This window comes from Polyodon spathula, chromosome 16, assembly GCF_017654505.1.
Source record: "Polyodon spathula isolate WHYD16114869_AA chromosome 16, ASM1765450v1, whole genome shotgun sequence".
Classification (NCBI taxonomy): domain Eukaryota; kingdom Metazoa; phylum Chordata; class Actinopteri; order Acipenseriformes; family Polyodontidae; genus Polyodon; species Polyodon spathula.
The window spans coordinates 17,992,409-18,094,813 of NC_054549.1; the positions used below are offsets into that span (position 1 = coordinate 17,992,409).

Below are 102,405 nucleotides of genomic sequence, written 5' to 3' on the forward strand. Positions count from 1 at the left end.
TTGGCTATCAGCACTACGTTCAGTGTCTCCTGTATATGGGATACAAAATAAAATATAGTTAATTTTCTTATTTAATTCAAGCATAAGTTAGATATTAAAAATAAAAATAAGAGTGCAGTGTGCTGAGACGTTATCCTCATATCTAACTGAATATGTGAAAGAACCCTTTCGACCCTCGGTTCAAACCTGTTTATTGCTATTTAGATTTAGCACCAGTCTTGGATAGACAGTATTTACAGATCTTTAATCCCCCCTCTCTTAAACAGCTGCTTGCCTGATTGACTGACTTGCTTTCAGCGAGTAACAGGCTTTGACCCTGAAGACATTGTTGAGATGAAATGAATCAGGATGTGTCTGAGAATTTTCTTCAACCTAGATATTATGTTTTAAAATACAAGTAAGTGTTTGCTAAAACATGTTTCTTTCCAAACTGCACGTTTGAGACCTATGCAGCTAATGGAGGTGCAGCTGTTTATTGTACTTGTCTGTTTGTAGACAGAAAGAGAATTATTGAGAGGCGTTTTTTGGAACTCTTATTTTCAAAACCAAAACCCTGTAAAATGTCACCTTTGAGGGTGGATTATTCTCTCTACTCAGACCCACGTTTACAGATGAAAGCAGCCATGACTGGTTACCACAGAAACCAACCTAGCATGCGAGTTCACTCCAAGGATTAGACCAAACTCAGCAGGCCCCAGTCTAGAATCATTCTAGCTTGTCAACTGTGGAATGTAGTGGAAAAAAAAAACAACACACAAAAAAAAAAAAAAACATTGACATGTGATTTGGAGCACACAGCAATCATTTAGAGCCATACTAAAAAAATAAACCTAAAAAAAACCCCATATCCTCCAGTAAGTATTAAAGGTGAAATCCGGACTTGGTGCACTGTATCAACTAGATCTTTGTCGCCTTTGTCTTATTTGATTGCTAGTTTTTATTTTTGAGTGTTGCATATATATATATATATATATATATATATATATATATATATATATATATATATATATATATATATATATACAGTGGCTTGCGAAAGTATTGACCCCCCTTGGCATTTTTCCTATTTTGTTGCCTTACAACCTGGAATTAAAATGGATTTTTATTTGGATTTCATGTAATGGACATACACAAAATAGTCCAAATTGGTGAAGTGAAATGAAAAAAATAACTTGTTTCAAAAAATTCTAAAAAATAAATAATGGAAAAGTGGTGCGTGCATATGTATTCACCCCCTTTGCTATTAAGCCTCTAAATAAGATCTGGTGCAACCAATTACCTTCAGAAGTCACATAATTAGTTAAATAAAGTCCACCTGTGTGCAATCTAAGTGTCACATGATCTGTCACATGATCTCAGTATATATACACCTGTTCTGAAAGGCCCCAGAGTCTGCAACACCACTAAGCAAGGGGCACCACCAAGCAAGCGGCACCATGAAGACCAAGGAGCTCTCCAAACAGGTCAGGGACAAAGTTGTGGAGAAGTACAGATCAGGGTTGGGTTATAAAAAAATATCCGAAACTTTGAACATCCCACGGAGCACCATTAAAGCCATTATTAAAAAATGGAAAGAATATGGCACCACAACAAACCTGGCAAGAGAGGGCCGCCCACCAAAACTCACGGACCAGGCAAGGAGGGCATTAATCAGAGAGGCAACAAAGAGACCAAAGATAACCCTGAAGGAGCTGCAAAGCTCCACAGCGGAGATTGGAGTATCTGTCCATAGGACCACTTTAAGCCGTACACTCCACAGAGCTGGGCTTTACGGAAGAGTGGCCAGAAAAAAGCCATTGCTTAAAGAAAAAAATAAGCAAACACGTTTGGTGTTCGCCAAAAGGCATGTGGGAGACTCCCCAAACATATGGAAGAAGGTACTCTGGTCAGATGAGACTAAAATTGAGCTTTTTGGCCATCAAGGAAAACGCTATGTCTGGCGCAAACCCAACACCTCTCATCACCCCGAGAACACCATCCCCACAGTGAAGCATGGTGGTGGCAGCATCATGCTGTGGGGATGTTTTTCATCGGCAGGGACTGGGAAACTGGTCAGAATTGAAGGAATGATGGATGGCGCTAAATACAGGGAAATTCTTGAGGGAAACCTGTTTCAGTCTTCCAGAGATTTGAGACTGGGATGGAGGTTCACCTTCCAGCAGGACAATGACCCTAAGCATACTGCTAAAGCAACACTCGAGTGGTTTAAGGGGAAACATTTAAATGTCTTGGAATGGCCTAGTCAAAGCCCAGACCTCAATCCAATTGAGAATCTGTGGTATGACTTAAAGATTGCTGTACACCAGCGGAACCCATCCAACTTGAAGGAGCTGGAGCAGTTTTGCCTTGAAGAATGGGCAAAAATCCCAGTGGCTAGATGTGCCAAGCTTATAGATACATACCCCAAGAGACTTGCAGCTGTAATTGCTGCAAAAGGTGGCTCTACAAAGTATTGACTTTGGGGGGGTGAATACTTATGCACGCTCAAGTTTTCTGTTTTTTTGTCTTATTTCTTATTTGTTTCACAATAAAAAATATTTTGCATCTTCAAAGTGGTAGGCATGTTGTGTAAATCAAATGATACAAACCCCCAAAAAATCAATTTTAATTCCAGGTTGTAAGGCAACAAAATAGGAAAAATGCCAAGGGGGGGTCAATACTTTCGCAAGCCACTGTATATATATATATATATATATATATATATATATATATATATATATATATATATATATATATATATATATATATGGCAGGTCTTTCTGAGAATTTGCACAGCCCTGGGGTCAAGCAAGCTGTAGCATGTGAGGTCTGATCAGTGAACACCCTTCTTTTCATAGTCTAACGAAAAACTGCAGTTTCCCTTTTAAACACAATGGCAGCCACTTGAAATGGAGGAATTGATGTGTGGATCATGACTCTGCCAGGCACTGGAATGATCTGTGTCTTGTTATTTCGACGGGCGTAGATCATTTTAGTGCCTGGTGGTGTCATGGACCAGATGTCAAGTCACTGTGCTCAAGGAGCTGTCATCGCTGGATGAGAGCGTCCCGGCACAGGCAGTGCAAGGAACAGCTAACCATGTGAGAGTGGAGCCCAGCCCCTAATAGGGATTAGAGATTAACAGTTTCAAAATGTAAAACTTTAATAATCTGCAGTATGCACTTCAGTCACATAGCAGAATCTGTATCTACTGTTTTGCTGCACATGTCTAGGTGTCATATATGACTATCTCTTGTCTTTCATTATGCTTGTGAATACATATGTACACACCACTAGGGAACCTGGCCACACTTCGCACCTGGTTTAGCAGGGATGGGAGTCTAACTCTATCCCTGGCATATTTAACAAAGCTTTTCTGAAACAAAAACAAAACCATTATTATGTCCTATTGAATTCCGACCACTGTACATAGTTAAAAACATGTTTTTATCACAAATCTTTTGCGAATCACAACACTGAAGTATGGCACAGAATTGCATTGCCGTAGCAACACAGCAGGGCACAGTGAACTCTGTAAGCCAATCACTTTTTAAACTTCTTCTGCATTGTGTGGCTGTCAAATAAAGATGTGTTTATGTGTTGTCATAGAGATGGCTGTGTAAAGACAGCTCTGCGCCACTTGCTTCTGATTCAGTGTTGTAGGGTCTGTCCAGCTGTATTTAAATGCTGGCAGTAAGAATATGTCATCGCTAACAGTTTCAAGATATAATTCACAAGTTTGTAAATTCTTTTGGCTCTACTTCTAAGAGAACCCTAACAACAGCTACAATATAGAGGCCACGGGAAGCATGCTGTAGTCGCTGCCAAACACAGAAAGGCACTAAGGCAGGTTAGATTTTGAACGTGAGGCCACACCTGACCTTGGCATAGTTATCTCTAGTCACTGTGAATGAACAATCACTTTTTCTTCAAGGAGCATAATGTTATTAGTTTAGTATTCCTCAAAGATAGTCATCCATAATTGTATTGTGCTTAGTGTACTTTTTTAATATAAATAATGGTGAAACTTTTAAAGAGCTTGAAATGTTCATGATATTTTACTTTTGGTTGAGAAAACGGATCCTGTTACAGCACATTTCATTCACACAGCGCACAGGAGAATTTAAAAGTAGATGTGATTAAATGTCTTTACCAATTGATATGATAGTGTATATCAGGGTGATCATTTGAATGGCAAATTTTATACAGTAAAAAAAAAACTGTTCATTATTCAACAACGGCAACATTTTATTTATATAGCGCCTTTCATAGCAAGTATCCCAAGGCACAAATTTATGTAATTTAAAAGAAACTTTAACCAAAATAAAAACGCTGTAATAGCAGATTTAATTTAAAAAATCAGCTGATGAGTGTTTTAATGTAATATTTTGCATGTAATGTAAATGTTATGTCAAAGTGTCATTTGCCCACAATAGTAAAATTAGCTTCTAAATTTCAAAGAAAATGCATCAATTGTGCTGATCCACTGCGTACAGTTCTCAGCATCACACCATGGTAAGTAAGCAATTGCAGAGTTTTTCAAATTCCTATGCAGAGTATAAAAATACTTCTGCATACCTACATAAATAAATGGATAAATGAAAATGTTTTGTATCCTCATAACTTCATCCAACCGAGTTATGGCTGCATTCTGAACTCTGAATGCAAGTGTTTAATTAAAATAACATTTCATATTTAGAGATGGAAACATTGTTACTACACAATAGAAACAGTTTGTACCTATTTGTTTTATCATAGCAACTGTATTCTGGGTTATTGTTACAGAACATTATAGTTTTTCATGTTATTAATAATAGAACAAGCTTATATTAATGCAGCAGCATTATTCTGTTTCAATGAACAAATAGTTGCTGGTACTGCACTTACAGTAATTGTATATTTTCTATTAAGCCAGACATCTAGTTATTTCTGCATACAACATGTTTATTTTCTGAAGATTTGACGGAAGTAAAGCTGGGGTGATAGGGGTTGCTTAGAGCTGGAGAAACAGTGTGACAGAGTTAACCCCACATTTATGTTTTAGTTAGGTTGTATGCAGCATGCATCAGTGAAAACAAAACCAAACCCTGCGATGCAAAGCTTAGTGGGTTCACAGGTTGGCCAATGAAGAAGCAGCCAATACCCAGGTCGGCACTTGCAGGGTTAAGGAGGATTGCATGATGTTTTCAAGGCAGAACATTCTAGTGCAAGATGACAGTTTTGTGTTTGATGCAGCTGCTTTTGTGCAGAATTAATGTGTTCAAGGTTGCTATATTTGTGTGAGAGTGTAAATCTGCTTTCCTGAGCTTTGAGCAAGAAACAACTCCTTATAGGGAGGACTTACTCTGCTCAAATATAGCTATGCTGAGCATGTATAAGTATTGGGTCACCTCGTCTTAAACTAAGAGAGGGTGTGTTCATGTAACTGCTTCTATTCCCTTGCGCGCATTGTAATAAAACTTCTTGCTAATTAAAAACTCTAACCTCTGCAAGAGAGGGCGAGCTGGTACCCTCTTTCTAAATGACAAGTGTTGCCTGTGCGTACTAGCACTGCCTGCCCCTGGATTCCTTCAGCATGTCATTGAAAGGATGTCAACGTCACCTCCGGCTCCCCTAATCTAGCAGCGGATAAGCCACGCCCCCTATCACACATTCAATCGTGTGGACAGCATCCTGTTTGGTTACTCAAGGCTTTAACCTGGCATATGACTTGGAAAAATAAATCAGAAAACAAAACAAAGAACTCACTTTTATTGTGGAAAGTCTGGACTGGTTCTCCTAGCAACGGCAAGTAAGCTGACCGGCAGATCCTGCAGTTGTCATTTGCAGCTGCCCTTGAGGCCTACGCCTGTGGTTGTTTAGCTCTTTAATGGCTTGTTTCTCACACTCATGTTAGTCATTAACACGTCTGTCAAGGTTAAAAAGTTGTTTCATTAGCATTGCAGCTCTATACCTGGACCTTAGTCATTTGTGTGCATTAATATACAGGACTGTATTCAGAAAATTATGTTAAAACAGCCAGTGCCATCTGTGTCATGATGTTAACAGATTGTGCAACACCACTGTTAACAAAGTCCTTACCAGCAGGCTTATAAAGTGTAGCTCCTTACTCAGAGCATCGCCAATGCTGTCCTTATTCTAATACATTGGCTTAACCTCAAAGCTGATTCAGCCCTTTCAACCCTCATATTAACTAGGTGGTAAATTGTCTAACCCCACAATAATGCTTGCCGACATTTGGACAATCATTGAAATTACTTCCTTGGCTCTTGTAATAACAATAATAATTATTATTGATTTTGTTTGGTGCTCTGTTTAGATGAAACAATGACAGTGACGTAACCATTTGCTTAATCGGAAGCATTACTGACTTGATTGAAGTTTTTTTAAACCTTAAAGAGAGCTGACAAAGATAACACTGACTAATACATTAAGCTAAGCACAATACCCAGGGCCAGAAGACAGCTGGATAGTTAGTGGCTAACTGGGACAAAGGGTAGGAGACATTTCTTTACATAAAGAGTGGTGAGGGGATGGAATGGGTTACCTAGCTGTGAGTCACTGGAATCCTTTAAGATCCAGCTTGACAAAGTTTTGAGATCAATCAGCTACAAGGAACCAGGCAAGCATTGGTGGGATAAATAGCCTCCACTTGTTTGTAAACAGTCTTGCATTCTTTCGTATGTTCTTAACACTGATCTTAGTGAAGAGACTGCAAGCAGATTGTAGATTAATGTAAAAGCAAATGTGTCTCAGTGGATACAATGTTATGTGTATACTATACAGTGTATAGTAAGCTTTCCTTGATTAGTCTCACAATGAAGTGTTCTTCCTCCACAACAAAAAACAGCTGACAGTGCCTATAAATAGGACGTTTTGTTATACAGACAAAATCTTGTAGCTCCTCACCGGTAGAAGATATTTGAAATCAGACTTTTTTTATTTGAAATCCTCATAAAATTTCACAACTGTAACATCCCAATTTTTTTTTTATATATCTAACTTAGAAAGGGGTCAAAACTGGTAGTTTTTTCAAATATTATTGGCAAGTGTATGTAAGCCACAGAACAAAATGATCTTGACAATCATTGCGATCAGTGATGAAGCAGGAATACCTGCTGTACTGGGTACTAATACTTATACCTGGACGGGATGTCACAGCTTCATGATGTTGGAGAGATAGTCAACGACCCAACAATGGTTAGTGAATGTGCCTCCTTTGCAGTCTTTGCAAGACCTGCCTGTTTATGCAATGGAAAAAAAAGTGTTCCTTGCCTAAAGTCCCCCTGCCTGGCACCAGTTAAGTCCGGTTGTCGGACGGATTAGCTCTGAGATAACTAACGTGCATACAGCCATAGACAGGAGCCGAAAGAACCCCACTTGAGAGCCAGGACTCCAGGGGAGAGCTGCTGTGTTGGGCAAAGGAGCTGAAAATGGGGGATTAGAGTTGGAATGTGCCCCGCTAATCCACTTTATGTTTAAATCCTTGATTCCAGTCTTCAGCTGCATGAAATAAAAAAGAGGACATTCTTTGGAAAGACAAAAACCCACTTGAAGTCAGTCAGTAAACAATGTTTAATGTGCTCATTTCAAATTCATTACACACTTGGTTTTAAACAAACAAACAAAAAAAAAACAGTCCAGTTTTATTTTTCCCTGGATCAATGCTGCATTGTTTTTCATCTTTTTATCTTATAGTTTAATAATATTGATAAGAGATTAACCCTTGGAAGAGGGGTGCTCAGGGGTACAGACACAATTCTAAACCTAATAGAAAGTTGGACAGCCTTAGCCAATGAGAATGCAGCATGGGGGTTGACCACTATAGGGAGGGCCTCTTTTAAAACAATATTTCATAATTTGTAATAGCGTTAATAAGCTCCATGACATTAAGAACCTGAGGGTTGTTCATTGTCTGCCAGTTAAGGACCTCCATGTTGGTCATCTACTTTTCAGGCATTTCACAACACACTTCCTGACTCATCTTAAAGCACTGACATTTATTTAGAAATATAAATTACAAATCCAGTATATTGTCGACATATAGACACCGCCACACTGTTCCAGATAAAAACACTGAAATCTCATCAGCAAGCAGAGCTGTCTGTGTAGCATTTCTGCAAAGGCTCATAGCTTTGAATCCCATTGCTGGAAAGTATTATGATACAAAAGCAACACTCTTAATTAGCAGCGATTGGCTTACTTTAAAATGACATTGGGTTAAAGTTAAGAATCACAAACCCTTTCTCAGAATTTTTTTTAATGTAATATTGATAGTCATTGGTTGAGAGAGGATGGGTAGCCCCAAATCATTTTTATAAATCAATAAACTTCAATGGAATTAGTATTATTGGCACAGCAGTGCTATGAGGGAATCTTAAGGGAACATTTTCATAAATAATTACATCCTCGGAGATAAAAAAAAAATAAATAAAAAAAACAAGATGTCAAATAGGACACTCCAATTGCATCTGTTGTGGACTCATATGGCCTGTATTACGTAAATAGAATATCATTCTAAAAATTGTTGTGAACACCCTTTTAAACATAGGCGTGAGTTACATGGGGGATGCGGGAGCCTTATCCCCCCCCCCCAACTTTATCATTATTTCAGATAGGATAATCTTTATGCATGCATCAGCTACAGAAACACCTCCACCTTTGAAACCAAAGTTAGGCCACTGCTTTTAAAGCAATGCTTGTTTCATTGCCTGTTCTTATTGGGAGTGATGCCCAAAATATTAGCATAGCTCCTCCTTAATTACCACACAATAACACCCACTGGCACGGCACTTTGAGGTTTGTTGTATGTCATGCTGAAAAAACACTAGGTGAGGTCTGTTTGTTAAAATGTTAAAAAAAAAATGCATGCAGTTAAAGCTTGATGTATACTATACTGTTATTGATATGCATCAATTTGAGTTGTTTTATTAATGTTTATCTGTAATAAAACGACATTTGTGAAAAACAAAATGAAATAAAATGATATCTGTGAAAAATAAAATGAAAAATTATACAAAATAAAAATAAATTTCACTGGGCTAGTTATAAGAAATGATACAAAGTCACATGATACACAAACAGTAAGTATATGGTAATCAGAAAATGTTTTGCTAGTTATGATGGTCAAATTGTATCTTTATTTTGATAAATAAGTGTTCAGTGATGATTAAGTTAGAAAGTGCTTAGTGCATTTGGCACAGTAACGAGAAGATTTTGAAAAAGCCCTGACTGACAAAAAAAATAAATAAATGTAAAACTGCTTGAGCTAAAACCAGGAAAAGCAAATGGTACAGTATGTTCTCTTTATTGAATTCAATTAGCCCTGCTGCACCAAGCGAATGTCTCTTTTCCCCAGGAACACAAGCCTCATTATTGTGAGAGGCTGCATCAGGATCCGTTTTCACCCAGCCTTTGTGTTTGTGTCGTGTGAGCTGGGCTTCAAATGAAAACAAAGGAACCATGCAGTTTTTAGATTCTCTACTTTTTTGCTGGTACATTATGACAATTAAGCATTCATAGACTCATGTTTTACAATAATGTAAAAATATTTATTAAAACACGTTTTAAATAACAAGAAGCCCAAAATGTACTACATGAAGTTTATAAACGAAAGCTTGGGAGGAGGGTCGGCCGCTGCACAGTTCATCATCTCAACATATAAATACCCAAGCAGCTCACCCCTCTCTAGCGTTTGATTGATTTGCATCCCTCCACCTCCCCATCTCCACCCCAGTAGCTTCTCCGAGTACTATCTATTAGGGGGGTCTCCTGCCTTGCGCAGACTGCCGGGTGAGACCCACAAAAACCAAGCAGGTTTGATGCCAAATTGTTTCTTCCATTCCCCGCTAATCATCAATAAAACACTTATTTGAACTCAAACTTCTGCGTTGTGGGGTTTGTCCTGAACTACTGAAACATTACTTTTCAGCAAACATGTTTTTTGTTGTTGTTTTTTTCACATATGTACTGGATTAAATTGGAAAGTACAGATAACTCACATGGCTAATTTGAAAGCATGCAATGTTAGGCAGTATTTGCACACATGCAGAAACAATAACAACAAAGTAATGGCGGTTGAACACTGTTTTGTCAATAAAACTGCTCTATTTACACTAAATGGTCAGATCACTACACATAGGTTATAGATCATCATAAAGACTAACAGAGAAAGAAAACAATGAAGCAATAGAACCTGAAGAAGGTTTTACTGTCTGGTAAGGTCCGTCTCGTGCCGTTAAATGTCCCGAGCCGAATGTTCTATTTCTATTAGAAAATGGATAAGTACATTTTGTTTTATAACAAATCTATTTTTCAGATTTATGCAGCACTAGTTTTTGTTTTTGTTTACTCAATATTCCATGAGTAATGCGGTTTGCTCAGAATTCCGTCTGTGGTCTAGTAGCCTTCAGGCTTCATTCTGCCAGGGGTGGACTATGTTGAGTGGCCTAAGTAATACCTCGATACTTAAAAAAAAAAAAAAAACCTTCTACTTACATGGAGCTGTTCTACCTCGTACAAGAAAGCAAACATGGTTTGTGAACTGTTTGTACAACATTTAAAAGAATAAAAGTACAGCTAACTAATTAGGATTTGAGTGCAGGTTTGTGTAAGTTTCAATATTTAAGTTCGGCCCTAAAATGTATCTAGTATCTAGTAGCCCAGTGTGTTAATGCTGATTGTGCTGTTTGTTCCTGCAGTGTATTGTTAGAGAAGAGAGCACAGTGCCTGTTGTTATTACAATATGCTAAAAGTAGTCAGTGTGCATCCAGTTGTTTGATTTCTACAATTTGTCATTCAAACCGGACACTAGCTGCTATGCTGTTGTGGTTATGTATTGTCACTGACAGAAAACGCTATTCACAATGTATTTATTTATTTTTTAAACTTTATTTGCTATACTAAATTTAAATAGATTGAATGCATAGGACAGCGAGGAAGCAGATTTGGTCTACACTGATAGACAACATTCAGAGGGCGTGTTCTAGAACAGAGATTTTCTGGTTTATGGTTTGAATATTGTCGATCAAACTATGTCTAATCACTGTTCCAAATCTATCCACAGAGAGAAGGTCAAATATATGAATACTGTATTTAGATATTTTTCGGTGGATAGACTTGTAACAGTGATTACACATAGTTTCAATGACAATATTCAAGGTTCTTTACTAAAGATTAGGGACATAATCCCAGTTAAACCATTACATTTGCTGCAAATTCATCTACAAAGTAAGTAGGTTGTATCAGTGGAGGCTCTTTAGAGGAGGCAAGGAAGTCAGAGGAGGACATCGTGTGTTCAACTTCGTCACTCCCGAGTCAGCGTGGGGGTGGTAGTGGTGAGCTGAGCCTAATAATAATTGGATATGCCAAATTGGGAGAAAATGATAAAATAATTGGCGATTACTAAATAAAAAAAAAGACTTGCCACGCTAAATTATACTTATATAAAATCTGAAAGGAGGCCACAACCGAAGATTGAAATTGTTACTAACAACTTTCATAGTGGTTGGTATGACAGAGTTTATTGCTGGCTTTTCTAATTTTAAAAATCTGGATTGGGCTATAAAGTGTCACAGCAAGTCGAGAGACCATGACAGTTGTGAAGTTTAGTGTGTGTGTATAAAATTTTTTTCATTTTACTGAAAAATACTATTTATCCACAAAGAAAGGAAGAGGGGAATTCTCTGTGTGTGTTGGAAAACATGGATCGAGAATTGATTAGGAGTTTGCTACGCGTGTGGACTGGCAGAGCTATACTGGTGTTCTTCTGAAAAGAGACTAATATTGCAGATAGCAGACTGTTTGGTTCAAATTGCATATACTGCTAACCATTGATAGAGACGTTGCGTCTACAAGCTCTTGCCCAACATTGACTGCAAGCTAACGAGATAACAATGCTGTGGACTACAATTAGCACAGACTCTAAAGACTTCAGAGAGATCGAAAGAGATAATGCCACTGGGATCAAAGGGGGTTGCAAGAAGATAACAAAAGGCAGATGTATGGACCTTTTGTCTCCAGGAGTGTGAAGAATGCACTGAGTTCAGAGGTTGTCACACTAGACTACACACACAGACACACACACACACACACTCACACAATAAATTAAATTACCTTGACCATTGGTTAAGTGTCAGAGAAAGGGGAGGTGGACCATCTATACAGAAGGGTATTTAATGTCATGCAAACATTGTAATGATGAGTATTCTGTTTGTCCTGTACCTGGGACCAGACTCCCTGCATATTTCAATAAACCTGGCAACTGATTGAAGAAAATGACTCTGTGCATTTTCTTGAATCTACTTAATCACCATCTATTTTGTTAAGTTACTTCAGTGTGCATCTTCTGTGTCAGTCAGTCACACAGACGACACTGAGAGAAGCTGGGACGTTTATTTTTAATTTTTATAAATATAGATAACCTCAGAAGGCACGCAAAATGACAATAAATACTTTTAATTGTAATTAAAAAAAATTTTAATTTGTAATTCCTTTTGGGAGGAGGTTTTCCATCAGCCACCTTTGCTTCAAGAACTGAACCCTGGTTCCAGAACTGAAGTCAGTCTGAATTGCTTCTTTTGTATTAAATAGATACGTTTTGTATGTACAGAAGGGTATCTAATTATTTTGTTGGCCATTTATTAAGTTTAACAAATGAAGTCGATAGGGTGTGCTTGATTTTTGTCTGACTTTCACCTGCTTTAACAACTTTGTTAAGAAAATATTTTCTGCAAAGTATGTTATAGTGGCGTGGTCTTGAAATCTAAATGCTATATTAATGTTGTATTTTAAGCATATGTTGGCAGTGTGTAACAATTACATTTATTATAATAAATTATGGCAGACTACAGTTTTCTTTTTTCTGCTGGCTGGTGGAGAAAATGCGTTTAACAACTTTGAATTGGGGCAACATGTTAAGAAGACATGAAAAGTGCCAGTCAGAACAGAATAATTAAATTATTCTGCTGCTGAGGGCTTAAGGGGACCCTTTTTTGACCACCACTCGCCATTGGTTGAAATAATAAAGGAACAGTGAGCGCAGTATCTATTGTTCATAAAACCAATTAAACAATAGTTATTTATATCAACCATTTTTTAAACTTCATTTTTTATATACGTATAATCTATTTATATACCAGTGAGTATCTTTCTAGATAGAAATGTTGTCCCTTCAGAAGTAGAAAACCCAGTTAAACCTGCTGCTTCATGCTCTAGATTAAGCTGAAAAATTGGTTTAAATTAGGACTATACTTTGAAGTTGAAAAAGCCTCTTGACACCTTGTGGTCTAAATTGCTCTGTTGCAATTGAGCTCGTAGGCCAGCCTTTTTTGGTGACTCGTTTTCAGGTTTAAACCTCAGTAAAACAGTTTAAGGAGAACGTTTAACCCCTAGCTATGCCTCAACTCTAATGTTTCCATGGTGATACCAAGATTTCAGGCAGCTTGTTGTTTTTAAATCTCCATTGGTTTCAGTGTTTCATGGCCATTAAAATGTCTTTCCTCAGGTCAGGGGTGTGGATTGATTTACAGTACGCTCAGTTCATGAGACTTGCTTTTTGTTCTACTTGTCATTGAGACACAATATTTATTGTAACAAGGCAAGCAGAGCATAAATAAGTAGGATTTAGTCACTGTGTCAGCCACACCTGATTGTTGTCTTATACGCTTAATCGTTTCAGTGAAACTCAAACACAGACCCAGATTAACACTAGTGTTGGACTACCTTACCTACATGAATCCAAAAAGAGTGCTTACCGGGGTCTGTGAAGACATCGTTAGTGTTAGTGTCTTAAATTTCGGGCAGCCTGCTTCACTAGGACAAACAAATATTAAGATGGAACTTTGTGTTGACAAGCGTGACTTTGAAAATGTATAATATATAAAACACATAACACAATATTTACTGTGGACATTTAAAAAAAGAAAAATACAACAAAATTACCTTTGTAGGCCCACTTGTGCAGTTTTACAAATTTTAAGGTAATTTTTTGGTACTTTGTATCCATTTTTCAATCTTTAAACAATGTCAGTCTTCAGCATGTGGTTTAGCACATGAGATGTGTTAAATATTAAAAGATTGTACTGTTTTAAACAGGTGCTCACATTGAAAAATGGATGAAAAGTAGCCTTGAATTCAAGAAAATTAAAGATATCAATAGATTTCTGCAAATATTCCCTGTGGTCGTTCTATTAAAGGTGATACAACTTCCGTAGGCAAAATTCTCACGTTATAGACCTTGTCCTTTCAAAATAAAGGACAATAAGAGACCAAATCAGGACAGAAAAGGTTTTACTTCTTCGCAGTCTTGGGCAGACTGCTTGTCCTGTTGAAACGAAAGTGCTGTGCTGCAGTACGGGACTATGGAAGCTGTAGTTTTCTCCAGCATCACCATTGAAAAGGAGCACATAGAAGAGGCATTCAGAAAAACAAAAAACATGCCTTAGCTTTGGCATGCTGTCAGCACTAACGTTAGGCGCTCGCAGTGTTGTTTTTAAAACTGAGCTCATTTAGAGTGTATAGTAACCCTCTCAATGCTAACTTAAAGAAGTACGACCCTCAAATAACCATTTCAGTCCTTTCAATGTCTTGTTTTATTTTATTAAACTGTTACATGTGGGTTAACTCACTTGTCCAGTGGGTAGAAGAGTCCTTTATGCTGTGTGTTGAGTGCAGTTATCTTTCTACCCCTGTGTAGGTTGTAAAAAGTAAACTTTGAATTTGCTGGAAACACTATAATTTATTCATGGTATTGAAAAACTTAATCGAATATAATTTTAAAAAATATTTTGAAAAATAGCAACAGTGGCAGAGCTAAACACCCCAGGGATGATTAAATAAATGGAAGAGGTTAGCGAGAGTACGATTATGTTTCAGCACTGTTTAGAGAAATGCATAAACACCTTGTGTTACCTGCACCTAAACCACACTGCCCACACGATCAGTTGAAGATGACAGTCAATGAGACACAAACACACACTGTTAACATTTACTTCAGGTGTTTCCAACACACTGGTCTTGTAGACACACAATGGCTGTGCCACAATATCCACCTGCACACAACTGATTCAGCTATAGTATGACAATATCATTTGGTGAGTCAAACAGACCCCCATATGTTTAACAAATATGTATTACTTAACGTGTATCACTTCGTAGGCCATTTTCCCATCTGAAAGACAAACGCAATCAGCTGGTTTCAGAATCTCGATTGCACTAATCTCGAACGATCTTACACCTAAAGTAACACTGGATAGTTCAAGATTGGTGCCAGCTAGGGTCTGTGAAACCAGACGCTCATGATGAATGTGTAATTGACAATATTACTAATACTGAAGACTCTCATTGGTCACGTTGAGATTACATTCTGGTAATAAATATTAGAATAAATTGCAAGCATCTGTACCTTTTTTTATGTGGTATTTTGTTTTATTACAACATTAACACTGTCTTGACAGTAACACTATAATACCCCAGGCCCACTTGAAAGCCTCTAGAACCCCTTCCTGCCGTGCCCCTCATTACAATATTCCTGGCATCCCAGTTTAGTAAAGGGTTCATCATGATAAATTGGATACAGTCTCTTTAATAATTCCGCTGTGTGGAATTTCTAATTCTTTTAGTGGGCGTCTCTTTTCAGAGCTGGTGGCCAATCAAACGTCTCTTTAGCATTCTGCAGCTGTGGAGCACATCAAGGCTGTTTTGTTTGCAGTGCAAGTTTTTATTGCTGTTCAGCCCCCTGAGTTCCCTCCAGAGCCATTGGAGTGTGACAAGGAAGCTATGCAGGCACTACACAGCCTTCTCCCCAATCCAGGCTGCCTCTGCAAACATTAAGCACCTTCCAGCAAGCTACCCACCTGCAGGTAGGGGGCCTCTTAAAGGGCCAGTCGATGGTTAGGGTTGGTTCTAAATGAGGGGGAATACTCTGGTTTGCAGCCTTGCACTGGAAAAAACAAGTTCTCCAAATGACAGACAGTGGCTTAACAACAGGTTGTTTAAAAAAGGACTAGAAACCTTCTGGAAATAAGAGGTGCAGTGCTATTTTTTGGTGTTTTAAAAAAAAAAAAAAACTGGAAAAGAGATAACAAATAGCAACCGGAGTGTAACACCACAAAGACACAGAACAGAGCAGAGAAGTGGATTTGCAAATCACCACTTTTCTCTGCAGCTGAACTTTTTTTCCTTGAAGGAAGGTGGATTCCTAGTGGGGCTAATCCCAAGCACATTTTCAAAACTGTGAGGATCAGAACCAAGACACAAAGAACAACATTCTGCTTCGAAAAGAAAGAAAATGGCCAACTCTGGTTTCCAGCTGCTGGGGTACTTCTTAGCACTTGGCGGGTGGATTGGCATCATCTCCACCACAGCCCTGCCCCAGTGGAAGCAGTCGTCCTACGCTGGCGATGCCATCATCACCGCGGTGGGTCTGTATGAAGGCCTGTGGATGTCTTGTGCTTCTCAGAGTACAGGGCAGGTGCAGTGCAAGGTGTACGACTCTCTGCTGTCACTGGATGGTGAGTAGCAGTGGTGAGGTGTTTGACATTCGCATGTATGAAATCATTCCATGCGACATGTATAGTTGTCTATCTGCCTGTCTTAAAATGTCACTGTTAAAGTCACACATTGGTTATCCAGCCAAAATGGGTCGATGTTGGAATTATCCAGCAAGCTCATTACAACGAGCTGGATAACCTTTTATAACCGTTAAGATTATCCATAACTAATAAACACTCTATAGTGCTGACCTTTTAAATTGAAAAAGTCTTCTAGTCAAAACATTTGCTGTTGCATTTATTAAGTTTCACTATTAAGAAATGTGATCTCAGCATTAGCATATACAGGGTGATTCAAAAGACACTGGACAAACGGAAAACTATCAACAGTGTCTGTAACTTCTGTGATTATCATTAATAAATATGTTCATTTCATCTGTCCAGTGAATAATCCTGTATATCCCACATATAGATGTGCGTTCAGTGGAAATATATTACTTTAAATGTTTCCACACCACCCGGTAACTATATTTCTAAATGTGAGACTTTGCGAAAAACATCACCTTTAAAGAAAACCCCACACCCTGCCTATATCCCTTTAAACCCTCCCTTGCCTTGCTGCACAGAGGATCCCACAGGTGTAGAGCAGGCTCCTCATTGGCCAGTATCTGAAACTTCCAGTGTGGCGATGGACATTTATTTGTTTATTTGCTGATTGGAAGTTGCTGATGTTGGATAGAAAGAGGGAGGCAGTATTTTATATGTCTCAAAATATCCACAGCGATTCTAGATTTACATATAAAATATTCCGCACCTGTGTATGCTACATAAAAGATATGCCAACATATGCAAGCGTATATATATATATATTCTGCAGTCACAAAAGAACCAGTTCATTCAATTTCCAGTCCTGAATTCCTCCTCTCACAACACCAGAGGATGTTGTTATTGCACTCCATCCAGTGCTGAAAGTGGAAGCGCTGTGTTCAGTCCCTGTTTATGATCCCTCAAAAGGTACCCACTCAAACAACCTGACAAATATATATTTTAATACAGTGGCTTTTTCTGTACTGGTAGCGCAGTACGACTTTACTACCATCTATTTCAGAAAGGAAAAACACACCCAATAAAGTTACTACACCAGACACAAAACAACTCAGACTTTTGATTTAGTGGTGATTTAATAGCTTGAATGGCCTTGAGAAGCGATTGACACCCTAATAAGCCGGTTATTATTCAACACCTTATTTACAGTTAATTATTGGTGAGAGGTGTTACATTAACTGTGGTTTTGCATAACTTGATTGAAGGTAATGATATTCATTCACATCATCCTGCAAAAGCTATTTAGACAGAAGCGAGATTAACTCTCTACAGGAAATGTAACTGAACCATAACAATGGACTGGTTTCCAAACTAGCACTCACTTTTATATTGAACACTGGCAATGTGTCACACCATGAGATGTACATGTGGCAGTCTGACCCTGGAATCTTCTTTTTTCTGTTTTTTTAACATATGGATTTTGATCAGTAAAAGGCTTTATGGTGGATATGCTCAACAGAGTATGAAGTGGAAAGTTGAAAGATGATTAAGGCTGCATTCAGGCAGAGTCTGTTATGGAGGGGATTTGTGAGCAATGGTTGCACAGAGTAGAGAAGATTCCTACTTCAGTATACAATAGACTGTGCGTGTATGTGTGTGTGTGTGTGTGTGTGTGTGTGTGGGTGTGTGTGGTATATATATATATATATATATTATAATATACACAAAAGTAGATATGTATAATATATATCTGTCCTGTTTCTGATTAGCTGTGTTTCAACCCTGGTTCACCTGTCCTGTTTCTGATTAGCTGTGTTTCAACCTTGGTTCACCTGTCCTGTTTCTGATTAGCTGTGTTTCAACCCTGGTGCACCTGTCCTGTTTCTGATTAGCTGTGTTATTGCTACCTTGGTGGAGCAACAAAGTCATTTAGGTGCACCTTTATTAACAGTAAATGTGCAGGGTTATTTTGCAGTGTTCTCCATACTTTCCCCATGGTTATAGTATGCATTTACAATTACAATGGTTTACCATGCCTCAATGGGCTTAACTATGCTTACCTAGGCTTAGTGTTCCGCATTTTTGTTTTTTATCTTTAAAAAAATAAAATCGGTTAAAAAAAATAGTTTTTAATTGAAACATCTGTAAAAATCAGGGGAAAAATCTCTGTATACACACTTTACACGTGGAATATGATGCTTAGCAGTTCTGGTTTCTGATTAAGTTTGATGTCCCTGGCATGTATTACGAAGCAGAAGCCACATTTTCCCAAGTTAGCTGGTACTTTGCAAACGTGTGGGCAATCGCTGTGCTGACAGAAATAGTACTACAGACAGTATGAACATGACATCAGCACAAAACAAGCCAGGTTTATACGTCTTGACAGAACTGGGTTGTGCAAGCCATCGGGAGACGCGTCACAAATCGCACTGGACATTTCCATCAATGCATTGGATAAGTTTACCAATTAAAGCATCACGATTTTCTGTCAAATATTTACGATTAAGATTGTCGGCGTTAGGCAGTGTTTTAGCTGATGGACAGTACTGTCATATACAAAGTCATCAATACATACCTCTGCAATAAACAGTGGCTGTCCAGCAAAGCACAGCGCTCTGACAAACTCATTAACACAGTCAATCTGCGCTCTCTTTTTATTAAAGCGCATGTAAAAGCAGCATAAATGGATTGCTTGTCTCAGTGCAGTTAATTGTTTTAGTTTAATGTGTTGCTTATTTTTCAGTATGTTCTTTTATTGCTGTGCATTCTCTACCTCATCTGACCCACTTCTGCTATTTTAGATTTTTATATACTTCAAAAAATTTATTTTCTTTTTAATATTCATAAACTGATTTATGTTTTCTACCCATTCCTCATCCACTAAAAATATATATCCACTATAAGTATTTCAATTTGGTTTTTGATCAAGCTAGTTACTATGCCCAGCAATCAATAATCAGACTTTGACTGGCCAACATAATCACGTGATAATGTGCTTGTGAAGTGACAGAGAACCACGTTTGAATGTTATTTGATTCTCTGACGTCTAAACGTCTGCTGTATCCTAGGATACATGGTGGGGCTGCTTATTACAATGTCAGAGTGAAAATTAAACAGCATTTTAATCAAAAAATTGTTTATTTCCTAGAAAATAGTATCTGGGAAATATTGAATAATATACAAAAATCAGGTATAAATCAGTAAAAATCGGCGTCCAGTTAAAAAATAAATCCTGTAATGTTTTGGTAAAATTCTGAATAAACCAGAAACGCAGAACACTACCTATGCTTTCCCATGCTTTCCTATACTTTCCCATGCTTTTATTACACTTTTCTTTTACTATGGGAAACTTTTTTAAGGGTGGATCCAACTGAACACAGAATAATTAATATCAATTCACATTTAACACCTGTCACCTGAACTACTATCCTGATCTATGATTCTATTAGCATACAGCAAACTTGTTGTTTGTCTAGTTTGTTGTCCTTCTGAAAATTCACTAAGATGCTCTGATTTGAACTATATAGCTATTGTTTCCACTGTACAAGAAACACAATTCTATACATAGACTACAATTGTTCTTTGTACTATGATGTCATCATTGCATTTACACACTCACCCCCCCCCCCCCCCCCCCCCCCCCCCCCCCCCCCCCCCCGACAAGTCTTTGTTTGTTTGCTCATCGCTTTGTTTTGATGTCATGCGTACACCAATCCTTATACTATGTCATGCATACACAATTCTATACATAGACTACAATTGTTCTTTGTACTATGATGTCATCGTTGCATTTACATACTCAGCCCCTGACAAGTCGGCTTTGCTTGCACTTCATGGAGAGCTGTGATAAGGATACGATTTTGTCATGGAAGCCACGGAGGTCACGGAAATCGTGAAAATCGTGAAATTCGTGAATTTGAACAAAAGTCTGTGAAATCTTGGAAATGGATGTAAAAACACACTTGATTAGACACTGCCTTTAACTCCTTTAAGATGCAGTATATTATCCAGTGAAAATACATATATGCAAGTGTCTGTGTATTGTTTGGTTATGCAGCACACAACATTTATAAATTTTTTTTATAAATTTATTTATTTATAAACTCTCGGTTGTGATCTTCACATACACACAGTGCTTGTTAATTTAGTTTTTGAAACAGAAAAGTGGGCTTGCATCTTCAAAAGATATTAATGACATTTCTTGAAGCTTTTTTTTCATACAATGTAACGAGTGTACCCAAGCAGCCTGTTGAAAATAAATACTTTCTCTAAAACTAAACATTGCCAAACAAAATACTTTAGCTTGCCCTTGAATATCTTTTTTTATTTCCTGCAAGCTGTAGGTAAAGCGAGAGGCTGATCTGTTTCTGCTCTTTTTTTCTGATCTTTGTGATGCCCTGCTTCTTGGACATGGTGCTGCCTTGTGACTTGACCTTTCTGTGCTCTATTCTTTTTTTTTTCTTTTTTTTTAAAGGGGCAGTGCTTTGTAGGCTACTCAGAAACAAACCAATTTAAACAGCTCCTTCTTATTATTGAAGAAAAAATATATATTGTTTCATTATGAACACGGTAATAAAAACTATTATTTGACATTCTGATTTTTGTATATATATATGTACATTTACACCAAACGCGGACAGAGAAATAGGAACACAGTTTATTTCAGACCCCGTCTGTTTCGCTACGCAGTGTGAAAACCTGCATCATACAGTATTGTAAAAAAAAAAAAAATGAAAAAAAGAATGTTTATGTTGGTGTGAAAGGGTTAAGTTTTGTACTACAAAGTAACATTTAAACTTGCCAGCAGTCAAAAGCAATAGTCTTTGTAGTATTGTTTTGGGGGAACTAATTAAAAGCTCTTGTGTATGTTGATGTAGCCTAACCTACATTATTTGGTGGCCTTTCCATGACATTTCAGTGAATTCTTGTTTTTTTTCTCCACAATTTGCTCATGAAATATACTAAAAATCACTGTGACAGAATCGTGTCCTTATCTATGATGTCATCGGACTTGCAACCTACTGTTTCTTCACTGAAATGGCCTGTTCCTTCCAACTGATTTGGATTAGCAAATAGAGTGATAGCTGAAAAGTATCTTAGAATCCATCCTTAACATTGCTGCTGTCCTAATAATGAGTGGCACAGTCTCATGTAGCACCCACTACCAGCGGTCCGTTCAGTTTCCTTTTTGGCTTGACACCTTCTGGTACAGTTTGTACTTCCAAGAAAAATATCCTAAGTGACAGTACAATTTATACATGTCCCCTTTCAGATTAACTTTCAAGTTGTCTGTAAATGCAAATAAACAAACAAATAAAAAACTCATGTTAAACACCCACAGGTATGTTTTGAGTTGGATCATGGAGATGTTTTTTCCAGTCTATGAAACATGCTCAGAGGAGGTGGAGTAGCAGGCTTGACGGCATGAATGTGAATTCATTGTTTCCAGTTTAAAGTGGTACCAGGAAGGGTAACCGGTTCTCAGATGTCCTAAACTTTCTACAGCTTGTACTGAGTCATTTACATATTCATCAAAATCTACATGTGCATGTGCTGCCATGTTTTAGTTAGGTAGTAGCAACATGTTTGTGTTGTGTTTTATGGTCAGGCAGCTTGTGGTTTCATTTAACACTGAAAAAAAGTCTAGAAAAGTTATTCAATAGTGAGTTATCCCAACTCCTGTATATGAATAACTATAGAAATACTAAAAGAAACTAAACTTCAATGGCAAACATTTTAAGTGGCTAAGTATGTGAACTTGTCTACCGCACTGAATGAATGCCTGCCACAGGGCTCCCCTGGGTCCTAAACCCTGCTAGGTACAGACAGGGATTGCAGTAACCACACACCGGCCATGAATTTTGTAGATATTAAAGGTTTGCTGACATAAGGGGGTTTAACAGTAGAGTACGGGAAAAAATCTGTCCCGGGAGATGTCTGGGAGAAGGGTCCAAAATACGGGAGACTCCCGGTGAATACAGAAGAGTTGACAAGCCTGTTATTTGACGATTGTTGTTCTATTGTCTGAATTTATTTCAATTAAAAAAAAAAAAACTGTGAAACTATATTCAAAGTGCGTAATACAATATGGGGATTTATTTATTTTCTACAAATTAATAGTAGTCCCACAATTAAGTCCCTATTATTAACAATGTGCTTGGATGTCAATGGGCAATCACAAATAAATAATGTTTAATACATTTAAACAATACAGTTTTGACTTAACCCTTATAAAAGTTTACCATGGTAAATTTGCACAGGGATTGTGCAGATTTTCCAAGCGTTCCACATTGTTTTCTCATAGTTATGCTGTGCATTTACAATGTTATTTTTTAATATGCTTTACCATGCCTCACTGGTAAACCATGCTTTCACTGGGCTTGTATCTTGCTATGCTTCCACTATGGTAAACTTTTATAATGGAATTGCTGTGGAATTGTCCCTTTAACGGGCTCTGCAAGCAGGGAACACAGCGTCCCATTGTGAAGCACCCTCCTAATCGCATCTGTATGAAAGACCTCAATACTCCTACAGCATGTGTGAGTGCTGGGGTTGGTCTCAACCATGTGGGTTACAGAGGAATTCCAAGAAAGGACACAAAACCTTGTATTGAGCCAGAGCATCGCTAGCAGGGGATTGAAATAAAAAATAATCTGAACCACCCTCCAGGACTTCCCAGCAATTAAACATAAAATACCCAGAATTATAATTTTCATATGAAATAATGTCTTCCAGATTTCTAATGACCGTGTTTGTCATTGGAATTTATCCAGTTTCTTTTATCCATAGGCTTGCTCCTTTTCATCGTTTATTTTTCAGAGGCTCGTGCGTACTTGACGGGGGTTCCTCATTCTTAAATATAACATGTGAGCCCTGAAAAATAAATGTGGAACAGGAACAAGCCTACATATACATTACAGATATATTACCTCCACTGAGTGTTTCATAGTTATACATGTCCATTATTCACATTACTGTTTGCTTATCTTCATGTTTTTGGGCAAAGTAATGGGAGGTTTGATATTAAAATGACTGGAAGTCCAGCTCACACCACCATTCAACCTCCTTTACAATGATGGAGTTAGTACTGTTCTTCATGCCAATTTCATATAAGGTTTTGTATCCGGACATATATAGCAATAGATGTTTTTATTTCTACCATATTTCAGATTACACAGGAGCATTAAAATGCGTGTGTTCATTGAGACTTGAGATCGAGTAGGATTTCTCAGCCTCTTTGATAACAGGGACCAACTCAGGGGTAGATGCCTGTCGCAATAGTCACAAACCAGCTGCAAACGAGTCAAAAGTCTAGGGTGAAATGTCCAAAACAAGCGCATTGCTGTTAGTGACTTTTTAGGGAATGCTTTGCGGCAGCAGGTTTTCTTTGCGGTTCAACAAGATGAATATGTAATTATGGGCGTGCCTGAATAAATTTGCAAAAATGGGGTGGAGATGACAATGGGGGTTCTCAAATATTACTCGTGTTACCTGTAGCCTACAGGCTAAAGTAAAAAGAAATTGAGCTAGGTATTAATTTTTACAGTACTAATGTACAATGTCCTATTGTTAGTGACTCTGCATATAATGCTCACTTCACAGCCTACCTCTGTAAAGTGCTTGCGAGGGTGGTCCACTATGAAAGGCGCTATATAAAAATAAAGGTATTATTATTATTATTATTATTATTATTATTATTATTTATTATTATTATTATTATTATACTGTATAGGCCTACTGTACAGATTTGTTTTTTTACATACTGTAACATGTAGCCTACCCAAAACACATCTTTTCATGAACAAATGTTCTCTTAGTACATACGACAAAATGTGTACTTTGTGAATTGAAACAACGGAAATGCAAATTGCAGTATGTTTGCGCTGCGACTGGCCCATCTTAATACATCTACCCCTAAGTGTCTTCCTATAACCTGGCAGACCACTTGTAAAGATAGCACCACTACAATGTAAACTGTATATGGTTGAAGCTTGTGATTGTGTGCTTTGCAAGTTCAACGCAGCCGCTGCACTCTGTGGTTCAGAGTCTGAATAGAGCTTGTGATTGTGTGCTTTGCAAGTTCAACGCAGCCGCCGCTCTCTGTTCCAGTTCATATCCAGACGTGCCGGGCGCTGATGGTGGTGTCCGTGCTGATGGGCTTCCTCGCTATCATCGTCAGTGTCGTGGGAATGAAGTGCACTAAAGTGGGGGACAACAACCCCGTCACGAAGAGCAGGATTGCTGTCTCCGGAGGGGTCCTCTTCCTGCTTGCAGGTAACACGCTTGTAGACTTGTTTCATTTAACTGGGGTTCATTATAATGAAGCAGAAAGGAAGAAGTTCAACTGCCAGCACTGCCTGGCTAGAGCCAGCCTCCCCAGGTGGTTGAATCGTCTTCCCCACAGCATTGTCCCTTATAAAAGTGTGCCGTAGTAAAAGAATAGCAAAGTATAAGAAAGCATGGTTTACCAGAGAGGTACGGGGATTAAAATAGTATCGTATAACCATCAGAAAAGCATGGGAAAACTGCTAACTTACTGTAGTAAAGTTTTATAATGGGCTACACTTACCCCTAAGCAACACTGTTATATTATATCTCAGTTTTATGTCTTCAATAACTGAGATGTACCAAAAAACCTAAATGCCGCTGCCCTGAAACCAGGTGTAACGCAGACCTGTTCCCAATATAGCTTATCTGGGCAATAAATTAACCCAGGGAAGAACTGCACAGGGAATATGTGCTTATGGCAAATTAAATAATTCCACAAGGAAGATTGAAGCAACAAAAAAGCACACACTTCTTATTCAGCCATTAGTCCATAAAGTTAATCATAAACAATAGCTATAGAAAATAGTACAGTGCTCTGCTTAAAAACTAGCTGAAAGAATATCACCACGCCTGGCCGTTTGGTATGCAAGCTCCCCACAGATTTATGCTGTGCTATCCATATCATCCATTAAGTGTCTCATTCCCACAATCCTTAGAAAAGTAGCCCTTCGCACTCCCATGGGTTAGGGAAGCAAGAACGTCAGGGACCGAGTCACCTCACTGTGCAACAGTAGCAGCGATGGTAGAGCAATGGCACATAGACAAATTGGAGTGTAAATAGAAATACTAAATACAAAAACTGGGTAAACCCAGTGGGATAAAAATACAGCTAATAAAAGAAAGTCCGGCCAAAACACCGTCTGAGCACTGTTCCCACTTTAAGGGAGGTCCCACTGCAGGAACCCTCTCCCTGACACTCAATTAAAACCCCCTAAACTAATCCCTAGCCTGTATCTACGACCCCGGTACCACTCACCGTGGCTAAACACACTGTCATGAAGATTCTCCTGATTCACCTCCAAGCTGGAGAACAAAGGAACTGGCTTCCAGCTCCTTTTTATACTATGTGGCCAGGGCTAATTGACCGTCGATAAATCAATTAGCACCTGCCTACCTTCCACACCTGTCTCATTAGAAAGGGGGTTCCAACCCCCAGCCATGCCATATCTAGCACAAACTGAAATGTGACCAAACTTTATTTAAAAAGAAACAAAATACACTATTTACACGTGGGGCAAAAAGTGTAACTAAGCATGCAAACAGCACGTTGGCAGTATAAACTCTGAGATGTTCCGGTGCAATTCATTTCTCAGTGTTCTGTGATAGATTGATTCCTTTTTAATCCTGGTGTCTGCGTTGGCCCTACAGGATTGTGCACACTGATCTCTGTGTCCTGGTATGCAACACAAGTCTCCCATCAGTTCTTTAACCCAAACACACCTGTCAATGCCAGGTAAGGGGCTATTTATGTATTTCTCTTTCAATTGAAATTTCATGAATTACAGCTTTACACATGCAGTTCAGAGCAATGTTAATTCAGTGTTCCCTGTCATAAGACAGCCCTTTGTACCACAGAACCAGTTTAAAGGGGGCTTCCAGTTGCCCCTGAATGTCATCCCACTAGCACTTTCATTCTTGTTATAAGGAGGAACACAAATAGCGTGGCTCTCGACTTCAGCATTATACAGGGGGGCAAGGTAATGTAAAAACTGTAATGATTCTAACCTCCAATATAGTGTGAATGACCCTTCCTGTATTCCTGTTTTGTGTCCCTTCACTCCAGGTATGAGTTTGGCTCTGCTCTGTTTGTTGGGTGGGCGGCCGCCAGTCTCACCATGCTGGGAGGGTCGTTTCTCTGCTGCTCTTGTCCTAATGAGGAGAGAAGAGGGCAACAGTATTACAGGCAATCCCAGCCATCCACAGCCAGGGAGTACGTGTAAATAATACTACAACAAACACTAAGCATAGAGACTGGACATGCACTAAGACATTCCCGAGTCCCCTTTTCCCTAGATTACATCCCTGCTTTCTTTTTACTGTATTATTTATATTCTGGAAGTTACTGCTGGAAAATCAATGACAATCATCTTGTCACATACAGTATATTGAGTGGCCCTTGCGCTGTAATTAAAAGGCATGCACATCATTTGAATGTTACTTTCCCTGTCAAAAACACAGAGATCCTATCTAAGAATAAGCAGTTATTGTTTATAGTAAGTAAGTGCTTTAGTTCTGCATTTCTACGTCCAGATTTCAGAGCCTTGGTGGCAGCCGCACAGATAAACAGTGGTGTACACGCCATGGGGAAAAGGAGACAATAAAGAACTTGTAATGTAAAAAACCTAATCAAATAAGCTGATGTTTCAGCAGAGATCTGAAAACCTTAGTGTGTTCTTGGTTTGACCATTCTAAATAACATCTTAAGAACTATTATAAATGATATGAGTGGTGCTCTATTGCATCTTACTGGTAACATAAATTAGATCCGGATTGTAGTACGATGATACAAAGTAGGTTTGGTAATCGTGCTTGGGGTTTACTGAGCCTAGATACATGTCACAAACATCTAGTCAGTTCAATGCTTTCAATTGACAAATGAAACACAAGCATAGCAGCATGCCAGCTAGTGTCTTCACTATAATGGGGAAAGCTCCTTCTGAAGGGCTTGATTTCCATGTAAGGTGAATACAACATGTAATGTTACCATTATACAAAAATACATTGTATCCAACTCAATTAGTCTTAACTGGTCTTAGACATGCAGTTGGTGTATGCTACCAGTAATATAATCCAATACTAAGTCAAATATGTGGAACTCTTCTGCCTATCAAAGCTACCCAGCAGCTCAGGAATAGATAGATGTCTGGGTCTGACACATTCATAGCCATTCACTCCAGTGTCCTATGCATGCTATGCATTAGAACAGAGAGCAGTGCATAGAGTATACGGTTTCTTCAAGACTGCATTTTAAATGTAATCTGGTGCCCTACAGTTAGTGCTTTTCTAGTGTTTTCTAAATATTTTATACATAGACCAGGCTGTCCAACAGATAGCTGTTGAGCCCTATATGTCTCACTGTGCTCCCCAGTATATGGGCCTTTAGATTTAGAGGTGAACTGTCCTATTCAAGGCTCTTGGTGGACTGAAAAGACTTCAAGGGCAATCTGCAGTCTTTGGCAGAAGCAAGTACAGTCAGCATGCAGCCTAACTGCTGTTGTGTTTAAACAGGACCCACGCTCAAGGCGTGCAATCATTGAAGCTGTCCTTTCCAGACTGGGTTATCTGATGTTATCTTCTCTATCTCTATTTAGTCAGCTATTTAGTTTTAGTAAATTAAATCAATATTATGTTGCAATCCTTCCTTTATATACATATTATTGTGGATTCTTGTATTTGAACTAGAGTTGTTTAACGTATTGTAAATTATTGAACGTGTTACAGCTTTACGTTTCTTAGTTGTTATTGTGTAAAAGGTACCATTGACTTTATTTTAGAATCCTATTTGAGATGTTTAAATGTATTTAAGCAGTGTGAACTAAATCTGCATTCTAATGCCCATGACCACAGTTTGCACTAACAGCCTTAAATCTGCCTTTCATTACGAGAGGGGTATTCTTTGTTTAAATCTGATAGAGAATTCTTACATACTCTCTGGGTTTGAGATACATTCCAGGAATCCTAGTAACTTCCAAAGGAACTATTAAAGTCTACACAATCACATTTATTTTTGATTATTGTTTCTTGATTTTCAAAGCAACTAACAATAGTTTGGGTATCATGGAAAAATGCCCTACACATAAGAACAAAAAGATCATTCGATATACAAAAGCCCTTCCTTGTGGGGCAGAAGGGCCAGTTTTGTCCACCGCTAGTTTGTAACAACAACCCTTCCAGAAACTTCCATCATGTACATAACTAATCCTTTCAACCTTTCTTTCAAACTAAGGGCTTTCCTCGACTGACAGCATGTTCCACTGTCTCCTGATGCTGCTTCCACTAAAACAATGGCAAGGTCTTCCTACTGCTAACGTTCCTCTCCTGAATGTCTCTTCTCTTTCTGATCTAGGGCTGAGTTGTTGAGTGAAACTAGTTTTCCTGACTGAGCAAACCCTGCCTCTTTTGAAGATTATTCAAGTTCCACTTAATTTTTCCGTTTCCTTGTTCCTTCCTAGATGCAAAATTTGGACCCTTATTACTTCACTATAGTATAAAATCACATAGATGTTCTATCTGCATCTGATAATATCAAAACCTGTGAAAGAATATGGACTCTGATAAATAATAAATGGACAATGTCTGAACATGTAACGAACAGTCTAATTGACATTGTGATAACAATATTGTATGCTGTAAATACTGCCTAAAAATAATGTGTTGAGTTATCAGTATTATAACTTTTGGTTATGTTTTAAGTAACTGGTAGTCTAATTTGTTTTAATACATGTATACTTACTTAAACATTTCTTTTCTTTTAAATTGCAGAACAAATGTAAAAATGTCTCCACCAGAGAAAGGGGAGCAGTACTTGTAGTTTGGATAATGCCCAGCCATTGGTCACATGCTGTTTAATTTTTGCAACAGACAAGACTCTTTAAGGCAAATGTAAAGCTAAATTTGTTATACCAAATAAATTTTAAAAAAATGACTACCGCTGTAAAACACCTACATGTAAAATCTAATTCTTGCTATAAGCCTTTTCCTTTCATGAGTATGCACAGAGAAGAAAATCATATGTGAAACACTGTGATTCCCATTCAAATCCGATTAGGGTTAGTGCCACCAAGCTTCTTAAAGATAGAATGGAAAAGGTTTAAAATGAAGGAGTGTCCTCTTACCGAATTTCATTCATGTTACTGGTTTTCAATTCTTGCTCTGTACAGTATCTGTTTTTCATCACATCACTGAAATGTATTTCAACACGTTTACGATCAGCAAGGTCCACAGCCACAGCCGAGCTGCTGAAGCCCATTCCAAGTAACGGTAGTTCATGAACCTGCAGGGGCTATGTGCTGCTTCAGTGTGAGACTAGCGGCTAGGGAGTGACACTCATGTATTTCATTTAGTCTCACTTGCAAGGCCTGTGTGCGCTTCCCTGATGACAATGATTGGTGAGTTATTTGCTGCTGTTAACAAGAGGCATTGAGCACTGAATCTCAAAGAACACTTTTGAAAATAGGTTGCCTAACTCTCTAACCTTTATTCTCACATCGACGATGCAAAACTCCCGAGCTGGAAACTCAACTAAGGCTACTTGAAATAGTCTTCGGCAGCTAGACTTGGGGCTATGAACTTGCCACGCTTAAATATTTTAAACTCCACTTTCAAAGATATGATAAAGACAGAAACAAATCAAGAATAGGAAACCAAATACCATGAATGATATTTGGGTAAGAGAATAATCCATTTTGAGAAATGCTTTCCAGTCTGCCTTTAATGCATTTATCTGGGGAGTCAAAGCTGCTATTTACTGTACACCTCCAACACACTGCCATCTGTCAGCACTTTTGTTGTATGTTAATAGGAGTATCCTTATAAATGTCTGCTATGGTAAAATGGTGGTAATTAGAAGTGATGGCTGGTAAATGCATGCTAAAAGCATGTATACAAACATGAAGCATGGGAAAGTGTGTGGCATGATAACGCATGCAAATGTACTGAAGCAAACTTTAACAAGGTGTGAATTGTTGTCATTTTAAAATATATGTATGGTAGTAACAGATACAATAACAGCAGCTAAATCCACTGTATATATATGATAAGGGTAACAGTGGTGGTTTAGATGCCATTATGTATTCACTGTGTCACAGAAGAGCCAAAGTGCTTTCTGTCTCTGAGCAATATAAACTAACACTAGCACTAATTCCCTGGAAACCCCAGGATGTCATATTTATGAAAGAGCAAATGTGAGTCAATGGGAGAGTTCCAGGGGATCATTTGATCTGGGAAATTATTATATAGCATATACCGTGCTTTAAAAACCATTCGGGCCGAGCAACATTTCCCTCCACTTAATGCACCATAAAAATAAAATAACGCAGCAGGAAGATATATGGGAAACAGTTCACCTTTATGGCCAGTAGGGATATACTGATTCACAAGCAGGTCTTTATCATCAATTCAAATGGACTAATTCTGCAACCAAACCCAATTATTATAATTGTTTTTAAAAGCTTTGCTTTATAAATGTCTCCTTTATTTTCACCAATAAGCTTCTCTAAAGAGTTGAAAATCATAACATGAAATATTAGTGGGAGGTGTTTCACCTCAAAACCACTGTGTTTTTACCTCGTTAAATAAGCAATGATTATTCTGTTAAAGACAATAACTTGTACTTAGATATCCACTGAAACAAGTTATTAGAGAGAAATGGGACGTCACAGGGGTGGAAAAGGATCTCATAGGAGAAAACAGCGAGAAAAGACCCAAAACAAAATAGCACAATACTGGAAACTGTGCAAAAAAAGTTAAGTTGTCTTTAAAATCCTAAACAGGTCTTAAAAAAACAGTTCCTCTTGAACAGCGTTGGTAATGCATTATTGTTATTTCATGGTATTTTATATTGCCTTATATTCCATTACTTTTATCAGCGCTTTTTTTGTGAGATTTTTGATCTCCAAAACACGTCACAGTTTGTGAGAAGAGGACACCATTTTACATTTTGTAATTTACAAACATTCCTGTCAATGAGCAATAGCTTCAGATCATTTAAGAGAGCTGTAATCAGCCCCAATAGAAACAATACAATGTGAAGATTAATCTATGACAAGATTCCTCTTCTTTTAAGGGTTTTGAGATTATATGAATAGCCTTACATCTCGAAAATTAGGGAATTCCAGAAAAAAAAACAAACACAAGGATGGAGTTCAAGGATGGTTTCAAATGACTGACAAGCCAGTGATCCCTCTGCTTCCCTGCCTTTTCACCACCGTCTCCAACGCTGTTCCCTCAAGACCCAACTAACTACCCCCTCCTCAACCCCCTTGCTTAGTGCAATTGAACATATCGACATGGGACAGTGGATCGTGTTTGAGAATAATGGTGTAAACCAGAAAAGTGACATAACCGTTTTTCTCATGTAACCGAGTTCTCCAACAAGAACCACTGTGGCAAGCTGATACACCTTGTTCTTCGCATTTACTGTGTGGTTATTCTCCTTTCTCCCCCTATTATATGATGCCCCTCCTCCCCTCAGGAGTCCTCCCCACACCCTGCCCAGTGGAGACACCAGCTGAGAGGAGCAGCTCTGGTTCCTTTCCAGTCGTAGCTGTCAGAAGCTGCTCCTGGTCCGGCACACAGTTCTGGCTTAACCAGTGCAGGACATCTCAAGTTGTGCTTTTATTACTGTACCCGTCACTGAGAAAGATGGCCTATAATTAGAATGCACAAACTCCACATATTCTCATTTTTTTTATTTGAAATATCATGCTAGGAGCTGGCTTAATTCATGGCAACAGTGGAATCTCTTTTCAGAATTGTCTTTTAAATTATTTACCTTATCTAACAGATGTCACAGAGGTGCATGAGTGTGCACCATTTTGCGAGAATATGACAGGATATTGCATTTAACATACTGTAAAATCTAAGTAGACAGACTGTTTAGCTAAAGCCTCTGTCAGTGTATAAAAACAATTATAATATTCAGAAATGCCATTCTCAAATGCAAAATATTTGTGTACACTGTGAAGAAGAAAAGACAATGTTTTCTATGCGGTAATTATACTAACCCTATAGTAATTACATCTTTGTGTCAGAACTGGTCTGGGAGGAAACTAAAGGTTTTGCTTTTAACATACCTTTGTTATGTGTAGTTTATTAGTACTGTAATTATACTGTTAAGTGTAGTTAGGATTATTTCTATGAATGTTTGCTTCAATGCAAGTATCACAACATTGTAGTCCCCACACTGACAGCGAAACCTTGTAACAAATGTTGCTATAGTGTAAATACAATGTGGGTATTTTAAGATGCATTCAGTAAATCTGTTAGGGGAGAAGGGGGTCATCTTTCTCAAGTGATGTATGTTGTTTTAAATGATTTACTAAAAAAAAGTGTGTTCTTTTCTTTTCCAGATGTGCCTTAATGATTATATTATTGTATTATGTGGGTGTGCCTGTTTTTTTTTTCTTTGTTTTTTTTTTCTTCTGTTTAAATATTTTGGATTTTAATGTTATTAAAGACATTTTACATGAAAAAGTCTCCTTGGTCCTTATCTTGGTTTAACTAACATAGTTCTCCTTACAGTTTTTTAACTTTTGTAGTTTATTTGCCAATCAACAAATAAATTTTAAAAATGCAGTATGTTTGTTAATACAGTACTCACAAGACACCCCTACAGGAAGAGAAACACAAATGAAGCAGAAATCATCTTGTTAAGGAACAACGGTACAACGCCGTAAACTCCTAAAAGCACTCTTACTGCTGGAAAAAGAAAGTATTGGTTTGTTACACTGCATGATAACTGCTGTATACTGTGACATGATCGGGGCAGTGGCGGCTGGTGGCCAAACAAAATGGGAAGGCAGGAAAAAAGGCAGAGGGCTTGGGGTCCCCTTAAGCCCACGGCAGCAGAAAAATCATATTATTCTATTCTGACTGACAACACTTCTCATATCTTCTTAACATTTTACCCCAATTCAAGGCTCTTCTCCACTAGCCAGCAGAGGAAAGAAAACAGTAGCCCATCATAATTCATTCTAATAAACTTAACTGTTATTACACACTGCCATGTGTAAAAGTTAACTTTATACATATGTAACAGGGCAATGTTGGAGATGTGGGTTGTCATTGAATAATACTCAGACACAGAGTAATGGGTGTGGACACACTGCACAGGCACGCAGATTTAATAACACAGGCCCGGTCGCTAGGGTACCAACAATGGTAATCCCAGCGCTGGATTTCATAAAGAAAAGAAAAGAAAAGAGCTAAAAATAAAACTTTGCCCACAATTGGCAAGTGCTAGTCCCACTAAAAGGAACGTTCCACTCCAGGAACCTACAACACTGCTAACCCTCACTGCACTTAATTTCGTTGTGGAAGACAACAAAGGAAAGAAGGTTCAACTTAAGTGTGCAAGTACTGTCGAGTTACAACTATACATATTTTGACAGAAAAAATAGCTAAAAATAAGCACTGAAAATGAAATGAATAAAAACCAAAAATCAGAAGCTGTAAACATAATAATGATTGTCTGCCTCCTCCGAACGTACTGCGGTGACTGAGTGGAGAATTTGGATCGGAGGGCTGCCTCCATGCTAAAGCTATGTATTTATTCTTGCATATTACATATCAATAAATAAATAAATACAGCTTTTTTATTTACAAATTATTGAGTAGGCTGTACTTCCTCAGCTGAGCCACTATTGCCTTGCATTATCATGAATTTCCTGCGGTGCCAGGGGCATTTTCCTTGGAATCTGCTGCACATGTTTGCGATATTATATTTCTTTGGAAACTGCACATTCGAGATCTGCATAGTAAATGGAAGTGCACCCTGGTATTCAATGCCTTGACTGTGCTCTACAAATCCTTTAGTTTCTGTACACACATTGCAGAGGAGTTAGACACTGTGCTAGTGAAGTCCATCCCACTGTGATATGTAAGATACAGAGCCGTGTTGATTCAGGAACACCATTGCGTTTGTACAGCATACACAAGTAGTTGTGGCTCTTCCACAACAACACAACTCTGGAAACACCTCCAAGTTAGGTTCAAAGGGCAGGCAAAGCAGGTTACATGTGTGCATAGCTATTGTGTCTACAAATATCAATAACCCTACAATAACCTAGGGTTAAACTATTGCTAAATGTTGAAATTGGGTTTGGTACAAACCAATTCTCATAACGAATGCTGGAATTATGGACAGTACAATTAATACATAAGTAAAAATCCTATTAAGTGGCGTCTGTCAATCTCTCTAGTAAGAGAGCCAATCCAGGGGGAAAGAGGAGGGACCATCAGTTGACAGTTTGTGGAACTAAGCATTATTTTGTGTTGCAGACAATGTGTGAGGGGCTCAGACAAATTAAACTTTTTCTAGATGCATGCTTTCAATTTGAAAAATGGGATTTCTTCAGGATATTATTTATAAAAACGCACTTACATATTTTATCCTTTTTTGAGGCAAGTCATTTCGTGTCTGTGTATGCTCGAATGGCAACTAACTGTATTTTTTTTCTCAAATAGCACTTGAAAAACACAACCCTTTTCAATGAGGTGCTGTTTATGTGGGATTTGTTAAATTTATTTTTATTTAGTTATTTTATTTGAGATGTAACACTGTAGTAACAGTACTGTTATACACTGATGCCACTTCAGAAGGCAGATACGTGTAAAATAACACACAATTCAGATTTTAATTTACCTTGCACTTGATATTTTCTGTGTTTTTGGAAAGCAGAAGACTTTAAGATATATCATTCTCATCAGTGGAACGAGATACATGTGATTGATAATAGTTAATAGATAATAGTTATAATATTTGTGTCACTATGCATACAGCATTGGATCCCATACTCTCGTGCTTTAAAGCTGTTTTCATATTTGAGCCAGATGAGTCTGGTAGTCAAATCCAGGAGTAGTTAATGCAGCTTTGCTCCCTGTTCTGTTCTCAATGGAAACTAATCCCATATTTGATGCTGCTTAGTTCTGATTATAGACACACTGAAGCTGGTGTTGACTCTGCAGTGCAGTTCATCTGTGCCTGTGTAAAGCATATCTTTACGTGCATGACACAATCAAAACAGTAGTCGAAACTACCCCAGGAAGTGGATTAGTTGGTCCAGTAGTCAGTCGCACTAAAAGACCAATCTAATGCTTTATCCGTTGAGTGCATTTGTGAAACAATTGCGTTTTTCCCTTGGAGGCTGGTATTAAGCACAATAAGTTGCCCAGTGATGTCAACTAAAGTCAAGGTCCACTAACCATGCAGGATATATGAGGCTGTTAGAAGCTCTCTCTTTTCTCGTAACAACTGCTCTATTTCCTATTTGAGTGAAAAAAGCATTTCAATGCTGAACCTTGACTGAGCCAGCGTATATCGGAATGATAAATTACGTCACCATATTCATCTTCCACTTCACTGAGGATATTCCTAAATTGTCTATGATTAAGTGCTCTCAACCAAATAAAATGGATTGTTTTCACGACTGTCGTCATTACGTTTCCTAATTTGATCACTTTGGCACACAGAACTTCCTGATGAATGAAACAGCCTGACCCCCCGCTTCTAAGACTTTGTTGCAAAGCATAGTTGCCATTCCATTTCGCTCACCTCTCACTGATGGAGTTCCATCTGTTGTTGCCTCCAACTATTTTGCCTTTTGTATCCTCTCTGTTCCTGTGTACCTCTTATATAGCGCTTCGTGCTTCGTTTTCTTTTAACACTGAACTCCTTCATAACCGTGACTGCCTCTTGGCAAATTAAACAAACACATTTTTCTTATTTTCTGTAAAAAATGTTCACTTTGCTACTGGTCTTGAAACTGACGACATTCACTGTCGACCTTTGTCTTCTTAACGCTCGCCATGTTGAGATACAAACTAAAATCATAAAAATAAATTGTATTGAATAACAGTAGTGTGAGAGTAGGATAAACCAATGACCGTGGCCGCTGAGCTGCTGACACATCACGCACGTACAGCAGTTGAGGAAGCTGAAGGGAGTTTGAGAGCAAATATGCATTGTCATTTTTTAAATTTGTTTTGTTGTGTATTAATTCCTATTACACATTCTGTTAAACTCTCTGATGGTTTCACTCAATGTTTTTTTTTTTTTTGCTTGGGCCTCGGGCCTTAATTTGGACACCCCTAATATAAAACTAAATTCGTGAATATCTCTTGCCAGCAAACATTTCATGCTTGATATGTTAAAGAGCAGCAGGGTCAATTATAACTAAATTTGTTTAACATTTCAATTCTCTGCAAAGGCAAAAACATAAAAACTCCAGTCAGACACACACACGTATTTATCCATCTTAGTTAAGTTACCATTACTAATATCAGTATAGGAAAATGACCGCAGTACAGCTTGCTATGACCATAAGAACATTGTGGACACTGGTTGCTGTTTGGCTCCTGACCACATGATTTTAAACCCATTAACACTGAGGTTATGACTAAAACAAATCCCATAATATCAATTCAAAGCACACCCGACTTGCCTCACAAAACCTAAAAATAGTCTCGGAAAAGCACTGCTATTTATTTTTAGCAGTGTAAATGGACACTTCATCTCTGCCTTGCATTATTCAGAGCAGCTCCAGGACTTGTAGGCCTTTCTAGATCAATCTAGTTCAGTCTTGCTGTCAATTTCAATTTTTTCTTGTGAAACACTCGCAGTATCACAGCTCTCTTGCTGTGGGGAGGTCAACATAGTTAGTGTCTCTGCTGGCAAAGCTTCATGTAGTACCTAGCCATGAGTCCTGCTTGTTCAAAGTGGAGGTAATCCTGACTTATTTCCTGCTTTTTCATTGTTGTATATTTTTATGCTTAATACTGTTCTTGGTCTTAAATCTGATATTGTGATACCTGTGTATTTGAGATGGATGTTTGAGACAGAAGGGTGATAACAATCCTTTTAAACAAATTCTAAGTTTATATAAATTCACGATTCAATTATATATATATATATATATAATATATATATATATATATATATATATATATATATATATATATATATATATATATATATATATATATATAATTAAAATAAATTAAAAAAATATATGCATTCTTAGTGGCCATTCTTATGACAATAATACGCTATAAAAAACATCTTTGTACCTTATGGCAAGGTACAAATGATTAAAACCTGGAACTTTCAGTTTAAGTTTTCTCAATACTACTTAAAAGTATTATTGCACATGTAGGGAATCTAAAGCTAACATTTGGTTTAATCTATCTGGAGTGAATACACTGTTTTTAAAGTTAATTCAAATCTCTCAAATAAGATGAATATATTCAATATACTGCAAAGCTCATAAAAATACTTTGATACCAAGCTGCCATAAAATGCTTTGATATAAATGAGACCTTATTTTACAATGATATCAGATTATTATGCCACAAAGCTCAGCTATTTAAATATGTTTTATTTTTATTTATTTATTTATTTTTAATATATATGTTTGCTTTAATGAATTAAATTAAAATTTTGGCATTCATAAAAAACTTTACTAAATCAAAAACAGTTTTATGAATAATAACTGGTTTGATTCTTTTTAGTCAATGGATTTCAGCTTTGAATATGAGCCAATATCAATGTTATTAAGACAGCATTTTTATATTTAAAATGTCATATGAAAGACTAGCCAAATAGACTGCACATATTGTCAGTAACTTAAATACAGATTGAACTAGCACACTGTCAATGCTTTTGTAATGTGTACATATGAGATTCATATGATATTAACATATGACACATTTACACTAGATTTAACATTTCCCAGATAGCACAGAAGCATTGGGCAGCGTAAGAAGTAAGGTTGATCCAACTTTGCCTTTCAGCGTTGGCCCAAATAATTTTGCGCCAACGTTGGGCCGACGTTATCGACCAACATGAATCCAATTGTTATCCAACCTTGGCAGATGGTTTTCTATATTTTTAATATTCATATTGTTTGTCTCTCGTTGTGCTCGGTAATGCTATCTGTGTTGGGTCCAGTTGATTAAGTATACCATTTTGTTTTTAGTTAGCTGAAACATTATACTATTTATTGGGACATTTGAACCAGTATGGTAAAATAACTAAAATAACTAAATATGCTAAATGAATAATAATAATAATAATAATAATAATAATAATAATAATAATAATAATAATAATAATAATAATAATACCATGTATTAAGTAGGTAACTGAGACAAATCAATAGAATAATGGGCACTAAATAGTAAAATGTGCTGATTGCGTTACCCTGTAAACGACGTTAGCACGATTCCTTCAATATAACCTGCAGGACCATACTTTGCTGCACTGCTTGGGTTGAGCCTTGTTGTTGTAATCGGTTAGAATTCAGTGTTTTCTCTAAGCACATACAACCAAGTGCTCTCTCACACAAGATTGTTATAGTGCAGTAAATTGCAGTGTATTGTGTGGTTAATACCTTTCCATGCAGTAATTATTCATATAATTGTGCACATAAATTAATCACAACAGCGTTTAATTTTTGAAGAATGAAATCTTTTTAAAAGACTGCTAAAAAAAAATGTGGTTCTAGAAATTTAACTAAGTTAATAAAACAAAGACATCAACAATACAAAATAATATGGAAGAAGAAATAAAACAAAACAAAATACATCTGGAATTAAAATACTGAAATGATTGCTTCCATAACTCTTCTAGGAGTAGCAGGGATTCCAACCTGCAAACCATATAAAAAAAACTCAAGAATATAATTATTATTATATATAAATATAAATATTATTATTCCTCATTGTTACTGCTCATGTTAATAAATGCTGCTATTGCAAAGCTGTCCTGATTAACAACATAGTTTCCTGCCAGTGTGTTTCTGTTCACATTGATACAGTTTATTGCATCTGCCTGCAGAGGAAACAACAAAAATAAAATAAGCATGTCCCTTTTCTATTTTTAATTTCAGTCCATTTGTAATTAAATAAATTTGTACTACCTTGACCCTGAAGACACCATGCCTGCCTATCATAATATCAAGCCTGAAGGTTTCAGAGTAAGCTGTAAATGAAAGAATATAACCCTCTGGAATTATACTGTACTAAGCTGCAAGAAGCTTTACCAGACTATGAGTGAAATGAACCACTTGAAAACCATGTAATTAATCTGTAAACTACAGCTAATGATAGTCGTATGTGGCAAATAAATATATTTCTGTAACTTAGTGTGCAGTGACATACTTAAAATTAATAAAACTAAAACAACCAGTGGCCACACAATGACAACAGTATGCTATTTACAATCTCATTGTACCTCATGGCAGGGTACAAATTATTAATACCTGGAACTTGAATGTATTTTATGAAAATTAAACTTTTAAAAATATTGTGGGGGAAAAAAAAAGCCTTATGGAATAAACCTACTTTCCTGAACTGCCTCTTAGCAGGGTGACTGAGAAAAAAACGTTATCCTACACAAGGAAGGGGATACAGATTATCAAAACCTGGACCTTATATAAATAAAGATTAAAACAACTTAGCTCAACTCCCTCTTTGCAGTCTGAGGATGGCGTGAAAGACTTTGAGAAAGTCTTCAGAGAGGCCTTGTGCATATGTTAGAATTTATAAACTGCTCATAAGACTGTAGGGCTAAATTCAGCCCATGGTGAGTTTACCAACACAAAAAAAAAAAAAAAAAAAAACTGTTTTAAAATAGCCTCAGAATCTGTTGCGTATTTTTTTTTATGTTAGTATCAGAACATGTGTGTTATTGTTTTCTTTATATAGACTTAGCGATCCATTTGATTGTAATATCTGCATTTTGCATACAGTAAGTTCTCCTTGGTTGGGCCAATGCTGGGCCAATATTGGGCCACTGCTCAGCAACGAACACAAGACTGGTTGTTTGGCAGAATGTTGACTCCCAAAACATGATGGTTAGCCAACCAGATTTATCTTAAACCACTGGTGTGTATTATCTGGATTTTACCACATTTAAACCCCCTACCATTTGAGGATTTAAATAACTTTAAAAATCATGACCTAATATAAAATATGAAAAAGTTAATTAAACCTATACAATAGAATACAATCTACTTTTATATAGCATTCTAAACTAGCAAGGAACGGCCCAGCAATCCAGCTCAAAAATAAGCTAACGCACAGATATATTTTAAAATTGATTTAAAACTTTCAACTGTGCCAGCATGTCTGATATAATTTGGAATAGCGTTCCAAAGGCAGGGAGCATAACTACTAAAGGCCATTGTTATCAAGCTATCAGAATGGCAGCATTTGCTGATCTCAGGGTACGACTTAAGGCATAAGGTACCAACAGTTCCTGCAAATATGAACGGCCTAAGTTATAAAAGGCCTTATAAGTAGTAAAGAGAATTTTGAAATCAATCATGAACTTAACAGGGAGCCAATGTAGTGATTTCAGAGCTGGAGTAATGTGCTGTGAACGGCAAGTGCGAGGCAATACTCTGGCTGCAGCATTTTGAACCTGTTGAAAGTCACCAGGACTTAAATTCTCATGGAATATTTCCCAGAGCCCAACTGCCACAAAGCCCCCCCATTGAGTCAAGTACTTCAATTTGTTATATTGTTTCAAACTAGTTAAGCTCATACATTTTCAGGCAAACAAACCGATATGTTGTTTCAGGTCTGCCGATAGTAGTGACTTATTTCAATCACAGAAACAAAGCAAATACATTGTGTCTAGTTTACACAGCAGTTAACTCATTTACAGCTGTGCATGGTATATGCACAAACACAGCAAGGAAAGGAATGAAAATAAATGGCTACAGTCCTCTTGAAAACAAATGTTAATAATTATTTCTAGTAAAGCTGTATTTTGTATTGTTTTCACTACAGAACTGAGGCTGAAGTCAAGGTGCAGAAATATTTACCGAAGCTCAGCTCCGGAGAGCTCCGGCTGAATTTAAGCCTTGTAGCCGACGCAGTTTAGAATCAGGAAGGCCCGCAAACAGAGCATTACAATAAAGATAAGAAATAACAAAGGCATGAAGCAACATCTCAGCATCTTTATCAGACAGAATAGATCACAATTGGTCCTCAAATGATTAAACAAGGCCTTTATAACGGAGTTCTGGATCCACAGTGATTCCCACAGTGATTCCCAAATATTTCACAGTATGAGATGGTCAATACAGTCCCATCAAGTGATAATTCAGAACTAGGCAATTTAGCTAAGTTGTGTCTAGATCCCACTAAAAGCAGCTTTGTCTTAATTGGCATTTATTTTTTAAAAATGTACAGCCGTGTATGATTGGATTTCATTCAGGCATTGAGATAGCAAGATGAAGTGTTCATTTTGGATTACATTATTGTAATTTAGTTTTACAAGAACAGATCCTTATTAGCATTAATCTACTTTACCTTTCCGTTGGTGGTCCAAGATGAATTCTAACCACACATATGTTACTGTGTTTTGAAAATGACATACATCTAATTATATATACATAATATGTAAATAAATACAGCAAACATTTTAATTAAATACAATCGTAATGACAATAAGTGTTGGAAATTCAAATGCAATTACACATTCATTACAATGCTACATGCAATGCATGCAGATACAACATTCTCCTCAGGGAATGTGATTTTGAAGTTGTTGGAATGTTTTGTAAGAAGTGTTTTATTTTTGGAGTCCTCCAGAGTTGAGAATGATCGTGGTTCTTCAGTTCATGGCGTTTTGCCTGTCTCTGGTCTCCACGCTGTTCCTCATCGTGGCCACATGGACAGACTGCTGGATGGTCAACGCAGATGACAGCTTGGAGGTGAGAGGATGAAGCACAAAACCAGCCATTGACTAGAACTTGATGTAATAAAACAGGGAGCGGATCACTATGGTGTGCAGCAGTGGGGGGTCATAGATTTACTAAGTAGTCAATCTGTCTGAGAAAGAGACTCAGTGATACTTCTATAATATGATAAAAGCTCCTGCGTCACTCATTAATGACTGAACAATGTTTAAACTGTTTAAAGTTACGGAGTGTACAATTTGATTATTTCTATTACCTTTGATTGATTTGTGCAGTATTTGATGACTTGTTTTTGGAGGTACTCTTCGGTTTTCTTTGCCTGCCATAGACATGTGCTATGCATAGGTTAATTGTCCAGAGTGTCTTTATGTTAGTAAGTGGCAGCTCTATCCAGGGCACAGTAATGTGAGGCCAACAAAACAGAAGGTCATAAAGTGTCAGACCACTAGATGGCGCTGGCTCTTGCTTTTATAAAGACACTTTGACTGATCTAGCTGATTTGGCTGTCACAAATACCTGGCAGGCAACTAGAACTGAGCAGCAGCGCCTGCACGCTGATGAAAATACAATGTACAAACCACAACACTTGAGAAAAGGCAATAAGAAACATCCAACAGGACTGCAAGCATGGAAAGGAGAGAGTAAAAGACAGAAGAACATGACATTTGAAGGTAGTTGCTCTTTAAAATGACTTTCCATCGCAAAGAATCGTTAATGGTGCACATTTCTTTGACGGCATAAGAAACTGGGCTGTAATTCGAGGGTCTGTCTCTCAAAGCAAACCTACAGCATGTAATTGATAATGGACTTCATAGTGTAAAGGCTTTCACTTACAGGGGCCTTGTGTTCGGTAGGCAGCTACTGATCAATACAAGTTACAAAGGAACAATGACTGATACAAAATGCTTTATTATTCTTTGGCATCTGGAGCTCATTTCCTTCACCTAAATACTGTATTCATCTCAACAAAACAGTACACTGCACACCATAGAGTCACCCAGCTCAAACGATCCTCATGTGTCATCATTTCAAATCATTGTTCAAGTGTGAAACCTGGTACAAATGTTTATCATACAGATGTAAGAAAAGAAAAATGAGCAGAAAAGCTGCACTGTATCCAAGCTGTCAGGGACTCCCAATCCAAGATGGCTGTCAGATAGGCACTGGAAATACATGCATGTATTCTATCTCCTGTACACAATGTTAACCAGCAGCATTTTCAAAAACTTTAGATTTCTCTGCAAATTGAATTTCTTGAAAGGGGGGGGGGGGGGGTTGACTCAAATTGAAGTGAATATCTGCACTTCATTTGAAGGAATGTTAATTATCTGCTATACAATCTTGCTGACAGGGAGGCACCCATAGTTTTGTTTGACACGCATTTCTTTTTACCAATATCTTGATAACTCATCCAATTGTTATAAAACTTATATTCTGAATTCTAAGGTAAAGCTGAGATCCAGTAGAGAAAGATTCCAGCCAGTGCTTTCTTGAGGGTTTCTTACAGTTCTACCTTACTGTTATAACACTGTGTAACAATTTATTTATTTTTTGTTCCTGGGTAGTAAGTGTTATTTCCTAATTGCTTATGCCTCAAAAGTATAGAAAATGACTATTATTCCCCACAAACTTTGCTTTTGTGACCAGGACAGTGATATTTCAAAATATCACTATTTCCAATGGGAAAACGGGCAAATGTGTGTCTTTTCATTCACATAAAGTCAGAAAAAAACAACATATGAATCCAAATTAACATGTATTTATATTAAAGTAATACAAAAATGACTACAAAAGATTTAGAAGTGAGTAGTTTTTCGAGATATACGATTATACTGTATTTTTCGAGATTTACGATTATACTGTATTTACAGTATAATCGTAAATCTCGAAAAACTACTCACTTCTAAATCTTTTGTAAATTTTGGAAATAGTGATATTTTGAAATATCACTGTCCTGGTCACAAAAACAATGTCTGTGGGGAATAATAGCCATTTTCTATACTTTTCAGGCATAAACAATTAGGAAATAACACTTACTACCCAGGAACAAAAATTGTGTTACATAGTGTAATCGAGGCTGTTGATTGTACTTATCTGATAATGGACGTGCACCACTGGTAAATTTATGGCAAGATGAATTTGCTTCCCACATGCCCTCATACTTTTCATTGCATTTTAAATTAGTTATAGTTCATATTGTATCATTATTTATTTGAAGTGTTCTTCAGAGTCGTACAAACTTTCTTTAGGGACTGGGGTCAGCAGAGGCTATGGCTCGGACTACTTTCCAGCTAACATTTGTAAAGAGTTGCATTGATTATATTAATAAGCGTCTCTGCCTGCTCTCTTGCAGTCTTTCTTATTTTCTTACTGTTGTTTTTTGTTTGTCTCTCTCCTTGCCCCTTTTTTGGTATGAAGGATTTTAATTCTCTGAAGTTGTTTTTTGTAATTTCTATTTGTTGTACAGTCTGACTGCTATATTTGATTGTGGGGCCACTGTGTGTCAAAGTGGGGCATTGGTTATGCACTGAGACCATTAAGATCAACAAGTTTCGTCCCTGAACACTGTAACTAATACTGTAGCCCATATTTATAATGGATGAGTGTGCTGGGTAATGCAGAGGGCTGCGGTACTAGCTTGATAATGAAGTGCAGCTAATTCAAAGGCCTTCAGAAATGATCAAGCAGGAGGCTGCAACGGGAGAGTAACTGTCCATGGCAGTAACGATATCAGATAGGCACACATCTGATTAGCCTTTACTTAATGAAGTCATTTGTGAGGCTGCAGGTCTAATGAAGCTTTCACTCTCTTACTTGTCTTCCAGGTCAGTCAGAAGTGCAGAGGGCTGTGGTGGGAGTGTGTCACCAACACTCAGGATGGCATCCGGACATGTGACCAGTATGACACGATATTAGCAGAACATCCTTGTGAGTCTTGCTTTCACTCCCTAATCCAGATTCTTCTTGTCTATACCTGCATCATTACATACGTGTGGGTAGCTTGCATACCGCACCTTTCATGAACAGTAGATTTACAAGCACTAATCTGTTTATTTGAAAACTTTGTATTGTGTACTAAATTGGCTTTATATTGCTATCCAAGTACAATTAGAGTATAATAAGTTTACCTTTAAAATATTCTGTGTTTTCTTTTGCATATATAGTATAATTTAACTGGACAAAGAACCTATTTTAATGTAGCAAAATGTGTACAAATAATTCAATTGTATGCAGAAATATTATTTTCTGTTAAAACATAAGATCTTTAACAATTTACAAACAAGAAGAAGCCATGTGGCCCATTAACGCTTGTCCGGTGATTGTGAAGCGATAGTGAAGTGATTGTGACGTGCTTGTGAAGCGATTGTGAAGTGCTTGTGAAGCGATTATGAAGTGACTGTGAAGTGCTTGTGCAGTGATTGTGAAGTGCTTGTGAAGCGATTGTGAAGTGATTGTGAAGCAATTGTGAAGCAATTATGACGTGCTTGTGAAGTGATTGTGAAGCAATTGTGAAGTGATTGTGACGTGCTTGTGAAGCGATTGTGAAGTGATTGTGAAGTGCTTGTGCAGTGATTGTGAAGTGCTTGTGCAGTGATTGTGAAGTGCTTGTGGCGTGCTTGTGAAGTGATTGTGAAGTGATTGTGAAGTGCCTGTGCAGTGATTGTGAAGTGCTTGTGAAGCGATTGTGCCGCGATTGTGAAGTGCTTGTGAAGCGTGTGTTTCAGACTGACGGAAGTGCAGTTGCAGTTTAAACCCATTAACATTTAAATAAACATTTTAGAACATAAGTTCCAAGCAGTTTTAAAACCTAGTGCATAACCAGGAAGTGTTACAATACAGTACTTCACAAACACTAGACATCATCACAAACATGACTAAATAGCATTTAACTTGTCGACCCATAACACTGTTTTTACCTCGACTATTGGACTTGGATTAGTAGTCATTCTAGCCCTAGTTGTGCACCGTTCCAACCACTAAATAAATAAAGCAGCAAGATTTTACTGGCTTGGCTTATAGAGGGCATGGCAAAGCTTTCCAAGCAGAAAATAAATCAAAACACTTGAGAAAACCCCTTTGAGAATCTAGACATGCAGGACTAAGAGCTTCTTTCTGACAAAGTAGAGTGAGCAGGACTGGGGGAAACTGTATGCATTACAAAGTGATTAGAAACCACATCCTTAAACTGCAGTCTGGTGTTCATTCCAGTGAAGCACAGTGGCACTCTAAACAGCTGTCATTCAGGGTAAAATCAGGCTGATAGTACCTCCATTTCAATGGCCATCACACAGATTAAATGGAAATCTGCATTTGTGAGGAGTGTGTGCATTAGCTCCATCTGCTGGGAGGTTTTCTGTGTTTCCGGTGTTTGAAAGGATGGGCTCTGTACTGAATATCCAAACCTGATTCAATTATTCTTTTTCATTGAATCAGTATGTAGTTTGTGAGGAGAAGATGCATTTCAATACAAACACATGCTCTGTCTGTCTGTCTCCTCATGTCATGCTGGCAAAGATGCATCAATATTTTTGATTAATCACATTTTCATCCTACTTTGCCAGGATTTTAGAGAATTCAGTTTTAAATTGGTTCCACCCTATTAGCTGAGATTTATTTAAATTACTGTAATGCCCCTGCCTTAAAAACACACTTCATTTTCTGAGGACCTCATTTCCCTGTTCTTGTATTGTTTATGATAACCATAATACAGGCTCCCCCTTTATAACGCTGTAGTCGGGAGCCATAGTTAAAAGACTGTGTTATTTGTGTTCCACCTTATAACGAGAATACTAGTGTTACTGTAATGGCATTATGGGGCAAATGGGAGCTATGACCGTACCGCCTTATAACCTGTTCTTTTATAAGGACCGCCTTATAAAGGGGGAGCACTGTACATGGCGCAGTGGATTAGCCCTGGGGGATAAAAAGGCTCACTGAGCTTCAGTACTGCTGAACCATTGTAGTATTGCTGGGGTGAAGGAACATGAATGGGGAAAAATGGGGGCAATAATAAAAAATAAAGCAAATATTTAGTTGAATGAAACAGAAATCTGGAGTTTTTGGGGTCCTGGGTTGAGCTTTTTAATTTTCTCTTCTCAGTGTTGGCGGTGCTGGGGTTTCTCATTTCTCTTCTTAGTGTTGGTGGTGCTGGGGTTTCTCATTTCTGTTTTCAGTGTTGGTGGTGCTGGGGTTTCTCATTTCTCTTCTCATTTCTGTTCTCAGTGTTGGTTGGGCTGGGGTTTCTCATTTCTGTTCTCAGTGTTGGTGGTGCTGGGGTTTCTCATTTCTGTTTTCAGTGTTGGTGGTGCTGGGGTTTCTCATTTCTCTTCTCATTTCTGTTCTCAGTGTTGGTTGTGCTGGGGTTTCTCATTTCTGTTCTCAGTGTTGGTGGTGCTGGGGTTTCTCATTTCTGTTCTCAGTGTTGGTGGTGCTGGGGTTTCTCATTTCTCTTCTCATTTCTGTTCTCAGTGTTGGTTGTGTTGGGGTTTCTCATCTCTCTTCTCGGTGTTGGCGGTGCTGGGGTTTCTCATTTCTCTTCTCATTTCTACAGTGAAGATTGTACTGACCCGTGCGTTGATGATCACAGCGGACATCCTGGCCAGCTTCGCACTCATCATCTTGATGCTGGGTCTGGACTGTGTGCGCTTCCTGAAGGAAGAGCCCCACATTAAACTGAGGATGTGCTACATGGCAGGCTTCATATTCGGGGTAGGAGGTATGGTGGCTTAGGAATTCTGTGGTTGGAGTTATGGATTACAGATCTATTAAAACAAAAATTATAAATTAAAAGGATATAAAGTATGTCATTTAAATGTTCCTAATATAATATGTAATGTATCTGTTAAATACCCTATTGTGTGTATGCTGTATGGTTCTTTATTGTTCCAGCAGGTATATTAGTGTTGCACTGCCCACTGAAGCCCATTTGGGAAGTCTGAGCAACAGTAATATGCTAACCCACCTCACTTCCACAATAGAGAATCATACACACATAACAGAACATTAAACAGGCAGGCATTGCATATTAGGAAAAATATAGATGAAATAAAGTAGCTCTTTAAAATTTCTAGGTAACATTCTTTGACCCAGAAGACACAAAGGTAAAGCAGACTTCCTGGATAGGAATGGATTTGAATTAGTTGTCTGTCTCATTCTGTTTCAGGGATCCCTGGGTGTGTGGAGTATAATCACATTGAGAGTAATAGATTTGAATTAGCTCTCTGTTTCAGGGATCCCTAGGTGTGTGCAGTATAATCACATTGAGAGTAATGGATTTGAATTAGCTCTCTGTTTCAGGGATCCCTGGGTGTGTGCAGTATAATCACATTGAGAGTAATGGATTTGAATTAGCTCTCTGTTTCAGGGATCCCTGGGTGTGTGCAGTATAATCACATTGAGAGTAATGGATTTGAATTAGCTCTCTGTTTCAGGGATCCCTGGGTGTGTGCAGTATAATCACATTGAGAGTAATGGATTTGAATTAGCTCTCTGTCTCGTGCTGTTTCAGGGATCTCTGGGTGGTGCAGTATAATCACATTGAGAGTAATGGATTTGAATTAGCTCTCTGTCTCGTGCTGTTTCAGGGATCTCTGGGTGGTGCAGTATAATCACATTGAGAGTAATGGATTTGAATTAGCTCTCTGTCTCGTGCTGTTTCAGGGATCCCTGGGATGATTGGCTCGGTGTGGTATGCTGTGGATGTGTATGTGGAGAGAGCCACTCTCGTTTTAAAGAACGTCTTCTTAGGGATTCACTATGAATTTGGCTGGTCCTGCTGGCTTGCGATGGCTGGATCAACTGGCTGTTTTCTAGCTTCTATTGTACTAACCTGCTGCCTTTATATTTTTAGAGGTAAGTGTATCACATAATGAGAAGCGGTGATATTTAATACAAGGTTAGGTTTCGCATTGTCAGATTTTTATTGATTGGTACTTACATGCTGTAAACAAGGGAAACACAGGGAATGCTTTTTTAGTATTAAATAATTGGCATGATTTATTCTATTTAATTAATACCTAACAACCTAAAACATTTTCAAGGAAGTTACACACAAATGTTATGCACGCCCCTACATCACAAGGTCAAATAAATACATTTTAGGCTACGTGTATTTTAACAAGTGTTGAGAAAAGTTGCTTATATAATACAAGCTAATTTATGCATCTTCTTTTTTTAAACTCTTTTGTTTTCCAGACGCTAGATCTTCGCGATATAACAGGTCCATATATCATTACGGAAGGACAGCAGCTGGAAAGATATATGCAATGGATTCCCGAGTGTAGTTAAAGGATTAATAACTGTAAATAAGACAGCAACAGGGAGGTGATGGAGGGGCTCTGATAAGGAGACTCCTGAATGTTAAGTGTTAGCTAGGCTGCCTAAGAGACCCTTCCATCAGATCAGCAGGCTTGTGATCATCATCAGAATCAAGGGGGTCACACACCCTTTAATGTGGGTATAATTCCACAATCGAAATCCAGGGACACACACACACCCTATAACGTGGGTATAATTCCCCAATCGAAATCCAGGGACGGACACACACCCTGTAACGTGAGTATAATTTCCCAATCGAAATCCAGGGACACACACATACCCTGTAACGTGGGTATAATTCCCCAATCGAAATCCAGGGACACACACATACCCTGTAACGTGGGTATAATTCCCCAGTCGAAATCCAGGGACACACACACACCCTGTAACGTGAGTATAATTCTGAAACAAGTTCAAGGAGAGGAATACAACATGTTAACTGTATAAAACTACTGAGAAATATAATGTAGGGTGTTCCGAGTGGCTCGTCTGGAAAATGAAGAAGATTATTTGTTGTACCCATCGCAGCTTGTTCATGTTGGGCTACATCCTTCCGTTGCCTCTCTGTTGCTTATTCCTGTTGAAGTCGCACTGCTAGTTATCAGAGCACTTTTAGGTTGTTTGTGTTACTTTGTACACAGTGTGTCATGGAAATAGCTTTGAAAGATAGCTTTACACTGGTTAGATATAGTATTATTTAAACTGGCTTCATGTGTAAAAAGCTAGGAGTCTTCATAATGAGGTTCAGATGTATTTCCAAGAGATTAGTAAAGAGAATATTGAAATATTATACTCTTTAATAGTAATTATGATAATACTGTGCCTGGATATTTATTAAGAGCAGCGTGCAAATGCAATTGGGGCCTTTTATTGTTTTGTTTTTTTTAAATTCTCAAACCAAAACTTACGCCAAAATAACTGTGGAAACATTGAAAGCATTGAAATAATCCAGAATTGTGCTTAATTTTCTCTACTAGGACTGAACATTATTGCAAGTTCAGAATACTATTTTTTATTATTTTTTATTTTTTGCACCAAAGCCATAAGAATAGCTTAAAAGGGATTATAGATGACAAAATAATCCCACAAATATTAAAACCTGATGTCTGGTACTATCCTAGATTAAAGAAATCTCTGTTTCCAAACCATGCTTTCAGAAAGTGTTGCACTTCCTTGGTCCTTCAGCAGTTTTATTCTTGTCATTAACCAGCCAGCAACTTCCTCTATTGACAGGATGCTTTCAGCCACTAACATGCTTTGACCCTGAATACACTGCTGAGGTGACAAAGTGCAACAGATTTCCTGAGAGAAAGTCATAGAAACCGAGAACTTCCTAATTTAGTACTAGACATCATGATTCAAAATGAAAATCCATGTTTGTTGTAAGGTGTTTCTTTCAAAACAGCACATTTGGGACATATTTAGCTAATGGAGGTGCACAACAAGTACCATTTATGGAATTATTTTGTTAGCTACAAGCACTTTAAAGGTGCTTCTGCTGAGAAATGATTTAAAATAAGCTTGGAGAACAGTGGAAAATATTTTGTTTTGCGTATGCACGTTGTTGTCAAATCTGCAAATAACAAATGACGCCTAGTAAATTGCCTTCCATCTCACTAGTGTAGTCACAAAAGGTATCAAATAGATCACACAGTTTCAACTTCAGGTGATACTGAGGACAGATCCACAAAGGGGAACACATCACGTTTCCATCAACATTGTTACACAAAGGTAGAAAAACAGGGATTATTTTGGTATCTGTTTGCATGTTTTTTCAGACAAACTCACTGAGTAGGCATGGTCAACCTTTGGTACCAACAGCTGTTCATTTTGAAATCCTTCTTAGCATTTCGATACAGCTGGCCATATTGTACTCCAGTCTTTAATCAACTCCTGTTTTGTGAAAAGAGAAAAAACACCCACTGACTGCAAACCTAGCATCAGACTTCTAAAGCATAGAACTGGAGGTCCCTCAAGCACTCTCAGGTTTTTTGTTTCTTAGTGTTGTACATTATTGTTGCATTTTCATCTTTCAAAAAACAGGAGTTACTTAAAGACTGGAGTAAATGCTTCAGAAATATAACCCAGTGCCTCTTGTCTGATTCAAACTAGGTCCCAGTGTTTCAAAACCAGGAATGTGCCTGACCAAAGTCTCAAAGAAGTTAATATTACCTCGGTAATACAAAGCAGTTTAGAAAGACTCATGTCTGTAAACCCAAACTCAAACGCACCATGAAACCAGTCTGTACAACTCAACTTCCACTATCAGCCAGTTCCATCTGCAGTCAACAGGACAACAATTAGCAACCAAGGACAACAATTAGCATCTGTATGTGTGTGTGTGTGTGTGTATGCTGTTTTTGTAAAATGCCCGTTTATTTTGTCACCTACCTCCAATATTTCTCGTAAAATACATTACAGCCCTTTGGAGTCTCAACTGGGGTCCTAATTTAAAGGGGTTTGATTTCAGTCTGCTGTCAGTGGAAACAAACCCAATAGATTTCAAAGCACCTCAGTCCCGGTAGCAGATGGAAACTTGTCGTAATTCAATGAATCATTGCTGATTTCAGATTCATTTTCAATGGTGGAAGATGGAAGCGTACTGAAGCATTAGATTTAGCCTTTACAATCTCTACCCTAACAATATGTAACTTTTTAATACTTGAAATATGTTATTTGTACTCTTAAATACTGAATGACTATAGCACATTGTTTATGTCAAGTGTAATATAACTAAACTGTCTATGCTTTGCTGTTGAATATTTTTTCCTAAATTAAATAATTCAAAATGTCTCTGGTAATTACCATGTTTAAAATGTGTCAGATGGTTTTAAAAGGAATGTTGCTTGATAAAATGAAATGGCAAAATGAAAAGATGAAATGGCAGCATTTGTAAACATCCAGACTTCCTGTATGCATTTTGTAGCTGCCCCCTTGTTTAGGGTTTTTTTGTCCTAAAAGTATTAAGGACCTTGGTGTTATTTTAACAGATTTTTTTCCGTGTTTCTTTTGCCACCTGGTGGCAGGAATATGAAGTGTTCCTTGCGGCACCATGGCTACAGGCGTGAAATAACCACCTCAACAGAAAAGACAATTGTGCATGCATGCGTTTACAACATTGCTTTCATACAGTTGAGAATGGCTGAGTGAGGAGGGCAGCCATAAAACAAAACACATATAAATACAGTAGCACCTACCGCTACTTAAAAAATAAACTTCAGTGGAGTTAGTGGTATTGACACAGCCTTAGTACAGCACATGGGCAAATAATGCACATTTAACAAATAATGACATTGAACCATAACCCTTTGTCATTGTGTAAACACAAGTTCATATTTAATAACCAACTGTGTTAAAGCTAAAATGGGATAGATTATTAATAAAAACAACTAGTATGTCAGTGAAAAAATAGGCTGGGACTCATTCTTCTATTTTTAATCTCTTCATATTGGGCTAAATGTTTTCATTAAAAATAAATCTAAAACAACATGTTAATGTTACAAAGCTTGATAATAAATAAGCCAGTAAATGAAATTAGGAGCTGCAGCTGTTTCATGCTAGATCAATACTATAATCACAGACAATGCTGATGGTCAGTGCTTTGTGAATATAGATTGAGATTGCAATATTAAACAGTGAATCAGAATAACTGAGCATCAGGTTTACAGAAAACCTCTGTTACATCAGACAAAGCATCAGGGCACAGTTAAAGTAAAGACAATCATTATAAATGAAGTCACAGATAAGTCTGGCTCTGTCCAGCGTGTGGCAATGTCGTGCTAAATCAAGTCACAGATACGTCTTGCTGTGTCCAGGGAGTGGAGATGTTGGCATGTGGTTATTGTGTCCTGTCAGGAGCAGTGTGGCTCTGTGACTCTTCCTCTTGTTCACCCTCTTGCGTGTCGAACAGGTTACTGACAGAAGCATTATCCCCACTGCACAAACACAGACCACACCTGCTACGGCAAACCAGTAAGAGCAGCCCAGCTCATACGTGACCCCGGGGATTGCATATGTGACCTGAATAGAAGCAATGGAGTTAAAGGTTGTTTGGGCAGATCGGGTTTACAAACTGTTTGCTCCCTCTTTTAAAATAATACAGCTTGAATCTGTTCTATGTCCTTACACTGCGCCTGCATGCTACTCTACCTTCATTGTATTCCCATCAAGTAAGGATACAAACATGGGGAAATGAAACATTCAAAAAGACAATGGGGTTGGAATACAACAAATAAATAAATAAATAAATAAATAATGTTTAAGCTTGATTTTTCTCTGATGACATTTCACTGCATTTTATTGTATTCAGTAATGTTATTAACTGGGCCAATCTACTCGGCTTTTGCTCAGATTACCAGTAAAAAAAAGAGTCAGCATAACTTGGATGCAAACTGCAAGGCCCTTTAAATGATCAGCCAATGATTCAATTGTTTTTAAGTAGCTTTTGAAGTGTAGAAAAAGCTAGTGTACCCAAAAAGTGTTCCCGAAAAGGAAATCCCACATTATAAAAACTGTTGACCCTCGCTGCTTCTCTCATGAAAAGTATGCTCAGTCATTTATATATTTAACCTTTGCATGGTTACCTAAACTGTGTTGAAATAGATTTATAGTTAAAATGAAAGCATGTGTATCCAGTACATCTGCAGACACATATGTATAGTTATACTCAAAATGTTTTAATGAATTGTAACCATATTGATCAGTTAGAGATCAGGAAGCATATGATTCAGATGCAGGGTGGGACCGATGAGCTGTTAGACCCAGACACTTAAAGGCAAACACAGTCTGTACCGAATCCCCAATTTATAGTCATACATTAATGAGCTAATCATTACATAACACGTTCCACTTGTAGATGTATACGTACCTCCTGCCTGTATTTGATGAAGGTGCCGATTGCATACCACAGCACCCCGACTGCACCAGAAATACCTAAATATTTAGGACATAAATGGCATTACAAGGGTTGCAGCTAACAAAACACTTTCCTAAATCGTATCTGTTGTGCCCTGTTGCTACCTGTTGCTTTAACTGACATGTAAAACACTTTGAGCAACTGTGGCATGAAAGGCGCTATATAAACAAATACATTGACATTGAATTGAAATTGACATCTGGTACTACACTTAAAAGAAAGTTCTCAGTTTGCTTGCCTTGCCTTCCAGGAAATCTGTTACACTTGCACTTCATAGGTAATTTCACCTATGCCGTTTCTTTGAGGTCCAGCATCTTATTGACCCCAGTGTTACAAAACAAAGTTGATTTGACTTCAAGTAGTTTTGGTGAAAAAATAATTCTTTAGAATAGTAACAACTTTGATAACTTTAACAAAATTTAAAAGAAGGTTTGCATGATGTGAGACAGTAGAGAGAAAAGTGCAATTACCACGGAGTGAGAGAAGACAGGAAGCATGTGAGGTACAGATGGAATTCCTATTCAGTTTGACGCCTTGGTGTTAATGAGCATGTGTTTCCTGTAATAACCGGCCAGTCAACTGAATGAGCCCATTGAAAAAATTGCTCACCAGTTATATAATGCATAAAAAATAGACATAAGGTAATGAACTACCTCCAAAGAGAAAGAGGGTCCCCGCGCTCGCTGTGAGCCTGGCCTTCAGACTCCCAGCATCACTCACCAGCCTGGTGCATCCCATCCCACAGAGGATCATGGGAATGGCAAAGATACAGACCACACACATGACTATAATTAAGGCTCGAGTTATAACCATGTCAACTGGGGGGAGAATAGATTACAATCAAGCAGTTGTCATTGATTCCTGTCCACTTATTACTACTACAATTCCTTGAAAATAACTACAAAACAGTAGAGGTTAAAATAATCCTTCATCTTTTCATTTGGAGAGCCTGTGACTGAGCCTTTTGAAAAATGATCCATGAGCATCAATCTTTACATTAGTATCTCAGCATATACAACAATTGTTTTAAAATGTTTTTAATGGGATCAAAATAAAATGCATGTTTAAATGTTGAAGTTAGGTATGGTCATGCATGAGATCAAGAAAGCTACTGTGTTTGAACTTAATGTGAAGTCAGTGTGACTTTAAGGGCTGTGAAAAACTGTGAATATGAGTTTGTGGGCTTCTGGACCATATTAAAGGAAATGACACTAAAGTAATCACAAGTGCAGCCTGACTATTTGTTAGGTAAAACATCCAGTCACAGTGTTTATTAAAAACCTCAGAACTTTCATTCACCAATCAGGAAGCTGCATTGCAGGGCACTGCAATGTGACAGTTGACCACAGAACTTTCTGATAGAATATCTAGCATTAAAAAAAAAACAACACACTAAAAAGGTTAATAAACCTGCAAATTAGACATTTAGGGGTAGATGTACAAAGATGGGCCAATCGCAGTGCAAACATACCGCAGTTTGTATTTTCGTTATGACAATTCTCAAAGTGCACTTTTTGTCACGTATACTAAGAAAAAATATGTTAATAAAGAGAGCCACAATATACAAATTTAAATATTATTTGCGTCATCTTAGCGAGATCTCTAGTGAGAGTTGCGCGACATTTTTTCTAATAAAATAGCGGCAGTGGAGTTGTGGTTTGCAGCAGCAGAGGTGCTCAAAGGTAAACGTGCTATACTCCACTGACTTACCGGTGTCTGTCGAGCTGTGCAATTGTTTTGAAGAAATGTTCGGGACAGCTTCACCAAGTCCCAGTCCTGTTTCTGGAACTGTTTCTCTGATACAAAGTTGGAGATTCTTGTTCAAGAAGTCCTGCAACACAAGTCTATCTGTGGTCAAGGAACAGGTCAGCTGGCCAAAAAAATATATATGGAGGGAAATATTAACCCTTTGCGGTCCTATGTCAGACCAAGAGGGAATCGCAAACCACCTGCACATTAATAGAATAGGTGTGTTTCCTATTCCTATACAGATGTTCAGAATGAGCTGGAGGGGTTAGCGGCACATGTATGCAGTCTATTGCTCCCTATATGTTGAGGAAACCAGAAATTTCATCAGAAATTTGTTTTCAAAGCTAGTAAGTCCACCCTGCTTTTAGGGCAAAAAAAGGTATTTGGATGTTCGACTCAAAAATGCATTGAGCACAACCGGCAGCCCTCGAGAAAATTTGGACTAGGAAATACGTAGAGTAACAGGGCTTCTCTGGGTGATGGGCTCCAGGTCATCTTTTAAATCAGACAGCAGCTCCATAATGATGTGGCTGCTGAGCCTGTACCTGTTCTTAATTTGTTCTTCATTTAAACCAAACAGGGTAATGCAGGAACGAAAATCCCTTTCTCTTCTCATTCTACAAACTATTCTTTCTTGCTGAAGACTATGTCTCCTTCTTGCTGCAATTACAGCATCCATGGTTAGGGGGTAGTGATTTTCATACTGCCTGCTAAAGGTTGGCTAATTGCAACTGTTCTTAACAGATTGATGCAATTGTAATTGTTCCAATTGCTTGCAGCTTTAACATCTCATTACAATATTTTTGATCCCTCATTTGCAACCTCCACCCTGATTTTGCAAATTTCTACAGGAACGCCCGGAATTACATATCCATTTAAGGCTGAATCGCAAATAAGAACTGCAGCTGCAAAGCATTTGTTAAAATGATGCTAACAGTGTTGCATTTGTTTAGTACATTTCATGCTACACTTCTGATTGGTTTGCATGTGGTTTGCAACATTTGCACCAGACACAACACTTTAGTACATCTAACCCTTAAATCTTTAAACAAACAGTAAAGTCACTGTTGATCAGTTTCTAATCACATTAAAACACTAATTATTGGGCAATAGTTGTCAGTACTTGAGCCCTTACCTTCCCTGTGCCAACTAACAGACAGCAATGCCCTCTAAGCAGGTTTCTATTACATGAGTAGCAGACACTTCAGAATTTTGTGTTTCAGAATACCGATAGCAAATCTCCTGGCAGTTTGTGCCCTTTATCAGGAGTAAGAGTATTGTGAGGTGGTGACAGACACTGTTTGCAGATGGAGCATAGCTTTGTGAAAGGAGTGACGCTCACCAGGGAGCTCCCCCAGGTATGAGGGAGGGATGTCACAGGTCCAGATGTTTGCCATGTTATCAAACAAACACTCGCTCCAGAGACCTCGGCAACGGAAGCTCAAGCCGACCGATGCAAACTGGTCCTTCGCATCTTGCTGGGAGACAACAGCAAATGGGCTTTTAAAGACAGCAATGAAATTATAGATATCGTAGCTACAGGGTAGAACTAAGACACCTATTGCATAGCAGTTTCACTTATTCCAGGTTTTACTACGAGCTTCATTATCAGCAGTGGATAGTTAACAAGCTCAGGTGAACCAGGAATGGATCAAACTGCTATGCAATGGTTGTCTTATTTCCATCCCTATAGATAGATGAGGAAACATGTAGCTCTTAATATGACAATTAATTTGTGCAATATAGCAATTTTGCAGTTTACTGTGGTTTTACCATTCTTATTAGCATCCACATCTATAAAACACTCATTAGTGCTTCATTTATAAATAAGTCTTCCATATGCATTATTTGCCATGGTTAACTATACCAAAGTTATATGTGATTTACATTGTTTACTTATCTTTTATTTCTCATTATGGAACACATTTCTACAAACGCACTGCTAATGCACCCAAGTGTAATTTGTGTGCATGCACTATAATCGCTCCTCAGACCGTGCTTTCAGTGTTCTGCAGAAGCTGGGTCTGACATTTCGTGCTTGTGGGCTTTGATCTTTATCTTAATGTGCGTGCATGTTCACAGCTGCCTGCCTGCTGTGTTACAACAGAAGCGCTACTTGAATTCTCCCTGCAAATTCATTCTCTCACAATGGGGGGTTCTTTTCATTGTCTGATGGGATGAATGCTATAATTCTGCAGTGACCTGGAAAAATGCGCAGCTACACTTTTTTTTTTTTTAACAAACATAAGTTTTAAGAGATCTAGCATCAGGTATCTTTTACATATCCAATGCTGCTTTTCCTTTCCAAATATTGCTCAGCAAATGCTTGATCTAAGGAAAGTAATCCTCTGAATTAATCTGTTTAATTTAAACCTATATTCCATACACTGGACTTGTAACATAAACAGAATACTCTCTGACAGTTAATGCAGTGTTTTGGTTATTTCCAGAGTTGAGGAAATTACTTTTCAAAAGTAATCCTTTGCAGTTCTTCAATGTAACTACAAATAACTATGTTACATTTTCACATAGAATGTAATCCACTAGTTCATTTTGTTACCTGTCTGAAAAAAGGAACCACTACAGTTACAAGTTAGTGAAAATGTAATCAGATTACAGTAATGCAATGCAGGTAATGCAACACTGATTATTGACAGCCCACTCTTCTATTTGTAGAATAACTACAGTACTCCATGCATTTTCATGGTATGAAAGTATGTAAAAGAACAGCAAAGTGTAATCCAGCATAGTGAAGCATGGTAAAGCCTATTAAAAAACCATAGCAAAGCAGGTAAACCAAGGTAAATGAATAGTATAGCCATGCAAAAAGCATGGGTAAACTGCAAAATCACCAGGCACGTTTACTGTGCACATGTATTTCATTGACTAGCTTGGGATAGCAATGCGTTTGGTAAGTAGTCTTATTTTGTAAGGGTTCAAGTTGACATTCTTTTCTCAGTCAAGCCTTTCAAGCATAATTTTATATCTGCTCCAGGCAAAGCTCTACTGTGATTAAAACAGCCTATCGGGACCTTAATAAACCAAGTAAGTTGTGACTTATCATTGCAGCACAGTGGAAATGGGTTAAATTTGATAGGTAGGATCACTGGGGCTGAACCACAGAGCAAACACTGCATTTCTATTGGCCGATCTGTGTGTCATCCCATCCAGCAGAGCGGGTTCTCTTATAGAGGATGTTTGGGCTATTTCCATAAAGATGCCATCTGTGTACAAGTATTACTATTACCTATGGAAGTAAAATGTAGTACAAACAGTTCCTCAGCAGTCTTGTTACACTGAAGACACTTTAAGCAATGTGGACATAATGAAAATGATGAACTCTGCACCAAGAGGAAAATGACCAGCAGTCAGCAGTTAACATAACCCTATATTTAGGGTTATAAAATATGATTTGGAAATACTGAACCTGGGCACCCTAAATGCCCCTCAACTTTGTATGGTAACGTTTTAAAAGGGGATACTTCTCAAAACTACAAAATCATGCTTACTGTTGTAGACCCTGACATTGATATCAGTGATCTTCCCTTCTATCAACTTTCTCCAATTGTATTCCCTTACCCTCCAGCAGTCAGTTTCATTTGCCAATATTACAAGGATAATGCCAGAGAGTCCTAAAACGAGCCCCAATATTTCTGTTATTGTGTCCCCCATGTCTCTGCTGTGTTGTCCTTGTAGTGCTGTAACGTCTTGCTCAAGTTTGTGAAATAATTCTGGAATACAAGCCACAAGCCACGAGAAAAATGTGTTAGGCTGTGACTGTAATACGTTTCACACATTATATGAGTTTAAAATCTCTGATTGTAACTTTACCGGAAATAACACTCTTAAAGCACATGGTACTAACAAAATACTTCCAGCTAATAGACAGTGGGTTCCATGAAAAATGTCCATGGCACACATGCAGTATATGCATATTGTCATTATTTCATAGGTCTAAGATTTTCTTTCATGAAAAACTCACACATTATTATAAAGGTAAATGATTGTAATTTATTTGAAGTGTGTTTCACTTCCAGTCAACTTTGTAAAGTTCTTTCAACAGGAAGTACAGTATGGAAAAGAGCGCAACATGCATTATAAATGCATTATAAATACTATGATTAAAAAAAACATTTAAAATTCAGACCAAGTTTGACATAGCATGTGCCCTCTTACATGTAGGGCAAGAAGATCAGCGAAGTGATGGCAATGCATATTAGATAAGAGTTAGTGGAATTATTTTGTTAGCTATAAGTAAAAAACCATATCCTTTAAAATCAGTGACACCTGACATTAGCAGCATGGTCAATGTTATAAACTGTGTAAAAGTAAATTAGACCACACTGTTCTGCTACAAAAAATATTATTTCTTTAAATCTTACATCTTTATTTTCTGGACCAGAAACATAAAAAAAATGCCTACCTTGTTTGATGAATATTTTTTGCCTTCCAGAGTTAATTTTCCCAGAAATTATTTGCTTTTCCACATATACAATCACAAGAAACCCTCCTTCAGTGCTTTTAGGAACAACTCTAACAACTTAAAAAACAGATCTGTGCAAACTTTCTAAATTGGAAAAGAAAATTTAAAACATTTCTTCTAGCTTTCTGCAAGTGACTTATCCACACCTTATGAGTGATAAATGCACCCTGAGTGTGTGCCAAAAAGCCAGGGGGGTTCAGATTGAAAGCGAATCTGTAGTGGCATGTGCATCTAACTGATAACATGGGCAGAACAGTGTAAAGCTGGATGTAAATCTAAATGAAGAAATAGACAGCACTGTGTTTATTTCTATAATCATATAATAATATACATCTTGTTTCTTTAACTCTCAATTCAGGATGGTGTCACAGTTACTAGCTGTTATCAAATGTTGAGTCCCAGTGATTAGCGCTGGGACCTGATTTTGGGTATCATAATATTAAAGAAACAAAAACAATCATATATATAGGCCTGCTCCTTTTTTGTGGGGTAATTACAAAATACTATAATAAATCCCTCACCTTTTAGACCAATGTATTTCTTAGAGCCGACCCAAGTCCTTTACTGAAACACCCTGTGCTAATTGTGCAACAGGTTGCAGTGGCTTTGTTGATTAATATGATCATTTTAAATGTATTACTTGCTTCTTACCAGCAGGTTGGAGATTTCCAAGATTCGAAAAATTGCAGCAAATAAAATGGGTGTTAACTGTGCCCTACAGCTCCTCCTATCAAAGATATCTCATTTTAAGATATCTAGAAATGACTTCCTGCTCATTTAAAGACATCTCTAAATCATTAGGAGATATCTTTAGGGGATAGCTCTAAATGGACAGGAAGTCCATCCAAAACAGAGAGCATTTTCACAGGAAGGAATTTAGAGATTCCCGTCAGGACAACAGCCACCTTTATTAAAATACAAATCTTACAGATTTCCAAAAAACCTTGAAACCAAACAATAGTTGAAGAAAAATAAAGTCGAACACAAAGAGTTGAAGCACAGCCTCATCTTGCGGAGCATCCTGGTGCCACATGCTAAAAAACAAACAATAAAATTATAAATCTATGCGACGTGTTCATCCCGGGGAACAAATATTAGGCAGAGGAGCGCCGTATACTCCCCTCCCTCAGGACAAGGCTGGGAGTGAGGTGGTGGTGGTTGGGGGGGAGGTGGTAATTCGAAAGCATGGCAGGACTGAGTTTTATATACCTTATCGGCTGATGGAAACTTGACAGTAATTGGCTTGTAGATTTGACCAATGAATGAATGCGATCTAGGAGCTTGTACTAATGATACTACAAAACCTTGCAAGCTTTATAATCTTGAACTGACTTCCTGTTCATTTCAAGATATCTTAAAATGATTTGCAGATCTCTCTAAGTGAACAGAAAGATATTTAAATATATCTTAAAATGATTTAGAGATGTCTCTAAATGAACAGGGAGTTATTTAGAGATATCTCTAAATGACAGTTTGGTGTACCATGCTAGCAAAACATTATTTAAAGATATCTGGATATGATTTATAGATATCTCTAAATATTTCAAGAGATCTTAAAATGCAATTTGCGATATCTCTAAATGATCATTTGGTTTGCCATATAGTAAGTGCAGGTGTGGTTCTGTTAACATATAAATTACATTATAGAAGATTAATATTGAGTTTTAAAAAATTCCAAGCAGTTTTAAAATATAGTGCACCTCATGTAATTGGTCTATTTTTGCTGCCGTTTTCTTTTTTTTTTTTTTTTTTTTGGAATATTAACTTAAAGTTTCATATGTGCAGCTCAGTTTTATTCCGTTATTGGTCAAGTTTCAGAAATGTCACCTAGTTTGAAATAGGGAGTGAGAAGAGGGGTGGGGGGGCTAAGGGAACAGGTCGCTAGCATTTAAAGAGAAAAGAAAAAATGGTAGATCTGAAAAGTTTCACTGCACTGCACCCATACAGTTTAATTTAGTTTAGTGAAAATGAAACATATAAAGGCTGTTGAGTAGGATAGCTGGCATAGAAATACTATATTTACTCATAGTTGCACTTTCACTTCTGTATGTGTGTAGGCCCCCCTCTGGCGTCTGGGCCCCGGGCGCTTGGTTCTGTTGCTCCAATATAGAATTGTAATCATACTCCCTGGGTCTCCCTACGGGGTTTGGAGCTTGCTTTGAATGGGACTGGAAATCTTAAGTACCTGCACTGAACCGCCTTCATTATTCCTTTCAGCTCATGCTATTGTGACCTTTCACCTCTACTAGCCTGTCTGCTTTCTCTTAATATATATGCAGAGTAGGTGACCCCTATCACATTTAGTTTTATTTGGCTATGCTGAAGTTAAAATTCCATATGCCTGGGCTGAAAAAAACATGTGGTCAGGCTAAATTGGATAGCGGATTAGCAATTTAGTCTGGCCACAAGTATAAAAGAGGAGCTCTTCAGTCCAGCCTATGACCCAAGGAGAGAGGACGTCTGTGCGCTCCTGTCCTGGTCACTAACGGCTTGTGCGAATATTGTTAACTCCAGACCCTGCTTAATGGAACTGTACCTTTTGATTTATATAACTTTTGATTTTAAAGTGTACCACCCAGCAGTGACCCTCATTTATTCTGTAACTCTTGCCATCGAGCAACCTGTCAAAGGAAGAAACATGTACTGCACATGAATATTCTTTTCAGTTTTACTTTCTGTTTCTGACAACCAGTTAGTGACATTTCCTAGAAATTTCACAAAAGCATGCGTTATTTAAAATCAGGGGGCGCTATGACCATTAAAAAGCACAGCCATGGCAACACCAAAAAAACTTTGATTTCCTATTGCTCAAGTGAAATTGCTTGAATTCTTCACAAAGGGAAAATTGGCAGAGATATCCTCTACTACTAGTAGCTTGAAATATTGTGAGAATGAATTGCTCTCCAATTAACACTGACCCTGAACAGCGTCTTCACATTCAGAGAGAAAACAATTTAATCAATTTAACACAGCAAAGTACACAGCAAGATGAAGCACAGTAAATAAAAGCATAAGGCAATTTATGAACGAGAGGAGGCTAATTTGCTCAATTCCCAGTAGCTCATTGATCTCAAACTTTGTCAGGCTGGGTCTTAAAGTGATTCTGCATCAACAGCATGACTAGGTAACCCATTCCATACTCTTGCCACTGTCTATGAAAAGATGTGGCTCTTTTGCTCTGTCCTAAGTCTATCAGGACTTAATCCCCATCTGTGCCCCCTGGTCCTGGTTTCTATACAGTGCTTGAAGCATTGGTTTGGATTAGCTTTGCCAACTCCTTTTCAGATTTTAAAGTCCCCCTTACTCTTTTTTGTTCCAGGCCAAATAGATTTTTTTTTTCACAGCTCAGTACACAGTATAAGCAGCAGTTAAAGTGGGGCAGTATGTGCCAGTATGCATATCATGTATACTGGCAAAAGAAAAGAAATCTAGAGGGAAGAACATTATATACATGCTATACTGCTGCAAAAAAACTTTGACGTTAGTGTCTCTCATAGCGTGAGTTTGTTCACCTCAGGTCAAGCCCTTATTCTCCGGAAGCACTTCCCCTGTAGGTCACTGAACCTGCGAATTTTATGCATTACTTATGTGTGTTGGAAATTGTACCAGTCAAATCCTACCAAAAGGTTTCGTGTTGAATTTCATCTGTTTTATTTTTGTGTAATAGTTTTATAACGCACCCCCCCCCCCTCCCCTAACAGCAGTCACTAATTTTTTTTTAAAATATTTAATTTATATAGACCTTTTATGATGCATAATTTAAAAGCACTTTACAGTAAAACCATTTTATGCTTTGATTGAATAACATTAAATCACAGGCTAATGTAGTTATTGTAATGCAGTTATTGTTCCAATTCACCAGAAAAGTCTGGCTCTCACCTTTGTTCAGAGAGTTCATCAGATGAATACTAGGTGGCAGTGTTTCACCATGTCTACGCTTGGCAGCAGGAAATGTGCGAATACATTCTTGAATGACAGGCCTGCAATCAGAACATTTAGAAATGTATTGTATTAATTATGTATATTTAATCTGGCAATTCTCAGTCTGGAAGAGTTTGTGGATAAATATCTTACTACCTGCTCTTTCATAGTTGTGCCATAGTTTTAAGAGAAGATATTCAAAGGTACCTGTAGTGGTAGGGCATATAGAATCATTTCAATAGAAAACATGTGGCTGAAAACTTGACATAATTTAAAAAAGCATTAAAACAATGTTATGCTTCATGCATTGGATCTCTCACATGGCGCACAGTTGGGTCGTTGATTTCCTTATTTATACTTAAATGAACCGTTGAGGTCTGGCTGCCCCAGTTTAACTTTGTCAGGCAGAGATAGTGAATATTCAGATGAGGATAAGAGGACGAGTCTGCAACCAGCCTAATCTAAGAAAACTGAACCAAAAAGGCTCCAACACTGGGTGCACTTGTAGTAAATGTGTTTTATGGAAACACTGCTGCAATAACTTTTGTCTATGTGTCAATTATTTATTTATTTATTTAAATGTAGTCGCCACCAATGTTTTTTTTTACCCCAGTTTTCTCCCCAAATTGAAATGCCCAATGGCTCTCTGTATCCTGGTTCACCACTGCAGCTCCCCTGGCGAGTCAGGGAATGGCGGCTGGAACACGCATCCTACTGCCACCAGACCTGTAGTGCTGGAGGACAATACAGATCTGATGGCTTCACTGCAGAACCGCAGGCGCCCTATCGGCAACAGGGGTCGTTGGTGAGCGGTGAACTGTGGATTTCCCTGCCACCCTAATCCCTCCCTACCTGGGTGGTGCTTGGCCAGTTGTGCGCCGCCCCCTAGGAACCCTCGGTCACGGTTAGGTGTGACATAGCCTGGATTCAAACCAGCGAACTCCTGGCTATAGAGTGCATCCTGCACTCCACGCAGAGTGCTTTAACTGGATATGTCACTCGGGGGGCCCTGTGTCAATTATTTTTATAGAAAACCTCTGTACCATGCACATTTAAAGTAAAATCACTAGATTTGTACTTCAAGGTACATAGCCTACACAGAACAAAGCACTGTGTACTGTAACTGGTCGAGACACATTTATTATTATTATTATTATTATTATTATTATTATTGTTATTATTATTATTATTATTATTATTATTACAATATATCACTAGTAGCCGTTTACAGCCCTATACATTCTATTAGAACTCCTGGAGTTTACAGCCTTTTGTAGGTTACCTAGTAAAAGGTTTATTATCCTGAAACTAAGAGAAAAGGAGGATGTACCAGCCTGAAAGCGAAAGGAGGAAACACACAAACAGGCAGTTTCAACCTAAAAATACAGTCATTGTAAATATGTAAAAAATTTACAAAAACCACTCATTTCAGTACAATATATACTAGCCCAGCAAGGGTAGAACTGCAGCAGAGAGAACATTATAATTTCTAGAGTGAGAACAGAGAAAACAGCAGGCGAGCCTACGCACATATGCACAAACAGTGTGACAATTTCCAAACTGAAAAACGATAATTAAGAGAAAGCAGGAGATACTTTTTTCTATAATTCATACAAATGTTTTACTTTTTCAAGCTTTTCTAAATGGCTACAACTGATAAAAAATAAAGTATATCAAAGTGTGCAATAAAAAGCCTGCAATACTAGTATCTCGGGATTCCGATGACTTTGACCTTTGGTCTCGTCATTTATCTTGCCCACTTTGATAGAGTTTATTCATTATTGTGAATAAGTTCAATTGTTATATACAATGACATACCTCTTGATGATTTCATTGTGCTAAACCAGGGGTTCTCAAACTCGGTCCTGGGGACCCCCTGTGTCTGCTGGTTTTCATTCCAACCCTTTGCTGTGTGACGTTTTCTTCTTGTTTTAGACAAATATTGTTGGCATTGCATTGGGTTTTAGCCTCGTCTTGCATTCACACCCCAGAAGTTCTGCCTGCATGTTCCTTTCGTAGCATTCAGATTCAAAGTGGTCCTCACACACGAAAGAAAGTCGACCGAATGGAAAGGTTGTCTGTGTTCTCAGATTATGTCGTCATTTATTTTGCTATAATCACCCAATAGGCTATGATCACCAAATTAATAGGCTTTGGCACACAAAATAACATTTTCATCTTATTTTACGCTTATTATTCAAGCACGCTATGGGTTTTCACTGCTGTATCCCTTAAACCCATGTGCGCAACTTTTGGCCTGTCAGGGAAATCAATGACTTGATGTCAGGTCGCTGCCTGAAAGTCTTCAGTATGTCAGCTCCCTCATGTGTTACTTGACCCAGAAAGTGGACAAAGAAATTGAAAACATCTCTAAACGCGTGACTTGTTGACCAAATCAGTGCAGCAAGAAGCATTTATTACATATGTGGAGCACAAAGAGAGCTTTGTTATTTTTGGGTACAGGTACCGTTTAATGAGATTTAAATGAAGTCAAACGGTGATGATAATTACTTGTCTGCTGAAGAATCAGACAGAATCAACACCCAGTTTGATGCAGACAATGAGGAAAGCAATAAGGAGACAGAAATGTCTTTGCTCAAAACAATATGGTCAACAGCAAGCTCACCAGTAATGTGAGGCATAGGCGCCGTGTTTTCAAATTCCTGGGCTAGGCCCGAGTTTAAAGTTCTGTTCATTTTTTTATGTATAAAAAGAAGTTTCTTTGAGCGACAGTCCAGTCCTCATTATTCTGAATGCTTATAGGAGTAGTAGGTCAGTGTAATATCCCGGGGGGGGGGGGGGGGGGGGGGGGGGGGGGGGGGGGGGGGGGGGGGGGCTGAGTTCTCTTTTTTCCCCTGGGGGGGGGGGGGGGGGGGGGCTCAAGCATTTGTGCACTTTTGACAAAATTGGCCAACTGGCCTGCATTCAGTGTACTGCTTTTAAACTATATGTGTTTCGACATTTAAAAAGGTGTTGTATCAAATTGTGCACACTGGAGCCCAGTTCATATAAACTACATGAACACAGTTAATTAGAAAACACTTGCATGAGTATTAGTGTATGAAGTACAGCTGCAAGATCTGTGCACACCACAGAGACTCGTGGGACAGGAGTGGATATTAAAATGAAGAATTTAATTTTTACACATTTAGTGTTGGCATAGCTCCACCTACAACAAGCTCGTAAACTGCAGTTTGGTTTTGTGTTCAGTAATTGCAGTATGAAAAGACTTTGTTGTGAGGTTATACAGCTGGGAAGTAGTCTGCATGTATGTGGTAGAGATCTAGTTCAAATTTACATTAAAAAATTCTTGAAATAACAAGGGACTTTTAAGTGTTGGCTTCAGTTTATAGCTAATATATAAATCTAAATCAAGCTTTTCTGTTTATTTTATTTGAATGACACTGAATGTTTTAAAGCATTCTAGCAGGAGGCTGGTTTCAGTCTGTAGCCTTGGGGTTGTGGAGGAGTCAGCTATATGCACTGATGTAGGGAGCACTGGAAGCTGAACCCAGCCCTCTAACCAATGCAATACAGCACTGTCCTGTTGCACCAGTGGATACAGAGGCTGTTATATTGCCAATGCAATACAGCACTGTCCTGTGCACCTGTAGATACAGAGGCTGGTATATTACCAATGCAATACAGCACTGTCCTGTTGCACCAGTAGATACAGAATCATCACAACGATCACGGTCTGCTATGTCTTCTCTACCCATATATTGGGTTACGTTATGTCGTACAGCGAGCAATAGACCTCCTATATCCTTGATATATATATATATATATATATATATATATATATATATATATATATATATATATATATATATATATATATATATCACACTTTTCAGGCAGAAACAAAAGTGATTTTTTAATTTTTGGCATTTGTTTTTCTATTTGATGTCGAGTGGGTATACTTACGTGCTATGTTGTGTTCAGACATTTGTCCAATGGTTACATAGTGCAGGTAGAGAAAATGAGAGTGCAACATGTAAGTGACTAGTTTTTTTTTTGTTTAATTGGTGTTACAGTTACAAATATGATCATAATAGGTATATCCACTAGGTAGGCTGAGACGAAGAACAGCCTAATACCAACGAGAACTAATGCAGCCATGACACTAACCTGTCATGGCAAACCACAAGGCCTTGCTGTCAAGGATTGCCTGACCACCTGGACCTTTCCCCCACCACTGAATAGCAGCTCACTGTTAGTCAGGGAGGCTAGCCACCATCACTCTGACATACAGGTATATTCTACACAGGCTGCAAATCTCATACATATATTACAAGATTATTTACAAATGAATTATGCTGTAGTTTAGATAAACTGGTTTTAAAAGGCCATGTAAAGGAGTCATGAGGGAGGGGGCGTACGGAAGGAAAGGACTAAGGAACTAAGGGAACTGTTTCCTAACACTGTGCACTAGAGCAGACATTTTGAAAAGAGCTTTGAAACAAAGTTTAAAGTGTATAAACTTTCCAGGATGTTAACAATGAAAAGAAAAATGACAGGTGCATTATTTAAGCAGTTGTAGCGACACCTGGGGACGTGGAACGCTATATTGAAACAGTTGTAGCAACACGTGGGGATGTGTAATGCTATATTGAAACAGTTGTAGCAACACGTGGGGATGTGTAATGCTATATTTTTCTGAAACCCGCTACTTACTCTTTAAAGCCTAACATAATGCTTTAGCCATTGCTATTCTTTTTTACATGTTTCAAAAATACAGCCTACCCTTTTCAAATCTGCTGCATGCAGCATTTTCAAAAGGGCACACAACACGTCTTATGAAAATTATAATCACACTGTCAAAACAAATGTGACTCACCAAATTTACACTGAAGTTGACTGTCCCACTTACTTCATATGGACTCCAAGTTGAGTATTGAATAGGTCTATCCTGTGATAAACCCACTGTCAGAAAGGCTTTATTGCTTAAACCTAAGCACAGCTCAGTGTCCTATCACTAAATTAAACTGACATCTACTGAACTTTCAAAGGGCCTGTCTATCATTTCAAGGAAACTGAACAGATTTGCACTTTAAAAACTAATCTTTCTATTAGGGGTTTTAATCTTGGCATTTTCTTTTAATCGATTAATCACCACATCTGGGTGATTAATTCATTGATTAATCACACCCGTTTTCTATAAAATGCAATTGTAGTGAAAGACAACTAAAAGTAATAAGGTAGTATGCTATTTTTGCAAGCATTTATAATGACACCCAGCATTTTACAGGCAACTTATGAAATGAAAACGTTTACTTGCATGTAATCTGAAGCTAGCAAATGCGAGTCTATAATACAAAACATGCTGTGTCATGCATTACTGTAAATTAGCAGTGGTACTACAACCAATATTGTGTTGAATATGTTGGGCCAGTTTTTAAACCTGAAACTAACAGGTAAATTATTGAATTCAGAGCTATTTTATTTTAGTATAATTTAGTTATCTGAATATGCCATAATTAAGATTTAGGCTATAGCTGTAAATGTACTGCCATGGTAGAGATTTAAACAAATCAACTTACTTGCGACTCAGATGATATAAACTCATAGTACTGCCATGAAAGGAAAGCACCAAAGACCAAATCTTTCAAGTTGTAGTTTTTTTTTTCCCTTCCTTCTGAGCCAGTGGTTCCCAATTTTTTGTTCAGCGCCCCCCTTCAGAGATGGATACACCTTATTATAATCACTATTTGTAACTGTAACACCAATTAAACAAAAAAAACTAGTCACTTAAATGTTGCACTCTCATTTTCTCTTTCTTCATTCCACTTTAAATGAGAAAATAAGGTCAGAAAAACTCTGTGAAACCAATTTTACTATTATTATTACAGTATTGTTATTACAGTATACCCATGACTAGTCTTGAAATAATATTAATGCAATTACGAGTAGTTTGCAATTATGAATAGTTCTCGTTTGCTAATCTTCTACATTCTGCATGCAGCAAATCACATAAATTAAACTAAAAGCGAAGCCCCCCCCCCCATTTATAAACTGAAGCTGTGTCTAAATCTCAATTTTTTATTTAATTTAATTTGTGAACAAAATGTATCAGATATTAAAACCTGCCGCCTCTACACTTTCAAATGAAGGAAGGCTGGCCGAGCTACAATAGGTCTGAAACTTCACAAGCTCTGGGGGTTGATCAGCTTAAACTTGATCCCTACCTGGATAATTCATAGAGTCAATCATTCTGGTGACCCACTGAGTCTGCCATTTACCATGGAGCTCTTACAATCGCCAGGAAGTCAGATCAGGTCAGGTCTTGGCACCCTGTGACAAAGAGAGAACGAATCGGAGCTGTAAATCTCTCTCCCGACCTGTGGGGGCTCAGCGCTCAAAGATAGGGGCGCTCCTGACCGGAAGTGCTAACATCCGGGCACAGCAGGGACTGGGGGTCGACCATTTTTGTAGCTCCTGAAGCTGCTGTACTGCTGGGCATGTTCCTCATGGTCAGCGCTGCAGTGTGCTTTGATTGCGCAGATTTTGGTGCAGTGCTGATTATACGGAGGGGCCTGGCAGTATTTACGGGAGCAGTTTTGGGAAGCTCTCTCTCAAGTTGTTTGGAGCTCTCATATTGCCTTTGTTGTTTTGCTACCTGTTTTGTGCCTTACCTTGGTGCAGACTACGACAACTGAAAGGGATGACCAGTGTGGAGCTACCCTCTCTGCATAAAAACCGATTGGCTACAGACCCTTGCGCCACACTGCATGACGGTGGCACCAGCTGCAGTGGTTCTGTGGTTTTGCAGTGGTACTGTGATTTTGCAGTGGTACTGTAATTTTGTAGTGGTACTGTGATTTTCCAGTGGTAATGTAATTTTGCAGTGGTAATGTGATTTTGCAGTGTTAATCTGATTTTTCCAATGGTAATGTGAATTTCCAGTGGTAATGTGATTTTTCCAGTGGTACTGTGATTTTCTAGTGGTACTGTAATTTTCTAGTGGTACTGTGATTTTGCAGTGGTAATGTGATTTTGTAGTGGTACTGTGATTTTTTAGCGGTACTGTGATTTGATACTCATCTATGCTTGTTTGAAAAGATAACTTTGTCTGTAAAATCCATGACAAACATTTCAACTGAAGTCCTTTTAAATGTCTTTAAATGTTGGCATGGGTTGCGCTATACCATTTTAGAGTGTGGAGGGATTGATAAAGTGTGACTGGACTCTTAATGGTGACATTAAATGGTGAGGAGTGGGTGTGTGTTAATTATTCACGAATGAGACATTTACCCTGCAGAGCTGTGACCGGCTATTGAGTCACGTAGAGAGGAAAAGAAACAAAATAAGTAAAAATAAAATTAAAATAAAACACGAGAATATGGGGGAGAGCTGCAGATTATTTCCTTGCACACTAAACCAGTCCTAAAATATTTCCATATATTGTTCTAAATACTTTAGAAAATTTTACCATAGTCATTTTGCAGTTTGCAATGCTTGTACATGGTTGTTTATAACAATGCTTTACAGTAAGTGTCTCATTTACACTGCTTATCTGTATTATACCAGGATTTCACTTTCTTATACTATACCATACTACACCTTTATGTGTTTGATTAACAAATAAGAATGAATTCAAACAAGACAAAACAATATAAGTGTTTCAGACTGTGTGTGAACAGGCGACTGTAGGACGATGTCAGGCCAAAAAGGAGTACACACATAGACAAGCACTACTGGCAGGTGAAAACTGAGATGCCTCGGCACTCTGTACGTTTATTGAATGAAACATTCTACAAAAATCAACACACGGCACTTGAGGCCAAAATAAATAGACAAACAAAACAGACAGTGGACAAACACTAAACAAGTATGGTGTGAGTCCTCTCGCACGAGTAACATTTGGTATTTCTTACTTTTTATTTTCTCCTGTCTCTACACCTGTTCTCCACTCATCGAACACACGACCCCGAGTGAGTAAAATGTGCATCTACAGATACTGTTGTGCCAATTCAATTACTAACGAATTATTCACTTGAATCCCAGCACGTGAACTAATTTGTGCAACCCTGTGCTCACATACTATTAAAAACTTTAAATGCATGTGAAGTGAAGTGCAATCCCTGTGCCTAAATGCAACTATATGTTTTAAATCACTCGTGCTACACAGACCCATTTATATCCCGTGCAACAATACCTATACACCAACATTAACACACCATACGCAACATATAACACAAAATACACACAGGAGGGGAGTACACTCAGTCATTATTTATTCAGCTTAACTGCTGCTGCAAGTTGCAAAAGGAAGGAATGCATCATATAATGGCAGTGATGCCATGCCAACTGCTTTTTATTTCTTGTCCATTTTGGTGATTAAAAATTAAGTGGAACCATTGCTTAATTACATTGGTCCCACCCCAGTTCCTCCAACCACTAAATGTGTGTTCCCAGTTCTGCCTGCGTGAAGCAATGGCATTTGAAACAGTAAAACAGTGGAACATGCAGCAGATGTACCGAGGCATAAAAATGTTGTGCTTATAACCAGTCTTGCAGAAAGTGGCATAGCTACAAAAGCTATTTATATTGGAGCTCTTTCGTACAGTGAGCAGCAGTGTAATCCAGTCAATTATTCCCTGCTGTAAAATGTCAAGCCATTTGTTATCAGAGGCCCCAGGATGGCAGATGGGGAAATCCTTTGAAATTAATATGAAAAATACAATTATGAAAACTAACCGTGTTATTGCAGTTGGACAATAAGTAGAATAATATTTATGTCCCCAAATTGTTAAAAAAAAACATCACATTTTCTGGCAGTTGGTGAAATACCTGGTGTTGACAGCTTAATTTATCGTGGCCTGCTTTTCTAACCTTGTACAGTACTGTGTCCTAGTTCTGAGGCTAAGATTGTGTTCTTTTCCATCTCAATCCCAGAGCACTTGTAGTCAACATACCCTTTGTCAGAGGGTTCTTGGTTGGCTATAGGCAAAGTCTTATATCAAAGATATGGATACTGAAATTGAAGTATAAATTAAAACATTGAACTAGGTAAGAACCTGGCTGCTGACACCCTACCATTTGTTCTGACTTTGTGCAGTCTTGCCTCCAGTACTGCGGGTGGATAATTGATTCAAATCAGACACTGCCAGTCTGAACCTCCTTTCTGGAAACTGCTTTGAAAGTCTGCAAGCAGAACTTAACTCTTTCATTGCAGGACATTATTTAATAGCACATCCCAAATCAAATTAAAACAAAATTAACATAATATATTGAAGCACAATTGAAGCACAGGAAACGCGTGGGTAACTGCTTACTGTATGTTGAAATGTATGTGTCTGAATGTGATTAGCACTCACATTTTGCAGTCTATATTAAATACTGTAAATGAAAACAAGCCTACAATTTAGAGCCTGAGAGAAAGCAGATGGTTTGACTTAAATATTAATAGCTGGCAACAGAATGTTTTTTTTTTTTCTGCATTGTGCACGAGGAGATCAGGCGTGACCTGTAATCAAATTTTTTGGTTTCACCTTAATAAAATCTTGATGACTCCTAAACAGGACTGGGAGGGGGGGGGGGGGGGGGGGGGGGGGGGGGGGGGCGAGTCGGTTAAAACAGCAGCCTGTCACCAAGACCACCTGAAACATAATGAGAATTGACTGATAAAAGCAAGTCTTGTAACCAGCGTAACGAGAGAGAGGGTTAAACTCAAATTAAAGTTAAAGATTGCTGCTGTATTTACACAGCTGTGTTGACTTGATTTAACAAACTGACACCATAATTTATGAGGTTCCTTGTAAAGAGATTTAATCCCTTACAAACTAAAACGTCATGGAAATAGGCTGTGAGTTTTATTTCTCACTTCATCCCTAAAACTTCTTGAGCTTGTTGTGAGGGCAAAGGTGGAGCTGCACAATTGGCTTGGTCAGTAACCTTTGACCTTCCTCTGACATGAACTACGAAACGTGAGGCTGGTGGTTAGCATCCTCGCTGCTGGTATTATTATTATTATTATTATTATTATTATTATTATTATTATTATTATTATTATTGTGCTAGGTAGCAGACATTACCTGCTAGATAATTGGCCAATAACTGATAGCTATAGAGACATTGGGTAAAATTGTTGTAAAAACAAAAATATATTTATTTTAAAAGCAATGATGAATGATGGCAATGGGGGTACTCTTGAAAGCCTTGAAGGAAATTCTAGAGAAGTTAGATTTATAGACATTGTGGTTAAACCAGTAGAAAGGCAGGGATACTTTATCTAAAGGTAGCAACCAAAGAATACCCCTTCTGGGAACATGTAAAACAAGGTCCACTGCCAGGCACTGAGAACTCAAACTATTTCCAATAGGAAGACGTGTTATAAATGATGTGATGACCCCCCTGATCTGATGTTATTACAGTAGTGACCTTTTAATCTGCACAGAAAGGTATCTCTTCACTTCCCTTTCAACTATTAATAACCCCCAAAAAATCAACTTTTAGGAAACGGTAACCAGGGTGACAACAGGTTATTCCTGCAGAATTTCAATAGACTTTTTTCCCTTTTTATGTCAGTAGCACCTTGAACATCATGGCTGTGGTGTGGGATCAGGGGTGAAGCACCGTCTAGTTCTAAGGGCTAGTGGGCTAGCTGTTTGTTGCCACAACTCACCGGGGAGGCTCAAGCAGCTGCGAGGACGCTGTCTCCGGAGCACATGTTGGATTACCCCCTGCTGAAGGCAACCATCCTAAATCGCGTGGGGGCGACATCGGAGGGCTACCGGAAGAAATTCCGGGAGGAGCAGTTTGCTGCGGGGGAGCACCCCCGAGCTATTGCCCACCGGCTAAAAGATTACGCCATGGGCTGGCTGAACCCGGACGTGGTCACCAAAGCCAGGTTGGTGGAGCTGATCGTGGTGGAACGGTTTCTGAAGTGTCTGACCCTGGGACCTCGGCTATGGGTCCAGCAACAGGCACCAGATACTCTGGATCGGGCGGTCGAACTAACCAGGCAGCTGAGCCAACGCCTGGGAAACTTCCGGGGAGGAGTGCGGCTACTGGATCGTCCCCTCAACTGGGCCCGGAGAGGGCGATGGAACTGGGGGGAAGGGGTAGTGCAGGATTTGGTCGGGGGGTGTCGGCGGGAGCTCCCGGCCCGGGAACTGGGGCAGGGTGGGGATACCCACAGGCTGCTGCAGAGTCGGACCGGGGTCTCGCGCGGACGCCTTATAGGCGAGCCCCTTTTATGGCTCTAGTGTTTCCTCCTCTTTCCAAAACTTCGGGGAGAGAAACCAGCCCACCGAGGTGTTGGACATGCAGGGAGGTGGGCCACTTCGCCCGGGACTGCCCCGTGATGGATTGTGACCTCAGCCGACCAGGTAGGTGTGTTCAATTACCTCAGTCACTTCAGCACACAGGTTTTGTTATTCCTGTGACAGTGGATGGTACAAAAACCCAGGCTCTCCTGGATTCAGGGTGTGGTCAGTCTCTAGTACAGGAGAGCCTAATCTCACCGGGGCATAAACGTATATTGGGACGGGTGCATATTAAATGTATTCATGGGGATGTCCGCTCCTATCCCAAGATCAATGTGTGTATGACTATTGGCCATCAGGTGACGCAGGTGCAGGTAGGATTATGTCATCGATTGCTGGTACCAGTAGTTCTGGGACAGGACTGTGAGCAGTTTAAAGATTGGGTGGCTGCCCTGACAGCCCCGTCCTCTTTATTGGCGAAGAAAGAGGAAGTAATTGGAGAGATTTTTCCCTTTCGTGATCCAGAATGGTTTTGCCATAAATTTAAACCCCGTGAAACTAAAAGGGAGTGACGGATCGCTAAGTATGAGGGCTGGCAATGGATGGAGTCGGAAAAGTTTCAGGCGGGGGCGGTTGGTGAAGAGTCCGGGGGGGAGGTCGCAGAGCCAGCGCAGGGGTCTGCCTCGGCTGCCTCTGCTCGGGATCGATTTGACCCCGAGTTGGAAGCCATGGGAGCTGATTTCTTAGCTCGCACCCGTGACTTCCGACTCGAGCAAGGGAGTGACGACGTGCTGGGCAGGCTCTTTGACCAAGCAGCGGTGGTTAATGGTCGGGTGGTCGAGCCCAGATGCGCCGCCACGTACCCCCACTTTGAAATTGATCGAGACCTGCTGTACCGTGTTGATAAATTACCCCAGACCGGTGAAGTGCATCATCAGTTGGTCATTCCTTAGCCCTTTAAGGAGCATTTGTTGCAGCTGGCTCACGCTATTTCCCTGTCTGGTCATTTGGGAAGGGATAAAACTAAAACAAGGCTTCTGTCACGGTTCTTCTGGCTGGGGCTGGATGGCAATGTCAAACGGTTTTGTGAATGGTGTGGGGAATGTCAAAAGGCCAGCCCTAGAGCCGTTCCACGAGCCCCACTGGTGCCTTTGCCCCTAGTGGAAGCTCCGTTTGAGCGTATTGGGATGGACATAGTTGGGCCATTAGAGAGGAGCGCGGCAGGATACACCCACCTACTTGTCATTCTGGATTACGCTACGCGTTAACGTGGGCGATAATTCAGCGCTGGCTAGAAGGGATGGGTCAGTGTATTCGAATACATGAAAATTTTTTAAAAAACTATTTGATTAGCATATTGCATATTCGAGTAAATGAAAAAGACTTCTATTAGCTACTAGTAGAAGTAAAAGCGTGTTTTATTTTTTAATGCTGATGCTTGACAAGTGTTCAGAATTAGTGTTAAACCCTGCACCTTCATGTGAATGAGATTGGCATATTAAGCATAACGACCTTAATTAATCATGCAATGCTTGTAACAGCAAAGTTCTACAGTAAATATATTCTTTTTTAAATTGTTGCCAATTTTGTTGCCTTGTTTTCAACGAATGTAAACAGATACCCTGTAATGACTGCACACAGCCACTGTTGCTAGGCAATCGTGAAACAACTTCCGGGAGCACAGCACTGGTTACCCTTAAACTGGTAAACAAATGGATATAGCAAGTGGTTGAAAGGAAGCCAGACTTTAGTAACATTTAGTAACAAATTAGAAAGCTAATTTAGCTTTATGATGACTATAAAGATACTAAATGCTAAGCAGAACAACGCAATGATTAATGAGAAAACAGCGTAAAAGTAGTACAATGTAAAACATCTACAGTTGACTTTCTGTGAATGGATGGAGTGACGTCAACATTTGCACTGACCATTAAAAGTACAAACAGGCATGTTCCTTTTTTGAATTATTTACAGGTTATTGAATAAACCAAGTAACTTGAACAAAGACATATCGTCTTGGACATTATTTGTACACTTCATGAACCCGGCCGGCTTCTCTGAAGATTGAACTTAAACTTTAGTGGCTTACACTTTTTATGCTGTCTGCTGTAGTACACATACATATTTGCCTTTTATTTTATATTCTGGGTATTCGAATACACAGAAATGTTGGCCCCCATGCATCCTTACTCTCCAGCAGCACTTCAGACTTTTGGTAATAACCTTCAAACTCCGGGTGACACCAGAAGAGCTCATTACTGACATCAGTTACATTCCACATATAATTGAATCAGCTTTTCTATTGCAATAGTACAACACCTTAATTAGCTCTGTCAGACTCAAAAGCAGGTTTCTAAATAGCTTTTCCAGCAGCACCTTGAAATTCTAATTAAGTACAATCAGAGAGATTGATATTTGTCGATTCAGCTATCTTCATGTGAAGGAGATTCCTCTGCTCAAGTCAGAAAAAACATTTGCCTAGGGTACACCTCTAATTTTAGTATCAGTAAAATAATTATGATTGATGGCAGTGTCTCTTTGTTCTTTTAAGCATTAAATTGATAAGGCAAAAAGCTTAAAAACAAATTAATCTGCTTGAAAACTGGAAGAAAAAAAGATCAGGCATAAATCAAATGCCATCTGGGCTTCAAAAGTATGTATCTTTCACTGCTGAAAGATTTAAATATTATATTAAATGCAATTTAGTTTTAATTTCAGGAGAGACTGTGAGCAGAACTTCATTGTGTGAGTAGAACATCATTGTGATGAAGCTGCAAGTGAACCAAGCATTTTGGGCTGGATCTTTATTTCTTTAACATGTAAATGAGGCAGCACTGCTGTCTTGGATTGTGAAGGTTGTGATTTACTCAGACAAACTCAGGGGTCCAATGAGACCTTGCTTAACCCTGATTGTTCAGTGTGAATGGACAGTGATCTCACAGTGACCTACTGACCAGCAGAAACAGGAAGCTATTAAAGGGGAGAGAATGTTTTCTTGGCTTGGTTTGAGCCGACTTTAGAGAAACAACAACAATATGAGAGCCAAATAAAATACATAGAGAATTTATGCAGTCAGAATTGGATGGGATTTAGATCGAAAGCTTTCTCCTTCATTAGGAGACTTTGTCAATTCCCTGTAATTGACAAGTTGCTGTTCACAATTTAACCTGACTGACTAGAGGGCGGACTGATGAAATGACTGTACCCTGTCACTCCATTGACTGGAGTCCAGACCAGGTCTGTACATTTCTTCCTGTGAGCTTAAACTGAAATCTAAAACTTGATCAGACAACCTGCTGCTTGACTTTTCACTAGTTAACTCTGAGTTGGACATTGTTTTTGTAAATTCACCACAAACATCAACCTTTATAACTCTAGAACTTGCTATTGATGTTGACTAGTCACAGATTTATCACCCTGGCAACACTTGATGGTTGCTAGCTGCTTTTTTTTTTGTGTATTTGTGCTCATTTGAGCAAACCACTTTAGCAGCTTGTGGTGTATAGGGGCACACGCCTCAAGCCACTTTATCAGCTTGTGGAGTTTATAGAGTTCAATTAGTTCCTATAGTAGGGGAAAATGTTGTGCTATAAAGGAACAAGCCTTGATGGAGCAAACTACTTCTTGTGCATCCATAATGGCGCAATCATATTTGTGCTTGCGTCACTGTAAACTGAATTCAAAGTCTTGAATTGTAATGCATTTTGACAGCTTTTAAATAAAGTGTCAACTGGAAGCTCTGGGAATTTTGTTTAGACGGATAAGGTGACATTTCAGATGGGTGAATAGTTTTTTGCTTGTTTTCAAACCTGGATTGCTAGTCAGTTAATCTAAATGGTTTACAGGACATTGTTTAAACCATTAAAAACAGGGTAACTTTGTGAAAGCCAACATCTATAAACACTGGGGGTTATTTTCAAAGGAGACCCGCTAGAGGATCGCATTATTTCAACTGTTTTTTTGTGATTAAAACCGCTTAAATACTTATTCATTTAGAACCGCAGAAAATGATGATGGATAAAATGGAGGATCGCTTTAGAAAATAGGTGGATATTTTTTAATGGATTAACAAGTGGAAACATTCTGCGGATTTTGCCATTTAACCCTTTTGAAAATCAGGCCCATTATATATTTAGTTATGTTACTGTTTAGATCAATAGGTGTAAATATATCCCCAGAATCCATTTTGATGAAAACTGTACTGAGACACTATTGTCATCACCCTGTCCCTGCTGGATCTCAATAAGCTGCTATGACCATAGAGTAAATGCATTATCCAGACCAAAAATCATACTACAATAAAATAATAAACACACAATAATAATAAACAACACACCCCTTACACACCCCCAATCAAAATAAATACATTTTGCAGATTTGCATTCTGGTCTAAGTGGTCTCCACTATGTAAATTTAAGAAATCAACAGTATTTTACAAAAGAAAATTTAATTAAGAGAGTGGGCATTTACCTGTAAACAATCAGTAGCTATGTTATTTTTAGTTGCAGCAATCCTGAAAGAGCACTTCCTGTGTGCTTATACCCAACTGTAAAGGTGTAGGCAGTAAATGACAATTCTGCATTAAATAGTATTAAATGTGATACAGTAAATGTATTTTTGTTTCATTTATATTAAGTTATTTCTGAATTTTGGGGGGTCCCGCAGAAACGACTATTCATTTGCACTGCATCTTGGTCTGTATATAAATGATCATAATCTGGGAGTATATGAAAGCATACTGCATGTCCATCTATCTGTATACTAACTGATGTGCATACAGTGTATAGCACACCATTCTATACTGTTTATGTTACTGTTACATTTTTAATCTACCTTTTTAGTATTTAAAGCATATCGATGGGCAACTCCAGCAGTGCTCTTCCTAATAACTTTATATGAAGACCAGAGAAAAGATTAGAAGATTCCTGTGATGAGAAAGACATCTACATATGTTCCAAGCATGAAGAGGTTTGCCAAAACGCCACCTGAACAACACAAGTAACACCACCACTCCTCCACAGTGTCCGGAATGGAATTCTTCTTTTTTTTTTTTTTTTTTTTTTTACCTACGCAAGCACTTCTTGTTCTCGTCTTGTTTTGCTACGCAGTTTTCTTTTCTATGTGCTCAATAAATCTCCCTCCTTTCTCTGATGCTTTACTTGAAAAGCAGCAAGTCTTTAAATAATGTAGCTGTGAGTACATAATGAAGTAAAGATGGGAGCAATTCTCAGAATTAATAAACAATTGCAAGGCAGCCAGGGGAGATGCAGAACAACACAACTGAAAGATAATAATATTTGCCTCTATCTATTAACAATGCTTTATTCCAGAAGTCAATGAATCTCATTACTTCCTCCCAATGGCCCTAAGCTAGATGTACCACTCACTGTAGTTGTACTGTAAACCTGCTCCCAATACCAATGTATAGAATTAGAAAAATAACACATTTCCCTGTTTTTTCTTGTAATATAGAATAAATAAATAGATGTTGTCTGATGTAATGATAAACAGCATACTGTCCCAACCTTGAACAAATCAGACACATTTTGTAATCTAGGAAATGTATGTGTCACTTTGTACCATCAGTAATGACTGAAATTGTTATATAAAAAGAAGCTCTCAGTTATATAATACCATTACTAATTATTTCGCATCACTGCCTGTACAATACTTTTTGGTTTAACATTTGTTTTCCTTTAAGGATATCTTTTTATTGCTTTCCACTTATTCCAAAGTAACACGATTTTAACTTCCACAGCCTGTGAATCAGACATACTGTACACCATTAAAACCAAGAAAGAGATAACGCTTGAAGTAGATCATGGAAGGTAGTGAAAAAAGTGAAGTGCAGAAATAGGATATAAAAAAAATGGCAGGAAGCGTTTGTGGTGTGGGATGTTTACTGCTGCAGGTATCAACACATACAAATAACAGTTATATCAGCATAACTTGTTTCACTGTGCAATTTGCAAGACTCAGCCATATCATCTATAACTATTGCTGAATTTAGAAATACTTAATACATTCAATGACTAACATGTCTTGGAATCAGCCATAAAAAAAGGAATAGCAAGGTAAAAAATGAAAAACAAAATGGAAATGTGTATTTCATTTAGATAGCCTAGATCAACACAAGGAATACTAATTGTGTTTGCTCACCAGTCACTGGAGACCCCAAAAGGCAAGCCCTGTATTGATTGCATTTTACTGTGCTGTAATAAAAGCAATTAGGAAGTCTACTGCATGAGAACCCAATTACAAGTGAATGTATTCATTAAGATGAACCAGTCAAGAAATAATCTCCAGTCTCTTGACTGATTAATACAGGATACTCAATAATTATCAGTATATTGGTTTATTTAGTGAGGATGGATAATAACACACTTGATAATGCAATCTACAAATTCATCAACTAACTACTTAAATGCTGTTTGAATTGTAAGAAAAAATAAAACAGATTGCAATTGTCTTTCAGCCAATCATAAACAAATATTAATGGACGGTAGGAACACATGCACTGTCATGATGGGGTACCTGGGGACTATGTCCCTGAGAGTCCAGATACATACCTCAAGGGACTTTGATATGAAATCACTCGCTCACATTGACAGCAGATACATACCTCAAGGGGCTTTGATATGGAATCACTCGCTCACATTGACAGCAGATACATACCTCAAGGGGCTTTGATATGAAATCACTCGCTCACATTGACAGCAGATACATACCTCAAGGAACTTTGATATGGAATCACTTGCTCACATTGACAGCAGATACATACCTCAAGGGGCTTTGATATGAAATCACTCGCTCACATCGACAGCAGATACATACCTCAAGGGGCTTTGATATGAAATCACTCGCTCACATTGACAGCAGATACATACCTCAAGGGGCTTTGATATGGAATCACTTGCTCACATTGACAGCAGATACATACCTCAAGGGGCTTTGATATGAAATCACTCGCTCACATTGACAGCAGATACATACCTCAAGGGGCTTTAATATGAAATCACTCGCTCACTCTTGCTTCACATAACCTGGCAGCCCACTACTGCTGTGCTTACTTTAAGTGTATTTCAGACCAAGATGATTGCTATCTCTATGGCTGCTTCAGGCACTTCAAATTACACAGGAGGGTCCCTGCACTCTTCAGGCAAACTGACACAGGTTTGGGTATTCTAGCAACAGAAAAGATCGTGCAGCCCATTAGTGAAATATGAAATGCTGATGCTTTAATGTGGAGCCATTAGGGCAATTATGCTTTTTCGTGCCCTTCACATTGATTGTCAGAAAGGTTTACCACTGCATTGCACTTCTTAAAATATTTGAATTCAATACTTGACAGCTTAATCGGCGGTCATACTGTATATATGATGTCAGTGGTATACAAATACGAACTCTTCTAATTTATTTCAATATATTGTGACAAAGCCTTCTGAGATATTGTAGGTTTTTGTCACAGTTCTGGAGTTCCTGCTTCCGGCGTTGGTGGATACAGCACTCGTGACAACAAAGGTTGGTTTAAACAGGGCGGTACCTGCATATTCATTTATCAGCAGTGTCTTTCCCCAATAGGGATACTATCTCTTTAAGAAAGAGAAACACAAAGAAATCCTAATTTGGAGTGCTACTTCAACTTTTATAAAATCCTTAACTTACAAACCGTTTCACATAACACAATCCACAATGAACAGAAACACAACATTCATTTGCATCCCAAGACTGTGTGAAGTATTTAAGAACCACACAGATCTTCATGGGCCCTGACTGTCTGTGTAGCCTGTCCTTGTAAAAAGGATTGAGCTCATTAAACTATTGACAGGTGTGTCAGTTTCGCTAATTGCAATTTAATCAGTGCTCACCTCCAGATGAAGTATCCTTGCAGTTTGAAAATTCCATTTTCAAACTGCAAGGACGAACTACATTTCTCCTTTCCCATAGAGTTAATTAATTCCACAGAGTACAGACTTCATATTTCTCAGGGTCCTATGTATCCCTCCTCTACAATCTTGCAAGTTAGACCGGGTTAGTTGGGTTGCACTAGTAATAAGATCAGCGCTGATCTGGAGCTCAGATTCAGGTCATGATCGGGTCAAGATTTTGAATCAGAGCAGGGTCAGACTGGGAGCAGTGCTTGAGCCAAGAATAAAAAAGTGCTTATTCTAAGCTCTCTGCACAAACCAGTGACCATCAGGACTGATGCTAAATGAAAGCTAGAAACTGTTGCATTTTACAACGCAACAAGTATGGTGTGGATATACTGGATCAATACGGCTGTATTCTTTCAAAGGTGGTAGTCGCAGGTGGCCTGTGGCTGTTTTTTATAATGTTTTGGACCTGGCAGCCATCAACGCTTTGGTTTTGTACAAGGAGTGTACCGGCAACACAATCACTCTGAGGGACTTCATTTTGGAGCTACAGCAGAAACATTTTGATGAGAGACATGAAAGCCGGCTGGCAAATGCCCCTCAACCTTCAGCCAGTGCTGCGCCCACTGGCACACGGAATAAAAGACAATGCCAGGTGGCTAAATGCAATAAAAACAGAACTTTGTGTGCACCTGTTGTGAAAGGCAGTCTGTGACAAATGCACTGGTACAGTTGAAAAGTGTGTTTTCTGCATAGATTCTACTGAGAAAGCTGTAATAGAACTCTGAACAGACAGTCAGAGCCTTTGAACTCTGTTTCACTCAAAGCGCTTTCACGTTGCATAAGTATATTTTTGTTTTATGCTATTTTTATAACTAGTTATTTATGTTTTATAATTGTATACAGCGTTCTACACTTGTTTAGACAGGCGTTTATTGCATAGTCTATTTTATTACAGTTTTTCATGTTATGTATATGTGCTGTTTTTTCAATGTAAATATGGCGTTTCTGCTATGAAAATGTTATGTATGATGTTCATAAATAAAAACATTAAGTTGTATCCGATTGTTTGTTTTTCATTTTCATATCTAAGCCACTTTAAAACGGAGCCGCACAGTTTGCAGGTGCAACGGTTGTATGTAGTCCCAAATCTCGATGGATCTAGTGCTAAGCTTTATACCCAAGCAAGTGAAACCGGCAGTGAGCCACCGAAAGTGACAATATTCTCTTTCACCTGGTGGGCATACTTTAGAAACTGGCATAGCTTCTGATTAATCTGGTATCTGTGAGAAACAATCTGTTAGAGAAAGGCTATGTGGGGCCACTGTTTGAGGGGTAGATCAGAGCAATAACATAACATCAGCATTCAGTTCATATGGAGACAGGGCCCATAGTCATGGCTATGACTCATGCAAGAAAAACAAGATTGATGATTGGACGGCCAAGATATGACATGAAAGGTCATCAGTACTATATGATCAATTTTATAGTGCTCCAGCAGCATAGGGTTAACTCTGTGTGCCAGTAGTTCTGCGGGTTGATCCCCCTGTTCATAAGATTTATGTCTTCTGTGACATAGTGCAAATTCCCCAAAATATAGCTGCATGTGATTGGCTGAGATGTGATTGGCTTTCTTTTTAGTTTATTATTGGGGTTGCTTGGGTGGAGAGGAGTGAACGGAGAGAAGTTGAAGAACAGTTTTAGAGTTTGTAACACTAGAAGAAATCTTAAATAATGTTCCAAAAAAAAAAGGTTATTATGTTAAACATTTAATGGCGTACCCCATGATTTAGTTTTGGCACGGAGCCCAAATACATATAGCAAAACCATAAAAAAATGTATGTTATTGGATTTAAAACTGCAGTTCATGGGGCGGAGCTATGGCCCCTGATAGTGTTTATTGACAGAGTAAGTAAACATATACACATGGAGAGAGGGGTTCCGCCTCTTCAAGGCACAACATTACTTGATCGATAGACACGATAAACAGGAGGGGGGCCACCGTCTTTGAGGTGACACAACATACCAAGAGGGGCACCGTCTCTGAGGTTACCCGACATACGAAGAGGCTCGCGAACTGGAAAGAAAACATAAAGTTAGTATTTGTTAAAACATATAATGCGTGGTGTTCCGCCTCTTCAAAGCCCAACATAATAGAAGGGGGGTTCCGTCGCTGAGGAGACCCGACAAACAGGAGAGGGGCCACCGTCTTTGAGGAGACCCGACAAACACGACGGATGCCACCGCTTGGGGACCCTCACATAGAGGCATCAGACCTGAAAGAAGAATCCCAAAAGAAACATACATGCAGATGGAAGGGTTTGGCCGGGGGTCCCCTCTGACTCATGGAGAACCCTCCTCTATGAGATAAATGAAGTGGAGCTTAACAAAGGGTTGGAGAAAGTGGAATCACTAACCCCCTAAAAGATGGACCCCCAGCTTCCCGCTGACACAACGTGAAGAAAAAAGAGAGAACCGCCAATGCATAAGAAAGAAAAAGAAAACATTTAGATGAAAGAAAACAAACACTTAACGTGACAAAGGGGTTAGTAGACTGTACCCTAATGACTATGTGAAGACCCTCTGCACAGTGGAAAAAAAAAAACTTTTCTTTTAATTTTATTTCTTAGGGGAAATCTTTGGTGGCCCAGGCAGAAAGGTCATCCCCATTCCGGACATACTAGCAATGGACTGATGTGCGGAGGATATTTCAGATGGTGAAGAACGAATATAAGTTTCAACTGCTGATGAAGTCCAACGCCCCATATTTTTAATTAAATGCTGGTTAATGTTGGCTTTTGCAGCTGAAGTAGCTGCCCATATTCTAAATGAATGAGGAGTGTAGAATTGCGAAGGAAGACCTGCTCTGGACACCACAGTGGAAAGGTGTGTTGAAAACCAATGCTTTGATACAATGGACCGGCTTGAATTGATAAACAAAGGGTCGGAGGATGAAATGGCCTTGCGTTCTGCAATGTACTTCAACATGGAAGTGAAGGGACACAGAGGAGAGTTGATCTTAGAAAGCTGAATACATTGTCCTTGCCGCAGTTGATCTGTTTTTGAAATGCAAAGAAATAAGATGAAATTAGAATCTGGGATGAGCTTGAGGTCACTGCAGCGGATACTGAGGGTAGGAAAGCTGGCAATAGAAGGAACTGTATATTCAGAACATCTCGAAAAACCCGAAAAATGCAGATAGACATGTGACTTCCATAGTTAAATCATCAAATGGAGAAAAACAGCCATGGCGCAGAATTGAAATCAAGTTACTGAGAATGTCTATAGAAATAGGCAGGCGAGCAGAAGAAGGAGCCGGACAGCACTTAGAAATTCCTCGTTAAAGGAGACGAACCGCTGGAATTGATAATAGAGTTGGGGAATTGATGGACATCAAGCGAAATTGATGCTGAATTCCTGACAAATATAGTCTGATTGTAGTTGGTGCCAGATGTAGAGATGCACTATGAAAGCCATGATCCAGTCCTGGTTGAATGAAGTAGGATTAATCCTGCTTTGTAAACAAAAAGTTACATAACATGCCCAACCTGTAGAGTACGAGGATCTTGTAGATGGGGCAAGTGCTGATGCAATGTAATCTTGAGCTGAATTAAGAAGTTTATTAATAGTTGGATTTAGTTGAAAATCAGCTGATTGAACTGTGGCGTTGCTGCTGGATATTGCAGCGTTATTAAAAATGCCTGGTAGGTGGCGAGCTTATATTAGGAAATTATTAGAGACTGAAATCCATACTAGCCACCGCAGCAATTGCATGATAAGAGGGAAAGAGGAACGTCCTTTATTTATAATATGCACTGTAGTTGAATTATCACAGTAAAATAGTATTGATTTCTTAGACCAGAGATGACCCCATAGCTTGGCAGCTTCTACTATTGGGTATATCTCTAGCAGAGCTGTGGATTTTAGATGAGGAGATATGTTTTCGATTTCCTCAGGCCATGTACTGCAAAACCATTGATTGTTAAATAGACCTCCGAATCCCAGAGATGAGGCATCAGTAAATAAAGCCATATCGCGTGGAGCTGAAATGAAATCATCATAAAACATAGAGAGACCGTTCCAGTGCTGAATAAGCACAGACCACATTTTAATGTCTTTCCTAGCTTCTGAGGAGATATTTATATAGGAGTCCAGATTTTTTGCTGTTGATGCTAACGCTAGCAGTCGAGATATAAACGTCCTCCCCTGTGGAATGACACGTAGTGCAAAGTTAAAGTAACCCAGCAATGAAAGCAGTGCCCGTTTTTCAATTGTTTTACTGATTTGAAAATCCTCAATGAGCAAACGAATATGGTTAAGTTTAGACTCAGGCAGGCTGGCTTCAAACTTTTCTGTATCTAGAATGATTCCAAGGAATTCCAAAGAATGAAGGGGACCGATTGATTTATCTTCTAAAAGTGGAACGCCAACTTCAGAAAATAAGCTTTTAAGATTGGAAATCGCTTCTGCTGGTGCATCTTAAGGAGGAGAAATTACTAAAAAATTGTCCAGGAGTGGAGCAAGAATGGGACATGATAGACTTTAAGAAGAATCCAGCATAATGTTTCCGACAGGGTATCAAATATCTTTGGGCTGCTGCGGCAGCCGAAAGTCAATTGGGTGGCAAAATAAAACTTCCCTTCCCAGCATATACCAAACAGGTGAAGGAGAGACGGATGGATTGGCATTACTTTAATGCATCTGATATATCTGCTTTTGCTAACCAGGAACCACGACCTGCTAATTTAATTGAATGTATTGCGTCTGCAATAGTGATGTAATGTAGGGAAAATTGATCTTGGGGAATTAATGAGTTAATGCTGCTGGTGCTTGACCCCCGTGGTGCTGATAAGTCAATAATGAGATGCTTTTTTCCTGACATTTTCCTCGTGGCAATGCTGATAGTATTAATTCTATATACTGGAAAAGTAGGAGCTAAAAATGGACCGACTACAAATCCTTTTATAATTTCTTTTTCGATGAGAGATTGCACTAATTGTGGTTCTCGAGTCGCTGAATAAAGATTTTTGCTTTTGAACGAGGAAGAAGGAATTTGAGTTGGTTGAAAAACCATTTTTTAATCCGTCGATCAGGTAATTAATTAAATTACTGTTGGGATGATTCTGTAATTTACTTGATAATGCTGGGATGTTTATAGGAGTAAAGACTGTGCGCATCGGGGAAAGTCACTTGCGTTTTAAAGGGCAGATTGTATTAGCGTGAGCGTCTCCGCAATTGCTGCACATGTGGATAAAATTGCATTTCCTATTCGAACAGAAGCCAGCGCTGAAATTGTTGCAGATTTGTTTCCTCCTGAAAATCTAATACTGCGCCCGTATTTGTCTTTCCTTGTGGATTGATCGAGGGGCGCTGAAGAATGTATAGGATTAGGTACTGAAGATCTGTATGAATTAGCTACGAAACTGAGTGCTTTAGAAGTTCATGCAATTGCAGCTTAAGGCAGAGGGATGTTGAGTGAGCTGTTGAAGCGCAGATCCCACATGCGTTAGCTCTTAGACCACCAAAAATTCTGTTAAATAGATCTGGGTCAGGTTGTGCCCAATTGATGATGTGATTATCTGCTGCCAATATCGCTGCTTCTTTTGCAGAGAATGCTTTATGATACTCAAAACCATAGTCCCTCCGTATCTGACAGACAGCTCCACGATGTAGTATTCATAGTCCAGTTCAACTCTGCGGTTAGGATATACCGAGCATAACACGTCCCTGAATACAGAGAAAGCAAGGACAAATTCCCCTAATGTAAGATTTTTAAGCAGTCTGGGATCTCTGGATTTTAGAGTTACTGCCAAATCTCCAGAATCCACTACTCTATGGTCCAAGAATTCCGAAGTCGTCATTAATAGTGAAACAAGATTAATGTCCTTACCTTTGAGAATGTTACGTCTGATTTGTGGAGATATAGTGTGACTTCTAGCTGCAGTTGGAGAGAAGGATCCGTCAGTAGCGAGGTTGTATATTGGAGGATCTGCTTCGCTGGCTGAAATTAGTGCTGGACCGGAAGAAGCTGTAGGCGGCGCTGCAGTATTTGATGCTGGAATTAATGACAGTGCTGTAGATTGTTTTCCCTGTTCCATATTAGACACCCTTTTATCTAGATCCAACAGTTGAGAACTGGGCCAGTCCTTCCAAAACAATCGATCCGGAGGGGAGTCCTGAGGCCGAAGTCGCTTGGATCGGCGCAGATTCGATGTTTGAGTGGCAGGAACGGTAGGCAACATTTGAACGGAAACCTGGATGAGAGCCTGATCGGGAGCCTGCTCAGATGTAACTGAAATACCAGAAGGGGAGAAAAAATGGAGACTGGACGGACCCTGAATTGAAGATGGAGGAGAATGATCTGGTAATGACAGAAAATCCTGGGAATCCTCTGAATCCGATGACAACTGCTGTAAGTACTCCATTATTGAAGTATACGAAAGTTGATGGGTCTTGAAATCGCTTAGGTTTATACCAAAACGAAAAAACACAAGACAGCTAGGTAGAGGTGACTAATGTTTAAATAAGGTAGATTTAATTGATGACAGGAGATGATAGGTTGCTGGTGCCTAGCTCCACCCGCTGAACCCCACCTATAGGTTAACATTTCACATGACATTACACAAATATTCCAATGTTGTTACAAATTATTGTTACACAACTAGAGTTTGTAAATACATTTTGAAACAAAAACGCTTTATAATAAAGAATCTATCCTGCTGCAGTTGCTTGTCTAATAAATTGGACATTGATGTTTTTATTTTATGTCACTGATAGTTTCCTCCAAAACCATTAGCACAATACAGTAATCAGTTCACAATAAAAAAAAAAAAATGAACTGACTGTTTTACATTTAGTAATACTATTAATAAGACAATAAATGGCACTGCAGATTTTATTAGTCAGCATTATACTAAAATCATAATAAACTTCTCTGATGTTTAAATATAACTCAAAACGATTCTTCAATGACAGTAAAGATAAAAGCCTTAATACAAACGATGCTGCTAAGCCTTTTCTTAACTTTTCTTCTGCTCTTTTCAGTGCTTTTCCATTGCTCTTGATATTTATGTTTTAGTGAATAAAACTGTTTGAGTTTTTACCGGTTATGTGGGAGCTATGTTATGGTGTCTCATATAGCTTCTTATGAAACTTGTATGTTTTTTCACAGTACTTGACGTAATAAGTTTTATCTATTCCATGTAAGAAGAAATGTAGTGACATTATTTGGTTGATTCTCTTGTAAACTCTTTAGAAAAATACACCAGCAAGTGAGGCAAGCAACCAAAAAGAAAATAAAACAGATTGGGTTAGAATGTTACCTCAAACTTCTTTAATCAATGAATTGGAAGCCAATGATATATAAGCCAGGTCAATGTAATCCTCCCCATGGTGCTTTGAGTTTGGCTTTCCAACCGCCTCCCTGCATCTATCTCAACATTGTCTGAGAGATTCAACTTTCAAGACCTCTGAGTGCTTCAAAAAATACGGCCGAGCAAAAATCATGAAATTAATGATGTATGTTGAAAATGCCACATATTAAAACTTCAATTAATAAAATATTTTTAAATCACAAATATTTAAAGTATGATTTTTCAACAGTATTGAAATTGTGAATTATTAAAACCTTTTTTAATCCAAGGAGTTTGCACGACTGTGGGCCATGCAATGTTCAAAGCGTTCTTTGGTAATGATACTCGCCCAGCATATGGGAATTATCATTCCTTTTCTTTCTGTCATTGAAATTCCCCCTTTCACTCAAAGGAAATGTCTTTTCATTCCACTTGCACTGCAGCGGAACAATTCTCTTGATAATTGAAAGGTTCCCATGGAAAAGGGTCAGAACTTTGATTTTTGTTTTAATTTCCATGATTCATAATCACATTTGGATCTCATTGCCAAGTCTAATTTTTAAAGGAATGCTTCTTTGAGGTCATCTGAGTATTGAAAGTACTTTGGGTCACATACTGAGCCCTTAAATGAAAAGAATCCACACAAACACTTTATCTCACACTTTTTATAAATGTAAAATTACTTGCTTGTTTGCCTGCTGTGATCCCATATATTCCAGAATCCATTTACATGTAGAATTTAAAATTAAAGAACACACTTCACTACAAAATATAAAATTTAATTAAATACATAAATACATAACTGAGTCTGCTTGAGAACAGCTGACCTAAGGCTCATAGAAAGTAATACAATAACATATTATTACTTCTGTTCTCAAAAACATATTTCTAGTGATGAGATTTCGGATTTGGAGAAATGGGGTCCCATTTGAAGGCACGTTTAAATAATGTTTCTCCTATTCTGAATGTTCAGTTTTATTGGAAATATAACCTCATTCATATTGTAATTATTTAAATGATGGCAGTATTTAGAGCCACCTCTCTTTAGATCAATTAAATAGACCCAAATATGTTGACTGCTTCTGCGTTTTAGTTCTTATTCAGAGTACCATAGTGATCTGAATATGAAGTGCACCATTTTACACATTTTAACAGCATTCCAACGCGCTGTTCACAGGATGTGCAAGGCATATTGTGTACAGCTTGCTTTGTGAACGGTGCATGCTATACAGGGGTGCTGAATGACAATGCTCAGTTATGCGGATACTGCATGCTGTACTTGCTGTATAAAAAATTATGGTATTTATGATCTCGTAAAACACATTTGTTTGCACTCCATGTTGTGTCTTTGTTCAGTTTTCACAGCATATTTATAATTAATCATACTGGCTTATTTATTTTTCAGATGTGAAATGGAATGACATAGATTAGAGAGTTGTACTGTAGCATGCCCCAGAAAACACTGACATAGAACACAAGTACTGCATCTTTAAAATGTTCTATACCATGGGGAAAAATAAATGTTATCACTGGAACTGGACACCAAGTGTGGCATTAATGTAGGAGGCCATGGTATTTGTGCAGCTTCGATGCAAGGACAGGCAGCAGGCAGGGTAGCCTCAACACACTTACTCAACGCCTGGTTGCCATGGCACTCATGTAGCTCCCATCTGGCATTTCTTGCCTGGGTTCGGAAGGTAAAAGATAAAAAAAAGGACTGAAAGAGACACAAAAGAAGTGAAAACACAGAAGAGACTATCTGTTTTAACGTTATAATGACTACTGTGACAATAATAATTGTGTGCATTTTAATCTGTAGTTTTAGAATACCATTTATCAGACAGGTTGCCAGGCCCCACTAAGTTTATAGGGTGGGTTTGCCACATACTCACCATAGCTATGGAAATGTATTGGGGGTGCAACTAAACTGAAGAGAAGCCTGCTGGATTTGGCAGGAGTCCAGACTCAGGCATAGGTAGCATAGGCACATGAATAGGGTACCAGAGCTGGCAGGCACCACACACAGTGCTGTAGGAAACAAACAGAGCGATTGCATTGTTCTGTTTGTTTCTTACAATGCATTCATTTAATTTACACAATAAGTCTCTCAAGTCTTCAGCACAGCCACCTATCACTCAAAGGCAGACAGAGAGCTACGATAAGCAACCCCATTGAGAGACAAGCCCTGCTGGCAGGTGGAGAAAGGGGAGGTGGCAGGAGAAGCCAAAAGAGACAACAAAAGGTGGAGCGTCAGGTTAGAAGAATAAATAGCAGGTGTTGTTCTCTGATTAGCTGTAATATAATCTAGTTTCCTGTTAAAAAAAGCTTTTTTTTTTTTTTTTTTTTTTTTTCTGCAGACCTATGCATTATATATAACTAAAATTGACCAGATAAATCTATACAGTGACGTTTCTTGACTTTACTCCAAGTTCAAATCAGTAGCAAAGCTTTGGATCTTGGAGATATTTTTCATTTATTATATTCAGATATAAAAAATAATTATTTTAATTTAATTTACAGTTGTTTACAAATGTTTGATCAGACACCTGTTTCCGATGCAGATACAGATTGTTTGAAAGCAGGTAAGCAAAAGGTTAACTCCTATTTAGATGCACTGTTCCTACTCTGACAAAGAGTATATTTGGTAGACAGCAGACATGTTTGGTGAGGGTGAAATGTAGTCTAGTTGAACTATCCCAAACTCTGTTGAATTTGTCTAAAAAATATATCTTTATCATCACGTCAAGTAAAAACACTTTAAAAATCACTTCAAAGAAACACAAACTAAAATATTCCAAGATATTTTAAAAAATATAAAGGTTTGTATACACTAATAAATAAGAAAAAACGATTTGTGCTCATCAACAAATCCTCAATAAAACCTTCATTCATATAAATGCATTCATATGCATGACATCTGGTGCCACACTGTGCAGTGAAGCCCATAGCAGGATCCTGTGCAACGTTAATATACTTCCCAACCTCACTTGCTCACAATTAGTCTTGAGGATTTTTGCTGAAATAGGTAGTAACAAGGCAAATAATCCATAACCTGAAACAACAATATAGAATCATACTCATATAATAGAATTGAACAGGTGAATATTGGAAAAACATAGATTATGTCAAATATCCTTTGAAGCTTATAATACAGATCATGTTTAAGGGGCTCATTATAAAGTCGTTTCCATGCTTTTCATTGCCCTTCAGCACTGAGAGCGATGCAATACCCAATATAATGCAAACCTTATTAAAACCTGGAACCTTATTATAACCAGGTACGAAGAACAGCCTCATTACAGTGATGGCATGTGGTGATCTTAAATTATAAAGTAAGGTATCTGAAATAATAAAGACAGAAATGTAATTGGATGGGAAGGTTTCACTTTCTGGCAAGTTTTTTAATAGACACCTGTCACAAAGACAGCCGGAGTGGGGGATGTCCGACCAGAAACAGGAAAATAAACAAAGGGAGAGGTGGAGTTTGGTTGAGCTGTGCGAATGGCTTCGCTCAGCATTTAATGAGTGAACAGAACAAACAGAAAATAAACGTTTGTATTAAACAAAAAAAACAGGACAAGGCACTGGTAGCAAAAATAAACAGACAAACAAAATGGGCAAGGCACCAGCCTTGGTCCTCAAGACCGCCGAGGAGGTCCTCTAGAGCCGGCAGCCATCTCTCCAGTTCCAGCCTTCCATTTTTTATTTATTTTTTGTTGTTGTTTTTGTTGGGGTTTTTTTTTTTTTTTTTTAAACTACAAATTGTGGTTCCTGCTCTGGCCGGCATCTAGCATCAGCATTTAATGAGTAAACAGAACAGACAGAAAATAAATGGTTGTATTAAACAAAAAACACAGGACGCGGAACTGGTAGCCAAAATAAACAGACAAACAAAATGGACCAAACAGACAAAACACGGTGAGCTTTTTTTAACGATTATTATTATTATTCTCTTTACCTCCGTCTCCAATCCCGTTCTCCACTCACCGAACACACAACCCCGAGTATGTGAAAACATGTTGCTTTTATGCAGCTGTACCGAGACTCAACCTCTAATCAATCATTCAATTGGAGTCGCGGTACAACTGCACGTGAATTAATAAAGTGCAATTCCCTGTGCTCACATATTACATTTTACTTGCATGTGAAGTGCTGTGCAATCCTCGTGCCTAAATACAAATATACATTTTAAACACTCGTGTTACACAGACCTGTTTATATCCCGTGTACCAATGACTATACACCAACATTTAACACACCCCACGCAACATATAACCGAAAATACACACAGGGGCGGGTACTTCATCACAACACAAAAGAAAAAATCTTCCTTTTATTGACAAAAGTTACAAAAAGTGACAATGTTAATGTATTTTTACACACACACATGCATCAATGGCTCCATTGGTAGAAAATAATGACTTGTCTTGAGGGCAGTGGAATTAACAAACACTTTTTCATATAATATTTACATATATACATTTATTTACCCGTGCAGAGCTTCTACCCTGCCACATACTCTCCCCCTTAGAATGGACTCCCAGGGTCCATTCGACCACCCTCTTTCTCCCCACAAGCACATAGGAGGGTGGGAGGTAACTTTGGGGCTCAGCCAGCCTCTGTCAAACATCAGGTGGATACGGTTGCGTTTGTCCCTTCTGTCCATTTGTGAGTTTCCCCTGACAGCAATGCAGGACCCTCCGGCGAGGCTGGCAGCAGAACAAGACTCTCCGGTGATGGCGGGCAGGCGACCCCAGGAGACAGCGAGAAAGAGACGACGAACAGGTGACCACAGGCAATGCAGGACAGACAACAACCCCAGGCGATGCAGAGCGGGGCAGGAGCGGACCCTCAGCAGACTCTCGGGAGGCGCAATAGCAGATCCTAGACATTATTGAACGCTTTTACAGTCAAGTCTAAACTAACAACAGCCTTGGCTTTTTAAAGACATTTTATTACTACACTTGCTCTGTTATACAGTTTGACAAACCTTTGATTAACACTGCCTATTTTGAAGAAAAAAAAATTGAAACAGCCCTGTGAAACAGAGAGCAAGTGAAAGATTGAGAATAGACATTTATTATTATTATTTCTATGCCGTGATCCGTGGGTGACACAGTCCTTTTCTTTGTATTTCTTTGACCTGTGTTCACAATAAACAGTTTGGACGAACACTGCTGTGTGAACCTATTTATTTTCTTGGAGTGTTACAATATACAGTATAGCAGTGCTGCTGATGCAGTTGGTGGGAAATTTGGGCTTGCTTGGTATTGCAAAAAACATTAATCGAGCCTCAGTGCAAGGCTTGATTCGTGTTCGAAAGGGAGTCTTTTTTTTTCGCACCACAAAACGATCCATGATGTGTACAGTGTGCAATACGACGTGCAACTTTCTTTGATTCATAAATATAAACTTGTCCCTGATTGATTCCCTGCTTTAAGCAGGGTTTATTAATAATAATAATAATAATAATAATAATAATAATAATAATAATAATACTAATAATAATAATAATACATGGGTCTACAGTATGTTTGTTTGCTTTTTAGTTTATAACTTACACTTATTATAAAACTACTTTAATTACTGTTGCGCTGCAAGCTATTACATTGTCACACAAGTTGTGTTTAATAAAGGCATATTAATAAGGATGTTTTCCTTTATGTATTTGTAATATCATTGTGCTACAGCACCAGACGCCTGGTGAGCTTTGTCCTCCAAAGGCTGGTAGCTGACAATATCTGTTCTACTGTTCCTGAGTGCAAAGACGCAATTCTCTGCATGTGATCAGAGGACACCCACCGACCTTCAGTTCTCCTAAGCTGTTGTAGGGATTTGCTGTAGTGAAGGAATGTAATTAGACATACTAAATTGGGGAGAAAATCAGGGGTAAAATAATATTGCACTCTAAATTAAAAAAAAAAAAAAAAAAAAAAGATTTTTGGTATTGTTTTGTTAGCTTAATCCACTTTAACTGGCACTTGTTCTGTATGGAAGTGTTTGGAGTGATGAGAAAACACAAGCAAGCTTGATTTGTGAGGGGATGGCTGGCAGATCTGTGTTCCTAGAGAACGAGTGAAGCTAAAAATGAATATTAGGACATTATTCTAATTGTTAAATAGCTATAAGTTTGCCTGTATATACTAAACTAATTTTGCAGTAATTGATTTCTCTAGCCAATCAAAATGAGTAAACATTTGAATGTAATCCTCTTTTGAGGAATATATCCTACATAGCCTATCATTGCTTGCTTGTGCCTGTGAAAAGGGTACCCTACATGACTTCCAAGACGCAGTATTTGACCCCACATGACCCTGGCTCCCAAATACCCATACTGGGCTTTTTTTTCATAGGTAGCCAACACCTAACAAACTACAAAAGTGAGGAACTAGAAGATAATTAGCCTGAAATGATTGATTTACTTGTTAGAGAAGGATGTCTTTACAGAGAGAGTGAGGAACAATCACAGACAGAGAGGGGGTTCAGTTAAATAACTACTAAATGTAATACACTGAGTTTATTTTGATAACAGGCTGGGGGAGGGGGGGTGTCAGGGACACAGTATACACATTTCAATGTCTCAATCAGCACAGACTTGGACTGCAGTGGGACAGACTATTGTGTACAAAGTCTAGATTTATAATAAACATTAATTGCAAGCCTGCAAATTGATGACGTAAATCCTGTAACATATGTCTTTACCTTAAATTATATTTTATAATGGCTTTGCTATACCTATTTGGGCCAAATTCCAAATATAAATAATTTGATAAAGACGGCAGATTTGCACATGCTACTCCACGGTACCACGCCCTCTTTCCAAGACAAGAAAAGCATTACATGTGCACCAATCAGAATATACTTTGAGCTAGTGTATGTGCATAACCATAATCTACAGGCTTTAGGGCTGAGTGGGAGTGCTTTGTACCCTGGTTCTCTCAGTGTCAGTGCATTGTGGAAAGAGTTTTCAGCGTTGCTATTATCTTGGCTGGGGGCAAATTACGCTGCCAAAGGCAAACAGTTACCATTCCTGAGATCCACATGCTTTGTTATCTGTCTCAACCTGTCATGTTCTGTGTCCTCTACAAGGTAATTAAGGATAGTCTATATACATTGGTGCACAGGGAGCAAACCACCCTGCATTCTGTCCTATTGAACTGAACATTGACATGGGGAAAAGAGACACAGCTATCCACCCACTATGAACAGGAACTGTGTGGAGGCTTGAAGTCTCAAAGAGCTGAACTGTACTTGACTCCAGAGAGCTTTTTTGCACTTTCCTGGGTGTGTAGGCTGCTGAAACCCTTTGTTTACAGCACAACCCTTATAGCAAAGTGTAACAAAGCATAGTGAGAGCATCATGAAGCATAGCTAAGCACAGTAAAGACTAGAGAGGTTTGGTAAAGCATATTACAAAACATGGCATGCCATGGTAAACCATGGTAAATGCATAGTATAACCATGGAAGAACTGCTAATTCTACAGTGGTAAACATTTCTATGGGAAGCCTCATTCTGCGACTTTTATATATTTTAAGAATAAACCTCTAAGACTTATTATTTGGATATATGTAGGGGAGATAGTTGGGTGAGTAATTTCAGCTGAATTCACATTTCCTGCCTGCAAAAGCATGTATAACTCTACATAACTGCTGAATTTTTAATTTAGCAATACATTTATCAACTAATCAGCATCCTCTAGGAACCCACTCCATTAACAAGACTTCTAACTTTCATGATTGTTGCTGATAAAGCATTTGGAGTGGACCTGTAGCAAGGTGAATGGATTATACTTTTATTTGAAAAGCAGAATCTGCCCCCTCAGTCTCTTGTAGGTTAAGGACAAAGATCAATGAATACATATGCTATGAAGCAGAAAGGGCACCTTGAAAAGTTTCTATTTATTTGTTAAATCTTTTCCTTTTTTTTTTTTGTCTGTTTCCATTTGGGATTTCCCATTGATTTTCACTTCAAAAGTGTGAACTCTGAACCTCCATCCCCAATATGGGATACAGCTTTCCTTTCATATTTATTCCCACCGGGACCCTAAGAAACACCCATGGTCTCATTAATCCCAGCGTACCACAGTGGACACAGTGGTTTTATTTGTAGATTTGCATAGTTTATTTCTAAAGTAGCCATGTCCTTATGCTTAAATACTGGATGGAGAGTTTTATTTTGTGGGTTGTACAATAGCTGTTGTGGATCACTTGGGTGGTCTGCAAACCTGCTCATTCTTGACCACACCATGAGGATGTGCTTTCACCAGGTGAGCCACGCAGGGACCACCAGCCAGCCACGACACAAACCTGCACAGCCCTGACTACACTATGAGGCTGTGCTTTCATCAGGTGAGCCACGCAGGGACCACCAGCCAGCCACGACACAAACCTGCACAGCCCTGACCACACCATGAGGTTGTGCTTTCACCAGGTGAGCCACGCAGGGACCACCAGCCAGCCAGGACACAAACCTACACAGACCTGACCACACCATGCAGGCATGCTTTCACCAGGGATCCCCAGCCAGGACACAAACCTTCACAGCCCTGACCACACCATGCAGGCATGCTTTCACCAGGGACGCCCAGCCACGACACAAACCTGCACAGCCCTGACTCCACACCATGCAGGTGTACTTTTACCAGATGAGACTTCCCCCCAGCTGCACTTTTAACATCTTTTCACCAGGAACCAAATAATTATAATACAGTGAACTTATAAGGTAATTTCAGAAGGATCCAAACATAATATTGTATTATCAAAACTGAACTGTGTACATAGATTAGTCCTAATGCTGGACACTAAAACGTTTAAATGGACTAATTACCTTCCAGAGCACCTGCACCACAGCTTAACCGGTGCAAGTGGTGCGTTCACATTCCAGTTATAATAAAACAGTATATTACAAACTTTTTGTATATATTTAAATTTGCGTTTTTAATTACTTATGTTTATAAGTGTTTATCCAATAAACAGCTATGGCGAAAAGTTTTGCATCACCCTATAGAATTAACTAATTGTGCTTCATAACATTGAAAGAAACCTGCTGAATAATGTTAATAAATTAACCTATTAAATTACACACCGCTTTGTAGTTTTCCATAAACTTAATGGTAAACTGAGAAATTGAACAATGTAACATGAAATGCTGTACAACTGTACTGCTTCCTGTAGACTCTTGCGATTTTATCATTTTGTAGTTTCTGTGATTACATGATGTTAAATAAAAGACCTAAGTTATGTTCATATATTTTTTTCTTTTTATATTCTGTTTCAATCCTAACATTCTTGATGATGCTAAACTTTTGGCCATAGCTGTACACATATACTATAAACTGTCTTCGTCTTTTACACACTAAATGCCCCTCTAAGTGACATCACACGAAAAAAAAAAAAAATCTATCAGGAAGTGAAAACCAGTCCCTCCCCTATGCAATGATATGTGTTTCAAGCCTGTAGTGCAAAGTATGGTGGCCCTGCAAGTCATCAAAACAAAGTGCTTTTTTTTTAAATCGTATTTACACGATCCCGGTCCTTTAAGCGTAAACAAAAAATGAATTACAAAACATACTACAAAAGAATGATGCTCCAAACACTGACATGGTGATTAAAACATCACTGTCATGGTTTTCTGACTTTCTGAAATTCAAACAAATTCAACTTGACGATGTAAACAAATATGACAGCCAGGATCTAAACTGTATGGCAAAAAAAAAACTTTTAGAACTGTATGCGGTATGAACTTCAAAAATATTTTCTGTTATTTATTTATGTTATGTATGTATTTACTTATGCTGTATCAGCTATATTTAAACAAAATATGTAAAGTCATATTTACTATCCAGCCTTGTCTCACACTTATTTAACTGATTCATATACTAACTATGTACTGCAGACTCAGCTCACAGTGGAAAATAAAATGCCACTCTGGAAGACTATTGTAACCTCCAGGGTGCAATGCCCTCACCCTCGGGCATTATAGCTAGGGGTCTACTTAAATTGAGGAGAATTTACATATTTTTTGTGGGTAGGTTATGGAATAAAATTAAGATTTTGCGGACATGCTGAAATATTAAATAAACCTAAGTAGATACTGTAATATTTCCTAAAAGTCTAAAAACAGTGGTACTTGCTTCCTTACTAAAACAGACTGCTGTCATTTGTTAAAGGCATGCATGCAACACTCCCCAGCTGCCGACATTCTCTGTCTGTGTTGTGAAGACCATACATTGAGACGGCACGTTCTGCATCCACTGAATTGGTTGGAAGTATACTGTAAGGAAAAGCTTTGCCAAGTTATTCAAATGCGGAAATTGATTAGATCCCAAAACTCGCTTACCCAAGGGCATCTTTATTCTTTAATAAAGGCCATATATGCAGCATGTTCATTGTCATGTTATTTGTCCCATCCAGAAATGTATTTTATTAGCACCGTTAGAAGAAAGAAAACATGCCTATTCAGGTCTAAAATTCTAACTGTGTTTAAAAAGAAGGCAGCAGGTTGTTTGAAGCCAGGTGGCTCTGCTAGATCATACCTGTAGTACTGATTTAACTTGGATACAACCGACAGGAATACTTTTTGTCTGCACTGATTTCCAAGTTGGTTTTCTGAAAGCTGTTTGCTTTACTTTCTGTTTAGCAGCCTCTGTAGTATTCCTTAGTTTATTATGTCATTATGAAGCCAAAATACGATCGATCGTATTTTCTCCAGTCACATTACAATTTACCTCCATCTGCATGTATTTTCTTTGGGAAATTTTTTGACACGTTCCTCAGCCAAAATATACATTGCTTTTTTTGCTTTGCTGTCCATTTTTTGTATTATACCTCCCTTGCTGAAAACTAGTAGATTTTAGCAACCTAAATCAAAATAACAATGCAACACTGGCTTTGTCCCACCTCCTGTACAGGTCACAGTAAAACCAGTACAGACACAAATAGGCTGATTAAAAAATCATTGTAATGTGAACAGTAAACAAGAAAGTTAACCGCTTTGGAGTATTTTTTTTTTATTTTATTTGTTTAAGGTACGTTTGCTGAATTTCTCGGTTACCCCTCAATTTCCCAATTTCCATGAAAATCGTGAATTTGGTAGACCCCTAATTATAGCCCCCCGTCGGTAACAATAATCTTCCCTCAGGGCAATAATTCTCCATTATGGCCCACCTCTCCAGTCCATATTTATATGTAATGACTTTAAATAGATTTCTAAGTATTCCAGGGCTGCTTCCAATCATAGTGGTTCTCTTTGCACTCTCTGTGCTTATGGTTCTGACCCAGTGCTCGAGAAGCCATTACAATATAATTAGAGCCAC

The 102,405-nt window shown here is 38.3% G+C and overlaps 2 protein-coding genes and 1 long non-coding RNA gene across 6 annotated transcripts; 2 read left to right on the forward strand and 1 right to left on the reverse strand.

Moving 5' to 3' along the window:
* The first annotated feature begins 15,674 nt into the window (after window positions 1–15,674).
* LOC121329060 (claudin-19-like) lies at window positions 15,675–32,935 on the forward strand. 3 transcript variants are annotated; one of them, XM_041274351.1, is made up of 5 exons: window positions 15,675–16,490; window positions 24,624–24,788; window positions 26,211–26,295; window positions 26,626–26,772; window positions 28,909–31,676. In XM_041274351.1, exons 1-5 carry the CDS (start codon window positions 16,268–16,270, stop codon window positions 28,943–28,945), a joined length of 657 nt encoding a protein of 218 aa, XP_041130285.1. In that variant the 5' UTR covers window positions 15,675–16,267; the 3' UTR covers window positions 28,946–31,676. The 3 variants fall into 3 exon arrangements, with proteins under 3 accessions (XP_041130285.1, XP_041130283.1, XP_041130284.1); XM_041274349.1 differs by having other exon boundaries at window positions 29,325–31,676; XM_041274350.1 differs by lacking the exon at window positions 28,909–31,676 and adding an exon at window positions 32,035–32,935 and having other exon boundaries at window positions 15,676–16,490.
* Window positions 32,936–37,188: 4,253 nt separating this feature from the next.
* Window positions 37,189–52,378, forward strand: LOC121328381 (claudin-16-like). 2 transcript variants are annotated; one of them, XM_041273012.1, is made up of 6 exons: window positions 37,189–37,283; window positions 42,154–42,283; window positions 45,094–45,196; window positions 47,820–47,984; window positions 48,929–49,120; window positions 49,463–52,378. In XM_041273012.1, exons 1-6 carry the CDS (start codon window positions 37,258–37,260, stop codon window positions 49,549–49,551), a joined length of 705 nt encoding a protein of 234 aa, XP_041128946.1. In that variant the 5' UTR covers window positions 37,189–37,257; the 3' UTR covers window positions 49,552–52,378. The 2 variants fall into 2 exon arrangements, with proteins under 2 accessions (XP_041128946.1, XP_041128948.1); XM_041273014.1 differs by having other exon boundaries at window positions 37,202–37,283; window positions 42,162–42,283.
* Window positions 52,379–52,477: 99 nt separating this feature from the next.
* LOC121328382 lies at window positions 52,478–60,807 on the reverse strand. The gene is made up of 4 exons (XR_005951675.1): window positions 60,673–60,807; window positions 57,592–57,727; window positions 54,453–54,517; window positions 52,478–53,605 (listed from the first exon to the last, which is right to left on the reverse strand). It is a non-coding gene; the product is annotated as an uncharacterized LOC121328382 (long non-coding RNA).
* Window positions 60,808–102,405: the final 41,598 nt, after the last annotated feature.

Bases quoted from the DNA above. Each gene is read 5' to 3' on its own strand.
- LOC121329060 (XM_041274349.1), top strand. From the start codon at position 16,268: ATGGCCAACTCTGGTTTCCAGCTGCTGGGGTACTTCTTAGCACTTGGC. The intron at 24,789-26,210 runs GTAACACGCTTG...TTGGCCCTACAG, and splicing joins GGTCCTCTTCCTGCTTGCAG to GATTGTGCACACTGATCTCT. The intron at 26,773-29,324 runs GTACGTGTAAAT...TTTAAATTGCAG, and splicing joins CAGCCATCCACAGCCAGGGA to AACAAATGTAAAAATGTCTC.
- LOC121328381 (XM_041273012.1), top strand. From the start codon at position 37,258: ATGAGTCCTGCTTGTTCAAAGTGGAG. The intron at 42,284-45,093 runs GTGAGAGGATGA...CTTGTCTTCCAG, and splicing joins ACGCAGATGACAGCTTGGAG to GTCAGTCAGAAGTGCAGAGG. The intron at 49,121-49,462 runs GTAAGTGTATCA...TTTGTTTTCCAG, and splicing joins CTGCCTTTATATTTTTAGAG to ACGCTAGATCTTCGCGATAT.